Source organism: Ornithodoros turicata, chromosome 7, assembly GCF_037126465.1.
Source record: "Ornithodoros turicata isolate Travis chromosome 7, ASM3712646v1, whole genome shotgun sequence".
NCBI classification, from domain to species: Eukaryota; Metazoa; Arthropoda; class Arachnida; order Ixodida; family Argasidae; genus Ornithodoros; species Ornithodoros turicata.
The window spans coordinates 30547385-30669280 of record NC_088207.1 but is presented as its reverse complement, the minus strand read 5'-3'; the positions used below and the strand labels follow the sequence as shown (position 1 = coordinate 30669280).

The following is a 121896-nucleotide window of genomic DNA, read 5'->3' as shown; positions in this document are numbered from 1 at the left end:
ACTGGAACTACTGTTTATTAGCGTACAAGCTTTCTTGCAGTAGTCTGCATTTCGTCAGGTACAAAACTGGTAAAACTATCACTTTTACACCTGACGAAATGCAGACTACTGCAGGAAAGCTTAATAAACAGTATAGTTTCAGCGTTTTTATCTTTTTATAACACGCGGGACACAAAGTACCACCACGTTGGTTCCCTCTACACTTAGGAACCTTATTGTGTTCGAGTTGTTGCCACATTCTTGTCCATATCCGTGCCTGTGTTGCATATGTATCCGGTCCGGTTATAAAACTATTCGCTTCGTACTGGATTCGGTTTCATAACCACTCGCTTCGTATCCGGTTCGGTTTTGAAATTCACTCATGCCTCAAAGGAACTCGTCGCACAGCAGCGTTCGAGGATGCTAATTCATTTGTTCATTACTGTTTTCTCGCGCTTACAGCACTTCGCATGTGGTAAAAGTGCACGGTTGAACCTCTATGTGCAATAGCATGAGAAGAAAAAAAAAAAAAATCATTATCTGAGCACTTGGAGAGGCGATTGCTGCAGGTTTTCCTTGGCTAACGCCCATAAAAAATGTGCGGCATATTTATATGTGCAGCATCGCCTTAGGGTGTGCGATATAGCAGAAGGAGACGAAGTGTAAGAACGTGCCATATCACATATTTTTAATATAACAGTGCATGCGCGGGGTTCTGGTGTAGAATAACAGTTATCTTTCTTTTACAAGTCAAATTTTGAGGTCGTCGCACTGGCTCTGTTAGAAAAGATCATGTCACCTTTGTTTCGTGGAGCATCGAGAAAGATTGTCATGAGGATACGATCGTTTCCCGGTTACAAAATCCAGTAGCTCTGCAAGCACGAACACGTAAGGTAGGAAGAACGCGTGTCTGCAAACGGGCAGTAACATTGCAGCACAGTGAAAGTTTATATCTGTACCTTAACTGCAACCACTAAAGTTGCATTGTAAAGTAACCAGCGTAAAGCAAGTAATTGTAACGCAACCATTGTAAGGTGAAATAAAGTTGTTGTTGCTGACGACACGGTGTAGAAAATACGCCTGATAAAACTGTCTGTTCCATTGACACACAGCATTTCCCGTTTCTTATTCTCCTGTAGTTGGATAACAAACTACGATGCAGGCTCGAATTTCCTTTCGACTTAGTCGCTCATAGCATGTAGAGGTTCATGTGAACTCGCGCGACAACAACGCGCGACAATCATGTCTTTCCCATCCTCCTTCGACCGCCATGAGGACACTATATTGAAGTTGACGCGCGGACACATTCCAGTGCGACGCCTACAGGTCATCTAAGAACACTAGTCGTTACCACAACAAGGAAATGTGATTTCCCCCTCTGACATTACACCCATTCACAGCGGGATGCAGGCAGCTTTCACCGGCGTCCGACACGTCTTTCCTATATTTACGAACGTAAAAACGATTTTCAGTGAGCTTCGAGCGCGACGACGAAAACACGTAGTGTCACGTGATCATCAATTATCGCCAGAGGAGCAGCGTTTCTCTTCAAGGGAAAAAGTTCTGCCTGATTTAGCAGTCGGTGTGCCTCCTCCCTCGGCACGCCGGAAAGGTGGCCTTGCTACGCTTCTACTCAGATCCCCGAAGAGACTCTTGCGGAAAGCTGCATAAACCGACCGCACCCCCGGGTATAAATACTGCGGCGGCATTTCTCAGCACTTGCCACATTGGATAGCACGCAGAACCAGACATGAAGGTAAGTTTTCGACATCTTTTATCCTCCTTTTCCGTCGTACATCGGTTCTGCACACAAATCAAAAATACTAACACGTCACTTGCGTAACCTAACTTGACGTAAAAAAAACAAACAAACAAACGAAAAAATCCACTAAAGGACACACACGATGACCACCGGAGCCGGGGCCCAAATTACGTCTGGCCACCCTGATACCCCGGAAGCGTCGACCTTTGTAATTACCAATCGGGTGCATGCTTTGCATTGAATGAAGGTCGATTGGTGGTTAGTGATGTGGAGGTCAGCATTCCAATCGACGAAGGCTACATCAACATAACGCTTGAAATGGATTTGATCAATTACTTCGCGGCCGACATTAAAGAAAAATTATTATTATGAGTGACGCCACCGTTATATTGCGTGCATTACGCTTGCCCACACGCATTCGACATTCCTGGCGGAGGATTGCCTGTCTAAGCAACTTGTACCACAACGCTACATTGACTGGTTGATTAGTAAGAGACACGTGTCCAACACTGGCCTGGACCTCGTACGAGGTTCAGCAACGCCGATATACCACCCAGAGAGCACGTGGCGTTGGACCGAGGTTGGCAATAGATTGATGTGGGCAGGTCGGATCAACATATTCGATGGATTCTGCCAGAAGGCAACCGACATGCCCTGATAAGTTAGCAATATTAGCCACGTCGGTTAAAGTACTTGTATACTCTGCTCACTTGCTGAAACAAAGTGCACTGTCTTGCACCAATTATCCACAAGGCAGGCTGCTGTGCAGTAACCAAAGATAGGCCATTTAAATCGGGGTGATGCTTCGACGATGCAAATGGAAAAGGTAAAGTGTATACGTATACATGCGCCCTCGGTCGGGCCCTTCGCGTTGGGCAACCACTCAGCACACCCATGTCGCACATGTATATGTCGTCCTACGTGGGTGACTTTAAATATACGGAGTGCCATGTGCCGAGATATCAGCTCACATTGCAGAACGCGCAGGTAGACAAAACTGATTCCACATACGTCCCTGCATCGCTCACGGTCGAAATTTTTATCGCGACATAAATTGGCGAATTATCACGAATTATCAATTATTTCGGCATGTCCCCTGCCCACTATACCATCAGTCTAAACACCTTCACCCATATCGCCATTTAACAAGATGGCATAAGATTGTTAGCCCGATAGCTCCCCTGTTCTGTCCTCACGATCAAGCGCGATAACTATACATTTCCTTTTTTTTTTTTTTGTACGTCCACCATTCGACTGCACCGCCTAAGGGGTTAGTGCAAATGTTTCGCCTAATGTATCATTCACGGCATTTGCAAGGACGGCAGTTGATGAGAAGTCAGCGCGTGCCGGTAGCGAGAATTGAACTAACGCCTGTCTGCTTGTCGGTCAGGTTGCTATCGTTTTTGCTCTTTGGTTTGCGCTTTACCGGCGTTTTGCTCTTTCTTCCACATGCAAGGAAAATAAAATTGAATTGAAATTGAATACTACGGTGGTTTTACACGGCAATTCGAGAAGTGTCTGTTCGATTCCCCGTCACCGACAGCTGCTGACTTTTCGTGCACTGCTGTCCTCCTTGTCCTGTCCTTGCTTATGGGCGATGGTGAAGCTTAGATACGTCCATCATAGCTTGGACGTCCCGTTCTTCCTAATTCTTGATTCAGTCTCTGCAGTTTATGTTACTGTCGAACACTCACAGTATGGACGACAGCGTACTGAGCAGAGAGTGCCTAACTGTAGATTGTTCAGCTCTATCGTTTCTGATTCCCACCATAGCTCCCCTCTACGCCAGGTTTACGACACGCGCCGTTCATATGCATACAGAGTGTCTTTTTTTTTTTTCGATACATATTTTGCATTAATGACTATAAGGGCTATAGCCTGTTTTCACTTCTGTCGTCTCTCGGCCGGCGGACGATCTTGGCCATCTGTTGCTCAACCGTCGAATGACTAATTACCAAAAAATCGTTAATTATTTTTTTAATTATAAAAGCTACAAGGTGAGAACGCCTGGTTCCTTCGGTCACCTGATACCGTTTTCAGAACAAAAATCCGTTCGATAGATCGCCCGCAAAAATATCGTGAAAAAGCAAAATTTTTCCTTTAGTTTGTTCATTGCCCAGCTTCGGAGACGCGTCTTTCCTTCACCCCTAATGTGAGAGGATGACAGAGCACACTATCGCCTCTTGCGTTCTGGAAAAAGATGAAAAGAAAACAGAAAATGCAACCCAAGAAAAGGGCAGTTCGGATAGCTTCTCCCGATACATTTTTTTGTTTTGTTTCCGCAAGTTCTAGCTCATCTTCTCCAGCACACCAACGCTCTGCCCTCAAGGCTCTCTTCACCTTTCTGGACACCACAGGACTGCGATCCTTATTGTGAAGGGGCCCATTATTTCATTCCTCGCATCCCCACCAGCAATGGGGTAGAGTATCGCCCCCGCCGATGAAACTCCCCAGCCGTCATCCCGTAATAAAGTTGTCTGTTTTTTTTTTTCAACGCATGAAGTGGCACTGTGCTCCTTCACCCTCTCACATTTGGGGAGGGGGGGGGGGTGAAGGGAGAACGCGTCCCCGAAGATGCGCACTGAAGAAAATAAAGAAAAAAAATGTGTTCTTTCACGGATTTTTTGCGGGCGATCTATCGAACGGGTTTTTGTTCTGAAAACGGTAACGGTATCAGGTGACCGAAGGGACCAGATGTTCTCATTGGGACGACCTTGTAGCTTTTATAATTAAAACGTTAACTAACGATTTTTAGGTAATTATAGTCATGCGACGATTGAGCAACAGATGACCAAGAACGTCCGCCGGCCCAGAGATGATAGAAGTGAAAACAGGATGTCTATAGCCCTTATAGTTTTTTAATGAAAAATCTGTATTAAAAAAAATACACCCTGTAGGGAAGCGAAAATAGTACGCGTTGTAGACTGCACGTTTATCAGGGGGTTCTGTACGTACACTCCACTGAAATGAGGGTGTAGCTGCAGCTTTGATCTGGATTTAACGCACGCATTTAGCGCACAAAATGAAATTTTTGCCGCTAAAAGAGACGTGCAGGGTGGTGTACTGCACCGCGTGCAACCACGGCTGGCACGTCGTTAAACTGTAATGCAGTTCTGTTTACAAGTGTTTCCTCCAGTGTTTCGTCCCTGAAAATCAGGTAACCGTTATAAGGGGACCCTGAACGGGTCTTATGCGACACACACGACGATATGTCAATATAGAGTGCGCTTTGTGAATCCCCTTGCGAAACAGGAGCCCATCTGATATCAGAATATATTTGTTGCATCAATACGGAGGAGGTCCAGTGCTTAAGACGAACCGGATGCGTCATTAGGATGCTGTGCACAGACACCGATCGGTGAACTATCCTCGCGGAAACCACAAATGGGAACACTCTGCCAAGACAGATGACTGTGATGATGCAACTATAAATAGGGTTCCGCCTTTTCAGTCTAAACCGAAAACAGCCGGATAAGATTTGCTGAGTGCTTGTCTTAAGTTATACTGCCCCGATTGCAAAGAAAAGAACGTTTCTTATGAGTTAAAACAACGGCTATTGTCTGCTTTGCAATTCAAACTCGCCGATGGTGAGCTGGTAAACGAACTGGGCGTCAAAACGTGAATCTAAAAACGACGCTTACTTGAAAAATTAACACAGTTAAACACGCTCTATGGCTCTATGGCTTTAGATGCCTTATCGTGTAAGGTCCTTGTCTTGGAACTGTTGTACGTACTGTACGCAGGTACGTGTACCAGGACGTTTTTAGCACAGCCACAGCATTTAGCTTCGTGTAGGTTAATGTTCGTCTAATACCCTCGTCAGACAGCATTTCAAATGTCAATTGCGAGAAATGGCCTTCGTCCTTTCAAATGACCTTTGTTCGGGGGCGCCTACTAGACAGGCGGGAAAGGAGTGCTCCTCAACTGACTGCCCTCACCGGCTCCCTTTTTTCGGTTTCGTTTTCCCTGTCTGCTGTGGAAATTTGAAGTTGGTCTGTGCGCCACAAATCAAGATGCAGAAGTCATATGCACTTCTCTAAATAGGATCTAAATACGTTTACACAGTTTCACTCCATTATCCGCATTTTATAAGTTTTCCTATATTCAGCTGCGAAGGTAGCGAGGGTACAATGGCATAACACTGTTGTCGAGATTGCTCCTTTCTGCACCTCAAATGTCGTTGGGGCCCTCCTTTCGCGTTGATGGTCATTTCTTAGAAAGGTCCTTTGAGCTGCCGTCTGACACGGCTCTGAGAGGTCATTTTTTGCAAATGACAATTCCCCGAAGTCCTTCGAGCATGCCGTCTGACTGGGGTATAAGTCGTCTAGGCGAAATTGCTTGTGTAGCATGTGAAAGCTCGGTCGTTCGGTGCCTCGGTAGCTCAGTCGGTAACGTGTCAGCTTGCTGAGCTCAAAATCGCGGGTTCAATCCCGGCCGAGGACGGTAGCGATGTGAGGCAGGTAGTAAACATTGCTTCCAGCACCGTGTGCGTGAAAGATTTCCGGGGCACGTCAAAAGTACCCCATGCGGTCGAAATTATCCGCAGCGCCACCCTGCGGCACGTGCCGCATGTCGCCACACAAATAGGCTGACTCACCTTAGGTGTAAATCTACTCCCAATTATTATTGATTGTATGCGACGCTACCACCTCGTGACCTCGCTGCATGTGGCCGCTGACTTTTGAAGGTATATGGCGGTTGCTTCCGGAGGCACCATACCTCTACTGCCACCACGCGTCACCGCGTTAACACTATAGGCGTCGAAGGAACCACTTCCTCGAAATGAAGGTTTTGTGTGTTGCGCATGAAGGACTAGATGTTCTAAAATAGTGTTATTTTTAAGTTTATTTACTGGGAGGCTTCATACGAGGAGAAAAGCATTTGTTGTTGCGATGTATTCGCGACCGTGACCGCGAAAACTACAGCTACAAATATTAGTTTATCGCGTCACAATCTCGAAGGTCGCACTAGCACACGTCACCGCATTACAAGATGACGTCAAGGAAACATTTCCTAGAAATCCCCTACGAAATTTCTGTAAATAGAAATACGGTAATCCCGCGGGTTGTGGCATCCACGCTATTGTGGTTACCTTGTCTGATTAGGGCCATCTTTCCTCCTTCTCGAAGGTTGGACGATCACTAATAGTGTGCTATCACGACAGTTCGAAATTCTAACATGTCTAGTTTGTTAAGCCGCACTTTCAACCTAATTGAATTTCTGAAGCTTGAAACTTTGGGGTGAATCCTATGTTGCGTGATGTAATGTGATGTGATAGAAGAAGAAAAGAAAAAAAACGGGGGGAGACAATCCTATGTTGTCATCTCGACGGTTATATAAACTTTATGTGTATAGGAACATCTACGGAAACAGTGCGAGTGGGGAAAGGACCAGACATGAATGAGAAAGAAAGGAAGTCGGGTGCAATCATTTCACTCCCGTTGTGAAATGAAATATCGCAAATAAAATTTAAAACTAGTAAGGAAGGAAGTACATGGCACACATGCATACATCTGCGAATGGCAGGATTTCGGGATCTTTGCGGGTTCATAAGGCGTTCAGTCGCTCGATTTCTAGTCAGGAAGAACAACAACAACTTTATTTTGGCTTTGGCGAGTGGGGAGGGTCATCGCCACAGGCGATACTCTACCCCATTGCTGGTGGGAATGTGGGGAATAAAATAACGAGCCCCGTCACAATAACGATCGAAGTCTGATGATGTCCAGAAATGTCAGAAGAGCTTTGAGCGCAGAGCGTTGCTGGGCTGGATTAGGCCAGGGACCAAGCAATTTCGATAGGGAGCAGGGGCGAGAGTCCAGCTGACGAAGAGACTTGGAGAGTGTGGTTCGGGAAGGTTGGTAGTGGGAGCAATGAAGGAAACAATGAGCAGGAAGACAATGCATATGTGATACGGCATATGTGAACATTTTACCTTACTGTTGATGATGGTGGTGTTTGGTCTTGACGCGATGCTCCGCTCCATTACTCATGGCAGTGACGAGGTTCACAGTGAGGACCGATGCCCTGCATTGTCCAGAAACCTGATCAGGGCTCTTAGGGCGTTAGTGAGCTATAGATTTGGCTATATGGATCATCAATCTTGCCACAGTGAGGGGGCGAGAATCTACTTCATAGAACGACTCTGTAAGTGTGACAGCTGTGACGTCACGAGTGTCCCAGTAATACACGTGTTGCAGTGGCTTCTACAGCGCAGCAAATGAACGCGGAGTAGCAAGTCCTCATATCTGCGACCAACCTCTCCGCGTGTTGTAACTTTACATATCCCCCCCCCCCCCGTAAATGTAGTCCTCAAGAGGTGGTGGTCCGGGAGATGGAGAGGGGATGTGTTCCAGACTTTCCAAGTCAACACAGTAACAGCAGCTTGGCTTGGAGTCCACTAGTCGCACGCGATAGCGCTACTGGTCGGTAAAGGCGACATTGGGTCGTATGTGGTGAACTAATGCACCATCATGGTGAGATATATTTCGTGGCATGCGGAGAGCGGACGTTCGATCAGCGTTCCAATCTAGAGATACCAAAACAGTCAACCCCAAAGTTCGGAAGGCGTGCAGGACGCAAATGTGCGAAACGCTGACTTGATGTCAAGATTGGCTGATTCCACAGTCCATCGACGAGCACGAACATGCTGGCCTGTAGATGCGAATTCAAGAACTAGATGCATACTACTTCGGTGGCCCAGAAATCCAGTCATCCTCTCACTGTCTTTCAAGCCACTTCTGAGCACTACCACATTTTTGAGAGAGAATAGTATAGTCGAGACAGTGACAGAATACTATTCTCTCTCAAAAAAGTGGAAAATGTTACATATTCTGCCAGCAAGCATGCACAACATTCTCCTTTCACGTTGTGACAGGCAGTGGGACCACGGAAGTAAATCAGATAATCGTCATTCGTAGGTGGATGCGTGTGCTTCGTACTTTTGTCTGCATTCAGAGTTCACGAGACGTAGGGACGGCATGCTGTGGCTGGTATCCAGAGTACGCAAGTCCTGCCTCTTGAGCACTGGATTGGTTCAGGGGCCTAAACGTTTCGTTGTGAGGAATGCGCTCAGGAGCTGATGATGAACGCGCGACGAGGAAGAAAAAGCAGGTGTTGCTTGAAGAGTTTTTTCGTAAGGACGTGGAAAGGATTCCAGGGATATTGTAAAATGAGCGGGCTTCGCTATTCGCTGAATGTGCTAGATTTATTAATTTGCATTTAATCACAGCTGACCAATAAGGCAAGTCATGATTGATAACTGATTGAACTCGTAGAAACAACCAATGATCCAACAAACATGTATGTTGGCACCCAACCAATTCTGCAACTAAACAAATAAAAAAAAAGTGTCATAACACACGTACTCACCAACCCGCTAGTTGTGGGGCCACGATTATATACAAAGCCATAACATGGTCGCAACGTCAACGACATCGCAATAACAACAGCAAAGATATACGCTACAACGGCAACAATCACAAGATCACATACCGACAGTGTACAAAACCTAATAAACGGATTCCAAAGATCACCGTGCAATCGTGAGACAAAAAGTTCCCCGCGAACAGTGCATGTAAGGAGATAAAACACAAAGGAATCATGTCCGTTGTAATTTATGCAAACCTAAGTACAGCCTGCTACGTACTTGTCTGGAATCAACAGCTTGCGGTTTATCCGGCCTGGAATATCCATGCATTGCAAGATTAATGATGAAAGATGGAAGTCACTGAAAAGGTTAGTCAGCTGTAGGACACAGCTCCTACAGCTGGCTAACCTTTTCAGTGACTCCCACCTTTCATAATTAATTAGGCACCTGAGGCTTTGTATGTATTTGTCCCTTCTATGTGTTCCAGTGTCACAACATCAATTGTCTCACGTTGCAAGTTTGTTTGTTTCGACTAATAAATACGTACTTTTGTAGCATGCCGTACGTGCCTATTAGTCGGAAGAAACATTCTTGCAACACCTGTAGATTTTAGACAGGATAAACTGAAAGCTGTCGATTCCGGACAAGTGTTTCGCTAGCTGTGCAACAAGAAATGCTGACTGTTTTCTTTTTGATTTTCGAAGCCCGCATTGCGTGGATTGCACGCCCCCATTCTCGTCCCATTATCATCACTCGTGCCAAATAAAAAGCCTGCCATATAACTAATTTCTATTTTTATTTTTCAGCTCACCGTCATTACCTTGGCCCTTGCAACCATTGCGCAAGCCCATGTCCTGGTTCCTACAGGAACCCACTTCCTGGCCGTGGGCAAGAGACCGCTTTTCGTCGTTCCGCCCTATCACAGCGGAGTATCCCACGTCAACCCATTCACTGTCATTTTCCTTTCACCTGAAACGGTTGACAGGCCCAAGGACGTCGCTGAGAAGCCCGACGCAAAAGTCCCTGCTGGCGAAGAGCCTGCAGTCGCCGCCAAGCCGGCGTTTCCTGCCCAAGAGGATGCAGAAGATGGGGCGCCCTCAACCGAAGGGGACAACAACGGAGACAGGGACGAGGTGCTGGACGTCGACGGACCGCTTGAGCAGCCGAAATTAAATGAGGACGACGGCGACGATGGTCTCGGTTTCAAGAAGCCAGGAGGAGAGGAAGTCCCTGGGGTCTTTGCTAAGCCCGCATTTAATGATCCAACTGAAGTGGGAGACGGTGAAGCAACGGAAGACAACAATGCAGCGACTGATGATGAAAAGAAGCCCACTGAAGATGCTGGGGATAGTGCAGTTTCAAAAGACCCATACGTTCCTTACGTCAGGCTACCATCTGGTCTGTTCAGTCCTGTTTTGGAGGACGGTGCCACCGCAAAAGGAAAGGGTGGGAAAGTAGACGAGAACGCGTATTATGTTGGATACGTCGTCCCTCCCGTTCTGCAGGGTGCTTATCCTTATTTTGCTCCGCACGTAGTCTACAGACCAGCCCCGCATGCATACGTAAATCTTGGATAGAGATTATAGGGTGGGTGATATGAAAGGAACTCAGAGAGACAGCTTCCGCGACACTATAAACGACTTTGTATCCGTATTATATTAAATGTTTTATTGAGAGTTTAGACATTTCTTCGTTATCACGTATGAGCGCGTTGTAAACGCCATCTGTCCCACCTTTGGCATGGGGCCACATTCAGTCCTTGTTGTGGCCTGACCGCGAAAGATTTCAAATACAGAAAACACGCTGCTGCGAGTGGCTATCTCTGGAGCTGGTCGTGGGTTAGATTATATTCCTTCATCTGTTATCACATCATCTCATCTCATCACGGCTAGAGTAGTGACGCAGCCCACATTCGTGAGGCCAACAACGGCAAGCCGGTTTACGTCAACACCACCACCACCACCACCACATTATATTGGATTAAAATTAAAGAAGAAAAATATGGAGATGGTGGCTCCTACAAAACACAGAATCCTGCTACTCCAAGACACATAAAAATAAAAATTAGTACTGTTTAATTAGTACTAACGCTGCAATGTCAGCACGGAATGTGATTAATGCAGCTGTCGCACGATGTCTAAGATCCCACGGCCATTCTCCGAGGTGCTTCACTAAGTGTAGAGGACGGTGGTCCAGTCTTTCCAAGGCGGCTCTAAGGTCATGACGTTACGGACACTGTATCTGGAGCAGTTAATTAATATGTGTTGAATGTTCTCCACTTCGGCACACGTGAGGCGGCTGGTGGGTTGATTCCACGTAGCTGCTGTCATTAAAGCGTGATTCTAATTCGAGCGCCTACTAATGATGTGGCACGTTCAGCTGCAAGCAGGCCCCCTCTATCTCATTGGCACGCACCATCGATTCGTTGTGCAGCGCAGTCAGGAACATGCTGAAAAATGTCAGGACTAATATTGATCCGGTATGGTATGCCTTCGTGCGAATTGCGTTCGTATTTTCAAGATATGTTGATGTGAATTTTTAAAAGACGTGCAGACAGTTGAGGCGCTCTCACTACACAGCTTCGACATAACTCCAGACAAAGCGACGCGCTCATGCAATTTCCATCGCCCTTCCATGCACCACGCCTGCTTCTCAACGATGCTTCTCAACAAAGCTCCGTTCAGACATCATGAAGCTGCCGCCTGACACCGTCGCATATCTCACGATCGGGGCTGAATAATGGCGCCTCCGACAGGGAGGGGCACCCAGCGATAGCGGAAATGCTCACTCACTGACCATAAGATCATCTCGATCCTTTTCTCTTCCGCGATATTTATCGCGTGGAAGGGTAGCGTCGAAAACGAGTGCAATCAGCCAAGAAGTTACGCGTTGTCCGTGGGCCTCATGAATGGCCTTGCCGCTGGCCACGGGACGGGAGCGGCGATCGGGCCTTTCATATTTTAGCCCACTGGCCTTCTAACATATTAAAACAACTGCCCAGAAAGGCGAGAGTCCTTTCGCAGGTACACGCCCCTTATAAAAGCGAACGGGAACTTTACTGCTAGTCGGCTTTCGCACTCGGGATTCTGAAGGCATAAACATGAAGGTGAGTGATCGAGAGCTGGCGCTTATCGGATATTTGGAAAGCCTTGGCATTGGCGTGAAAATAAATGTGTTTGTTTGATTTCATGTCCAATTAAGGTTGTCATTCTGCTGCTGTGCTGTTTTCTCGCCACTGCCAGGGGTGGAGTAGTTGTGGCACCTGCTGCACAAGCTGTCTTGGAGGCTGGAACGTCGGTGCAGCACCATCAGCAAGACGTGAGTGGAAACACGTTCTTGTCGTTCCCTGCCTCTGACGTTGGCAGTGTTGCTGACGCCGGTGGGCCGGCTTGCAGTTGTTGGCCTCACTCGTGTGTGGGCAACGTCATGGCTTCAGGCTTAGTGAGATGGAGATACGAGGAAGATTGAATATAGATGAAGCTGAAGGATTTGGTTTAATTTCATTTGATTTGGAGATGAAGGACGACAAGCTCTTATAAGACAGGACTAATAGGAAGTTCGGTAGGCAGATTGGCCAGGAGCCAGTAGCCTGGAGAACTGTTGACATTTCGAGGCAACATTTCATGTCAATCAATCAATCAGTTTGACATCTTCCATTAGAAGTAATTATCTGGTGTACTGTGACAAATGCGCATTTCTGTTGATATAGCTGCGTGACTGCCACTCGCGATTCCTAATGTTCGCGAAGAGGAAACTTTAATTGACGTTCGTGATTTACTCTTGTACGTTGAAAATTAGTGGTCTATAGATTTACCATATCTATCTATAAGTAGAACGCGTTTCTTTTTATTTCAACACAAAAGCTCCCGTTCAGTGAACAGTTATCTGTTTGTGTCCCAGTTACTTCCATCATGTTCACCAGATGCTGCTGCCTCGTGCCGTGTTGTATGTATATGTGTATTAGAAGACATGAAGGGGCACGATGTGAAAAGAGCAAGCGCGTGTCGCGTTCGTTAACTGAGGCTCTTGGTAAGTCGTCGGGGAGCCGTTGCCAGCGTAGCGTAGTAGTTAGCGCAGTCCACCGGCAATGCAGAGGTGCGTGGTTGGACTGCCGCTGCTGTATGGCTTTTTTCGACGACTGTCATATTTCAATCTTTCATTGTGTCTGGCGCCTCGAGGTTTGTGTGTTGCGTTCGTCTGTTTGTGTTCCAGCCTCAGAACTGCTATTCGGCCATGTAAGAAGAATTGATTGATTGAAAAACGAAAGTAGTTCATTTCTTTTCATCGTGTGAATCTCGGAGTCGCGCATGCTTTTTGGGACCGTTGTGGAATGTGGTATTTCGGACACGCGGCGAAATAAAAAATGAACTGTCGTTATACTAAATGTTATATAATTACAAGTTTATACCGAAACACATTACAATTTAGCCCGTACTTACCGCGTATTGAAGCTTCATGGAAATGTTATTGTGGCTTTCAACATAGTAGCAACATGTAGCAAAATTGTTACTCCTGGTAGTTCCAACTGACGCATAAGCCGAACCAATTTTAAAATGTCACGAAACGGTACCACAGGAAATGGAATAAGTGTAATACACGACAATACATTTTGCGTTCAAAGAACATTTAAGCGCACACAACTACACCCTCTCATGTACCCTTACTAAAAGCTTTGTGACCAGCTTAACCCAGTGTGGGACCCAGAAGAATAATTTCGTACGACATGCACCACCCCACGAACAGCAGGCTGTCACAACGAGGCAAACCGCTCGTAAGGGTGCGGCATCACCAAAACTACTTTTATATGAGTAGCCCAGGGGTAATTGCTTGCAGTGCTGCTCCTAAAAATATTTTTCTTAATCAGTCAAAGCATTCAGACAAATTCAAAGAATTCAAAGAATGTCTCCGTCGTCCCTAATCGTCGGCCTCGGTGGCTCAGTTGGTAGCGTGTTCGCCTTCTGATCCCGAGATCGCGGGTTCGAACCCGGCCGAGGACGCCAGTAACTTGGTGGTAGGGTACGAGTTGCTTAGACACGCCGTCTTCCGCGAGGGACGTTAAATACGGGGTGCCGTGTGATGAGCTTTCATCGCACGTTAAAGAACCCTCAGGTGGGCAAAAGCAATCCTCAGACCGACCGCTGTGGCGTCGCTCATGATCTCAGTTGTCTCGCAACGTAAACACCCAATTATTAATTATTAGTCCCTAATCGTCGTTTGCCTCGGTCAATTCTCGTTGTTGACGTCAATCAAAGGGTCAAATATTGTTTAGTGCGCCAAGTTTTAGAGGTATTTTCATCGTCCTCTAATTACTTCATGTGCTGTATTTGAGAATCCCCGACTGAAATGACTGTTCGCTTTGTTCCAGAATGAACTCACGATTCTCCCGTGTCTAGCTAAATACTCGTGCTTTTTGGTTCATACTGCTGTTACAAATGCCATCCAAGCGAGTCGAATTCAGGCGAGTCGAAAATACAAATGAAATGAGTGCTCATGGCCACGTTCTCCCTTTCAGAATGCTGGCAACTACAACTTTGGCTACGAAGAGAACCATACATCTGGCGGTTCCTTCCGCAAGGAGTCCGGCGATGCCCTGGGGAATAAAGTCGGTTCCTACGGTCTGCACGACGCTGATGGACGTGTGCGCGTCGTCAACTACGTAGCCGACGCCCTCGGCTTCCGTGCAGCTATTCAGTCTAACGAGCCTGGCGTTGAGCCTAAGGATCCTGCAGCCGCCACAGTTAACAAGCCCGTTGTGGGTGTTGCCCCTGCTGTTGTAGCATCTGCTCCCGTTGTCGCCGCTGCCCCAGCGGCCACCACAGCGGTTCATGTGGCACCAGTTGCTCATAATGCGGTAGCTACTCCACTGCATAGCCTGGTGCCTTCCCATGCGCCAGTCACCCACTCGTTTGTATCAGGTCCCTCTCTTGCTGCTGCCTTTGCAGCTAAAGGGACCCCAGTGGCTCTCTCCCATTTTCTCACTGCCGCTCGCCCACAGTCCACCCAGGCGATTGTTTCTGCTGAAGCTCCCGTGGCCCACACCGTCTTTGCCGCCCGTCCAGCCTCTTCCCACGTCGTAGTGCCCGCTCCAGCTCCAGTTGCCAACACTGTCGTTGCAGCCGGCCCATCTTATTCTTTTGCACCTGCACCTGCATCTGCTCCAGTTACGCATACTGTTGTCTCTGCTCCAGCTCCTGCTGCCGTTGCGCACGTTGTCTCTGCTCCTGCTCCAGCGGCCGTTCCCCATACTTTTGTCTCTGCTCCTGCTCCAGCAGCCGTTCCGCATACTTTTGTCTCTGCTCCTGCGCCAGTAGCCGTTCCGCATACTTTTGTCTCTGCTCCTGCTCCAGCAGCCGTTCCGCATACTTTTGTCTCTGCTCCTGCTCCAGCAGCAGTTCCGCATACTTTTGTCTCTGCTCCTGCTCCAGCAGCCGTTCCGCATACTTTTGTCTCTGCTCCTGCTCCAGCAGCCGTTCCGCATTTTGTCTCTGCTGCTGCTCCAGCTGCAGTTACACATGTTGTCTCTGCCCGTGCTCCAGCTCCAGCTGCTGTTGCGCATAGCGTTGTTACTGCTCCAGCTGTCCAGGCAGCTGTCCACACGGTATCTGGTCATCAGGTCCCGGTTGCACATTCCTACGTCTCCGGTGCGGCTTCAGTGCCTCACTCCCTAGTAACTGGGCCAGCCCCATTCCGGTACGTCGCTCCCCACGTAGTCCCAGGAGTTCACAATGTTGTCGCCACACCAGTAGCCAAAGCTCCGGTCGTAGCTCACTATGGCCACGTTACTGCTGCAGCTCCTCACTACTTCAGCACAGCAGTAGCTAAAGCGCCAGTTGTAGCTCAGTACGGCTATACTGCTGCCCCGGTAGCTCACCTCTCACAATATGTCGCGTCTACACCAGTCTCTCAGGTAGCTGGCCCAGCGTACTATGCTCGGTACGCCCCTCAAGCTGCATTAGTCAAAGTCGGTGCTCCAGCAGCCTTTGTCTCTGATCACTCACAAGTAGCCTTGGCTGCATCTGCTCCCGTCGCTACTGCCGTTCAGGCTGTTTCTTACGTCCCAGCTCAAGCTGCTCCGCACGTTGTCACTAACCAAGTCGTTGCCAAGACTTCCCCAGTCCTGCATGCTGCATCACCTGCTTTGGTGCAGTATGCGCCAGCTGCTGTACCAGCCAAAGCTGCATCACCCACTTACGTTCAGGGACTCATCAGGCCTCTTTCTTACGCTCCTGCTCCACCTTTTACACCTTACGGCACCTCAGCCACCGTCACGAACAACCACCCTAATGGGTACTCCTTCACCAGAATCGAGCCGAACGCCGTGACCACGCACGAAGAGTTCTCGTATAGCGTTCCAGTCTACGGTTACTCTTACTCGCCTGTGTCTTACGCTGGAAAGGTTGTGTACCCGTTCAAGAAATAAAAGCGCTAGCCGCCTTAGTACATAGCATAGAACACTAACTAACGCGGCGTTTTATTTTGATCTTTTCTGCAGCTAAGCAGCTGTTATGGAGCACCACCTCTGTACATAAATTGCATGTAACGTCCATGCTGCGCCAGATGCATGGTATTACGTCGTGAAATAAAGGGTAAATATTGAGGCTACTTGTAAATCTGTTGTATCGTGTAAACGTCAGCAGATAAGTCGTACCCAGTCACCCGATCTTCGAAAGTGATATCAGACAAGCGAAGGCAGTTCCGAAGAAGAGGTGAGTGGATGTGTGAACTATTTTCCAACAAGGTTTGTTTGTTTGTTTATAAGAAGAAAAAAAACAGGAGAAATTGAACTCGTCTCTCGATGTGTTCTGCTACTTCTAACATAAGTTCGCCCCCCCCCCCTCGAATAAAGAAGATACTTCACTACTTCTCAAGTGCTCTGCTCGCAAGTTCGATATTCACTATTCAGAAGTTCGCTACACAACAATTATCCCAAGGTCATGCACAGAGAAGCCTAGAAGGATGTATTCATCCCAAGGTATTTGATTTTAGAATATAGATAAGCCTCAGCCTACCATGAAGTAATTTTGCTATGGCTGTCAGTTTTAACTAATCCAGGTAACCTCACCTCAGCCCAGAGCCAAAGATAGAACCGGTACAGATAGAATAACAGAAAGCTCATAGCAGAATGGCACAACAGCATTGCCCACTTTCATCATGGAATCCCTGTGATAGGTGACGTGGACAAATTTTGTAGTGCGTTGCTATGTCCTGTGCAGTTCCTGGCCGCTCCTTCCAGCAGCGTAAAAATCCAATGGCTCCCTTTTGTAGGTATACGCTATGAAAATAGGTCAGCTTTTCGCAGAGACCCTCAGCTTTCCCTTCCCCTCGTGCAGGTATAAGAACGGTCCACGTGGCTTCGTATTTTTCACCATAGTGTGGCCCGTCTGCCCCCGTATTGCTGCTTTCTCAGAGGACAAAAGCTTTGTCACGTGCTTTTTCCGACCTATGTCCTTTCAGACATATGTCGGCACAGTTAACTTAGAAGTCGGCCCAGGACGTACATTCCCCCAGGGCGTCAGTCATGACATTGCCCAACTCTGTGAGGCCGACAACGGCGTGCCCTCTCACCACCAACAACAACCTTTTCTTTCTCTCATGCGCAGAGACGTACTGTCGTAGCTTTCGTGCTTAGCGTCGTGGGGACCGAAATATAGTGACGCCGTGGTGCTGCGATGTTTCACAGCCGTCCACTATGCATACCTTACCCATGGGGGCGAAAAAAACATGAAAATGTGTGACACGAAAGTGCTAAATCAGCAGAAACATCACGCACGTCAACGAAGTAACCGCAAGCACAACATCAAGCACGGTGGTATATACAGACTGCTAGCTGTTTCTAGGTAGCAGTCGCAAGAAAAACTACGGAGGTCTTTTCGCCATCGCGTACTGTATGTACTGTATGTACAGAATGCGTCCTGCCGTACTGTACACGCGATTCATATCGCGAAAACCAGAAAAGGGATGGGGGGGGGATATGTCTGTTAAAGAAAATAAAAGGAAAGACGGAACTAACGTATATGAAGCTTGGTTTTTCCACGCTCGTGGTAACCTTTCCTTGCATGATTCTGATTGCGAAGTATTCTTGCTTTTGGTGGACACTATCGCCACTGAAATGTCTTTGCGCCCCTTCGACGCCATGTGCGTATTGCACCTCTGAACTGGTGATGCAGAGAATGGGCTTTTGATGGTTAAAGTAAGTTGCGTGATGTTCACGGGGTCAGATCTTGGCCTCTTCATTTAGGCGCTGCTGCCTTGGTCGCTCTACTTTGTCCTCCTTTACTTGTAATCGTAACTCGGTACTGTTTTCACAATGTGTGAATCTGAGTAAGCCCTAAGGACCCACTTCACTATGGTCACTCTCCGTTACAACGGATGAGTAACATTATGTCCGCTTGCGAAGAAGGTCGGGAAAAGACATATTGCTCATTTGATTCTGCTGCGTACACTATGCTAGTGCAGGGGAAGCAGGCTCCACAGGAAACAGTCACGGACGGACGGACACATTGCGTGACTTGCTATTTGTAGGGCGCAACCTGGATAAGTACTAGCGAATGTACTCAGCATTATTCACCACAAAGATTGTTTAATGAAACGTATGTAAGCGTGCGACAACTCTAGCTTCGTTCTATCATCATCATCATCATCGTTGTTTAGGGGTTACATAATCACTCTAATCATTGTGTCCTTCCTCTGCAATGAAATATTGATGCCATGTAGTGACGAAAGTGACGTTTCGTCTCGGCTTGGGGTGCAACCTAAGGAAGGCCGTGTGTGCCTCCCGCGCAGCATGATAACCGCTGGGCTGACCTACAACACTTCGCTCTATAGATGATAGGCGTACACCATGCTTTCTGGGCAACACCTGGTCACACGCCATTGCGAACATGGACACACACACGTGACCATAAACATGGCCATGCCCATGATCGATGATCAAACCGTTTGTTTGTAAACAACGCGACTGCAGTTCCTGTGGGTCGTTTTGTAACTTATTTCGACCTTGGTAAGTAGGTCTATCCAATATAATTTGCAGTAAAATACGTAGATTTGCACTGGAGGCCTCGCACTGCTGAGCACTCCCAAAGATGTGATAACGACACCGGGGCCAAGACTGACTCTCAGCCGGTGTATACATCTAGATTGTTCTGCCGTGCAGGGCAAATAACTTAACATGGTTCGACCTATAGGGCTTTGGCATGAACCGAGCTGCATTCTTTCTGTCGGAGCAGTAAGCTTTACTGAAGGCCTACCATATTTTGCACACAATGATACCGTTATCACTTCGTTACCATTATCGTTTGTGGAAAGCGCTACGCCTTTTTTTTTTTTTGTAATTAGTATTACATTATAAGCGGCACGATGTTATCCCGGATGATTGTTGGCAGGGAGCCTGCTATCCGGTGAAGTTCCGTTTTAAGAGTATCATTTACACTGGCAAAATATAAAAGCCTCGGTGTCTCAGCTAGTAGCGTGTTCGCCTACCGATCGCAAGGTTGTGGGTTCGAACGCGGCCGAGGACGTCAGCGATTTGGTGGCATAGAGTACAAGTTGCTTTGACACGCCGTCTGCCGCGAAGGACGTGAAATACGGTGTGCCGTGTGTTGATATTTCAGCGCACGTTAAACAACCCTCAGGTGGGCAAAACTAATATCTCCAGACCGACCACTGCGACGTCGCTCGTGATCATAGTTGTCTCGCGACGTAAAGCCAGGAATTATCATTACTGACAAAATACGTTCATCTCTTGGATTTACTGGGTAGGGTCTTGCGGGGAAGCATCCCATGTCATCATCACTTTGCCTTCATTCATCTATTGTTGTTGTTCCTGTAGGATTCGCGCTAATGGGAATAGGTCGGCATCCACTAAAACAGAATATAAACAAAGTCACACGACTTCGAAACGATGTTGCCTACGTCGTATGACCATCAGCACAGGATGGCAATTTTGCACCAAGCGACCGCTTGAGGGTATAGTTTCGAAAACAGCTGGGATTGCCTATACACACAAATGTGGAGGCGCCCTAGCTGACAGCATTGAAGCATTCATGACTGCGTGACAGCATTCATTCGACTGGTCGATCTGGAGCAAGCACCGGAATCCGCTAAAGAACAGGGGCTGGCGTCGTCGCCCACATCTCACATGCCCAACGTGTCGGACGAAAACTTGCTGTTGCTCGGCCTCGCAAGATACGGAAGTGGCCGGCGACCCTGATTCGTTGGAGTCCCGGCTGAACCTGAACTTTCAAGAAGCACACCTATTCTGCCGCGGACATCTTTTGAGCCAAGACCTATTCGAAGTGTTCATACCCATCTTCCGCGTGTTCTTCTCACCTTCAAGAATTGTTATTGCAGCGTCTCCTCTGTTTCTTCAACGAGATCCTCTGTCGGAAACACACACTGGTTCAGCCGTTCATAAGCGTAGAAAATTTTCAAGGATGGTCGTAGGTTGTCCCGTCTTACGCACGGCAGTCCAAAGTAACGCAGCATGTGTCGCTTCAAAATTAATGGGCAGGTCTCGTTATGTGGCTTCTATATACCTTCCACAATGTGGGCAGTTGTAATTTATATCGACACTTCTATGCTGTGCACGTCACAGGATCTCGGTGGTCCGGCCTTCAGAAAAAACAAAAGGCGTTTGAGAGCTATACATCGCCAAATGCGGGAAATGATTTGTGATTTAATAAGGCTGATATTTGTTTGTTTATTTGTAAGGAAAAAAAAAAGAAAACAAGGTCTGGCATTATACCGTAAATATGTTCCATTGTTCACTGTGCTCTCTTTTCTTCTTCAAGTCTTCGAAACAGATGTTTGCGAAATCGCTGTCTGTGATAATGCGATTACCTCTAGTTAAATTTTACGAATTGTAAGTCTCCGAATGCTGTTACTGTTAGTTTGTCTGTTCAGAGTGCCAGGGACTCAACTGCATATCTGAAAGAAAAATCCGTACTTTCTAAAATCCGTGCCTTGGCCGGACAAGTGACTGACCATTCCAGACGGGGTCGCACACTTTCCTGACACATCCTGACACAGCAGCAGCGTATAGTTAGAAAAAATATTTCGGTAGGGGTTCAATGGTGTTAGTTTCTGACACCCTGCCGGGTAGGCTGCAGCTGCAGCGGTCAAAGAAACCGACAGGGTAATGCCACTGGCTTGCGTGGCTGGTCCCCTCGGCCACCCCTGTGTCTGTTATCGACGATGGGTTCCGGATTCCGGGAATCCTCCGCAGACGCAGCCCTCGTTGGTTTCACACGAAAATGAGACGAGGCACTGGTTGACTCGTAATAACGACAGTAGTGAGTACGGGACAGTGTTCCCTGAGAGCCGTGTCGTCTTTCGTTATTTACGACTCTCGTGGCATACGTGGGCAAACGTGCAACACGTGTTCCGGCCCATCCACACGTATATGTATACATTTGTATTGTACTGTGAAGCGTCCTGGAGTGTGTCACGAATTGACAGTTCGTGGAATTTGCCTTGCACGTGACTGGGTGTCCCGTGGGAGAGTGGGTAAGATGAAGATGTATATAGGGAACCGCCATACTGGTTGAGAGGGTCTTTGGATTGTGAGTGTTATGAAATAAAGATCGTGTACAGTCTCCACGCCTGGGCCTGGCCTGTCTTCTTGCGACTCCGCGACGGACTTGCGGCTGCACCTGACCACCACTCCATCACTTCCACCACCACCCCTAGTGGGAAAACCCTAACTAATGGGAACTTTACTTAGGGGAAAGATGATTTTAACGTCGTTTCCCTCTCCCAAATGCACTACCAAAAGTACAATTTCAGCAGGCAATTTCAGGCAAATTGCAAGTGAGCACAGAGAGCCAAGAGTCAACTCACTTTCATGTTCATGAGCGTTTATGATATTGTATGTACATAACACAGGATGTAACTATCTGTGACACGCTTCAAGGTAACATCTTGCGTGTTCTATTTTTCCATTTGTCAACGATTTTTGTCCTTGTATGTGCGATAGTAGTGATTTTCCTACAACTTACGCTGTCACGTTTGCGTACATGAAGGATAGCGTGGCGCTTCTGCGCAATGCGCAAAGCTCGACTTGTGTCTTGCGCGTGCGCAGAAGCATCAACACTATCCTTTACGTACGCAACGGCGATAGTGTACGTTATACTAAAACTCACCGTACAGAACGCGTAAACGTATAGTTATGGGGAAATCCCTTGCGTATCTACACACTCTCTACTGCATATTTGGGCCCAGCCAAGAAAGGTCTAAATGCGACTTTAGTACATACGTTATTTTTAGTTTTCACAAATTCTATAATCTAATTATCGCAAAGCTGTAATCGTTAGGTGATTCGCTGAACCCTTAACCCTTTTTTCTCCTTATGTTTTTGTGTGCGTGTTTTTCTTCTTCCTTTTTTCTTTGGAATAGCAAGCCGGCTCTTTGTCTGGCTAAGCTTTCCTTTCTTTTTTTAAATAAACATATCCCCCCCCCCCCATTAGCTTAACGGTAGGTCCATCGAAACGAAATCAACGTTTTGGATTAAAAGTATACCCTAGAAGCACATCGTGAAAATTTTATCGCGGATAGCATCTGAAGTCACCAAAAGGATTGGCTACATATACGTTGCAGGCGAACTAGCTCGATTTCGATCGAATCCTCTGAGACTCAAATCCTGCAGCTGCATAAAACGCTGCTGGAACATCGGGAAAGGTGGGGAAAGCAGCGGCGGAATACGATGTGGCGGTAGAGACTGAGTGGTCGCGTTGAGCTGGTGTCAAAAAGATAGCGTGCGCCGGGGAAGACGGGACCGTGCCAGGCTCGTTGGTGTAGATGCTGGCTCGAAATCCTTCTTCGTCTGCAATGTAACTGACGACACGCACCGTGCCGTCGCCGTACCTCAGTCCGTAAGCGCCAACCTTCTTCCCCGTAACGTCTCCAACTTCACGTTGGAACGCTCCGCCCTCCTCGTTGCTCCAGTCGTAGCTCATCTGGTAGTTGCCGAATTCCTGTGGGCATTCAGTCAGATATGTGAGCGTCACATGCATGTTATAGACGGTAAATATTTAGGGCTGCACGATGTCTTCCGATTTTTCGCATCGAATATGAAAATCTATATATGCAGGGTTCGCCAAGACAAACATCGGGGGACGACGATAAAACGAATAGAAACAGTGTCGGGAAGCTAAAATAGATGTTAGAGGACGTATTATACCCCAAAATTTTTTGTCGACACTGCCACTTGGTCCGTTTCTCGGGGGGTAAATCGTAAAAATTAAAAAATCGCCGCTGCCTAACATTTCCAACCGGCTATACCCGTGTTTCAGATCCTTCCGTCAGCTGGCGAAACGGTCGAACCCGGCGTTTCAGACGGTATCGAAACGAAGTGCACAAGTGGTGCTGAATGCAAAGGACTTCTGTGCGAAACCGTCTACAGCGGCGCGTTCGATCGTTTCGCCATCTGACGGAAGGAGCTGAAACCCAGGTAGAGCCGATTGGAAATGTTAGGCAGCGGCGTTTTCTTTTTTTTTTTTTTTTTAATTTTCACGATTTATCCGCAGAGAAACGGACCAAATTGGCAATATCGACATAAAATTTTAGGGTATAATACGTCCTCTAACATCTACTTTAGCTTCCCGATACTGTTTCTATTTGTTTTATGTTCGTTACAAACCCCGAAGTTTATCTTGGCGAGTCCTGTATACTGGAATTTCAAATCGAAGCGATGTCTCTTTCAGACCGAATGCACACGAATAGATAAAAACAACAACTACTACATGAATGACTATGACATGAGGTGTGTCACCGCAACAATTGTGATACCTCGGCACTCGTATAAGCCCGAAAAAGCAAGAAGAAAGGTTATGATAAAAGAAAGGCAAGTGATGCTTCATATACGAAGACAGTTGTGGATATACGCGTATACGTACCACATGCGTGTGCTGCGTATATGAATGTACGCTGTGTACGCATGTGTTCGGTAAGGTTATGCAATGATTCACTTAATATACACTCCTGTTTTAAGATTACTATTCGCAGAGTCCTATATATACTAAAGTTTTAGCCCATTATTCTTCCTCAGGTACAGCTTGGGACAAATTAGTTTGCGGAACACCGGGGTGTCGCATTTCTCCAACGGAGCGACAAACTAGCAGTAAACAGGAGCGGACACACATACTGCGAGATGGACCGAATAGCCGACCACCCGTTTCTTATTCGATCTTTTCCTGATAAATAGCAGGGGGCCGCTCCGATGAAGAATTACACAGGTTACCGTACCCCGTAAACTTTTGCCCCAAGCTCTAGGACCGTTACAGTAGCCTTCCTGTCCTGGTCCTGTCGTGGTGACGTGTGGATAGAGATCCGTGTTTTGTTCAGTGTTGAAAACCGTGTTCAGTTTTGTAGTACAGCGCACTTCGACCTAAATATTTCGCAATGTCAAAAATGTGAAAATATGGGGCTCCACCTGCTTCGACATGTTTTGCTTCATTTCGCTGCTGTCTAAATCCCTGACGGTGAGACGTCAGCCACCGCAAATTGCAGTACGTATCCAGGCAATTTATTTTTGAGAATTCCTATTGCATGATAAATAGCAAATAAATAAAAAAATGTTTGGGGGAACGGACACATTTTTTATATTGGCTCTGCAGATGATTGATCTCACGTTGATTTGTGACGACCCTGCAAAGGGATATTGGCGCTGTGCTTTACTTTTGCTACCAGCTTCTACAAGAACTGCATTGCGTTTTCTTTTTCTTCTTTTTTTCTTTTCTTTTATTTCCAACGTCAGATGAGACGAACACCGCTTTATCATTATGTGAGAGGCGCATTAACCGTGCAGGATGCAATGCAAAGATAAAGAAGCCGTTGTGTTGTGCTTGAGGAACTCTGGACCCGATGAAGAACCCATGTCTCAGTGGTATATGGAACTATGGAACTTGTAAACTCTTCTAAACATTCATTCTGACAGCGCGCTCGGAAGTCTAGCGGACCATGTGGAAGTTTGCTTGGAACACGCCTTCATTCTTCTCTTATTTTCTCTCTTTCCCATCTTCTCTCCTTTTATTGGTTCATGAACCTTCCCCAATCGCCAGCGAATAGCATTTCAGGTGTTGCAACACTTTGATAGCTGTGGTTCATTACAGCACGCACACATTGTACAACTCATCCAAGTATTGAGGAACAAAATAATACTTTTTTTATGTGTGTGTGTCGTGGTTTGCGAGATAGAGTTCCCAGAAGCCGCGACCATTCCAATTGATTCTCGAAAGCATGTGACTTCGCTCGCCTCTGCACGGCTGCCGGCGATACCTGCAGTGATGTCAGAGCCGCCACCACCACAACCATTGCCAGTTTCGGTATTGACGGTGTCGATTTTCTACGCGCTTTCTAAGTTAGTCAAAATGTATGTGGCAGAAGTATTTAACTTCAGGCAACTCTCTTATTAGACCATTCGCTCGAAATCGTTGTATTTACAAAGTTATCAGTATTTGGCAGTGAGAGCTTACAACGCGGGTAGATCCGCAGGGAGGAGAAAACTAGAGAGCCTCTCATCCGCTCGCTTGACGTTGCATGACGTTCACGCTGAGATGGTCACGTGGGAGCGCGTGCTTTTCGTCCTCATGTATTCGCCTCGGCGCGAAGCAAATGGCTGCCAACAGGAGGCCGCTGCCTGGCCAGGCGATGAGTGGGAGCACCCTCGTAACGTCACAGTGTTGTCACACGACGTCGCCCATACTTCTCTATATGCGCGAAATTATATTTGAAATATAATTTCAAATCGTGTGGATTTCACTGCTTTATGACGCTGATACTAAATTATGCAGTACGACAGACGACAGTATCTATCATATTTTGCTTCCGTTCTTCCTCACCGCTTCGAACCTGCTTGACACTCTGTAACAACTTGTATGACACTGTGTTCACGCGGTCTCTGACATTATGAACCAGTGAGTGTTTCTGGGTGCCTATAACGTCCCCCTTGCTTTTCCCTTTTTTTCCTTTATGCTTTCTTCTGCTTGACCCGCTCTACCTCTTTTGTTTGTTTATTTTCTCTTTTTTTTTCTGGCACTATGGTTCCACCCACAAACGCGTTTCGGAGTAGCCAGTCCTGACTGGATCGGGAGTAACACCTCCATATTTTTCTTTCATTCAAAATCCAATCCAACCCATTCTTAGGCCGCTGGTAAAACAACATGCTTCCCGGTCTTTTTAGTTTTGGAGACTACAGCTGCTTTGCCAGGAATGTAGGAGCGATAGTACTGCACAGTTTGAGTATACAGACAATGAGTATACTGAAATCGCCGTTGTGTCATGAGCGGGCACGCTTTAGGAGCCAACGCCCGCTTAGGCGTTTGCCTCACTTTACGTCTTCGCTCTCAATGATTATCACTCTTTAATGTTCCTTTGCTCTGGACAGTCTACCTACGTTCCTTTGCTTCTTCATTTCATTCATTCCGTGTTCTTAGGCAGGAACGGCGACTTTTGCGCTGGATTTGCGTGGAAACTCCGCTGAAGCTTACTTCTGCTGGCGTGGTTGTGCTGCGACCTCTCCAACTACATGTAGAGGCGCTCGCGTCGCCTTCAAGATGGCGGAGAAAAAAAAAGCATTGAGAAAGGATCTACCTTCTTCCGCGAGACACAAATGCCGTAACTACACGGCGTGCCGTTTCCCGCTGTCTTCTTTTTCTTCATGTTCTTCTTCTACTTAAAAATGGGTGGGAGGGTTAATATGGTTTTTCGTTCACGCTGCTCCTGGGATAGTGTCTGTTTCTCTTCTCCTTCTCGGCATTGAATGTTCTTCTCCGCAGTATTTTTGCACTGAGGAACTGAGCAGCGCTTGTTGCTGTTTGAGTTCTGTAAGGCGGGAAACTCCATCGCGTGCGACCGTAAGTTGCGACATAGTTTGGGTCACCGCGAAACATGTCAGCCGGCTGCTGTTACTATATTTAATTCATTCAGTGCTCCTATATACTGGGGTCCGCTAGGTGGCGAGTAGCCACTTGGAGCGGCGGGTAGAAAGGTTAGACCCACAGGTTATACTTACATCTTCCACAAACGTTGATTTTGGTTCATCCTGGTCACCTACAGGTGCTGCGGACACAAGACATGGTCCTACAGCGGCTAGAATTAGCAACAGGAGGACCTGCACCGATGTGTTCGTAGTAAATGAAAGAACAAAAGAGAAACATATTTGTTAGGTCGTCACACTGGCAATACCTGCATTCAACGCACGTATCATCTCATTATCGTGACGTCGAATAATTTTGCCCTCTTTATTTCATTCGACGTATACTGTAAAAGATTACAATCACACCGATACTGGGTAGTTCAGATGCACCAGGTTGGTGTAACAAATATTCTATGACTTACTATTGCTTCTGCAACTCTAGACCCATTACAGAGCGTTAGTTGTATCGCACGCAACCGCCTTGAATACGAGAGTAAATTGCGTGTTCACACTGCACACGCGCTAAAGGCAACGTCACGTTTGGCGCACGTACACAGAGTGTGACCCCGGCTATTTCCTCGCGTATACCGCAAGGGGGCTCCGTACACGTTATTAGAACTATCTGTTTATTTTATTTATGTATATACCTCAAATTACTCCAATGGGGCGTTACATGAGAGAGGGAAATACAGAACTAGATAAACAACAAACAAGATAAACGCGTACATATTACACTGCTAGACACACTCATAAACAACAAACAAGATAAACACGTATATATTTACAGCTAGACACACTCACCCATAAAAAGCAAGATGAGCACATATATACTTACTGTGAGACGTAATGAATATATCTAAAATAATGTGCATAAACAGTAACTTAAATTTGGAGAAATTGCAAAAGTTCACGTTTGAAAGCAGTGATATCCTGAGTGGTGACTAGCGGCAATGGAAGACTGTTCCATACGGTGGTGCATCGAGGAAAAAATGAGCGAGAAAAATCTGTGGCGTTACCTGAGAAAGGTTCAACTTTAAAGGGGTGATCCAGTCGCGGAGATATATGTACTGCTGGTAACAAAAAACTGTTGATTACCAACGCCTACACGCAACGCCGATAAATAATAGCGAGTGTCGGTCTACCGGAACCAATGACAGAGAGCTGGACTCAGAATCTTATCTGTTGATAGGGTGCCTATCGGGCTAGCGGTCTACTAACGCTCAGTAATTCCAAACATTGTGACGATTATAGACAGTTCTAGCAGGCCGTTGGTAAGGTTATCGCGCCTATCGGAACCAATCGCAGTCGTGTGTGACTCAGAACCTTATGCACTGATTGGTTCCGGCTGATACGGTTCGACGCAAGCCACGTTATCAATGGTTTGCTAAAACCCTCCTATCTCTCTTGCGGTAACAAATTCCCACACCTCAACACGGTACGTGCTTCAAGACGCGTAAAAATAACGAAAGCAGTCATCGTACTCATTGATCCGTACATAGGGTTCACGCATGTGCACTGAACAGTTAACGTAATCAGGATTTGGGTGAATCACCCGAGACAGGTTAGAAGCAGTCTGTTCGACGTGTGGCGAAGCACGCAAACGCAATCCGTCAAAGTTACGAGTTTTGCGACCCCGAACCAATCTGCCAGTATTCCAGGGTAACGCAGTCTAGGTAGACGACACTCATCGACAAGGTAAGCGGATGGATATGCTTGGATGTTACATGTGCGGGACAAATGTAATTGCGAAACGTGTGGGTTGATAGAGAGTTTTCGCTAGAACGTACGCAAAGCAATATCATAAGGTCCCTCCTAGATGCTCCACACGTCGGACATGCGATAAAATAAGTTCGAGGTGCCCAAAAAGACGCCGGTGATGAATTGTGACTACAACTACCATGTATGTGCGCGATCCCGGCTATGACTCCAGAATTCAAACTAGAAGACTTCTGCAAATTTACATACTACTATGCATGCGCTTCATGACTAACGTTAGGCACCATCTCAGAAATATATTAATGTAGCGTTTTAATGGTCTGCCATTTATAAGATCCGCTATATTTTCAGACTCTCGGTCCGTATGCCGTCTCACCTCTTCAACTAGGACGCACCAACCACAAGGTGAACCCAACCGAACCAGCTAACAAGGTACGCTTTATCCGATAACGCACAAAAACACGCTAAATCCGACAACAACCTCATAAAAGAACCCCGGCAAAAAAGGGGAGAAAAAAGTTATCTTTTACTTTTCCGGCACTGGAGCACCAGGCAACCAGCCTAATTAACTGCTTCATAAAACTTGCCTGCCATATCTGCACGTCACATCTATTGCGCACGTTATGGTCTACAGCGCACTTACCTGCATCGCACACTGGCGTGTATCCGTTCGTCAAAAAGCCCACCAAATAAGTCATCCTCCAAAGTACACTCCTTCTTATATGGGTGAAGCAAAGCCCCACGTGACGTGGATTCAAAAAGTTGTCCCACCAACTGCGTGATGCGTATAATATAACAAAATATATACGGATAAATATAAGAATGATTTCTTACTTACGCATTCCTGACATCACCGCTCATCTCCAAGGATACAATATAACCTCCGGTATCTGCTCCGGTTGAAGGACGTGAGCCTTATGACAACAGTGTTGGTAGCCGGCCTGGTTCTGTGATTTCTGAAGGCCGTTTCGCGAACGGTTATGATAAGGAGAGGAACACGATGAAGATACGCCGGGGTGAAGGTCAAATGGGCAGTCCTTTACGCTTTACTTTCTCTTTGTGCAGTTGTCCGTTACATAACTGTTTCTCTCTTTAAATGTGACGCGTGCTTGCTCTACTTCCTTCTCTCAGTATTTCCTTACCGCCATTCTTTTTTTGCATGTAGGTGTGTATCATTATTATGCTAAGCCGTGTCCAGTTCGGCTAAGGATAGCACTCTGTTGCACAAGTGTTCTTTATATGGCGCCGGCACCGTGATGTGCTGCATCCGAAGCGAGCGACGCATCTCGCCTTGAAGTCACTAATGTGCCGTTCGGTCGCGGGTAATTGTGATAGATGGTCATAGCATTTGTTAGCAAGCGTATGTTCTCAAATGTATTCGGTGTAGGCGCTCTCTCCTATAATAATATATTCTATTGGTGATCAATTTCTCCTTGGTGGTGTTATTACCGGCGAAGTGTTTTATATGCTTATGCTTACATTGTGCGAGCGCGCGTACTCCATCAGTTTCATTCCCCATCTCATTCATATAATAATTAACCCACATGGAATGGAGCGGGGTAGCGAGATTCCTGCGGTGAAACACCTCATGTCATCGTCGTCACGTGTCTGTTGTTGTGAAGGGTATCCAATATTTTTAAACGTCTTTTCTTGGCGATACTCTGATGCCCGATCTAAACTTCAGCACTCGCTCGTTGCCTTTGACAGTCGTCCTTTTGCTTTACCTATGGTTTTGGGTGCGCGACCCCCGCATGAAAGCAAGTTTGCGCTGCGTGCCTTGGTCTCGTTCCTGTGTGAAATTGGGGATGACGATCATGACGGGCGCGGCATCTTTAAGGTCACGTGTGCGATGACGTTTGCTCTGACGTGTGACCATGACCGGTCCAGAATGCATTGCGTTCGCCCAGCACGCTTTCGTCTATGGAGCAATACACTGGATGCCACCCGTGTGACTAGAAAGCAGAATGAACGAGGTACGTGGCATACGATTTGCGACGAATTAGCTGAGGTTCTCAAATGGACGGCCACAAGTATCGTGCAATGCATGCATGGCCATTTAGCCGTTCGTTTTTTGATTGTGCTGCCCTCTTTCTCTGGGCATCAAAGAACGCACAAAGACACTTGTGCATATGCTCCGTTGTGGTGTGATTAGAGATATTCAGAATATTCACATATTTATTTCACATCAACTGTCGTAAGGCCAGATTTGTGATGTACACGCTTCACTAATATACAAATGCGATAAAGATACAAATAGTTGAAAATAATAGTCTGTACAAATAAAAAAATACGTTCCACATGAGAAGTGACATAAGTATCATATAAATACAACGAAGAAGTCGTCACGACATATAAATACAACAGAAGGCATACTTTGTTAGAGGCACGGAGACGTGGTTTAGGAGCAGTGAGCAAAGCTATACATGCACGTCTTTCGATGACGTGGGACCGTGTACGATATGAAAGCATTGAATAGATCTTAAGGGTAAACGATAATAGTTGCAGTCGAAGACATTGAACAATCCACCTTAAACGAATCCATATATACACGTAAACAACCGGTTGGGAGGCAGCAGGCGATGCGACCCACACCTGGCCATTTTTCTTGCGATCGTAAACATTTAGTGAACCTTGGCGACGATGGACTTGACGTGACCACCATGGCCGTAGACGTGGTGACCTGCACTTGGGACGTAGCTCACAGCACCGCCGAATGGTGCGGAGTAGCCGTGCGTGAGTGCTGTACCAACGGTGTGAAGAGCAGGGACGGCGCTGACCGCTGGTGCAAGCCCAACTGCGTGAGCCAATGGAACAGGTGCCACGGCAACTGGGGCACTAGCGTATGCTGGAAACGTATGAGCGACTCGCGCAACAGGGGCGGCGGCGTAAGTCGGAAAAGCTGGCCGAGCATAGACAGTTGGTGAAGCGTAGCTGGCTGGGTGAGGATACGCCACTGGAGCCCCGTAGGCATGAGACCCATAGTGCAGCCCAGTGTAAGGCAATGCAGGGGCCGCGAGGGCGGCAGGAGCTGATGCAACTACTGGCGCCGCGACATGAACAGAGGGTACGGAAGCATGGACTGGAGCGCCGTAGGCTGCTGTAGAGGCGACCGCACCAGCGGTGGAGGGGGCCGTGCCAGGTTCGTTGGTAGAGATTGCGGCGCGGAAACCGGCGGCGTCAGCTACATAGTGGACGGTGCGGACGCGGCCATCTGCATCGTGCAGGCCGTACGATCCGACTTTGTATCCGTACGCGTCTCCGCTTTCTTGGCGGAAGGAGCCGCCGCTCGTGTGCTTCTCGTCGTAGCCAAAGTCGTAGTTTCCAGCAGCCTGAAAACGAAAGAAAAGGAAGCGAGGTTTTATCGTCAGGTTTTAGCAAAGACAAGATGAGTGTGCCTTTTCTCTTCTTATTTTTTTTCTTTCTTTTTTTGAGGAAGGGGTTTTAAAACAGGTTACGTAATCTCCACGGAAGACCGCAACGGTTTCTGCATAATAGTATGATACAGCGGTGTATTGAACAGAAGCTGCATAGCCCTTCCTTCCTGCTGTTGTAAATGCAGATTCATTTTCAGATATGCAAATTAGCCCGCATTCGATTTCTGCATTATATAGGTGCTACCAATAAGAATCAACACATCTCTTACCAACAAGCATAGTTGGCTAAGAACCTGCACGTAGATTTTAGTGAAAGTCTAGCAGCTTGTTCAGCTGATATACTTTAACATTTTGACGCGCCGATAGTTGAAAAGCTCCCGCACATATGATGGAGAATCAAAATGAAAGAACTGTGTTAGGTTTGCATTAACTTACCCTTGTCTAGAAAACGCTCGATCTTGTGGGCTTTGATTGATTGATTTTAAAAGGAAAATTTGTGGGCTTTAATAATAGTTTATTGACCATTTCAGCACTTTTGATGAATGATTTTATGTTTCTATGCATTGCTTGTACTTTTTTGTGTGTGCATATTTTTCCACTTTAGTGGAGTAACGTTCATATTTTTTCAGTTCTTGAGCACTCAGAATCAAGAAAAATCACCATCTCCAACGGCGTATTTCATATTTTGGCACTTGAGGTCGAAACCTCTGAGTAGCGTACACCACATGGATGACGTGTGGGAGAACACAGAAAGTAAAAAGAAAAAAAAGAAAACAGCCACAGTCTCAAGTAGCAGAACTTGCAGCTTATGTCGTATATTCGTAGTTCTGACATACTTTCATCTGCGTGTAAAATAACAATAATAATAATTTTAATAATAATACATAATACTAGGATAACGTATAATATATATAACATTATATGTATATACCATAACACTATAATAATAACTTCATAATCATGGCTAATAAACTTTATTATATTTAATAACTAATTATGGTAACTTATAAAGAAGAATGACTATCAATTATTGATACTTACATCCTCAACGCGATGCTGAGTAGATGTGCCAGCCTCCACGACAGCAGGAGAAACGACGCCAGCACGGGCGACGCCAAGCACAGCAAGCAAAACAAGCACCTGGTAAGAACACGCGCGTGTTTTATAATCGAGGAGTTATCTGTCAGCTATTTATCATCCACAGAAAGACGGCAAGAATAAAAGACGACAACCATGTTTCTTCGTATAAGACAAACGGAACGACAGCTCATTCCTGTTGTGGAATCGCCCACTTCCACGAGTTCGTTCTGCACACACACAGACGGCTCACCTTCATATTCCTTGTGTCACAGCTCAACAATTGGTTGTTCTACACATTCTGCGACGTAACGGGGGCTTTTATATGCAATGACACTGTTTGACGTCACAGAGAGTGAGAACTGCAAAACAACAACAACAAGAAGAAAAGAAGTCACTATCGGGGATTCAACTCTTGCGCACAATTCGATCCCCTACGCCGGCATGCCAGAAGATCGAGGCCAGTGTGCGTCCGAGGGACCACTACCCGAGAAATCGGCTCATCACTAGCCATTTAGCCGTGCACGGGCGTGGGCAGTTCTCGAAACGAGAGCATGGACATCTTACGAAGTCTCTCCACTTAAAAATTAAAAGTGGAGCCTCCCTTTCACTGTGGCCGCAACGGGACCGTCGGCGGATTACTGGCTAGTCTCTCGATGCCTTGCTTCGATAGAGTACGTGACCGGAGGCCGGCGAAAAGCGACAGAGACCTTATCTTGCACTTTGCATTCCGCGGGGTCCACCGATGACGTTCAGGAGGAGTGGGACACTCGTACTCGCATTCCGCAATCTGTCCAACCGGGCCAGCGGTGAAAGTAGTCTTGTTCAGGATGTAGGCTCAACACGTGGGGGAATTTGTGTGAAGGCGTCTTATTCTTAATTACGGCATGTTTCTTTTCACGCCGAGGGGGTGGCCATCGGGCAGGAAAGGCATTCGGCAGAGAATGTGACGAAGGTGCATGCTGAAATAACCACCTAAAAATAAAACATCAAAAATCCATGCTTAAAATTCCACCCGCCAAAATCCATCCGCTGAAATAAACCATTTAGGAATTCGCGCTCGTGAAACCCACACTGTTAGGATAAATCATAGTTAGGCATAGCGGGGAAGTCTGGCCTACGTTTCTCTGTGGGCAACAGGGGTGTTCTGTCAACGAAATCCACAGTATATGACGTTCTCTATTCACATCTGTTCCATGTTTTGTCCAATAATAGTTGAGGAAATCGAAATGTCCAGTTGAGTGAGACGTCGACGCGTATGAATACAAGAATAACACGCATATTCCTGAGTTGAGCTAGTGGCACTTGCAACTGCTAGTGCCTGCAACAATGCCATTTCTATATACGCTGGAAGGCATCATGGCATAAAGGGAATAGTGTTGTCCGTTTCTTTGTTCTTTGACTTGTTTGCTCACCACATTCAGGGATATGCTGTCTACGTAGTCATGGCACGTGAAAGTGGAGGATGCATGGACGACCACACGTGGGTTCAACCAAGCCGACGCTTTGAATCTATCCCCTTGTTTACTGTTGTCCTCTGGAGTAAAAAAAACAGAAAAAAAAACAAATATACGAAGTACGTAGTCATGGAGAAATGCACACAACCCACTTCCAGTAGAGCAAAATTGTCGTTCTCAGATGAATGCTCATTCCAAGCGCGAAGAGCGTACTATTTTCCGACGTGGACGTAGAGAGCTTCGGCTGTCCACCAATTAGAGAGGATGGATTCTGAAATATTAATTTCGGCGTGTTGATTTTGCGAAGTTTATTTTTCAGAGTTTATTTTGACCACGTTGGTATTTACACGACTTATTTGTAAAAGTTTATTTTGGAAGTTGGATTTTGAAAAGATTTATTTTTCAACGTTTTATTTTTAAATGGTTTATATCAGCGTCACCCCTGTGAAGACACTTGAAGCAGCCACTTGAAGAGACCGAGGAAACAGTGCTCGCGAATTGGTACCCAGCTCCCGTGTTGACGTTCTCAAATTGGTAATAGTGGTAATTGGCAATTGGTTGGGTGTTGTCCATCATGAACAATGGCCTGAGTGCAAGCTTTGCTTGGTCTGGGTTGTTACGGCGTGTAAGCTCGAACTTGGCTGAAGCTTCCGAGTTCATTGTAAGAGCCCTGCGAACTGAGGTACAAATGAAGTATACGGAAGCTTTTGAGGCAGGTGTTGGTCGGGCTTTACAGCCTGTTTATTATGGAATGACTTCATGGTAGTCTTTATAACTTTATGGAATGACTTTATGGTAGTTTTTATGATTTTATGGAATGACTTTGGTATTGAATGACTTTATGGCAGGGTTTACAGCGTCCGTCCGTTGGTGCTAGCCAAGTTCGTGGTCAAGACTGGGAGGTGGTAGGTTCGAATCATACCACCGGCTGTGCTGTCTGAGGCTTTCCGTGGGCCTTCCGGCAGACTTGCTTGACGAATGTTGACACAGTTCCCCCTGAAGTCCGTCCAGGACGCACACTAACCCCCTGTCCCGCACCCTTCCTTGCTATCCTCTCTCCACCAGTCCACGTCCGTACGCTGCACATTGCCACAGTTGCTTCGCGGCGCTAAAACGGAATAAAAAAAAGAGGGCCTTACCGCAAGTATCCTGGTCAAAGAGAGTACCCAATCAGACTTCTTGAAGCAAGGCTTGTAACCTTTCCACGAAAGAGGAAAGTAGCTTTTAGAAAGAACAACAACAACAACAAAAAGCGATATAATGAAGCAAGGCAGAATGGAAAGTAAGCTACGTAGCCTGGAAAAAGAGACAAAGGCAAATGATTTCTCCGGAGGTGCATATTACTGTGTACTTAATACCGAACAAAATCCCAATAATAAGGTACAGGAAGAGGACAGCCGACGTTTCGGGGCCAGCTCTCCTTCCTCAGGGGTGACTGCGGCAGCCGTAGACAGCAACGTTCGTGTCGTGGTTAAAAGTACGTGGTTCGTGGGATTGCCTTTCAGTCACGTGACGGAAGTCAGTTGTGTACTACTGTGTACTTGTAACCTTGGTACGAATAGAGGCAATCATTTTCACACTACTTTTCCTTCGTAGAGCGCTTCTGCAACGTGTCATTGATAATAATAATTAAAAAAATTACGCCACCTAGAATCATGCGGTCAACGGCATGTATTCCGGATGCGCATGTCATGTTACCTAAGTTGAATTCTGTGAGCTTTTGCGACCTAAACTCGGAAATTTGCCACTTCTTTACACCACCAGTATGAAGAGCGTGCCAAATTCATTCAAATTAATGATAATTGACAGTGATATTCACGAGCTATCCCATCGGAAAAAAATTGCCGAACATCATGCTTTTCGGAGCACCGGACCATAACACGCGACGACTTTTTGAGCGCGATCGCACTCAGTCCGATGAAAGGAGGTTCCAAACCCAGCCCACAGAGTGAGAGTAGAAAAAGTGACAGTTCCTGAAATTGGGAGAGGGAAAGCGTTACTCCAGGGAAAGCCGGACGCGATAAGCCATGCCTGTGTTATCTCTTTCTGCGATGCCGGTTTTACCCCATTTCCTCCAAATTCCCATTTCCACCGACGACCCAAATCAACCACAAGCTCATTTCATCCGAAAAAATGTTCGGAGGTTCTAGGCTTTCGGTTGATCTGGGCACGCGGGTGGCAGTGACTCACATTTCCCAAATGCTCTTTTCATCCGAGCACCCAGGACCACCGGAAGCGGGATACATTAATGTTCATGCGGGATACATGTTGGGACACGCTTCCCCTGTTTAACAGGGAGAGGAAGAAGGGTGAGCGGTTCTTGGGTGTGCGGGAATCCAATGTACTTCCTGCAACTGATTCAGAAGTGAAGTCTGCCAAGGAAATGTATTATTGATGTCGATCGCGTTCAAGAAGTGATCCGATCCGAACAGAGATATATTTTCCATGTGAGTGACTGGGGTCGAGGCACTGTGTAGGTCATCATAGTGGAAAGCGAATAGTAACAAAGCGCCCACGGCACAGGTCCCGAAAGAGGATACAAAAACGACCTCCTCCTTTACTTTTCTTCTATACTTTCTGTTAATACAGTTTAGACGTAAAGAGAACACATTATTAACCGGCTGAAACAACGCCCAGAGAAAGCTTGCAAGCAGTATGAATGCATGAAACAAACATATCGCCTGAACTGTCAATCTCCTAAGAAATCTCTTGAGGCTTGTGTGTTTTCCGCCGTCCCGCTATATGTTCCAGTCACATAACATACCATTCCCACCATGTTCTCTTTCCGTGCCCCATGACGCGGACCTCCATGACCCTATCTGACTCTCTCCGGTAAGTTGCAGGAAGTACAGCTCGAAGCAGAGTTACCTGGAACGCCGCTTCGACCGCCGAATCGGGAAGAGAGCCACCCTAGCTGCGCTTAGGAGAAATAAAGGGAAGTAATGTCCTACTTATGGCGAATTCGGATGGTCATTTTATGGCAACATGGGCTAGCGCTCGGATATTGCTAGGTCGGCTCCCGAGCTGGAACACGTGATAGTTGCCCCCGAACATGAGTGCCAGGGATCTAGCGATTTTTGGATCAGGCTCAGGCTTGCCTCATCCCTTTTGAACCCTCAACTGTGGTTATCATCGTGACGTTTGTTTGGGTTTGAGGCGATTATGTAAAGGTGTATGCTGGCTGATATCACGCGGATGCGATGCTGTTATCTCATTGATACACGCAAAGGTGGACAGCAAACCCAATAAATTTCCTACTAGACACTGTGCATCCTCATTTGTTTTATCACAAATGTGAGAACGCCCCACTGAGCGAACGCGGCCACATCCGCGTGTGTCAATGGGATAAAGGCATCGCATCCGTGCGATATCAGCCGGCATACACCTTCACATAATCGCCACAACCACAAAGAAACATCGCGATGATAACCACAGCTGAAGGCAATGCCAAGTCAACAGCTCATGGCAAGGCGGACACCCCCGCAGCAACAGCGGGACAGTCGAAACACTATTTGCCGTTATTTCTCGTAAGAGCCGCCTCTCTCCCCTACTTTAGCTCCGTCAGTCGCAGTAGCGTTGCAGTTAACTCTGCCTCGAGCTGTACAATTGCACACTTGGGAACCGCTCACCCTTCCTCCTCTCCCTGTTAAACGGGGGAAGTGTGTCCTCTCAAGTATCTCTCTTTCGGTGGTTCTGGGCGCTCGGATGAAAAGAGCACTTGGGGGATATGGGTTATTGCCACCCGCGTCCCCAGATCAACCGAAAGCTCAGAACCTCCGAATATTTTTCCGGGTGAAATGAGCTTTTGGTTGATGTGGGACGTCGGTGGAAATGGGCGTTTGGAGGATATGAGCTGCTACCGTGGGCTGGGTTTCCAACCTCCTTTCGTCGGACTGACAGCGATTGCGCTTGAAAAATTCGTCGCGCGCTATCCTCTGGGAGCTCCGTAGCGCATGATGTTCGGCTATTTTTTTCGATGGGATAGCTCCTGAATATCCCTGTCAATTATCATTAATTTCAGTAAATTTGACACGCTCTTCACGTTGGCGTAGTAAAAAAGTGATATTTACTTGGCAAATTTCCGACTTAAGTTACGTTACACGACATTCACATCGGGAGGTGGCAAAAACCCAGTAAGGACAAATGCCGTTGACCGCATGATTCTACGTGGTGTAGTTTTTTTATTATAATTCAATGACACATTTTCTGGGAGACCCTGTATGTCGCTAAACTCGAGCAAAAGGTAGTGCTGCTTTGCCACATACCTTCACGGACCGAATATGAATCGACGAGTTGTAAAATAACGAGTTGTAAAATATCCAGTGCGCATCATGGGTCGTTTAGCTTGTTAGCCCCGACACGCTAAAAGAAAATTTATGCAGACAAGGAAAAAATCACAGGTCGGCTACGGTTGTGTAGCGCGAATTTCAGCGACCGCAGGGTTGGCGTTGGGCCGTCATTTTAGCCGTCCAATTCTAGTCAAATCAGAGTATGGCAAGTCGACGGCAGCGCTGAAAGAGCATTCTTGAAGCAGAATCGATCGCACCGAGCAACTGTGCCCAAATGGGTTCTCCCTGAGCAGCCTAGTGGGGGCCTTCGTGACCCCTTCGGCTTTCCCTTGCCTCTGGCGCCTCTTTGCCTCCGCTCCGGCGGCACGTACTTCAGGGTCTTGCCGCTGAGTCCGCCTTGCTTCTGCTTCGACGGCACGCACGGCATGGTCTTGGAGTTTTGCCTAAGCTTCAGCGGCACAGAAGCTTCAGCAGAAGTCGGCCCAGGACGCACATTCCCCCCCGTCAGTCGTGACGTTGCCCATCTCTGTGAGGCCGACAACGGCGAGCGCTTTCACCATCCACCAGCACCACCCTGATGTCGCACTGATGTGAGCTCTCTTGTTCGCAGTCTTTTTTTTTTTTTTTTCTACTCAAGCGCTATGCTAACATTGTCGTCGTCGTCGTCAATACGGTGTTCGCTTTTCCTTCTGCGGACGACGCCGATGTCGCGACCTCGGGAGACGAGGAACTAACAGCTGTCGCTGTAAAACGAAACTTTTTTCCTTGCATAACACACATATTTTTATTTACTTTCGTGCACCTCATAGACAGACGGAACAGGACAATCACCACATGAGAACTAGAAGACGAACACCAAGAAACAGACTTTGTACACCTATAAATTACGTGCCACCCTAGAAGAAGTGCTTGACGTGAGCGCCATAGCCAAGACCGTAGGCACCGTGGGCACCATAGGCACCATAGGCGACTGGGCCACCGACAGCGGCTCCGTAGACGTGAGCAGCGTGCACTGGAGCGGCGGCGTAGTGGGCAACTGGGGCAGCGGCGTATGCGGCAACTGGAGCCGTGGCAACGGCGGCGACTGGGGCCACAGCTGGGGCATTGTAACCAGCTGCAGCTGGAGTAGATGGGGCGGTTCCTGGCTCGTTGGTGGAGATGGAAGCACGGAAGCCAGCGCCGTCGGCTACGTAGCTGACGACACGGACGCGGCCGTCAGCGTCACGAAGACCGTAAGAGCCCACTTTGTTACCGAAGGCATCGCCGTTCTCGCGGCGGAAGGAACCGCCACTGGTGTGCTGTTCGTCGTAGCCGAAGTTGTAGTTGCCAGCCAGCTGGAAGAATTTCGTTACATGTTTAGTAGAGCGATTCTCAAGCTCAATATTGACGTTTTTATCTTCCATTTGGAAATCCCGAGAAGCTATAACGCAGGCTATTCGCGGTGTCTGATGGTGTCTTAAGAAACGAAGCAGCAAGAGACTGAGACAATCCTGTCAGAAGCGTAATAATTCTTCTTCTTATTATTATTGGGAGAAGGGGAACGTGAGGCACAGTGAGGTATGGGGCAGATTGTCGCATTGCCAGTATCTGCATCAGTCGGAAATCTTAGAAAACCGAAACAGTAACTGTGTCCGTCAAACAATGCGACATCGTCATCACTTCATGCTACAAATGATGGAGCCCTGTAAGGTAGACAAATCGTATTGGCGGACGTATTTCGACGAGTAAAAAAAAAATTATGACATTTCTTTGTTGTATGCAACAATAGTGACTTGAATCCTACACGTTATGAATGTAGTAGATGAAAGCGAAATGCTGTTGCTCGCGCTCATACACGTGCTGATATGCGCACCCCAATGCTTGATGGGGCACTGTGTTACGGGAGCGAATGGGGCATACTGAAGCAGTGTACTGCGAGGGTGAATAGTACGGCTTCTACATAAAGTCGGGTTTCTGGCAGGAGAGGAGGCCGCGGGGGAATACGAAGCTAGTTTTCTGAGGCAGAGCAAGAAAAGACAGAGTTCGCTTCTCGATCCCGACGTTCCTGATATGGAACTGCTATGGGAGCGACATTGTTGACGTCTTGCCTACCTCACGGTGCGCTTCTGCCAGCAGACGCCTCGAACCCTGCTGCACGTTCGATGTTGGCTTTGCACCAATTAATTCAGTGTATTCTCTTGGTATCATACTTACCCACTGGTTGCATGGAGCAGTGCAATGGAGCTACTGAACCTGCCCAGTATCGTATTTCAAGTTCCTCGTGCTTCAGGCGCATAGGAGGTGAAACTCAATGCTTCGCCTCGCCACGAAACCGCCATCGCCGCTGATATCACTCGAATGCAACATTCGTTTGATGATCGTTGTAACATTCTTCCGGGGCGGGGCACACAGTTACAGGAGTTAGCTGTCCATATTTTCGCATTTTGTCGAAGTGTCTCTTCAAAAATAACGTTTATTTTGAATGTCCAGTATAAAACAAGATTTGTCCCAGCCAGTGGAGTTAAAGATGCAAAAAAAAAAAAAAAGAAATAAAAGAGACCAACTTTTTTGTCTTACTGTGCCTCACGTTCTCCTACTATGTGTCCTTCGTTCATAGTTACCTTTTAGGCAAAAGTATAGTGGCTCGCGCAGACTGTATGTAATTATATAACGACATACATATAGGACATTCAGTGTGCATCTTGTCGACCTTGTACAACGTTTCCAGATGAAAGTCGCACACTGAGAAAAAAGAAGCAAATTCGGGAGCAATAGACTTCTCCCTGTTTGTAAACAAATTATGTCGTAGTATTCGACAGCGCCACCAATTTGTAAGAGTTGAGCTATACGCTTGAAGCTAGGGGCGAACAAGGTCGCGCCCGAAAGCCACTGTCTTGACGGGATTACCATGGTCCCTGAAAGGGACGCGACCTTCGGTCCTAGTTCGGCACCGAACCCATTCGTGCCTCCCCTTCCGATTTGTTTCGATTTCAGTCTGTCTACCAACGTCATGATGACGTTTCTCGTGTAGAGGTCTATTGCAGTTTGTACTTCCCCCAGAGAACACGTATTTCCCACATTAGTTCAGACTCCCCAGCGCTGCAGGTGGTCCCTAAATTTCCGAGTATTTAGTCTCGAAAGAGTCTAATGGTTGTGGCAATGCATCTAGTCATGTCGTTAACTACGAAAACTTCATTAATTGCTCAAAACTATAAACAGGAGGAAGCCAGGCCGCCCTAGCAGGGAACGTCCTGTGAAATTGTTTTGTAGCGCTTCTTTTCCTCGCGTTGATGCACGTCTCCCAAACCCCAAGTATTCCCCAGAGTTCGAGGTAACTCGTTACTGTAACTAAGTTACTTTTTTTGGTAACTTGTAACTTAACTCGGTACTTTTGCGGCGTGGTAACTTTCAGAGGAACTCGTTCCTTTTACAGGTAACTTTGCCAAAGTAAGTTAAGTTAAGTTCCAAGTTACTTTTAACTCGCTTTTCACTCACGTCCACATATTTTCTTGCTTTCTCTCTGGTTCTGTCATGGCATTTTTTGCCATAAAACGTGATAATCAATCAATGAGAGCATTTTATTGAGGAAGTAAGAACCGCTGCCATTGAAATGAAGCTGAACCATTGTGCGCCCACAGGGAGTAAGATGCAAAGCGTTCGAATAGACCTCTACCAGAGAAACGTCATCATGACATTGGTGGACAGACTGAAACCGAAACAGATCGGCAGGAGAGGGCTGGGTTCCACAAACGGGCACTTGTTCGCTACCTCCCATTGAAAGAAAAGTAGGACCGAGGGTCGCGCCCCTTTAAGGGACCATATCGTAATCCCCTCAAGACCGTGGCTTCCGGGCGCGACCTTGTTCACCTTTAGCTTCGAGCGTAGTTCAATTCTACCAAATTTTGGCGCTGTCCAGCACTATGACGTCATTTGTTTACAAACAGGGAGAGGCCTATTGTTGGACATAAACGAAAACGATCTAAGCTTGTTGCACTCTTCCGCAGGCAACTCGAGGTCTAACTCAACTGCTCACGCGCGCTGCACCTGCGTAATGCTGTTTTGTGGCCGAAGTAACTTGGAAGTAACTCGTTCTTTTTTTTAAGTAACTCAGTAACTGCGAGTTACATTTCAGGCTGAAGAACTTCGTTATTAACTTAGTTACATTTTGGACACGGTAACTGAACTTGTAACGAGTTCTTTTTGACGGGTAACTTCTCAATCTATTTCCCAACCGTTTTGCATCACCACTTAGGGATCACTAGTGTGAATCAGGGTGCATCACTACCTAGGGATACTCACATCCTGAGCGCGAGTCTGGGAGGATGATCCACCTTCTGCCACACCGAAGCCGTAGTGGGCGACGACGCCAGCACGGGCAACAGCCACAAGGGCGAGGAATACGATGGCCTGAAAGATATATACATAGCGCCTATTTTGTCAGACATCCGTTGTGCTTACATAACGGCCACTTCCTGTACCCGATACACATTATCTCTCGCTGAACGGGGAAGCAGAACGCAGGAAACTTTCGCTATAGACGGCTCACACGGGTCGTCCTTCTCAAGCTGCGTGCACTCTCCAGTAAGACAGTTTGAATTATATCGAGAAGGAAGACAAATGTGCACACTGGAATGTAATCTGAGGCGGGGGGCACGAAAGCTCGACAGAACTGGATCCATCTGGCAGCGTGCTTCTGACCATGACTGTCAGGGGAGGCGTTGATTGACCTTGGGTTTTCTTAATGACACGTTCCGGCTCATTTTGCTTGCGATACGTATCGAGCCCCGTTGTGGTAAGATTACGGCCATTACGACCTCGAAGGTATAAACGGTACGCGGGGTCATCCAGATGGCTACTTTCATCGTTTACCTTTTGTCCGGGGAGGGATGTTTGCTATAGCTGCCAGAATTTTCTGTTTGCAAGATGGCTATCAAAAAGGGGCTCCGTTGTGTGTTGGGAACTGGAAGGATGGAAGGCGCGCGATTATACAGGCAGGTACCTATTTGCGCAGGCCCGACGGAGCTAAATATGCTACTCATCATTAATCACCTTCTTCTCTTTGTCTTGGGTGGTATGTAGGGTGCGTAACTTGTTCAACGTCGAAAGTGGCTCGATGAGCTTTCTAATACGCTCATTTTATTCAAGGTAACGAAGTAGTGTACTCTTCTGTATTCTATTTAACCTGCATGGTACGATTTAATGTGGATTCCGCAAAAGAGACTTGATGTCTCTCTCTCTCTTTTTTTTTCTTTTCCTTCCGATATGTACATGAAAGCAAGTTCTGGTAACGTTGCTAATAACTATAGAGCTGGGATTAGTGGGACAAAAAAAATTCTAAAATCGGGACAAAAGCGGGACAGGAAACGCTGAATAGTTTTGACACCTTCCGGGACAACGTACCCATATCTGAAGATGTCCAAATTTCGTTTATTAGCTTTAGATTATTTTAACTTGTTTTGCATCACGAAACTGACAGTCTATTCTCGTACGTCGAAGGATGTGGTCAGGAACATTTCAAGCGTCCTTTTGCTCAGGCTATGCCTTTTCTTCATTGCCTGACTTTCCCTGACTCGCTTGCTTCTTGTTTCTTTCTCTTGTGAAGTTGTGAACCCACATGCTCTTGAATCTTGTTTCGATTATCCCCTTTCTTGTTGAGGTGATTCAGGAACTTAATTCATACAATGTCCGTATCCATACAAAAACCAAATTGTCTACGGGCGTGTCTGCTAAATAACGGGACAAGAAAGTCTGGACATCCGGGGCAGTATGTAATATTCCGGTACACTCAGCACAGATTCGGGTCAATTCGGGACAACGAAGTTGATGAAAATCAGATGTAAACCGCTTGGTAAATATATTCTGGTAGCTGACACTATTATCGGGACGCTTTTCAAAATCGGGACATGTCCCGTAAATCTCGGCTCTGTAATAACCTCAGACAAGCAGCACACATGCATGGGACAGCAGGTGTACTTCAGCCTAACTTTTACATGAGACATGTAATTTTTAAACTTTACATTAGGCACACGCAAGTAAAAAAAGAAAAAAAAATCAGTTGTCGTGGTTTGTCAACTTGACACTCTTTCACTCTTTCCGACGTCCCACTCTATTATAGAATTTTGTTAACATTCCAAAGTGGTCAATAATATTTAATAGGTACGTGCTTTACGTTGCTGGACGAAAGCCCCTCTATCGGCTCGACAGTCCGATATCTGAGGTTATTTTGTATTTTTCTAGTAAACTACCAGCTATTAATGTCATTTTGTAGTTAGTCATCGAGCTTACCACCATTGAGCGGTGGTGGTGGTGGTGGTGGTGATAGGGCTTGCCGTTGATTGAGCGAAAATGCTGTAAACCACGCTCCTTGCAAATGAGTGAAGTAGACACAATTTAAACAAGACTTACGATCCAATACACTGATGTGGTTTGCGTTGTGCACTTAACGACTTTTCTCTGTTACAGTTAAGTGTAAGTTCTGTACAAAACAGTACACTGGTCGTTTCCAGAAGTTTTTTAAGCTTCTGGTTTCGACTAACAATATATATATATATATATATATATATATATACTCATTGAACGATGCGACAGCACCAGAGGACACGTGTTTCGCCGTGTTTGCGGCTCGTCGGCCCTGGGTAGCTGCGCATCGTTCGGGATTGGCGAACCAGGTGTCACTCAGCGAGCGATATACACCTGGGAGGGTGACTGAGCACTCCTCAATGCCACAGTGCAAGCCAGTGAATTATAAAGAGGGGGAAAAGCCATTAAAAAATAAGTAAATGATGCTAGACGTGTTTGAAATTCAAACTTACAGATTAAAATGGCTTCTATGGCTGCACGTAGAGAAACAGATACTCATTGAACGATGCGACAGCACCAGAGGACACGTGTTTCGCCGTGTTTGCGGCTCGTCGGCCCTGGGTAGCTGCGCATCGTTCGGGATTGGCGAACCAGGTGTCACTCAGCGAGCGATATACACCTGGGAGGGTGACTGAGCACTCCTCAATATATATATATATATATATCTCCTCCTATATATATATATATATATATATATACGTATATATAAATATGTGTATCTTTGCATGTGCGTTCGAGAAATACATATCAAGGCAGGTGTAACGAGAGGTGTAACCAAAGCCAGAAGTGTAACCATTTGTTAAGCATTTTTCTCGACGGTTCCTCGAAATTTTCATTGGTTTCGGAATCTCAACCCTGGATAAAGGGACCCTGATCGCAGTGGCTGACATTCGGCCTGTCCTTGTTTTCTAGATCTGGCGCGGAATCGGGACTTCTGAAGCCAAAATAAAGGGCTCCCAGCTGTACGTATAGCGTTAGTTTCGCTACTACTAAGGACCTATATATATAGTCGTCGCCAGTGCACACAGGGCACCACATCCATGTATTCAAAATACTTGTTAGCACAGCGGCTTCCTTTTAGCACCATGGCTCAAGCCTCGACGACGCCTGTTGCAGTCGTACACGAGAGAATAATAGGATATTACGAATAATCGGGTATTACGATATAGCTTGTTACGGATTTAATCGGATATTAGGATATAGCTTGCTACGGATTTAATCGGATATTACGAATAATCTGATATTACTATATGGTTTGATACGGATTTTTCACTTATGCTGTGCGTTCCTACGTTCGCTAAACACGAAGCCAAGAGAAAATGGTGCTGCTTGATCTTGACTCATAAACAGTATCTCATCCCCATTGCTGAGACAAGAACACGCAGAAAAAAATACACTTACCTTCATATCGTCGGCTGTAGACTGACTGATCCAATGCACTTCTCGTCAACCGTGAACACTCCTTTTATACACTGCAGAAAAAATGGCTCACTGACGTCACGCATGTTTTGGAACCTCCGGGCGTGGCTGGGAACCACGTTCTGGCTCGCAGTGTACCCCCTATGTCACCAGCGCTGCCAGGTGAAGCGTCTAGAGGAAGTCCCGATGGTCCCCGCCCAAGACCTCGAGGCCAACAGTGGAACGTCTCGATGCGATCCCTTGCAAGGTCGTAACAGAAGTTATCCTCGGTGTTGGAGAGTCAGCTGTTGTTGGAACCGTTAGAGAAGGGGGTATAAATGGGCATTCCTGTATCCCGCTCAATGCCAATGCCGACGAAATTGGGTTGATGCAGTCCCAAAGCCTAGGAGGCGTTTTTTTTCTTTCTTTTTCTTCCTTTGTTTCTTTCTTTCTTTCTTTCTTTCTTCTAACCTACCTTGGAGGGATGTGGTGTAGCCGCATAGTTTGGTAGTGTAGGTGGGTGAGGGTGTGGCAGGGAGTATGCGTGCTGCGTAAATTGGGATATGACGGCTTCTTGGAGCACCATATGAAGGCATTTGCTGTGTAGGGGACTATAGTTCGTTGTAATTGCATAATGGATGGTTTTATGTGTTGTGTCCTCTTTCTAAATGTTACGGGATTTGCAGAGTGCTGTCTCGACGGGTCCCTGAATAATGTCCGCGATTTGCAGCCTCCAGGTATGCGAAACATTTGAACATGGAGTCTGATGTATCACGTAACTCTGTGCATGCCGTAGGAAACAAGCTAGGACAGGGGAGCCTGAAAGAAGCTGGTGAGCCCTATAAGCCTTCAGGTACTACACCTAAATCTGTTATATTATTCGAGGGTTACAATGTGGGAACACGAAAACACTCACATGTACAATGGACTACAACGCACAGAGCGGCGAGCTGCGTTTTTAATCTTTCACGTATTCCCAAGACAGGATTCGTACCAGTTTCTTCATATTGTCTCTTCTCTTTTGTCGGTGGTGGTTGTCATAGGCATACTCATTCTACTGCACTATCTATGGTATATACTCTTAGTCATTATATTATCAAAGCAGATGTGAGAGGCGGGAAGGTAGATACGCTTAACGATGTCCTTCTTTGTCGTTTTTACGTACTTATGGGAGCAACTGAGCCACGGAGCGGCGGGTCATTGTTCCAGTTCACCATATTAGCAATGACAATGGGGTAGCAACAGCAATGCCTCCCACGCACGCGCCTTACACCTGATTCATCCCTGTTCCACTCATTCCAATAAACCATCGTTTACCAGTCTCTCTTTCTAGTCTTCCACAAACTCGCCTCTGGCAATGAAACTCCCCACTCATAACCACAAAATTAAGTACAATACAATACAATACAATACAATACTATACTATACTATAAATATTTACATTGCGCTCTGTATTCTTTCCCAGTTTATTGGGGCTTTCATTCATTCATGGGCGTATTTGATTGTTTCGCAGTTCATAGCGCGACATAATAGTCAGCTGTAGTAGATCGTACGCTATCCCTTACGTACTCAAAGGCGATAGCGAACGATGTACTAAAACTCTATTGTTTGCGCGTGCACAGAAATACCAACGCTATCCCCTACGTACGCCATCGCCTTTTGCGTACGTGAGGGATAGCGTGGACGTTTTGCGCACTGCGCAAAGTTCTCTTTATGTTTTGGGCGTCCTCGGAACCACCAACGCTATCCTTTACGTACGCAAAGGCGATAGCGTACGATGCGCTAAAACTCACTACTAATAGCGAGTTTTAGTACATCGGAGGAGCACCACGAAAACGATACGCTAAAGGAAGTTATCAAATCCAAGCTTAGCAATATGATGTCGCCTGTATCAAAGGGACGGGGCGATTGGTCTCCCTTCAAATCCGCGCATTGATCTTTCGCGATGGAGGGAGGCGAAGGGGAGCCGGTCCTTCATATTTGGAGAAGGGCCCTTGATAACGCGGTCCGCCCCTCTGTAGACCGTGTCTTTGAACGCGCGGCCGATAAGGAGGTCGTCGGGGCAGTACCGCTTGCGGTGCTGTTCCGGAAGATCTTTTCTTTGATATTTTCGGAATTGTTACCGTGAACACCTTCCGATGCACAAAACCTAAAACTTCCTAGTTATCCAGGCAGCACAGTGCCCTGAAAGTCGAGTGCAATAGGGGTGGACGGTATGTGTCTTATCAATTTCTTTAGTTGCAGGAGTCTGTTCAAGGCCTTCCACCTACCCGTCCACCCCTATTGCACGCTACTTTCAGTACATTGGGTTGCTTGGGTAGCGAGTTCCTCGAGAACGTATCCGGAAACGTAAGTCAATCGCCTGATTCCTTTGCAGTGGCTGACGTCACGTTGCTGATATCTGATTAGCTGACAACGATATGGAGTCGGAATCGGAGGGCGCTTGCGGAAGAAAGAAAAACAACTGCCGAAACGGTTGTCAGAGCGCTCTGCTTCGACCAGCCGAAGATACAGCAGATAGAGCGCTCTAGAGCGATTGGTGGCTTCCAATGGAAGATGCCATAAAACCCCATCATAAGGGTGAGAGGGGCCCGAAATACGTACCATTCATTGTCTTCGTCTCTCCTTCTCTGAAGGTAGTCTTCTTCTTACACTTTGTCCCAGAGATTAGTATCAGAACCCCATGTGCAGAGCAGATGGATAACTGGGAAAGTCGGGGGTGATGGCATCTTCGACTCGCAGCTACCGATCGCTCTATCTACTCTATCTTCGATAGGTTAAAAGGAGCGCTCTCACGACAGCTTCGGAAGTTGTTCCTTTCTTCCGCCTTCTTTCCTTCCTCCAGCTCGGAGCGCTCTGGCTTAGAGCATTGGTACCGCCAGTCGGAGATACCGTTACTAGACCATTGATACCGCGGCTTCCGTAATACCGTACCTACCGCACCAAATCAACTCTGAGTCATGCAAGCTGTCATTTTTTCCGGTAGGCAAGTGTAGCTTCACCGTGACGTCGTCAACGGTCTATACTAACCCTCTCTAATGATTACATTTCACTGATTGCTTGTGCTTGTGGAAACACAAGTTGTTCCGTCAATTTCATTTGACATTTTGTTTTCTCTTTGCGTGTGTTTCTTCTTATTCCGTGTTAGCACTGTTGTTAGATTTATCACTTCCTAAGCTAGCATCCTGTTAGAACTGTGGCGATGTGCGGAGTAGATACGCGGCCAAGGACAGAGCACAGCGTGAATGAGAGGAATACTGGACGATTAGTATGGTACCGGTGCGCTTACTGTCAGACGCGACTGTGCCGCGTCTGTCTGCAACATCTGCTTAGAGACCCCTCAGGGAAGAGCCTTATGGTATGTTCGACTGGTGGTACCGAGCGCTCCGACCTGGAGGAAGAAAGAAGGTGGTGGTGGTACTGATGAAAGGGCTGAAAGAAACAACTGCTGAAGCGGTTGTCAGGAAGTTCCATTTTGACCAACCGAAGATAGAGCACGCGCTCCAGAGCACTCTAGAGCGCAGAGTTCGAGGTAATTCGTTACAAGTAACTCGTTACTGTAACTAAGTTCATTTTTTTTTGGTAACTTGTAAGTTAACTCTGTACATTTGCGCCGCAGTAACTTTCAGAAGAACTCGTTTCTTTTTCAGGTAACTTTGCCAAAGTAACTTAAGTTCAAAGTTACTTTTAACTCGCTTTTCACTCATGTCCACATATTTTATTGCTTTCGCTCCGGTTCCTTCATGGCATTTTTTGCCATAAAACGTGATATTCAATCAATGACAGTGTTTTATTCAGGAAGTAAGAACCGTTGCCATTGAAATGAAGCTGAACCATTGTGCGCCCACAGGGAGTAAGATGCAAAGCGTTCAAACAGACCTCTACCAGAGAAACGTCATCATGACGTTGGTAGACAGACCGAAACCGAAAGAAGTCGGAAGGAGAAGGCTGAGTTCCACGAACGGGCACTTGTTTGCTGCCTCCCATTGAAAGGAAAGTATGACCGAGGGTCGCGCCCCTTTAAGGGACCATATCGTAATCCCCTCAAGACCGTGGCGTTCGGGCGCGACCCTGTCCACCTCTAGCTTCGAGCGTAGTTCAATTCAACCAAATTTGTGGCGCTGTCGAGCACTATGACGTCATTTGTTTACAAACAGGGAGAGGTCTATTGTTGGGCATAAATGAAAACGACCTAAGCGTTCTTTCGTGACCTAAGTGTGTTGCACTCCTCCACAGGCAACTCAAGGTCTAACTCAAGGTCTAACTCAACTGCTGCGCCTGCAACTCAACGCGCGCTCCACCTGCGTAATGCTATTTTGTGTCCGAAGTAACTTGGAAGTAACCAGTTCTTTTTTTAAGTAACTCAGTAACTGCGAGTTACATTTCAGGCTGAAGAACTTCGTTATTAATTTATTTACATTTTTCACACGGCAACTTAACTTGTAACGAGTTCTTTTTGACGGGTAACTTCTCAATCTATGCTAGAGCTATCGATGTCTGCCAGTCGAAGATGCCATTAGGCAGCACGGCTTGTGGTGTAATCTGATTCCGGTCAATACCGTTGCTTCAGCTCAAGGACCTCAAACGTGACATTGAGTCGCGTGCCGTGTTGACATCAGATGACATCATGGAGGACCGCACAGAAAGGTATGACCGTGGTAACAATAAAATATTCGCCGAGGAACAGGATCGGTGTTACTACTGTGGATGGTACGTATGCAATCCATAACTGAAAGGCTCCACTTGACGTACCATGAGAGATAAGTAAGCTGTCTTCATAAGTAGCGTATTGAGAAAAATGAAACGCAATGTCAAGAAAATATATATAGGTCTTCACAAACGACTATGTCTGCATGTGTTCAGAAGCACTGAAATAATCTTTTTTATACGATCTTTATATTGATTGCTGTTTACTGTGGATCGTTTACTGTTCTAACCCGGAAAAGGAAATAGAAGAAGAAAAGAGAGGATGACTGCGCTAGGTTTAGTGACAGTGGATGGTTTCAGGCTTGCCACATTAATATTACACGTTAGAATTACCTGTGTGCCCATCTAATTTCGTACGGGGGACACCTGGAGAGACTTCCGAGCGTGCGAGGTCCAGCTTTAGTTTGACGGTATGGTCGTTCGTATACTTGCGCCCGAAGATGGACACTAAGCGGCTGTGACCGCAGTTTATACTCGTTGACGTCCATGAGCGAAAAGAACTCGTCACGTACGTATGTGGACAGGAGCAGCATTCCGCAGGCTAAGCACCAAAATCGAATCCCCCACTAACGCTTTTTCACTGGTTAATTTACTTCTCACATCCCCATTTTTTTCCTTTATCCCATCACCATCACTTCTGTACGTTGGTCAAAGGCTCTCAGGCCGTAGGGCAGCTGACTGCGGATTGCATGCGCCCCACCGGACCCACGTTTGAGACCCCTGCCTTAAGGTCTTATCCTGTATACACTCGGCCACAGCGATGGTCATTCGGCATTCATGTCATTCGATAATCAATAGCTAACCACCGTAACATAACAGGCCTCACATGTCGGGACCGGCGAGAGAAATTACGGGCCCCGGAGATGGGTCTCCCCGGGCCCCTTGCTCACGTTTCGGTAACATACTTAGTCTAAGTATTTCTTGTTTGTATGATTACGTGTGTCTGACGTAGACACCCGTTGGGCCTTTGGTCGGGCGGGCCCCTGACGAGGCTTGGGCCCCGGGCCCCACCGCTGGCTGCCCGTCTCTCCCCGGCCCTGGTATGAGTGATAGTCTGGACGTTTTGTCAGTCCTTGTACTTTGCACATCACAGCGAAACGGTTGGGATGGACGCTGTAACTAAAACGGAACGGGCGCATAGATGTTGAAGTCCACCTTGATGAGCCACTTCACAGTGCAACTAGTGCCAGTTGACATTTTAAGTAGGGACCAAAGCTGTATAGGGCTGACGTAGTTCCAATAAAGAGAACTGTGTAATTCTGCCAATGGCGGCAAATCAATAGTCAAAATTTATTTATTTATTTTGCTTTCGTGTTAGCGCCGCGAAGCAGCTGTGGTTATGAGCCGCGTACAAACGTGGGCCGATGGAGAGAGGGCAGCAGGAAGGAGTGGGGGACAGGGAGGTTGTGTGCGTCCTGGGCCGACTTCAGGGGGAACTGTCCCCAGACAGCACAACCGGTGCGGGGATTCGAACCCGCGTCACCTCCCAGTGTCTGCGTGGAAGCACTGAAACAACCCACCCATCCCACCCACCCACTATGCCACAGGAGCTGGTAATAGTCGAAACGAACGAAACAGGCTCAGCCGTAGCTGTAGCCAAATGATTTTTAAGCTACAGAATAAACGGCACCACGCGATGAAGGTGCTGTCAAACAGTACATATTTGGGGCGATTTCCCTGAGCTTTGAATTTGTGATCGTTTCCACTAACTTTGTTCTCCAGCTTCAAAGTTTAGTTCGATCTTTGCCAAGCACACCGCCGACAGCGGCAGTCTTGAGCTGTGCGCCCATTCCAAAGGTTCTCATCAGGTTTCATTTTACCAGTTCCACAACGCAGGAGAAGAACGTAACTGATTGAATAGACTTACAGAAAACGAGAACACGTGTGAATGGAAAGTGAAACATTCATTTATTCTGTAGCTCGACAGTCACACAGTTCACAGAGGACGCAAGAAGAAAGACTCAAGCACATACACGCTTCACTCCAGAGCATAGACAAGAGACACACACTAGCACAACATAAATAAAGCTATTTTCCTAAAATAATTTAGTACACGTGCTTGACGTGGGCGCCATAGCCGAGACCGTGACCGTAGCCGAGGCCGTAGCCGTAACCAAGACCTACACCGTAGGCAGCGCCGTAGAGACCGTGACCAGCGACAACTGGGGCAGCGGCGTAGTGGGCACCGTAGGCAGCGACTGGGGCAGCGGCGTAGTGGGCACCATAGGCAGCGACTGGGGCGGCGGCGTAGTGGGCACCATAGGCAGCGACTGGAGCAGCGGCGTAGTGGGCACCATAGGCAGCGACTGGAGCAGCAACAGCCCTAGCGACTGGAGCAGCGTAGTGGGCAACTGGGGCGGCGTAGGCAGCGACTGGGGCAGCGGCAGCGACGGCGACTGGTGCGGCAACAGCCCTGGCGACTGGAGCAGCGTAGGCAGCGACTGGGGCAGCGACGGCAACTGGGGCAGCGGCGACAGCGACTCGGGGAGCTGGGGCAACAACTGGGGCGTTGTAGCCAGCGGCAGCTGGGGTGGATGGGGCGGTTCCTGGCTCGTTGGTGGCGACGGAGGCACGGAAGCCAAGACCGTCAGCGACGTACTTTACAACACGGACGCGGCCATCGGCGTCAGTGAGACCATAAGAGCCGACCTTGTTGCCGAAAGCGTCACCAGATTCCTGACGGAAGGAACCACCAGTGGTGTGCTGCTCGTTGTAGCCGAAGTTGTAGTTGCCAGCGAGCTATCGTAGCAAAGCATATTTCAATTATTATACATTCGCAGTCGAGGTAATTGCGCCGCACACAGTGTGTCTCTTTATAATGAATGAGAGACGAATGTGTTATTACAATTATAATAATAGGAAAAAATAAATATGGAGGAGACGGATGATTAAGATAAGCACGGCTGAACCGGCGACTCAACGTTGAGAAGGTGCTAGGGGACTGACGAAATCAACAAAGGCAGCCCGCAATTTGTGGCCTTCCGGATGCCATAGCTGCAGCAGCGATCTTTTCATTAAAAGTTCACACTATATCAAGGAAGCGACAAGCGTCTTGGTTATACTCATACCCCATGTGTTCTACAGCAGATGGCTATATCGAGTGCGGTCTACGCCTCCACGATTTTTTTTTTGTGCGTGTGTTTTGCAATTTCAATTAAACAAAATTTGAAAGGAACAGAGCATCGCTTGTGTGTTAAAGCGTTTGTATCAAAATCCTATTTTTTCTACTGATTATTTTCAGCTGATAAATTACGCAGTTACTGTCTTTTCTGGCACAGACCTGTGCGGGATATTGGTCCGGTACTCGAACGTCAAAGAAGTTGGAAATCGGTAAAACTATAAATTCCTTGTTCGCGTTCTTCACTATTGATTGATTATCTTACTGTGGAGATGCTTTTGCAACACTTCAGTAAATATGATGCTGATCCTACAGGTAACCGAGTCACCTGTTTGCAAGTCTGTACGATAACATTCGCTGCCAGCGTGTCACTCTGAGGAAGGAATGCGCCGGAGCGGTGTTCCGTAAAGTTTTGTCCAACACTGTGTTAATTTGAGCCCTACCTCGTATATAGCGACAATACGAAAATAACTTACGTCCTGGGAACGGTGCTGGGTGGAGTGTCCACCTTCGACGGCATGGGCAACAGCAACTGGGGCAGCAACGGCGTGGGCGACTGGGGCAGCAACGGCAACTGGGGCAGCTACAGCAGCTGGACCACCAATGTAGCCAGCACTGGCAGCGGCGACGACAGCGAGCAGGATGAGGACCTGCAAATCCACAGGCACGACGTCCCGTTAATCCAGAGCTCTCGGGGACAACACCGCATGTCTTTGCAGAGTACGGCTACCTACCTTCATGGTTGTTTGCTGGAGATCTGAGAAATCCGTGTTTGAGACAGTGGACAGTCGACCGTTATATACCCCTTCCAACTGTCCCCGATCTTACGTCACGCGGCGACCTTTGAAGGTCGACTCGCGTCCCTTTTCCTTCTTTTTGAAGACAACGGCAGCTGATCGTGAAAGCTCATTTTTTGAAGCCTTCCACGCCCTGCTTCACAAGGACAATAACCTCGGGGGAAGGAATGCAATCGGAAGGGTTGGGTCGACGGATATGTCAAGTGCTACCGATTATAGCGATAATAAATTCATAATAAGCAGCATCTGTCCACGTGTTGATTTAATGATGGCTTCAAGGTGCGTTTAACGACTGGCCGTCATTAGTGGCGCCCAAGCAGTTCCGGCTGTCCTTACCATTCCAGTCGGCGCTCAAAATGGAATGTTTCCCGAATTGCGCAAAAGCCCGCCTATTTGTCGATGGGCCTCAGTCATGAGCGCATTTAAGATTAAGCAAAGTACGATGTTGCGGGAACGAACCATGCGGTGTATTATAGAGGTCCAAGTAAAAGATTTTGCTGTAACGTTAAAATATAAATCAGGAGGCGCCTCAAATCCAGAGCGTGACGGAAACGTAGCCTCGAGCAACAGCAGCAACAAATGATGAATGAAATAATTTGTCACTTAATTTGTGGCTCACTGCCCTGTATGAGATGTGAAATGATGAGGTGATGGGTGAATAATCATATCACATCATTGTACTTGGTGTGACATGAAACACAGACGATGTCGAGCAAGAAATGACACGGAGTACGACTTTTTAAATGATATAATCTGTAGAGTATCGTCCTATTATAAAACATTCATGTTTTTCGCATCTGCTTTGTAGTGTCTGTCCAAGCTGTTTCTGATGCATACGAAAACCTCAATCAGAAAAAGTGTTCTTAATTTTCCGTCACTTCACAAAGATTAGTATGTGCTGCGTGTATGTATATATGCGAAACAAATGCATTATTTTAATGAAACACTGAAATTCTAAGGGAGAAAATGTACTGCAGTTTAAATGAAAATGTAACACTATCAATATACTAAACATCCCTCTGGGTCTGTTGCGGGACTTCTAATCTGAAGAACTAACAGCTAAATAAGTGTAATTGGAGGGCTATGGTTCTCGAAACCTCATTTCGAGTTGGTTTTTGAAGTGTCGACGAAAGCTCCGAAACGTAAAAGCAGAAAATCTCAATTTCATAAATTATTCGACGTCACGCACGGCAAAAGGAAGTTGAGCCTTACAGGTTGAGCGCTTTAGATATGTATAGTACTTAAAGATTGTAAGAGATGGCGCCATCTGTTCTCAACAATTTGAGTTTACTTGTTTCTTGCGGAGATCATGCAACGGAGATCAATGTGAGCGTAGCAGCACCTAATCCACGTAGTACAAACGACTGAATGGCATTTAATAATCGCACTAACCGTGATAATACACTTTTTTCTGGGGCTTCTTGTTTTTCTGTTGCTAGTTCCGTCCTGCGCTTATATGTCAGTCATAGACTTACTTCGCAGCTGGTAAACTGGAGAGCGTCCAAATGGAAGCGTAGAAAGTGCCTTCATTCTGGCAGGTGTCCACAGCTGCCATCATCATACTTCTTCCCCGCAGAATATTTCGCTGGGAGAGCCAAAAGTTTATTCTGATAAACTGCGTGTTATAGGCGCAAGACAGAGACGGTGCTGCTGCTCCTAGCAGCTTGCTTGCTTTCCTGATATGGCGGCATGCTGATCGGGGTGGCGGATCGTGTCGGGTACTATATGCCAACACTTGACTTAGAACCCTGGCACACATATCATGCTTCTCCAGCTAGCCTGTATTTTATGTCTTTTCCATATGTCTTTATGTCCTTTCAAGAGAAGGCTACCTATCCGAAAGGCGTTTGCGTCCACTGACATACGACAACGGAGAATCTCCTTTTTGGTACTGCTTTTCCGAAGAGGAGATCGGCCATCTTTTTGCAACTGAAAAGGAGTAGACTCGAACGCAGGGCCATTTGATTTACAGGGCTGCTGAGTTGCAGTTCACGAACATACAAGACTAAGGCTTAATTAGTTAAAATTTCTTATGAGGCGTTAAAACTGTTTTGTGAACTTATTAGAAGCCTCATCACGCCCAATATGACAATTAATTAAATACGCTCGCACAAAGAGGGAGGGGGAATATGTTTATTAAGAAAAAAAGAAAGGAAAGGTTAGCCAGGCAAAGAGCCGGCTTGCTATTCCGAAAAAAGGAAAAAGGAGGAAGGGGGAAAACGAAAAAGAAAAGGAAGGAAAAAGAAACAAGGGGGGAATCGAAACAAAGGAAGGAAAGAAATAAGAAAAACGGGGGAACCAAAAAAAGGAAGAAGAAAAACAAATAGAAAGGAAAAGGAAAGAAACAGAAACGAAAAGAAATGAAAAGGAAAGAAAGGAAGAGAATAAACACTAGCACAACGTTACATGCAGTTCACGAGGCCTGAGACTCCGAGAAAACCGAGGAGAGCAGCAGTGACAGCCCACTGGTTGGGGTGCAAGACTGGGCCAAGAAGAGCGGCCAACGCAAAGTCGTTACAGCCAATCTGTAGCAGACGGCAGCGGAGGGTGTCCCTATGGTAAAGGTGCTGGCAATACAGGAGCTGGTGTGAGATGTCAACTTCCACTCCACAGACATTAGAGTTATCTTACAAAGTATATCTTCTCCACCGCGTCTGTAGCGCTCTAACGCAACGCTGAAGACTTTCTATTGCCAACTGCAGGATGGGACAAGCGTAAGCTTGCCCACATCACTACTTACTACTGACTACTAATTGCAAGCTTCGCAAGCTAATATATATATATATATATATGTATTGGCATCATCGTGGAAGAAGCTTCGCTATCAGCAATTTCAAGTTTACTGCTTGAAGATAGACTGTGCTGCTCTTCCTTGTCTGAACGGGTAGCGCCGCATTTTTGGCGGTGTGCGATGACAGAAACAGTTCAGAGAGACCAGCAACCTCGTGGCACGTCTGTCATAGAAAATGCGGCGAAGGCCAATGATGTAACTGACTGGATCTGACCGGAGGCTGGGTCAGAGGACTCTGTGCAGAAATTGTTTGGTAGGCGTAGTGGGGAGCCGTATACAAAGTTCAGTGCAACTGCAGGCGACGTCTTGTTTAACTGCTGCGCGGATGCGTATAGGAGTACGAAGGGAATGGTGTCGATCCAGTGGATTATGTCCTCATGAGCCGTAATGGGAGCATTCTAAAATAAAAAAATAAAAAGACCGATGGGAGACCACACGTCCCCAATCATCTGTTGCAGGACTGCACCGACAACAACGGTAGAAGTCTTGACCATGGGTGCTGTAGGTGATCCGTAGACCCGTGCTTTTGGGTGCTGGCCGAGAGTGCATGGAGGCAGAAAGACGAGTCTTGACGTGGGAAGAAGCTTTCGACGCTTCGTCGGCCCAGGATACGCGAGATGAAACCGTCCTGGCACTCTTCAAGCTGTGAGCAGTTGCTGTTACGATTGGGGTTGGGGTAATTTACGATGGCTTCAACCTTGCTGGGCAATTAAGTAACACCATCGAGCGAAACTTTGTGTTCGGGAAACCCCGTTCTCACTTCTTAGTAATAATGATGCACTGGGCCGTTAGACGAGGGAACTGGAGCCGTAGTAGCTGCGTACTGCTGTCGGTAAGCTTGCTACAAGGGTGTTGCCTGTGTGGGCGTAAACGTGTAACAGAAGACCTGGAATGACGGTGTTTTTGAATCGCTGAAAGGTCGGAGCAGCATTGCGTTGTCCCAATGGCATACGATGGAACTCGAAAAGGCCGAACGGAGTTGCTGTTGGGGTCTTCGGTGCGTCTTCCTGAGCAATGGGGATCGCAACAGGGAGCCAGCTTCCGCAACAGTGTCAACCACGAAATGGATTTTCGAAACCCTGCGTGTAACATAAAAAACGCGACTAGGCTTTAAGAAAGGGGACAACGGAAGTTGCCGTCAACGTTGCCCTGTCGCTTTTCATGGACAGGGATTTCTGCAGCAGTGTGCCGGATGCAAAAGTCGCATAATATCAACATGTTGTGAATATTTTCCTATTTGGCCTCTTATTATCAGTTTACTCCGGAATATGTCATTTGAACTATAACTTGCGTTAACCTATGTGCATCAAAAGGACAGACACTATATGGAGTGGTCGGGTACATAGGTGAGCAGATTGTTGGTGTTGGAGACAAGGTCATCTCATCACAGTTTAATCGTTATCTTATTCAAGGATTAGTAGCCCCGTGTATATCCATGACTATCGTGTACAATTCCAATGCCGAAACGTCTCGTTCAGGTCTATTTACTGAGCAAGAAGTGCCAAGAAGAAGAAGAAGCCAAGACTTGCACAAGTACATCATCATGGATACATCTCTTGCGCCTGAAGACAATATTCACTACCAGCCGAGTAACAGTCACGCGTTCTATCAACGAGCTCACAAGGTGCTTTTGGCAGCGACGCTTTTGGTTTCAGATCAACTGAAAGCGAACTTGACATTTCTTGAAGCCAAAGAACTAACCTTGTCACATATGAACCAAGAAATTCAGGCTGTGCTTCAAGGTGAATTACTGGAAGGAAAATGTGTGGCCTGTGACTGGTGTTTCCAATGCACGACTAACCATTGCAGTTCAGGTCCGTTCAATACTGAATCTGAGGCTTAGATTAACGTATTAGATCTCAGCCGAGTGCGGCGACCTTCCGCAATATCCATCAACTCAACTTTCCAGCCTGAACGCCTAAAGCGATAGAATTGCTCCGCCCAAGCTCATGAGCGACTCCTTTTCTGGAAGATTTTTCACGGTGGCAACGGGCCCATTTTCAGGCCAGCATGCAGGGAAATCTTCTAGCGAAATCCCCGGTGTCACTTGCTATGGGAGCAGCAAGAACTATAGAGGGATAGACGACTGGTCGGTGAAAATTATATGACAACAGTAGAAGTACTGAAAAAACTCTTCGGCAAGGAAAAAATTACTGCTCAAAGCCCACATCGACGCCTCCTTTCTACGTCTCTTTGTTTTTTCGTACCGCCGCCGCCACCACCGTCGTCATCGTCCTAATGCCAGTGCAGTGAGAACTATGAATGATGCATAAAATCTATAAAAGGACTAACCGGAGAATTTACCGTTCGCGTGAGGATCCTACAGAGCCTGCCAGAATGCCGACGAGACCATACTCAACGCACACGGCGATAACGCCGAAGATCCCTCCAGAACCCGAACTTTGATGTTACCGAGTGAAGGGCCAAGGTGTGCTACGGCCGAAAAGTTGTATCTTTTACAATACTGATAGACACAAAAACGAATTCGAAGATGGTTGGTCATATCATTGTGGCTCAGAGAAGGGTCCGGGATCAGAAAAAGGTCAGCGTCCGGAACACCAAAAATGTGGCTCTGGAAAGAGACGGGAGCTCCAAGGAAACGTGTTTATTCGGCCATAGCCGATGGTCCAACTGCTGATCCAGTGTTGCCAAATCTCGTTCGCACGAAGTCGCTAGTGGCGCCCCGAAAAGTCGCTAAAAGTCGCTAAAATTGAAACTGAAAGTCACTAAAAAAAGTCGCTGCCGTTATTGTGCCCTTTTTCTTCGTTGCATGTTATGAAACAATATGGTGACAGCCCTACCAAGATGATTCAGCGAATGAGCGCAGTGGATGGCCAAGAGAGAACATGAAGAAATGGGCATGAGTGGATAAGAATGAGTAAATGAAATACGGCACCTTGAACATCTTCTGCAGAACTTTTTCTTGTTTTGTCCCCGGAGGCACTGAACATGGTTTGTCCCCGGAGGCACTGAACTCGAAATTATTGCTTACAAAAAGTTCCGATGCCTTCTCGTGTTTTTGCGACCTGCTTGTCTTTCAACCTCGCATAAATCTCACGCTTGCAATATAGGTGCACAGCACCCTTGTGTCAGTCTTTGACTGGACGAAGCTATCCCTTGAATACTGGCAGCATCACCCAGCTCATGCGGTATTTCTGATGTTACTGAAGAGGTATTTTGGAAAGCGCTTGCGTCTAGGCCACGTGGTGCGTCTGAAATGGGGCAAACTGGAAACAGCTGAAAGAAACGAGCGCTGCGAAGAACAACAACGAAACTGCACCACTGCACGCTGCAGGGAACACGCTGAGAGATCTCCGTTACAGGTGATTGGCCCTGATGAGTTAGGGCCAGCGAAAAGTGGCGCGATTTCATATTATTCTTCGCTAGAGTTTGTCGGCCACTGAAATGTGACAGGAAAATCACGATTCTTCCTGACTTCATGAAGGAATATTTGTGTCGCTAAAAAGTCGCTGAACATGTCCGAAAGTCACCAAAAAATCCGCTAATCCCAAATACAAAATTTTGTCGCTAAACAGACCCCGAAATCCGCTAAATTTAGCGACTTTTCCCCAAATTTGGCAACACTGTGCTGATCCTAGCCGAACTGATTTTGCACGGAACATACAAGCTCGCGTAGCGCGCCGCGATGATGATGGCCAAGGTTGGCGCCACATCATCTCACACCGCTTATACAATCTCTCTCTCTCTCTTCTGTTTCCGTGCTAACACAGTGGAGCAACTGTGATTATGAGCGGCGTGCAGATGCGGACAGAAGGAACGTGGGCGGAAGGGTTTTGTTGTGCGTCCTGGGCGGACTTCAGGGGGAACAGTGCCGACATCCGTCTAGCAAGTCTGCGAGAAAACCTCAGACAGCGCAGCCGGTATAGTATGATTCAAAGCCTCCACCTCCCAGACTACAGCGCAACCTTATGGGCAAACACGGAACGAGCGGGTGCTTTTATTCACTCGACCATGTCGCTGGTCTTTATCGTCTGCAGCATCGTTAGAAGCAAGAGTTGCAGACTCCACATGAACAACTCTACGCCAGAGGCGTCGGAAGTCCTTCACGGCAGGGGGGGGGGGGGGCGAGTCCTAATCCATCCTAGCCTAGCCTAGCCTAGCCTAGAGGAGAGGAGAGAAGAGGAGAGCACTACGGTGCATGTAGTTCTACATAGATTGAGAAAAATTGGAGCCATTAACGCGCTCATTACAAATGACTCGTCCAAGCAATCCGATGGCGATGGAGGTTCCCTTATGTCAGATCTGGTTTTTATCTGGCCTGATCAAAATTTCCAGATCTGGTTTGGATCAGGAATTGGGTCATTTCCAGATCTGGCATCCTAATCAGGCCAGATCTGTTTTGTGTGGGCCTGCATAACACTTCCAGATCTGATAATCTTATCTGGACAGATCTGTTTGGATCTGACCTGAATAACATTTCCAGACCTGTTTTGTATCTGACCTGAGCAACATTCCCAGATCTGGGAACGTCATCAGGCCACGACAATTTTCTCATGACAGAAATGTACTTGCAGGATTACCCATGCTGGAATAGTATTCATGCCAAGTCTTGGTGCCCCTTAATTGCATAACTGTAACTGCTAGTAGTCTGTTTTAGGGACTGCGTGTGCTGTATAAAAGATATATACATTTATACATGCAAATATTATAAAAATAAGTATTTTATTAAAATGACTAGCAGTGCTTACATGTAGATAGGTTTTTCATCAGTTCGGCAAACTTAGTGTCTCTTGCTGTAAAACGACTGTTATCAATAGAAGAACGATTGTTTACACATGATGGCACAGGATTCAAGGTAGCTCACGTTATACAAGTTACCACGGAAGGTTCACAGTTGGAAATCATCGATGTGCCACATGACCTAAAGAAATGTATAAGGGTTCTGGACTATGTCTGCTTGTCGTCCAATTTCACGGAACTAAATTTGTAGCGATTGAGTTACATATGTCTAAAGGCTTTTACAGCGCAGTGGCGTTACCGCGTGAGGCAAGTTCTCTCTCCCCAATGCAGTCACTGCATTGCTGTAGAAGATCTAGAGCATATTCTTCTCCATTGCCCACACTAGCAACCTTCCCGAACTGTGCTCTCCGGGTCCCTTAACGAGCTGGACTCTCGTCCCCTCTCTCTCATGGAATTGCTTGGTCCCTGGCGACATCCAGCCCACCAACGCTCTGCCCTCAAAGCTCTCTTCACCTTCCTGAGTACCAAAGGACTTGGATCCTTATTGTGAAGGGGCTCATTATTTTATTCCCCGCATCACCACCAGCAGTGGGGTAGAATATTGCCCCTGGCGATGAAACTCCCCATCTCATCATCTCCTAATAAAGTTGTTGTCTAAAGTACCCTTGTAAATGAAAGAACGGAGGGAAGTTTCCGTACGAGCCTTGTCATTCCCAGCTGTGTGTAGTTTGTCGTTATTACATTGTGCTAAATTGCTTTTGCCAGTGTACAAAACAAACGTTATGACTTTACAATGCTGTGTATTCTTTTACTAGCAGGTTGGAACGCGGGGCTGTGCTGTTACATTTTGGAAATGTTGCAAATTCTCCTTTACAGTAAAACTGACTTTAAGAAAATTATTCGGTTAAATCATTGTAACATTCATTCGAAGTACTACATTAAAGATCCCACAACAAGCGTTAATTACAGTCAACTGGAGAGTCGACTACACTAAGGCCATTTTAATGTATTAATTTATTATTTTTTAGGCCCTTTTAATGTATTTTAAAGTTTTCACATTGAAAATACGTTCCGCATTGTGCCTTCCGTACTCAAGTCTCATTGTACTGACCCACTCTGACCGAGATCCGGCACGTGTTGGCTAAATCCCGACAAAGTCGGATTTCCCATGATCTGATCCGGGCACGGTCTGTCTTGGCTTGAATCCGGACATTTCGTACGTCCGGCAGGTGTCGGCTAAAGCCGGATAGACTTGGATTTCCCATGATCTGACCCTAACCCGGCCTGACTTGTCCGGTATCGGGACATTTCGTAGGTCCGGCACGTGTCGGTTAAAGCCGGATATAGTCGGATTTGCCATGAACGCATCCAAATCACATCTGATCTGCCCTGCATCCGGGTTCGTGTCTGGCTCATCCGGGATTTTCGTACGGGTTGTAATGCAGACAGGGAAGATCATCTCGCGTTCTTGATTACCTTGAGGCGAAAAAAGAAATTGGCATTAGAGCAGCAGAAACTGAAATACTTGTTGATGGTTTCACTAATTGCGGTAAGACAAATTTATAAAAGTATAAGCAAACGGTGGTGTGTTTCTTTACTTTTTATTTTTGTTCTCTTATATCAATTTCATATTCAATTTACTATAGTTTCTCTACATGCATATTGGCCGAATGCTCCAAGTATTTAAAACATGAAGCCCTATAGTCTTCCCGAACACTGCCTCACCTTGCAACCCGCTCTCGTCGTCTACAGGACTTCCACTTCGCACTTCCCTTCGCGCTCTTTCACTTTTCGAAGGCGTGACTTCTCGTGTAGCACTGGTCACATCCAGGTCTTCTTGATGATGTCAGTTTTCAGGCGCCAAAGCTCTCAATTCTCTCCTTCACGCAACAATCGCTGGATGCCACGTCTGTCAGTTCGAATCGAGACTGTTGTAGGATAGGCATTGCTGTGCTGAAATTATCCCGGAGTCACCCCGTCCGCGTCGCGAATAGGAATAGAATGGTGGGAACGATTTAGGAATGGAATAGGAATGACACATGGTAATAATAATTCGTGGCTTTACGTCGGGAGACAACTCTGATCATGAGCGACGCCACAGTGGCCGGGTCTGTGGATTAATTTTGCCCACCTGAGGGTTCTTTAACGTGCGCCGAAAGACACATGGTAGTGATCGGAGGAATGGAATGGCATCAACATTTATCAGAAGGTATTGTGGAATTAGTGTTTCCACAAAAGGGGCAGATGTTTTTTGAAGAAAGCAACATGCTCCTATATATGGACCTCGATTAGTCTTATTCTGTTTGTCGTACCTGGTCCCTCAGGGATGCACGATCCAAATCACACACGTGTATTTGCTTTCAAGATCTGGCTCTGACGACTTTTGCAGCCCCATCTTCTTTAAGATAGCGTACTCTCAATATCAGTCGGTAGTGGTAACCTCGATGAAAATTGTGTAAAAGCAATACCACTGCAGGAGAGGCGCCATATAACAAAGGTTTTTTTCTTCTTTTCTGCACTTGTAAAAGTGCAATTTGACTGCTACATAACCCAGAGAAGTGCTAGGTAATGTGATAACCGCAGCTCTGAATTATGTAAGCTCTCGGCTCATTTCCGGGTTGTCGCCCAGTACCGTAAGAGGCACGCGGGCCTTGCGGCACTTGCGAAAAGTGTGTGTGTGGGGGGGGGGGGGGGGGGGCGTCGCCACCTATAGTTTTTAGTCAGCCCCCCCCCCCCCCGTGCAATCACCGTCCGACGCCCATGCTCTACGCAAATCTAAAGATCATGTGTTGCAAGCACGTGTCACCTCTTAGAGTGCCGACGAAAAGGGAAACAGCCAGCACGTTCACCTGCATATCCAAAGGAATCAGTAATCCTTCCACTGCGGTTCAAAGAATCATAAAAACGCATCGAGGGGTGCGTATTTCTTTACAAACCTTAATGGTTGCTGCAGATGGTTGTGAGAATTCAACATTCGAACATATATGACTTGGAACAAGCGATCATGGTACCCTTTGTCCCCCACATTCCCACCGTTATTCGACCTCGACGGCCGAGAGTTTCTGCAGGCAGATCGTGCCTCATTTCCCCATATACTAACCATTTGCACTTGAACAATTTCGAGTTCTATAGTTTCTACGTGTTTTTATTGTGTCACTTCTTGTTGTTACTGCTTACCTCATATTACTTTGTGAATGTGCCGCACTGATTTGTGGAACATCGGTTAAGCTAGCGAGTACATCGAATTACTTGGAACATAATACATGCTTTATTTGCAGTAGTAAGTTTGCATATATTACACAGGTCACAACACATGTAGCTGCCTTGAGATAGACTCAGTTGTAACGCACGAGTAAACATAGAAGGACGGCGTGACGAAAACTTTTCAGATGTACATGACAGAGGAAGCTGAGATAGCAGATATTTAGGGGATGTCGTGCGACTTCACTGTGAGCAGAAAAACATAATACAGTAGAAAACCCGATCTTATAAATAGTCCTAATGTTTCATATATGGCCTAGAAGAAATGCTTGACGTGTGCGCCGTATCCAAGGCCGTAAGCACCGTGGGCGTAGGCAGCAGGGGCAGCATAAGCACCGTAGTAGCCAGCGGCTACTGGGGCGGCGTAGGCAGCGACTGGAGCAGCAACAGCCTTAGCGACTGGGGCGGCGTAGCCGTAGCCGGCAACGGCTGGTCCGTAGACGTGAGCAGCAGCCACTGGAGCGGCAACATTGGCGGCGTAGGCGGCAACTGGGGCAGCAACGGCCTTAGCGACTGGGGCAGCGTAGTGGGCAACTGGAGCGGCGTAGGCAGCGACTGGGGCAGCGGCAGCGACGGTGACTGGTGCGGCAAACGCCCTGGCGACTGGAGCAGCGTAGGCAGCGACTGGGGCAGCGAAGGCAACTGGGGCAGCGGCGACAGCGACTTGGGGAGCTGGGGCAATGACTGGGGCGTTGTAGCCAGCGGCAGCTGGGGTGGACGGGGCAGTTCCTGGCTCGTTGGTGGAGACGGAGGCACGGAAGCCAGCGGCGTCAGCGACGTACTTCACAACGCGGACGCGTCCATCGGCATCGTGAAGGCTGTAGGATCCGACCTTGTTACCGAAAGCATCACCAGATTCCTGGCGGGAGGAGCCGCCAGAGGTGTGGGCCTCGGTGTAGCCGAAGTTGTAGTTACCAGCGAGCTGCGTAAAAGACGGCCGAAAAACGGTTTATTTGAGAACACCTTGTGCTCTGGCTTTTAAGAATGCTGTTAAATGATAGAATGGAAATTGACACATCCCTTCCAGGTCACACATACGCACGCGGTTAAACGTAGTGAGAGCAATATAACGTTTTATACTGCTCTCTAAGGTTTACTATCGGAACCACGCAACGGTGCAATTTGCGCCAAGACAATAGATATTTTAAGAGGCACCAGTGCACTTACGTCCTGAGACCTGTGGGTGTTGGAGTGTCCAGACTCAACAGCGGTAGCTACCACAGCAGCTGGGGCAGCAACGGCAGCTGGTCCGCCAAGGAAGCCAGCGCGGGCAACGGCAACGAGAGCGAGGAAGACGAATACCTGCAAGACATCAAGCGGTCGCATTGAAAAAGACACGTCTTCGAAGTCGCATAATCCAAGAAACCGGTCAACGGAGTATCCGTACTGCTGCTATACCGTACCTTCATGGTTGTAGGTTGGTGAGCGAATGTGAAATCCGTGCCCACCATGAAACGCCGTTAGCTTATATACCCCGTTCTTTCTGCCCCAATTTTACGTCATGCCACCACGCTTGGAGGTAAGTCCCGTTGCTCTTTGCTTCTTTAAGCATTCCGTCGGGAGGAGCCGAGACGTTATTGAAAGATTGCCTCAGCTTCCCCGCCCCTTCCGATTCAAGGACCGTGACACCTCTAAGGTCGTTGGATATTCCCGCAAGGCCGCTGGTCATCGACGCGGCTCTGTGCTCTGAATACTTTCTTCGCTTTTAAGAAAAGATCAAATACTGAAAAGGGTGGGGCCTCATTATGTCAGCAACAGGTTTGCCCGCAACACGTACTGCGTATGCATTTGCTTGTGGTCGAATAAAATATCAATCTTCCCGCAACCTACAACTCTTTCCTTGAGTTTCTTTGGTTTTCATTTCCTCCGCGCATATTGTAAGTTACGAGTTGGGCTTGGTCCCTCTCTCGCACTATTTATTTCTGATGTTTCGCAACAGCAGTCGCCGACGGAATACGCAATCGGACGACGACAAAGTCCAGTGAAATTCAAAATGGATAGATATATATATTTAGAAGTGTGCGACCCTGAATGCGAAGAAATGTGCTGAAGTGGTCCGTGGGAATTAAAAGACTGATCGTATTGGACGTAGCCAACTGGGAGTAATACAAGGTTATCGATTATATGAAATTCAAAATGGTCAGCAGAGATAATGACACGCATTGAATTAAGTTTAATTAAAATTTGACGGGAGGGTGGCGTAATGCAGATTTGTATACTAAATTTCGTAAAGCGAGGTTATAACCCGCTATCATTTATTCCAGAGGTTGCGGCCAATTTTCGTAACCGTCGCGCATGATTATTCCGTTCGCCGGAATGCACCATCATCCCTCATTCATCGTGTACGTTACAGACTAGTTATAAAAGCTACAAATCCCAGGCAGCACATTATACTGGCCCATTATTGGACGGATATTTGGCAATATCGGGCCAATATCGGCCCAGTACTGCCGATATCCAGCCAAGATTGGGCCAACATACTGTGCTGCTTGGGATGGGATGCAAAATCTCAAATCTCTAAGTAGATGTAACGGTGGTGTTTATTCCTAACTTTGTAGCGTTAATATTTAAAAAAAAGAGAAGAAAGAAATATGTTGAAATATAGACGTGCTAAGTGCTACATTTTGTTCCTTCTGATTAAAGGATGCGGTATTGTGCCTGAAGAAATCTCAGTTACCTTGATATTAAGGGCAAATTTAACCCATGTGAGCTTTTGTGAGCTTTCTAGTATAGCCTTGCGACTGATCTGTTGAAACGTGACATGTGTGAGAAGATTACAAGGGATAATTACATGAAAGTGGGTTTGCTGTGGCATAATCGCCAGCCAGAGAAGCCCAACCCGTCATGTGCCGCATGGCATAGAACTAGGTGAGGGCGCTGACAGCTATCCTTTATGCTGTGTTAGCATTCCTCTAATACTTTTTGACGTGTAAACTGCGTCTTCCTTCGTGGTACGTATATGGGGTGTTATGGCCGGCGAGGACGCGTCACAGAATTGGAACGTTGGAAGTAATTGAAAATGCTCATGATTTCAAAACTATTCAAGATATCGCAATGAGTGAGGTGGCGTTGTACAGATAATAGATAAAACTTTCTCGCGATATTGAGTGCACCACAGGAAATGGTTCGGGGGAGGGGGTATTTTGCGTAATTGAGGGCACGAATGTCGTCAGTCGCCCAACAGTCGTGGTGCGCAGCACACGTTACGCTGTGTCGCAGGAAAACAAATGAGGTGTCGAACGATTTTGTCTTGACGAGTCCGCTAGACGTGTATATTACATTAAAAAATTCGCATTTTAAAGTAATACAGGAAGTGCGCCGAAGTGAGTTTACTAAGAACGTTGGCATATGTGAGACGCAAATACATATCGAAATCAAGGGAAGCGTGCCCTACAGGAAGAGCAGACCCTAAGGAATGTAAACAGTTTCCCCACATTGCCGCCGAACGTCCTAGACCCAGGGGTTTCAAACCTAGGGCCTCAAACACGCGGCCAGCGGGTAGCATGTGGCCCACGAGAAGCTGTTCTGTGACTCGAGGGCCCTTGACCGGCGAAAAAAAAGGAAGCCACCTTCTTAAAAAAAATTAATAAAGGATTAATGACGAAACCAGATCTTCAGGCATAGCTGTTTCCCTTTTCGGGTGTCCCTGTCCATGTTAGGCAGCACATACGTATATGTGAGCACTTCTTGTGGCTTATCATCCTGAACGAGTTACGGTCACAGCAACCTGGTATTAGGGTGCACGGTGGTAAACTAACACTGTAACTAATGTGAGGATTCATCTGGGCTCATATTAACTCTCACTCTAAGTTCACAAGCTTGTAGAAGCAGCAGCTTCTCCGGATGCCATCGGCGGGAAATTGGAAAGGAACAGAGAGATGCAGAAAATAAAATAAATGGCTACTGACCAGCGATGTAGAAGGGTCATATTTTTTATTTTTTATGAGTAATATTAAAGTACTAAACCCGAAATCATTCAGTCTCAATAAAGTCAGTGCTCTTTCTCTCTTATTTTTCTGTTTCTCGTTCCAAGTTTAAATTGTAATCTCAGGGGAGCACGTTAATCAGATGTCGCAGCCGGTAGCGGATGAGAGTTGAGATGCAGAAATGAAGCGATGGGTGGTGAGTGTGCCGGGGGCCGTGGACAGCGCAGGTCGGTCCCTGGAAGCCGTGAATCGGTGGGCGGATGCGATGGTCAGTGAGCGGTCGTGTCGTTGCGGGTCGGTCGGTTCGGCAGCTGATCGGTAGCGTGGACAGGCGCGGTCGGCGTGTCGGGCGAGAGGCGAAGGGCGTTCGGGATGTGATCGTGATGAGCCAAGTAATGATGATGGCTTCCAGGTATAGCGTGCCGTGGTAGTGCTCGTCGATGGTGTGGTCAGAAATTTGGGATGCTGAAGGACCGAATTGCGCCGAACTTGATGTTCATCGTTCGGGTCACCAAATGTAGAGGACGATGGTATTCCTCTACATGAGTCCCGACCGGCGGTGATGGTATGCCACGGAGAGGCGATGACAGTGGCCTATCACCATGGCCGCGCCGGTGGAACTGAGGCAGTTGCTCCAGGCGCGTGGCCATCTTCGTCGTTGTCCCTACAGGCCGTTGTCCACGGCCTGCTGCAACAACAATACAGTGCGCAAATAGGAGATAAGTTCAGTGCTCCTGAACATTGTCATAATCGTTTGTGAGGAACTACGTACTTGCCTCGAATCATTTTTCACATTTGTTGTTGTTTTGTTTTGGGAGCAGCAGAACTAGTCAGGAGACAAGTTCAATTTCTCCCTGGTTTTCTTTTAAATAATCAATCAATCAATCATTTTTCACATTTCCAATACCCCATTTGGAAGAACAGCTAATTTATTTCTCTTGGTATGTCACGTGAAGCTTTTTCGGTAATAAATTGAACTACAATTTACTAGACCGATCCTGTACGTTTTTAAGATATCTTTATTTGATTGCATCTTAGGGTATTTTATGGTTATTGAGGTCGTTTCTTTGTTGTGCAGCCCTCTAAGGTGTGGTCTAAGGTCGATGTGGCCTCCGACTCGATTTGAGTTTGAGACCCCTGTTCTAGATTTTAGACGCAGAGAAAGAAAATGGACGCTGCTCGTGATAACCGAGGCCATCGACGTCGGGCGTTGCAGCTACAAACCAAGTCCTTTCGGCCCAGTATAAAATCCTTGAAACAGAACCCAAGACCGGCCCTACCGGCAGACTTAAACGAGGACTCGAACCCGGCAAGGACAAGCCACACAAATGTCTTCATTCATTTTCTGTTCTTGGGTGTAGCAATAAGGGAATCGTAATAAATATTGTAATAAATCACAATAAGGGAATCGTAATATTGTAATAAAGTCTGGTGAGGTAGAGCACAGAATTGGCTCGTGTCCCGGAGTCGAAAGCTGTGGTTAGTCCGAGCCAGCCCCCCTAGCGCAGGGTCGGACCGGGCCCTCGGACCACGTGCCTGTCTGGTCCATGTCAATCTCTAGCACATTCACCGCTATCATTTTTTGTGTGTTTCTATTGTGTGTTATCGTACTGTTCCGCAGAACGCGTATGAATTTGTAAAACGCTCGAAAAAATATCTGGGTGGACAGAATACACGTATTTTCCGCCACCGCGAATGAGATGAAGGTCGTCCATCGTTTCGAAGCTTTGCCGCGACGACTGGCCTCTCGGGCGAACTGTAATCTGTTAATATAATCTAATCATAATCATCTCACCACTCCCTCAGACCGCAATAGGGCAGAGGTCAGCCTTGATGACCTTCATGTGGCTTTGGCGTGTGTGCGTGCGTGCGCGTGTATGCATGTGAGAATACGCGCGAGCTACTTCTTTTCGCATTCATACCTTTTACATTTAAGAGGAATTTCTTAGCTCCTAGCGGAGGGTTATGGAGTAGCTGCATGTCCTGTAATACAACGTACCACCTTCCGCCTTTGTTGATAGTCAAAGCTTGCCGAATTGTCTTTATTGTGTTTGTTTTTCTTTATTTTCAAGACCTGCAGAAGGACCTAGACAAGGCTTGCAAGACGGTGGGCATCCAGGGCTCCTCCACGAGCCGCTTATTTGGCTTTGCGGAGAGATTTCACTTACTCTCTGCTATTTTGTTCCTGTTTATATTGTTCATGCATCGCGCCTGATGATAAAACTCTGACGCGTGCACGCCGTGATGCGACAGAGAAAACGCGGTCTGTACCTGCATGGAGGAGTACAGGGTACGGCCCTCAGAACTCAGGACACAGCTAGACCAAGCGTTAACCTTTGAGCTGACCACTTCCTTGTGAAGGATTGCATTCAGAAGGCTGTGGGAGCTGGGGTACGCACAAGTCATTCGTTTCCTTTTGTATTTCGAACCGTTGAGGAAAACGGAAAGGGTGATATTTTATTTTCTCTTTAGTCTCTCTGTGGGCTGATAATACTAATTGAAGTACTAGCGGCATGGCGGAGCGGGTTAAGGCGTCCCGCTTGTTGGTGTTAGACAAGTTGGTGCTGGTTCGTGCAAGTTCGACTGGGAGGTGGTGGGTTCGAGTCCTACCACCAGCTGTACTGTCTGAGGTTTTCCCTGCGTTTTCCAAAGACGTTCCAGACGAATGTGGGCACAGTTCCCCCTGAAGTCGGCCCAGGACGCATACTAACCCCCACTGTCCCCCACTCCTTCCTGCTGTACACTCTCCATCTGTCCACATCTGTACGCCGCTCATAGTCACAGTTTCTTCGCGGCGTATAGCACGGAGTACAAAAAATAATTGAAGTGCCACGAAAGCTTATACTCCGTGCTCAGGAATCTCAAGAAGCTGACCGTCCTCAGTAGCTCAGTCGGTGACGTGCTGGCTTGCTGAGCTCAAGATCGCGGGTTCGATCCAGGCTGAGGGCGGTAGCAATGTGGGGCAGGTAAACATTGCTTCCAGCATCGTGTGTCGGAGATTTCCGGCGCACGTCAAAAGAACCTCAGGTGGTCCAAATTATCCGCAATCCTACCCTGCGGCACGTGCAACATGTCGCCACACTGCGCAGACAAACCTTTCGTGTAACATCACGGTACCATTATTTATTATTATTTCAAGAAGCTGCTTCCGGCAAGGACGGTGACAGCCCAATAGCACATGCCGAAAGACATGCCACGTGCTATTGAACACTCATTGCCAGCTCTGCTTTAAAGACCACTTCTGTGCACGTTGATGGGGCCAACTTCTTTTTGTTATTTTTATTTTCACTCACTCACTACTTGTGGTTCTCCATTGATTACTTGGAATTCTGCATTTGGGTAGCGCTGTGCAAGAGTCACACTTGCGTTATGGTCTCTAGGTGAGATGTTGGTACACTTTGGTGTGGCGTGGCGACGTTAAACATGAACGGAAATACTGACGTTTCTTCTCAATAGGTGATATGTTTAGTAGCAAGACCCATCGCCACAAGCGTGGCACTCAGTGGTAGATACACACAAGCTGGAATGTTGGAATAAGGAACGCGTCTATACTTGATGTTTGAAGCGTACCGTGTTCGACCGCTAACGTAGCCGGTCATGTCGCTCTTGATTGTAGCGAAGTAACGTACTTCAGCGTTCAGTACTCCAAAAGAAACTGGAAGTTAGTACGGAAGTGCTAACCTGTACAGCCACATATCCATGCCACGTCCTAAGTATTTGCATTCTGCGTAGAAAATTGACGGTCAGTTACAGACCACGAATGGAAGAAAATCTATGCGCTACAATTCACGGGCTTCGTACACAGATGTGACTGCATTCACAAAACACTGCACATTACTCGACCGGCAGTCGGAGACACAAAAAAGGGAAGCGAAATTTAAGGAGAGCAGTTTACAACGCTTCTGAAGCTTCTTCCGGAAAGACACGCCCCTTTAAAATACATACGCAATTCTAGGCAAGATCGTTCGTTGCACCGTGGGCGTAAGCCTTGCTGTACATGGCGGGGGTTACACAAGCCCCATAGGCGACAACAGCAGGCCTGTAGACACGAGCAAGAGCTTCAACTCGAGCTTTGTGTTCAGCCTCTGCCAGTCTTGTGGCATAGCTAGCAAATAGATCAGTGGGCTACAGCGAAGATAAGTTGGCAGCGGAAAAATCAGTCCGGTATATGTATCGTTTAGCAAAAGAGTGGGCAGTAGCAAGCGTTTCTTGTTTACGTGTTATCTTTATTCACTGGAACACACATAAAGCAGGAGACACACATGCATCGACAAGTACACAGTTGTTGGAGATGGGACAGCAGTACGACAAGATGGCGCAAACCTGCAAGAATACTTCCAGCAGACCTTTACACTATACAAGCAACACGTAGGTGGGAGAATGCAGCTCAACCCGAAAATTAAATTATAAATAGCCTAGTTGAGTCCATTGGTTTTGACATTTAGAAGAAGTGCTTGGCGTGAGCACCGTATCCGAGGCCGTAGGCAGCACCGTGAGCAAGAGCCTTGCCGTAGACGGCTGGGGCAGCGTAGGCACCGTAGGCACCGTAGCCAGCAACAGCTGGGCCGTAAACGTGAGCGGCGGCGGCAACTGGAGCAGCGTAAGCGGCAACTGGGGCAGCGTAGGCCTTAGCCACTGGGGCAGCGTAAGCAGCGACTGGAGCAGCGACTGGAGCAGCGTAGGCAGCGACTGGAGCAGCATAAGCAGCTACTGGGGCAGTGGCAACGGCAGCAACTGGGGCAGCGTAGGCAGCGACTGGAGCTGGGGCAACGACTGGGGCGTTGTATCCGGCGGCAGCTGGGGTGGATGGGGCAGTTCCTGGCTCGTTGGTGGAGACGGAGGCACGGAAACCGGCGGCGTCAGCGACGTACTTCACAACACGGACGCGGCCGTCGGCGTCAGTGAGGCTGTAGGAGCCAACCTTGTTGCCGAAAGCGTCACCAGTCTCTTGACGGGATGATCCGCCAGTGGTGTGAGCCTCGTTGTAGCCGAAGTTGTAGTTGCCAACGAGCTGTACACAAGGAAAGAGAAATGTTACAACGTTGAGAACAAGGGAAACAAACCAGTAATACATTATGAGTCTTGTACACACAGGTATACACACAGGTGCAGGCACCACACTACTACAGGCAACCACGAAGCAGCAAGAAGTATATGAAAGAAGTAGAAGTTGAGGTGGTTGGTACTACGTAATCAGTGAAATGCGACAACGACAAGGATGAGAAGGAATAGAACCTCACGGTCACGCCGCAAACTTTCAACGTTTTTTACTGACGACGTTAGAAACACGAATATAGAAAAACATAGGCTTCCGTTGCTCCTGCTTTCACTTCCCGCATGAACATCTATACGAACAACACAGAGCTGTCGACGAGGCTGACAGGCAACCGCGTAGGAGTCAAGGGAGGGGAAGATGGGGTGAATTATTTCATATTTATCATTGTAAATTCCTGTTAGAAACGTACGTCCTGAGCGCGGTGGCTGTTTGAGTGTCCGGCTTCAGCGACGGAAGCGACAACGGCGGCTGGGGCGCCAAGGTAGCCGGCACGGGCCACAGCGACGAAAGCGAGGAGGACGAGGACCTAGAATAGGAGCAGAAGAGAAGTATAATCCATGCACGAAGTAGGGTGTGCTTCCATATAATCCAGGCTCGGAGATCGCTCCCTTACCTTCATGATAAAGCGGGAGTTGTGACTGCGAATAGTGACTCTCACAGAAAAACCTGCAGCTTTTATACCACTTTGGGCGTATGAGGAGGTGTTTTACGTGACGAAATTTTTAACTGATTAATTGGTGAGCACGTGCTGGTCAGAATCAGTAGAAGGCGAGGAACGTCAGTCATGGAGAGGAAACCCGTTAACCCTGCACTGCCTTTGGGATCGTCAAGGTCCCATATTGGAGGGCATTGCCACGAGCAAATCCGGCCGAGTGCGAGGGCGACTGGCCGCTCATATTAGAAAGCTTGATTAATAAAACAGGGCAGATTTTTGTATATTTTAGTATACTAGCGAAGGAAACATCCAGTGCATTATACTTGCATGTGCTCTTCCGCTGCACGAAAGGATGCCAACAGTTTTATTATTACTTAAGATTATTTAAGATGCAAAGCCAAAACGGAGGCGTAGAAACTTATTTATTTGTGCAGGTGCATTTACAGGTCGCTTATTATTAGTTGGGAGAGAAATTTGTTCTGGTGTTTCCTTTGTCGACGTCAACACCTTTGTGACGTCAACGTCGAACACGCTCTTTAAATTTTGTGCGGTATATTGAATTAAGCCAAACAGAGCTCTGTTCTGGTAACGTTTATTCGAAATTGTCACGGTCACGAATCGAAACAGTTCTTTCTTGAGGTTTCAGTTCCGTTTGAGGTTCAGACATATGGGCCCGGTTTCACCAACGCTGGCTAACGTTGATCAAGGGTAGCTAAAAGTTGAAATGAGCACTCAATTCTTTTTGACAAGGCAATGAAGAGGCTGACGAGGCTGCAACAGCTGCGTATCATTCCGGATCAAGCGTGCGAATTACCCTCCCCAAAGGCGACAGGCGAACCTTCCTAAATGATGCGGTGAGGCCTCTCGCACATGCACAATGGTCTCGGGACGTTCCATCAAGAGTTCTGATGCGTGAAGTGGACCCTGACTTTGGCTCCACCATGCCTTCTCGTGTACCATTTTGCGTCGCTGATACACAGGCTTCGTCTTGGGGTTGCATTCACCCCCCATTTCAAGCATCTGATCGGCTGCTCCGACTCGATGCTCCACTCTCGCTGTGCTGTTTTGGCGGATACCAAGCATGTGCTTCTCGACTGTAATCTTTACACCTCCCAAAGAGCAGCTCTACAGTGTCGCCTGCAGTCGATCACGGCCGCACCATTCACATTGGCAACCATTCTCGGCCCTTGGTCTAACCAGATCGACCATCACCAAGCTCTTGAGTATTTAGATATTTTTCTCCGGGACACTGGTCTCCTCTCTACCCTATGATCTGCCTGCGTACCTGTGTGCTGTGCTGTGTGTGTGTTTTTGTGTGCTGTGGTTTTGCTTACCGTTCTGATGTCCTACTGACTCCCCTGATTATCCCCTATTTAGCATCGTTCTTCACCTCATCATCATGACACATCTCATCCTGCCCCATTGTGCCTTTGGATAGTGGGCCGCACCTTACGTGGCAAATTTCCCCATTCATTATCATTAATTTATTTGTTGTTGTTGTTGTTGTCAAACGTTAGTTGGTGACGCGGTGAATGTTTCAGTGACAATAACTCCCTTTAGTAAAGCAGAGTTAATAGTTCAATTCAGGTTAAGGGAAACGTTGATCTTGGTTCAAATGTTAATCGGCGTTAGTGAAACCGGGCCACAGATGTTCTGGGGTAAATTCGAATTGATTGACATCGAGCAAACATGATTTTGGCTGCAGTAGTAGGGGGTGGGGTCCAGGCTACATGGGGGCGAAACTACGGCACCCCTGCCCCTGAGCCCTGAGCGTATTTTTCCCTGCGCAGCGCGTGTGCGGAGGGTTGTCCGCGCGCTTATCGGTGGGGGAGGGCTGCGCGTGCGGTCATCGTAGCGTATTTTTCAGCCTGGGCAGACTTCTTTGGCCATATGTGGGCCGACTTCACATATTTTTCAGATACAACAGGTGAGCGGTTTACATGCAGAGACATGCAAAGAAGGGTCATACACAAAAAGTATGAGTGAACATATATTTATTAATGCCAATCAAGTTGAGATATATTTATTAAAGCCAATAGTGCTGGGAATTGTGCCAACTGTGATGCCAATCAGGTGAAGGAGAAAAACCCAGCCGAAAAACATTCACCACCTGTAACAGGGCGGTGCTCGGGTGGAGGGCTGCTGTGGTGGTCGGAGCGTGACCGGAGGGCTGCGTGCGCGCTTACCCTTCACCCTGGGCTGACTTCTTTCACCATTTTCCTACTTGGGCCGACTTCCTTCCCGCGACAGGTGGGCGGTGCTCGGGTGGAGGGCTGCTGTGGTGGCCGTCGCGTGGCCGGAGGGCTGCGTTCGCGTTTACCCTTCAGCCCGAGCCGCCGACTTTCGTCATTTTTCAGCCTGAGTCGACTTGAATCGTAATTTTTCCAGCTACAATAGGTGTGCAGTAGGCTGTTTACATGCAAAGGATAGCCATACACAAAAGTACAAGTGAAAATATATTTATTAAAGTCATTAGGAATTATGTTATGACTCTGCATGAATGGGAAAAACTTAGCCAAAAATTTGAAATAGAAGGAACACAATACACGTAACAAAGAATATACTTATTACAGGTATGATACATTAGCATTGAATAGGTATCACAAATCAAACACAATATTTTTATTAACAGTAATCACAAGTTTTCAATGAATCAGAAGTGATAACACATTTAATCAAAGAAGATATTCTTAATCAATATGATTATAAACAAAATTACAAATTGTATTATAAAAAAGTCTAATATTCCTATACGTGAGAACCATCAGTGCAATAGCGGGAAGTTCTGATAGTTGTATGTAGTTAAATGTGAACAGCACAGACCCTGGAAGACTATGGGACACGAACACAAGAGGAAATAAAATCTATACCACTACATTGATTAATCAAAACAACATAGTAATCTATCATTCAGAAAATCAGAAGAAGAAAAAGTCAAACTCATCAGAAAATAGACATGAACTTCACCACATAGCACGCTCCAGGTCATAGTCATGATTTAGTTGTTGTTGTTAGCACGCTCCTAGCCAACAAACAGAACAAAGAACGACACGAACACAAGAGGAAATAACATCTATACCACTACAAAGAAGATATTCCTAATCAAACAACAGAGTAACCTATCATTCAGAAAATCGGAAGAAAAAATCAAACTCATCAGAAAGTAGACATGTTAAAAATGAACTTCAGCACATAGCACTCATCTACCAAAAACCAGATCTAGTGATATCTGCCCTGATTTGTTGAAGACGGGTGCCGATAGATGTATGGAAGACCACGGAACACGAACGACACGAGAAAATAAAATCTATACCACTACAAAGAAGATATTCTTAATCAATACGATTACAATCAAAATTAAAAGTTTTATTATAAAAAGTCTGAGACGTAAGAATCATCATTGCAATAGCGAGAATATCTGTCATAACATTTCGAGCGCAATAGGGAATCTCAGTTTCATATTCCAACATTACCCAACTTTTAATTTCTTATTAAGTGAACAGCATAGATGTAAGGAAATAACGAGAAACAACACAATCAACAGCTACAATTAATAGAGAGCCAAACCTGCGCACCATCCAACACACAGAGAAATAATAGCTAATCAATCTATCAAAGGCCAAATAGCACAGACTTAACATTATAGCACAGACTTAACGCTGAAGAACAGAGGAACACGCGGCGACACGTAAACAACAACAGAGGAAAATAATCTATCATTGAACCATCATAAAATCGACCAATATACAATTTTCATTCTAACAAACACTACAAACCTTGATGGAGGTATCCAAGACGTAGGAAATATGCACTGTTTTCCCTCTTTTCCTCAAAGCCAGGAGACTTTATGTCTCTATCTATGTGACCATAGCACTCTGCATGCTTTATCACTCAAAGGGTTGGGGGCTATATTCCTTCGTCCAGCAAACAGAACACTCTAGAGGTCAGATAAGAGAGTTCAAAGGCGATATATTTTATTGTGCAGCGCAAATAGATGTCGATATCACTCGCGGGGGCCACTATCTTTTCGCATCCTTTTCCTGAAACGGAAATCTTTCGTCAAAGTGGTTGACGAGTCGACAAAGTTTGTAGAGACGCGATATTGTTATTGAACATGTAGAGAAAGTCCAAATTATTAATTGGTAGCAACGATACTTAATCAAAAACAAGAAACAAATTTAATTACATCAATTTTTGTAATATCTTGTAACAGAAATTTCTAATGAACCACACAGAAATATCAAATGCGAAATGCAACTCAGAGTTATGAGGCATTCCCATCTTAGAGGTACTTACTTATGTCAATCGAGTGAACAATTGAAACAAATACAAGACAATAATCATTTCGGGCAGTAAGTTCACAACCCATAGAATATCAGTCGAGTGAATACTTGAAACAAAATCAAAACAATAATTCTGACGACAGGTGGAGATTATGGCATTCTAAATCAGATAATAAAATTTTAATCAATACAATAAACATAGATATGCTTTTAATTAAGTGTAGACGTGCACTTGAAAACAGAAGAGACAATTGCTCTACATTGAAAAAATTGACAGATTTTGTACTCGATACCAATAGTCATGGGAAGATGTGATAAACTGCTTCGAAAAGGAGGAGCCGCGAAACGATTTCATTATCGCTGCATTTCAATACGTCCCAGACAGTATCTAGACAGACGTCTCAGTGGCACTGTAAGATAAGCATCTCGATTGACACCTCCTACTTTATCGATATCAGCATGATTATTCGTTTTGTTTAAGTGACCATTGTTCAAATATTTATTCTGCCTCATCTTGGACTGTGGTATGTTGTGCCGTGTAAAGACCCCATGACATCATCGCTGGTGATTTAATTGTTGTTTTGTCAGAGCTACGGGTAGACCTCATTTCCAATTTCGCTACAAGGCCTTCCTTCAGGGACGTCAATCCTATTGTACCACTACTTTTCTCAAAAGAGTAATGAGAACAACAGCAGCAGCAACAACATTATATACACAGCGGTACCTTTTCCCTTTCTTTCCTTTTTCCTTGGGAATGGTAAGCCGGCTCTTTACATCGCTAACCTTATCTTTCTTTTTTCTTTAAGCAAACATATCCCCTTCCCCCGGTCACCACTTGGACTTCGAATTAACTGAATGGTTGTTTGTACATTAATGTGAGAAGCTCACCGGTAGATGACTCATAAATAAACTAACTAATAAAAATAAATAAACAAACCACATTATGCCCAATATTATAAAAAAAAAGGAACAAAAAGTCTATTTTAACACGTACGTTTCTCTGTATCAACCGGCAGATCGACGCAATTGCAGTCGATGCACGGCTGACTACAGATATGATGATGTACGACAATAGTCAAGCACATATGCGAGTTTATAAAAGATTGAGCGTTCTCAACAACACACAGTAGGCAGGAAACACGTGCATCATAGCTACCTAAAAAGGAGGCGACAGTATGACAATAACAGTATATAAAAGGAAAGCAAATCGAAAGGAAAATCACGTTTATTTTACCCTGTTTCTTTGTATTCCCCCACACAAAACCCTGCGCTCCATGCAGAGCATACGCAGGCTCGAGATACGGTGATCTATGACGTCACTCAAGCACGTATGCCACAAGCTAAGTTTAGCAGGAGAGTGAGCGACAAGGATTTGTTTGTTTACGTGTCACTTTTATTTGCAACAACGCACAAAAAGCAAGAAACACACATGTATCCACAGCTACATATAGTTGTGGGAGAAGGAGACGGCGGTGTGACAAGATTGGACAAATCTGCAAGAATAATTCCAACAGACCTTTACACTATACAACACAACACGTATGTGGGAGAATGCAGCTCAACCCGAAAATGAAGTTATAAATAACTTAATTGAGTCCAATTGCTTTTCCACTTAGAAGAAGTGCTTGGCGTGAACACCGTATCCGAGGCCGTAGGCAGCGCCGTGAGCAAGAGCCTTGCCGTAGACGGCTGGGGCAGCGTAGGCACCGTAGGCACCGTAGCCAGCAACGGCTGGGCCGTAAACGTGAGCAGCGGCGGCAACTGGAGCAGCGTAAGCGGCAACTGGTGCAGCGTAAGCCTTAGCGACAGGGGCAGCGTAGGCAGCAACTGGAGCAGCGTAAGCAGCGACTGGGGCAGTGGCGACGGCAGCAACTGGAGCAGCGTAGGCAGTGACTGGAGCTGGGGCAACGACTGGGGCGTTGTAGCCAGCGGCAGCTGGGGTGGATGGGGCAGTTCCTGGCTCGTTGGTGGAGACGGAGGCACGGAAACCGGCGGCGTCAGCGACGTACTTCACAACACGGACGCGACCGTCGGCGTCAGTGAGGCTGTAGGAGCCAACCTTGTTGCCGAAAGCGTCACCAGTCTCTTGACGGGATGATCCGCCGCTGGTGTGGGCCTCGTTGTAGCCGAAGTTGTAGTTGCCAGCGAGCTATACACAAGGAAAGGGAAACGTTACAACGTTGAGCACAAGGAAAACAAGCGTTATGCGGATGTCGAGAACATGATGCACCTACAACAGGAACACACTGGTGCAGGCACCGCACTGGTACAAGCAAACACACAAGGGTTTGAAGAACAACTACTACATGTTGTTTGTGTTGTGTTGTGTTGGTTGTTTGTAGGTTGTTGTTTTGTTTTGGGAGTAGCAGAACTAGTCAGGAGACAAGTTCAATTTCTCCCTGGTTTTCTTTTAAATAATCAATCATCAACTACTACATGATAGGAACAACAACAACAACAACTACTACTGATAGGATGAGGAAACCTTTTTAATGAAACTGACTTATTCTTATAAATTACTGTTAGAAACTTACGTCCTGAGCGCGGTGGCTGTTTGAGTGTCCAACTTCAGCAACGGAAGCGACAACGGCGGCTGGGGCGCCAAGGTAGCCGGCACGGGCCACAGCGACGAAAGCGAGGAGGACGAGGACCTAGAACAGGAGCAGAAAAGAAGTGTAATCCACTGTACGAAGTAGGGTGTGCTTCGATATAATCCAGGCTCGGAGATCGCAGGCTTACCTTCATGATAAAGCGGGAGTTGTGACTGCGAATAGTGACTCTCACAGAAAAACCTGCAGCTTTTATACCACTTTGGGCGTATGAGGAGGTGTTTTACGTGACGAAATTTTTAACTGATTAATTGGTGAGCACGTGCTGGTCAGAATCAGTAGAAGGCGAGGAACGTCAGTCATAGAGAGGAAACCCGTTAACCCTGCACTGCATTTGGGATCGTCAAGGTCCCATATTGGAGGGCATTGCCACGAGCAAATCCGGCCGAGTACGAGGGCGACTGGCCGCTCATATTAGAAAGCTTGATTACTAAAACAGGGCGGATTTTTGTATATTTTAGTATACTAGCGAAGGAAACATCCAGTGTATTATACTTGCATGTGCTCTTCCGCTGCACGAAAGGATGCCAACAGTTTTATTATCACTTAAGATGCAAAGCCAAAATGGAGGCGTAGAAACTTATTTATTTGTGCGGGTGCATTTACAGGTCGCTTATTATTAGTTGGGAGAGAAATTTGTTCTGGTGTTTCCTTTGTCGACGTCAACACCTTTGTGACGTCAACGTCGAACGCGCTCTTTAAATTTTGTGCGGTATATTGAATTAAGCCAAACAGAGCTCTGTCCTGGTAACGTGTATTCGAATTTGTCACGGTCACGAATCGAAACAGTTCTTTCTTGAGGTTTCAGTTCCGTTTGAGGTTCAGACATATGGGCCCGGTTTCACCAACGCTGGCTAACGTTGATCAAGGGTAGCTAAAAGTTGAAGTGAGCCCTCAATTCTTTTTGACAAGGCAATGAAGAGGCTGACGAGGCTGCAACAGCTACGTATCATTCCCGATCAAGCGTGCGAATTACCCTCCCCAAAGGCGACAGGCGAACCTCCCTAAATGATGCGGTGAGGCCTCTCGCACATGCACAATGGTCTTGGGACGTTCCATCAAGAGTTGTGATGCGTGAAGTGGACCCTGACTTTGGCTCCACCATGCCTTCTCGTGTACCATTTTGCGTCGCTGATACACAGGCTTCGTCTTGGGGTTGCATTCACCCCCCATTTCAAGCATCTGATCGGCTGCTCCGACTCGATGCTCTACTCTCGCTGTGCTCTTTTGGCGGATACCAAGCATGTGCTCCTCGACTGTAATCTTTACACCTCCCAAAGAGCAGCTCTACAGTGTCGCCTGCAGTCGATCACGGCCGCACCCCTGTTACAGGTGGTGAATGTTTTTCGTCTGGGTTTTTCTCCTTCACCTGATTGGCATCACAATTGGCACAATTCCCAGCACTATTGGCTTTAATAAATATATCTCAACTTGATTGGCATTAATAAATATGTTTTCACTCATACTTTTTGTGTATGACCATTCTTTGCATGTCTCTGCATGTAAACCGCTCACCTGTTGTATCGGAAAAATATGTGAAGTCGGCCCACGTATGGCCAAAGAAGTCTGCCCAGGCTGAAAAATACGCTACGATGAGCGCACGCGCGGCCCTCCCCCGCCGATAAGCGCGCGGACAACCCTCCGCACACGCGCCGCGCAGGGAAAAATACGCTCAGGGGCAGGGGTGCCGTAGTTTCACCCCCATGTAGCCTGGGCCCCACCCCCTACTACTGGCTGCGTTAAAGCACATGGAATAGATTTTCTGGCACTTAGGTGTATGATCGTGTTTGACAAATTATAGTTTCCAGAGGTGGAAAATATACTGCAGCAGCGAAAGTATCAGTGTATTGAAAATTATATCGGGACTGGGTAAATATGCTCCTAACCTGGGCGCCATTGACCCGCGGCATATTAAACTGACGAAATATGTCTCAACACCTGTCTTAATCCGTTTATAATATCATTAATCTGCTGATAATGTCATACTTAGATCCTGTACCTTCCTAGCAGCTCCGAAACTGGTTAAAATAGCCCCTGTCTATTAACAATAAGAACAGCTTTATGCATGACTATAAGGAATCAAGTATTTGCCCGTAGGAAGTACGGTACTCTTCTCTGTCAATAAAAGATATGTGTCAGCAAGGTCTCCGACGAGCTCCTTGTACTCCGTCTCGCTATTTACCTTAAGAATTTTAACTGATTTACAGTGAGCCAATTTCGCATTAGAAGTAACTCTTCAGCAGAGTCTGCTGTCTTTAGAATTCACTGAGAGGGTAAAGGGTGCTATCAGCTCCAATCTCATCACTGCCTATGCAAGACATCCGTTACTATTAACAACAGCATTCTGTCATATAAACTGGACAGGCATAACATTTGTGGCCCCCTAACACGTTATCGAGATACCTTTCTAATCGGAGACGGATAATTAATTTTAAAGGCACCGCAATGGAGCAGACAGGCAGTTAACTTTGACAACGTACACTTAATATTATTAATTTGCTGGGTGACGTCGGCCGGGCATAGTCCCCAATTCAAGCAACAGTGATCTATTTGTTCCCGGGAATTATTTGATACTCCTGATGGCAACGTGCCGACCTTGTGCCGACGTGCCGACCCTTTTTCCTTTCATGTAATGTAATTTTCTGCCATACTTGACGAATAATGTGGAACTGGTGGCAACTTCGGCACAGTGTTACCCGTAATTTTCAATTTCAATTTTCTACAAAGCTATCAGTGTAACCGGGACGAAAACCGTGAGGTTAAGAGAGAGAGAGAGAGAGAGAGATACATGATGACGATGATATGGGGATGACTTCCGTGAGGTTGAATCGCTACATAGTACACTGATTGCTGATCTCACCATTGTAGGGAAGTGGAGTGATACCAGTAACTAAACATTTAGGGGTAAGAAAACCGAATTAATTTCCCCCCATAGTCCTCAAAGCAGAATGTCGACGCTGCCATCACGACCTTATCCCTGCTGAAAGTGTTCCTTTTACAGCGGGAGCTGTATCGGGGACGTTTTGCGTCGACGGTGATTATGGCGACCGTAGAAGAGACGAAGTGACATCACTGCGTCATGACGTCAAAACATCACGTGGTACAGTGGATGCCACCAATGAGATCACATACACACACAAACATGGCATCATACCACCTGTAGCACAGTCGTTGGCCGCCGGCGTGGTAGTGAGCCGCAGCGCAGGGAGACGGAAAGAAAAAAATGGCTGTGCGCTTGTCGCCATCGTACCAGACTGCTCACAATGGAGCGGTCAAGGCCACGCACTGTGCGCACGCCGTCTGAAGCGGGAGAATGGAAAGCGCAGTGTGCTGCTGCTGCTGCTGCTCATCCCAGTCGAACCCCAACGTATTCCTTTCGAACTCTGATGTGACGATGTTGCGGAGTCGGCCGTGTGCGGTGTGATCGTCGCCGCCGTCTACATATCGCCCGGAACCTACATGCGAGAGAAATTAGCTGAAACAATTAACCAACGTGGGATTTTCTGAGATAACACGAAGATTAGAGAGTAATTTAGGATGATAAATTTTATCGAATGCCTCAGAAAAATCTAAGAAAATGACATCCACCTGCCCTTTTCGATCTGATTCTGCAGCAAAATCGTGCACTGTCTCAATCAGCTGTGTCGCCGTAGAGCAACGTTTCCTAAAACCATCTTGTGAGTTTCTTAGCAAGTTGTTTCTTTTTTCGTAAAAATTCTGCGATATGTTTACACACAATATGTTCCATAACTTTACAAGACCTGGAGGTTAAAGTAATATTCAGATAATAATTAACTAGTAACATTATTAACAAGTAACTTATCTCCGCATTGGAATATTGATCTAACTTTTGCGTATCTCCAATCTGCTGGCCATGATGGTAATAGTGATGCGGTCCAATCCGTAAAACCTGTCTGCAACGATCTTTCATAAATGACCACCAGATACTTTGCATCCATACGGCATAGCGTTTGATAAAAGTGTTAAGTGTATTATCCCAAAATATTGCACTTTTGCTGTCAAGGTTAAATAGCACTGGTAAGATACCAGCTTCTGGAAACTCTTGGTTTTCGTGGTACCAGTTTGGAAGCTCACTGGTTCCAGAGTCACGTTTTATCTCTTCTGTTGAAGTCTGTAAATTCGCAGGTTCATTTCAATCACAATACTTTCATAAGATCATTTACAGTTTCTCCCACTCTGGAAATTTCTTGAAAATTTGAAAAATCTTGAAAATTCGGGAAAATTTTGTGTTCCTACTAACTATATGAAAAACAAGCGTTCATTTTCTAGCAATAACCCTCTGAAATAGTTTACTCCCCCATATCAAGACATTAGGCGCTGACACCTAAGAGCAATATCTCCTTATAATGACCCTCTCTCATCTCAGTGGCACTGTAAGATAAGCATCTCGATTTACACCTCCTACTTTATCGATATCAGCATGATTATTCGTTTTGCTTAAATGACCATTGTTCAAATATTTATTCTGCCTGATCTTGGACTGTGGTATGTTGTGCCGTGTAAAGACCCCACGACATCATCGCTGGTGATTTAATTGTTGTTTTGTCAGAGCTACGGGTATACCTCATTTCCAACTTCGCTACAAGGCCTACCTTCAGGGACGTCAACCCTATTGGACCACTACTTTTCTCAAAAGAGTAATGAGAACAACAGCAGCAGCAACAACAACATTATATACAGAGCGGTACCTTTTCCCTTTCTTTCCTTTTTTCTTTGGAATGGTAAGCCGGCTCTTTGCATCGCTCAGCTTCTCTTTCTTTTTTCTTTAAGCAAACATATCCCCTTCCCCCGGTCACCACTTGGACTTCGAATTAACTGAATGGTTGTTTGTACATTAATGTGAGAAGCTCACCGGTAGATGACTCATAAATAAACTAACTAATAAAAAATAAATGAACAAGGTAAATAAACAAACCAAATAATGACCGAAATTATAAAAAAAGGAAATGAAAAAAAAAACGTCTATTTTAACACGTACGTTTCTCTGTATCAACCGGAACATCGACGCAATTGCAGTCGATGCAAGGCTGACTACAGATATGATGATGTACGGCAACAGTCAAGCATATATGCGAGTTTATAAAAGATTGAGCGTTCTCAACAACACACAATAGGCAGGAAACACGTGCATCATAGCTACCTAAGAAGGAGGCAGCAGTATATAAAAGGAAAGCAAATCGAAAGGAGAATCACGTTTATTTTACCCTGTTTCTTTGTATTCCCCTACACAAAACCCTGCACTCCATGCAGAGCATACGCAGGCTCGAGATACGATGAACGATGACGTCACTCAAGCACATATACCACAAGCTAAGTTTAGCAGGAGAGTGAGCGACAAGGATTTATGTTTGTTTACGTGTCACTTTTATTTGCAACAACACACAAAAAGCAGGAAACACACATGTATCCACAGCTACATATAGTTGTGGGAGAAGGAGACGGCGGTGTGACAAGATTGGACAAATCTGCAAGAATAATTCCAACAGACCTTTACACTATACAACACAACACGTATGTGGGAGAATGCAGCTCAACCCGAAAATGAAGTTATAAATAACCTAATTGAGTCCAATTGCTTTTCCACTTAGAAGAAGTGCTTGGCGTGAACACCGTATCCGAGGCCGTAGGCAGCGCCGTGAGCAAGAGCCTTGCCGTAGACGGCTGGGGCAGCGTAGGCACCGTAGGCACCGTAGCCAGCAACGGCTGGGCCGTAAACGTGAGCAGCGGCGGCAACTGGAGCAGCGTAAGCGGCAACTGGTGCAGCGTAAGCCTTAGCGACTGGGGCAGCGTAGGCAGCAACTGGAGCAGCGTAAGCAGCGACTGGGGCAGTGGCGACGGCAGCAACTGGAGCAGCGTAGGCAGCGACTGGAGCTGGGGCAACCACTGGGGCGTTGTAGCCAGCGGCAGCTGGGGTGGATGGGGCAGTTCCTGGCTCGTTGGTGGAGACGGAGGCACGGAAACCGGCGGCGTCCGCGACGTACTTCACAACACGGACGCGTCCATCGGCATCGTGAAGGCTGTAGGATCCGACCTTGTTACCGAAAACATCACCAGTCTCTTGACGGGATGATCCGCCGCTGGTGTGGGCCTCGTTGTAGCCGAAGTTGTAGTTGCCAGCGAGCTATACACAAGGAAAGAGAAACGTTACAACGTTGAGCACAAGGAAAACAAGCGTTATGCGGATGTCGAGAACATGATGCACGACAACAGGAACACACTGGTGCAGGCACCGCACTGGTACAACACACAAGGGTTTGAAGAACAACTACTACATGATAGGAACAACAACAACTACTGATAGGATGAGGAAACTTTTTTAATGAAACTGACTTATTGTTATAAATTACTGTTAGAAACTTACGTCCTGAGCGCGGTGGCTGTTTGAGTGTCCGACTTCAGCAACGGAAGCGACAACGGCGGCTGGGGCGCCAAGGTAGCCGGCACGGGCCACAGCGACGAAAGCGAGGAGGACGAGAACCTAGAACAGGAGCAGAAAAGAAGTGTAATCCACTGTACGAAGTAGGGTGTGCTTCGATATAATGCAGGCTCGGAGATCGCTGCCTTACCTTCATGATAAAGCGGGAGTTGTGACTGAGAATAGTGACTCTCACAGAAAATCTGCAGCTTTTATACCGCTTTGACCGCATGGCGAGGTGTTTTACGTGACGAAATTCGTAATTGATTAATGGGTGAGCACGGGCTGGTCGTGGACCATTAGGAGGTGAGGAATGTCAATCATGGGATAAAACTCGTTAACCTTGCAGTGCCTCTGGGATCGTCAAGGTCCCATATTGGAGGGCATTGCCGGTCGACTGTGAGGGCGACTGGGCGCTCATATTAGAAAGCTTGATTAAGAAATCAGGGCGGATTTTAGTAACCTTTCATACTTTAGAAGGAAGAGTCCAGTGTTCCACGTGCTCTTCCGCTGCTCGGAGGCTTTCTTTCTTCTTTTTTTTTATGACCCCGCACGAAAGGGAAATTAATCCCAGGGAGGCACAGACGGGCACATTTAGAGAGTACTTGATGCAGTACTTGATGAGAACCTGATGAAGTGCAGGCTCTTCCCATCCGTCCCATCCATTATCGTTGTACTACATAGGGGTGGGGGTGGGGGGTAACGTTGGGTAGACGAGCGGTCTGCCTGCCTAGCTGGCGGCATGTTGCTCGGTGGGGAGGGAAAAGGGAGGGAGAAAACGCGGGTTTTGACACCGTCGTGTTAACTGTTCTGTTGTGAGTACTTATTATTACTTGGGAGAGAAATTAATTCCGGTGTTTCCTTTGTCGACGTCGACAACAGATCACCAATGTACGTCTACGTACGCGCTCTTAAAATTTTGTTTGGTAGGTACCGTATTACCGCGTATTATCCGGCATGCCGGATTAAAGCGAGGTTGACCTGCATGCCGGGAAACCCCGTATTTCCCGGCATGCCGGCAAATGCGAGAATCGGGGACGTAGTCTTCCAGGAGTCAACCGAGGTCCTTCACAACAGTTCAATGACACACGCGGGGAAAGTCCAGGGAAGGATGACGTCACGGAACGAACGCTGGTTCTTGCTCTACTGTTCCCTCCGGAGGATGAAAGCCCATTCATTGTGCTAATATTATCTTCACTGGACAATCTTGACCTGCTTACGGCCGCTTGGGTCTTGCTCTGGCATTACTGAGCCTGCCACCATGGATGAAGGTCCGACTCCGGCTCGTACGCACACGCGTAGTTACACGATCTCGTTCAAACTGGACGTGCTGAAGAAGCTGTCCGAACTTCATGGTAACATCAGCGCAACAGCACGATTTTTCTGCATTCCTCGTTCGTGCGTGCAGGACTGGTTGAGGCAGCAGGACAAGCTCGAAGCGTGCAGGACCGACGACGACTTGGTCATCAGGAAACGTAGGTGCATACCTTCTTCCGAGGACACCGCAAAGAAACGTGCAAGGTACCCTGCGATGGAGGAAAGCCTTGCTAGCTGGATATCCGAAGAACGAAAGCAAGGTATTCCTGTTTCTGCATCCCACATCAAGGCGCGGGCCGAAGACTTACTAAGCAAGAGCGACGGTGCAACGAACTTCAAGGCAAGCAATGGTTGGTTGGAAAGGTTCACCAAAAGGTACAAAGTTGTCAACAGGTCAGTCACCAGTGTTGGGCAAAAGGTTCCGGACAATGCGCGTGAGCTGTGCCATTGTTTTTTCAAGTTTCACGAATCAGTAATTGGAGGAATTGAACTGAAGAACATTGGAAACATGGACGAGACGCCGATGTATTTTGACTTGCCACAGAATAAGACGTACGACTTTAAGGGAGTCAAGCACGTAACATGCAGGACAACCGGCAAGGACAAGCTTCGATACACTGTTGTTCTCAGCGCAATGGCCGATGGTACAAAACTGAAGCCGATGATAATATTCAAAGGACTCAAGAACGTGCCAAAGGTTGACTTCCCTAAAGAAATTGTTGTTTCCGTGGCAATGAAAGGGAGCATGACTGCTGAGCTTATGAACACCTACAAGCAAAAGGTCTGGGCTGCACGACCGGGTGCCTTCTTCAAACCCAAATCAGTGCTGGTGATGGACAGTGCGCCAGCGCATCTGAAGACTACAACAAAATCAAGCTTCAAGCAGCATTACGCCACCTGCCTCTCGATTATTCCTGGTGGACTCACACCACTTCTTCAGCCTGCCGACGTAGCTTGGAATCGCAACTTCAAGACAGCGATGAGGAGCCTGTGGACGGAATGGTTGAGGAATGGAGAAGTGGAGCACACGAAGTCGGGAAAACGCCGCTCCGCTTCATATGCCACCATTGCACAATGGGTCAAAGAGGCATGGAGTCAAGTTCCCGAGGAGCTGATTCGTCAATCTTTTATCAAGTGTGGACTTGTGGCAGAAGCAGACTCCAGTAGTCTACATGGACGTTTAGCTGATGTTCTGACGACGGGCACGATGGAGCCCAGCCCGATCCACGACGAAGAAAACGGGTCTGGACTCACTGACGCGGAAAGTTGCGATTCTTCTGATGACGAGGACATAAATGCCTTATAAGTTTGTTGTACTATTGCATATAGCCTTCTGTTTGTGATAGCATGTCGTTGTACAATAAAGGTTTTGTAAGAATTACTTGTCTCAGTCATTCTGTACCACGTGCCGGCGACCTCGTTTAATCCGGCATGCCGGGATAGACCAGGCAGGCAGATCGCGAAAGTTGGTCGACCTCGGAAAATCCGGCATGCCGGATAATACGCGGTAATACGGTATACTGTATGGAATAAAACAGCTTGTTTGGGAACGTTTATTCGAAACTTTCACGGTAGGGATCGAAACCGTTCCTTCTTGAGGGTGCGGTTCACGCATATATAGACGTTCGAATTGATTGACATCACGCAAAGATGATATTGGCTGCGTTAGAGCGCATGAAATAAGTTTTCAATCACTTAAGAGCGTGAGGTCGGTTGAAAACTTATAGTTCCCAAGGATAGCAAATTCAGTGCAGCAGCGAAGCTATCAGTGAAAATGACATCAGACGTATAAGTGAAGATGCTCTTGGCCTATAGACGCCGCTGGCCTGCGACCATATCAAACTGGGGAAATATATCTTCTTAACGTGCGTCATAATCCGTTGATAATCGCACTAAATAACCGCCGCTGAAAATCTCATGTTTAGGTCTTGTACCTTCCCAGCAGCTCTGAAACTGGTTAAAATAACCACTGTCTATAAACAAATATAAAGTTCTGCTCCGTGCATGACGATGTGGGATGAGGTGGGAAGTACGCATATTGACACTCTTCGACAGAGTTTCCTCCTTTCCGCAAAGTCTTCGGGAAGCATACTGTACTCCGTCTCGATAATTACGTTAATAGTCTTAACTTATTGAGAGCGAATCAATTTGGCATTCGAAGTAACTCTGCAATGCAATTTACCGTCTTAGTATTTACTGATAGGGTGCTGTCACATAAGCTGGACATTTATAGTATTTGTGGCACCCAAAACACATTATCCAGTTACCTCCTTAACCGCCATCCGATAATTAATTTTAATGTTACCGCAAGGCAGCCGACAGGTAATTTATGTTAACAGCGTAGATTAATAACTTGTTGTTTGTAAACCTAGGCTAACAAGTTAGACATGTCACAGAGTTTTTAATTTTGCTAGGAAAATTGCGGTAAAACAGCTCGAGGCGACGTGTGGTTGGAAATAGTCCACAATTCGTCAAGCAACATTTATCTTTTTTGTGTGTGTGTGTGCTAGCGACGCGAAGCAGCTATGGCTATAAGCGGCGTGCAGACGTGGACGGATGGAGAGAGGACAAGGAAGGAGTGAGGGACAGGGGTGTTAGTATGCGCCCTGGGCTGACTTCAGGAGGAACTGTGCAGACGTGTGTCTGAAAAGTCTGCCGGGAAACCCAGGGAAAACCTCAGACAGCACAGCCGGTGCCGGAATTAGCATTGATTTATCTTCTCGAGAATTATCCGCTACTCCGAATGGCTATGTAGCCAACTTTTTCTCTTTTATGTAATGCAGCTTGCCGCCGCGCTCGACAAGTAATGGGGAGCGGGTGGCAACTTCGACACAGTTTACCCCGCAATTTACAATTGAAATGTTCTAATTAAAAAATAAGGAGTGTAACCGGGACAAAAACTGTGAGGTAACAGGCTCAGGCTCTCTCATAGATAACTTTCCTGAGAATGCTCTTCTACTGCTTTACCTACTGCTACTGCTTTACTGCTTTACGGTACCTTTAATGACCATGCTAGGCCCCGCACAACATAGTCAGTGACAAAGGCACTTGTTCAGTTCCTGCGGATGTGTGGCCTTCTGGGTGAACTGTGATCAATTTCGTGGTTGTTTTTCCGTTTCTTTCGTGTTTTTTTTCTTTTCCTTTTCTTTCCCTTTTTTCTTTCCTTGCAGGGAATAGCGAGCCGCCGTAGCGCAGGCTAACCTTTCCATCCTTTTTTTTTAAATAAACATATCCCCTCCCCCATCAATAAAAGAAAAAGGTCGGTAAACATACTGGCTAGGCCAGTCGTGCTAGAGGAGATTGAGATTAGCACGGAAAAAGCACGAAGACAAAGTTATTTCGCTCTTCACTGTGTGCAGGTGCGGAGCGTGTGTGCAAAGAGTGTGAGGGCAAAATCCAGCTGGTTGAAACCACAACTATCACCGGGGCACCCAGATCATTCCATTCCAATTCCATTCCAGTCAAAAAATGCCTAATTCCATTCCCATTCTATCCCTAGGACAGTTTCCGCCATTCCATTCCAATCCCATTCCAGGCTCTGATAAATATGGAATGATTCCGAAATCATTCCAACTCTGGAGTGACAACTCCGCAACCCTGATCTACACAATTTGCTTTGTCATTCAAATTGCATTTTGCATGCTGAGATAAGAAACTACCATCATGTAGCGATTCAATATCCTTCTGAGATAAGAAACTGGTAGTTTCTTATCTCAGAAGGATATTGAATCGCTACATGATGAACTTACCGCGGATCTCTTCATTGTATTGGGAGCTTGAGTGATACTAACAGCTTAACAATTAGCAGAAAACAGTATTCATTTTCTTCTAACGCCCTACAAAACAGAATGTCGACGCTGCCAAACTTAACTTTGAGTTACCCTGACGTTAATCTTGCGAAATTCCTTTTACAGTGGCGGCTGTATCAGGGATGTTTTGCGGCGCTGATGATGAATGTGGCGAGCGTCGCAGAAACGATATGATGTCTCTCTGTCATGATGTCCCAACGTCCAGTGGCACAGTAGGTGCTACCAATGATATTATACACAACACACATGACATCACACAGTCCTGCAACACCGCGATTGGCCGGCACGGAAGTAGGTCGCAGCACAGTGGGAGGGAAATAAACCTTTAGCTGTGCGCTTATCGCCGTTGTATCAGACTTCTCACAATGGGGCAGCCACGCAAAGTCCTCAAGCCATCTGAAGAGCGAGAGTAGAAGACGTAGCAGCTGGCCCCCAGTCCAATTCCAATTGTGTGTGTGTGTGTGTGAGAGAGAGAGAGATGGTGAAGCCTCACGGAGACAGAGGTATAAGTGGAGATGTGAAGGGGAGATAAGAGGGCAAATGTAAATTATATGAAATTGAAGAGGGTAAGAGTAATTAAAGATAATTAGAGGTAATTAAAAGTAGTTACAGCAAGAAAGTTGAGTTTAAAGATAATGAATGTAAGATATATGTAACTCAGAGAAAGGTTAAATGAAATTAAAGACAACCGAAGGTAACCGCAGTGTAGCCGACACAATTAGGTATAATTAAAGAAAATAAACGTCAATTAGAGTGAAATTGAGAGTGATTATACCAAGTAAACATAATTAAAGGAAATTAAATGAAATTCAAAATTACCTGAGGTAACCTGTGGTTACGTTCGGTAATTAAAGGGTAATTGGAAGTAGTTGAGGCTAATTAATGGTTAATTAAATGAACTTACATGCAGTAATTGAAAGTGTCGAACCGGAAGTCAAGTATAGACCGGAGGTTGAGGTTTTTTGGTGGAAGCCAGGATTTTAGTTTCAGAATAGGAAATTTTGGAGGAAAATGGGAAAATGTAGCAAATTACGAGGAAAAGAACAAACAGAAGTTTTCTCTTTTAGATTTACGGTTTCTTTTTCTTATTTTTTTTGTATTTTCCAAGGCCTCGCGTCTGTACTTGTAACTCAGTGAATACGGGAGCTGCCGTGAGATCTTTAGGAAACTAAATGACTTTAACTCACTCATTACAGATTCGTGTTTTATTACTTCTGTTGAAGTACGTAAATTCTCACATTCATTTAGATCACGTTACTTTCGTATCATCATTTACAGTTTCCACCAGATTTCTTTTACCTCTTGGTTGTGTTTCTACTAACCGTGGAAAACAAACGTTCATTTTCTTGGAAGTATAACCCCTCTTGGAACAGTTTACCCTCCCATATAAAAACATATTAGGCATGTTTACTTTCCCATATAAAAACATTAGGTGCTACATCCTAAAGCACCATATCGCTTTACAATAACCCTCTCTCATCTCAGTGACACTGTAACATAAGATTGTATTGTGTAAACGCACCAGGGCATCACTGGTAATTTAGTTGTTGTTTTGTGTGAACTACGGGGCTGCACCATTTCGAACTTTCCTACAGGGCATTCCTTGCCCATTGTACAGCTCTCATCAGAGTTAACTTGAACGCCATTACGGCCTGCGGACTCTAGTGGTACTTAGTAGAAAAAACGGCGAAGGGAGTTTTGGTCATCTACCGCCACTAGAAAATAACGACAACAGCAACATCAGTGAGAGCGGTACCATATACATGTGAGTGAACCGTTCAAGACTCAGAATTCAAAATGCTGAATGGTTGTTTCTACATTCATGTGGGAATCTGATCGTTACGTAACGGACATACGAGGGTGGACCAAATATAAACGAGACTTTTGTTGTAGAGCGCGTTCTGTCAATTTCAGCGCGCTCCCGCTTGTGTACGTGCTAGGAAGGTGGCTCAGTATAGTTACGTGAGAAGCCGACAGGTCTCATTACACTTCCTTAGTAGTCCGTCGTACGATGTCTGAGAGAGAGGTACACCCGTCGATTGCGCAACGTAATATTACAAAGTTTCTTTGCTCGTGACGATTTAAAACCGACCGAAATTTTGCACATTCTGACCGACGGCACAGTTCGGGAATCAAACACTGTCAAGGCCGCGTGCATTTGCCTGGCATAACGAATTTGTGGAAGGCCGTGACGAGGTTGAAAACGAAAGCCCTTGTCAAAGCAAAGACACGGCTGTCAGCTGGCAAAGTGCTTGCAACTGTTTTTTGGGACCAGCGCGGCATTTTGCACATGGATTTCTTGCACGATCGTCGCACCATCAATGCTGCATATTACTGTGAACCTTTAAGGGTCGATTCACACGATGCAACTTTAGTTGCGCGCAACCAGGTTGCGCCACCAAGTTGCACCGTGTGAACGCGAAGCTCTGGTTGCGCAACTCGAGTTGCAGGAGTTGCAGAGCCGATCGCTTCACGAGCGATTTCTCCTGCAACTCTAGCTGCAACCTGTCAATCACACGGCTCCGCCTTGCAAGCGCGACCAATCAGGAAGACTTCCATGTGTCAGTTATTGCAGCGGCAGTACGCGAGACGATGAAATTATCACTAACCAGTGGAAATTATGCAAAATTATCAAACTCGCAACGGATTGAACTCGTAACGAGCAGAAGTCGCAGTGCAATTGGACGAAAATGATGACAATGATGTTTTTCGTGCCATCTTGCGAGCTCGGTGACAACTACGGCATTCCGAGTTGCTCGCCGTATGAAAGGGACCGTTTTGGTGCAACTTCGGTTGCGTGCAACTATAGCGGAAACCGAGTTGCAGCAAAAAGTTGCATCGTGTGAATCGACCCTAAGTGAGGTTAAACTTGCTTATCGCAGCAAAACGCGTGACTAACCAACGCGTAAAGCAATCCATCTCCATGACAACGCCAGACACCACACTGCAGCCGTTACACGCATGTGCAAACTTAAGGGAAATGGGCTATACACCACTGGAACACCCTCCCTATAGCCCTGACTTATCGCCTTGTGACTTTCACCTGTTTCGGCCACTCAAACAAGCTCTGGGAGGCCAACGATTCGACGACGACGACGCAGTGGAGCAGTTTGTGCGCAACTGGCTGCTGACACAATCCACTTCTTTTTATGAAGATGGGATAAAAAAGCTACATACCCACAGGAAAAAATGCATTTCTACATCGGTAGATAATGTAGAAAAATAGTGCACACTTGGTGTATTTCTTATTACAAATAAAAATAATTCAATTAAAGTATCGTTTGTATTTGACCCACCCTCGTAACACAGGGAAAAGAAAATTTTAAACCACGTTCTTTTGAACACGTTTCTCTGTATCAACTACACAGGCATCACTACAGGCAAGGTCCGCCCTAACAGTCCCATATCTAATTTTGTATTGTACCAAATCGACTACCAAATAAAAAAGTAAAGAAAGATACTCTGTGGTCCATGTTTATTTATGTTTATGTCCATTATGCGGACTACAGGTATGATGTTCTATGACATCAGTCTATAAGATGACCACAAGCAATGACCACAAGCTATGTGTAGCAGAAGAGTGATCAACAAGGATAAACAATTTGTTTACCTGCTATTTTTATTCCAAACAACACACAAAAGGCAGGAAACACACATGCATCCACAGCTACATAGTTGTGGAAGAAGGAGATGACAGTATATGACAAGATTGAGCAAATCTGCAAGAATAATTCAAACAGACCTTTACACTGTGCGAAACAACACGTACGTGGAAAAATGCAGCTGTCCGCATTAAACATATCCCCGCCCCGAACATTAAATCATTGATAACCCAAATGAGTCCAATTGTTTTGTCATTTAGAAGAAGTGCTTGGCGTGAACGCCGTATCCGAGGCCATAGGTAGCACCATGAGCAAGAGCCTTGCCGTAGACGGCTGGGGCAGCGTAGGCACCGTAGGCACCGTAGGCACCGTAGCCAGCAACAGCTGGGCCGTAAACGTGAGCGGCGGCGGCGACTGGAGCAGCGTAAGCGCCAACTGGGGCAGCGTAAGCCTTAGCGACTGGAGCGGCGTAAGTAGCTACAGGAGCAGCGACTGGAGCTGGGGCAACGACTGGGGCGTTGTAGCCAGCGGCAGCTGGGGTGGATGGGGCAGTTCCTGGCTCGTTGGTGGAGACGGAGGCACGGAAACCGGCGGCATCAGCGACGTACTTCACAACACGGACACGGCCGTCGGCGTCAGTGAGGCTGTAGGAGCCAACCTTGTTGCCGAAAGCGTCACCAGTCTCTTGACGGGATGATCCGCCAGTGGTGTGGGCCTCGTTGTAGCCGAAGTTGTAGTTGCCAGCGAGCTGTACACAAGAAAACAGAAACGTTACAACGTCGAGCACAAGGAAAGCGAACATTATGCTGGTATCGAGATCCTAATTATGGTTCTGTGACACACAAACAGGAACAGGAATACAAGCAGGAACACACTAGTGCAGGCGCCACACTGGTACAGGCAACCGCACAAGTGTTTGAACAACTACTGCTTACATGCGTCACGATGGCACGAGGAAACTTCTTTGAATCAAATCAACTTATTGTCACTTAATTAATTGTCATTAAATCACTGTCAGAGACTTACGTCCTGAGCGCGGTGGCTGTTTGAGTGCCCGGCTTCAGCGACGGAAGCGACAACGGCAGCTGGAGCGCCAAGGTAGCCGGCACGGGCCACAGCGACGAAAGCGAGGAGGACGAGGACCTAGAACAGGAGCAGGAGAGAAGTGTAATCCACTGTACGAAGTAGGGTGTGCTTCGATATAATCCAGGCTCGGAGATCGCTCTCTTACCTTCATGATAAAGCGGGAGTTGTGACTGCGAATAGTGACTCTCACAGAAAAACCTGCAGCTTTTATACCACTTTGGGCCCCTGAGGAGGTATTTTACGTGACGAAATTCGTAACTGATTAATTGGTGAGCACGGGCTGGCCAGTACTATTAGAAGGTGAGGAACGTCAGTCATGCAGAGGAAACTCGTTAACCTTGCACTGCCTTTAGGATCAAGGTCCCACATTGGAGGGCATTGCCACGAACATATCCGGCCGAGTGCGAGGTCGACTGGCCCCTCATATTAGAAAGCTTGATTAAGAAATCAGGGCGTATTTTAGTAACCTCTAATACTTTAGAAGGACGTGTCCATTGGAATATGCTTTCATGTGCTCTTGTGTTACTCGAAAGGATGTGTAACAATTTGAACAGTTTTATTACTATACTTAAGACGCAAAGCCAAACTGGAGGCGACGGAATGTATTTTATGCGTGCGGGTGCATTTAAAGAGTGTTTATTATTATTTGGGAGAGAAATTATTTCCGGTGTTTCCTGTTGCCAACGTCGATAGCCACGGCGGAGAATGACCCACGACATCAGCATCCCATTTATGTGTGTGTGTGTGTGTGTGTGTCGACAGCACAGCACCAAAGGACGTCTACGTACGCGCTAAATCTTGTGTGGTAGGTATACTGTATGAAATAAAAAAGCTGTTCTGGTAACGTTTACTCGAATCTCTCACGGTCAAGGATCGAACCCGTGCTTTCTCGAGGATTTAATTCCGGTTGTGGTTCAGTGGTAAAGTGGAATTGATTTACATTAAGCCAGTATGACCCTGGCTGTGTTAGAGCAACGAAAGTAAATTTTCTATCAGCTAAGAGTGTGAGAATGGTTCGCTGTAGTTCCCAAGTGCCGAGAATTCACTGCAGCAGCGAAGGTATCAGTGCATTGAAAATGATAGCAGAGTTGGGTCAAGATGCTCCTGTCGCCTTGGCGCCATTTACCCGCGGCATATTAAACTGGCGAAAGATATCTTAACGACTGTCTTAATCCGCCGATAATGTCATACTGCGATTCTTACTACCTTCCCAGCAAATCTGAAACTGGTTAAAATAGCCCCTGTCCATAAACAATAATAAGAGCCACATGCATGACGCTTGAGAAGTAACTCTTCAACGGAAGGTGCCGTCTTTAGAACTCACTGACAGGGTAAAGGGTGCTACCATGCAGCTTCAACCTGATCACTGCTGCTGTATATAGTATTGACCTATAGGCACCATTAACATCATTGTCACATAGACTGGACAAGATGAACTGGACAGTTGTGGCCCCCTATCACATTGTCGCGTTGTCTTCCTGATTACTTTGAGCGAGGTGACACACGGGACGAGACAACGAGACGGGTGTCTCGTCCCGCACTCTAAGGAAAAAAAAAAGAGAGTAATTTCACTCCTTTTGGGGACTAAATGCATTGCCACAAAAAAATAGGGGGGGGGGACTCCTTTCGGCAGTAAATGCACGGCAGTAAATGCACGGGAGTAAATGAATGTGACAGAGTGGAGAGTACATTTCATGCTCTGTTCTAGGAGTCCCAGGTACGTAATTCGTGTCCATGCATGAAAATACTTTGAACGAAACCGTCAACCGTGACATATCGAGTGATATAAAACATTGCGGCATACAAAGGGCACAATTTGCGAAGAAAGAAGCGTCAACTGTTTCTTACTCTGTGTGGGTGGAATATTGCTAAGTTGGCTGAGCTATATACATTCTTATGCCTTCAAACTGACCAATAGCACATATTTACGTAGACTGTTGCATTCGGAAGACAATTTGCCAAGTTCAGTGAGAATTTGCACTCCTGAGGAGTAAATGTCGGGGTCAGGAGACTAAAATACGGAGTAAGCTGCAAGTACTCCCCATTTTACTCCTTTTTCTTCTTAGAGTGCGTGCGTAGCTTCGCTCCCAGTTATGTACCAACCGGCCCCCATATATTCTTGGTCTATCACCTTCGGTTCCGGGACATTTGATCGAACGTAGTTTGGTCGAAAGCCGTTTGATCGAACGCGGGACATTTGGTCGAAAACCATTTGATCGAACGCCGTTTGATCGAAACGGCAGCGGCCGTTTGATCGATTTTTTTAATTGGTTCACGTGGAGTGTCGAAAATGACAAAAAAAGACAAGGAAAAAAAAGCTGCAGTTCTAAATGCAGTTATCCTAAGGAACATTTAACTTCGTGTAATCTGCTTCCCCGTAAACACATTCCTCATGCTAACCCACTTTTTCGTGTCCAAAAAGCAGTACAAGGGCCAGGGTTCTTCACCCTTAACCCGTTGGACAACCGAATAGGTTTTTCTGCTCTGACACATAGTGACTAAACATGCTGTTCTTGTTAATCCCCCAACCCTTTGTCAAATAATAATTGATGTCAAGTATTAAAGATTTTGGCAAATGAATTAAAAAATAAGTAAATGACATTTTTGATGATGATTTATTCCCGTCGAATGTGAACAAATTTTAACAGTGTATTATTGTTTGTAATCAACTGACCACTGTATAGGAGAAAGAGCAGTTTCAGTTTATTTACTTTTCGCCTATGTGCAAGTGAACCTAAATTTAGTTCTTGCAACACACATGTAACCGAAGAAGTCATTCGAAACCTAGAAAAGATAAGCAGGGCAGCAGATCTTTGTACTTTCTCTATTTCTTCGGATAGCGTGCATGTGTAGTGATTCCAGACTGCAGATGCATACTCTAAGGTCGAACTAAGGTTTTACATGCTGTTAATTTAATATCTCTCGTTGTACCATGGCGAAATTTCGTTCTTAGCACCCACAGACTTCGAGTGGCTTTGCACATATGACTATCCCGTTTCAGACCGTTCCCTTTAAATATGTCGCCAGCAATAAGAAGGGTGCCCAGAACAAGGATAGGCTATCGGCTGCTCTCAACCTGGGGCAGCTTTCTTCAATATGTGTCCTACTGATTCGTAAATGACAAACGTCTGCAACTAACCAGTGGTCTCCGCTCTTCGGCTGCAAAAAGCAAAGAAGAAAAAAAGAAGAAATAAAAAAAGCAGAGGACACTGATTGCCTGCTCCGTATGCTCGAGTCAAAAGTTACAGAAAAAGTGGTGGAGACAACACAGTGCATGCAGCTTTGAATTCCCTTCGAACAAACGTCTTTCGAACAAACGGCGTCGATCAACCGGCTTTCGATCAAACGGCTTTCGACCAAGCGGCGTTCGACCAAATGGGCGGACACCATCACCTTCCTAATCTCCATAAGTCAAAGTAATTATTTTAAAGGTAACGCACTGCAAACAGGCAGTTTGTGTTGACAGCGTATTTTGATGTCATGTTGCTTGTAAACCTAGGGGAACAAGTTATACATGTCACAGAGCGCTCTTAATATTCTTAGTGTTTCTAGCGAAATATCTGTAAAACGGCTCGGGACGACGTTGTCTGGTGGGACATCTTTCAAGCAGCAGTGAACTACGTATTTGTGAGTACCGGTAGTGGCTGCAGCGCAGGGAGAACCAAATAAACCGCCATGACGTCACAACATCACGTGGTATAGGTGGAACAATAACATATCACACCACTTGCAGCAGCACTATTATAGCCGGCGCGGTAGTCTGTCGAAGCTGAAGTAGAGGAAAATAGACGGCCATGACGTCACAACATCACGTGCTATAGTTGCAACATGACATCACACCACCTGCGGGGCGGTCGACGTAGCTTGCCGTTTTTGGCCGCACTCAAATGGGCACACCACCTGCAGCACCCCATTAGCCGGCGCGGCAGCCAGTCGCAGAGCCGGGAGCGGAAAATAAACCTGTGGCTGCGCATTTGTCGCCATTGTAACAGACTCGTGACAATGGGGCGGCACATCAAAGTGCGCATGCCATCTGAAGAGCGAAAGTGAAAAGCGCACCGAGCCGCTGGTGCTCATCCGTGCTCGTCCCAATCCTACCCCAAAACATCCCGTCGAACTCAGCTGTGACGGTGTTAAGGAGTTGGCCGCGTGCGGTGACCCGAGCGTTGTGAAGACGCCGAACGGTGTGGTCGTTGTTGCCGACTACATGTCGCCCGGAACCGCGCAAGCGAGCGTCCCAAAGTCATGCTACAGCCATTTCACGCAGTACGCCGCGAGAACGTACCCATCGCGATCAACGGAGACTTGAGCGTCGACATTAATGGCCCAAGGAACGAGCTGTTCCGCAGCTTTCTCGCTTCCCTATATTGGGACTGTGTGCCTTGTCGGATGTTAACGCGTCCACCACTGGCTATGGTATATGCATTGGCCCAGTCTTCGAAAAGAACATCCCCACGGAGTTGAAGTGTCTCGCCTTCCCGGACATACTTTACAGATCATAAAGGTCTGTTGTCGCTCACTTAATAAAGCAAGCGTGAAAACAAGCAAGTGTGTGTCTATGTGTGTGTGTGTTGTAAACACAACAGTGAAAGCATTGTGCAAAGATGCTGCTGCTCACGCTGTCAATTCTCCGCACATTGCATGCGAAAAGGCGTGCTTTGTTTGTTTAGCCCGGCCTATTCACTGTAACCTCACTGTCAAATAAGACTTCAGCGCCAATTTTGCGTAATACGCTTCAGACACTGAAATCGAAAAGCTTGTAGCATTGTGAGAAGATGGGGGGTGGGGTGGGGGGTGGGGGGTGGGGGTCGAGGCGCTTTGTATTATATTTTTGATGGGGCGCAAGGTATCAGAGCTGAGAACTAGCAACCCAGACCAAGCTTGGTTAACCTCTCTTGTAACGCATAATAAAGAAAGAAAGAAAGGTTGTCCTAGAGCTAGCAAACACATACAGTTATGTGCAAATGCACAACGTCCACTACATACGACTAGCGATAGAAACTCTAGAAGGTGAATTAGAAGAATGGCTTTCTTATATGCCTGAATGACGGAGGTCGACGAAAAGTCAACGAGTGCCGGTGGCGCGATTCGAACCCACACCTTTCGCATTGCCGGTCAGGTGTACCGCCATTGCGTTCCGCACTGTCCCATATTTTTTGTTTGCTAGAAGAATTGAAAAGAAAATGGATGTAAACTAGGTAAACTAACTTTTCATTGTTCGCTCTGTGACTAAGATTTATAAGAGTGGGAACATTCGCCATAAAATGTGGGATATCGTTTGTTGATATTTTGGCCTCGTTCATGCACTATATTTTGCCACAATTTTAGTTTTCATTTTCGGAATTGGAAAGTTTGGGAGGGGGGAACTTATTGGCAGAAAAAGGAAAAGGAAAGATAAAAGGGGAAAGTTTGGGCAAATATTATGACGCCCAGCAAAAGACCGCACGGATGAGATTTTTAGTCTTCCTCTACAACACATCGCTGATGGAGTCTTCAGACTCCAGATCTGCACTTCAAGCAATTGAAAATTCCGGCATACGAGGCCCATCCGCACCCCTAGTCACAGATGTGTTAATGGCTTACCACACTATCTACGCAGCAAGTCACAGGCTAGTTCTCCAGTGGGTTCCAGTCCATTGTGGTGTCGTGGGGAACGAGCAGGCCGACAGCGCCGCAGAAGCAGCACTCTCGTATCGGAAACGGACCAGTATTGTTCTGCTGAGAGGAGACCGCCGTTCTATCCTCCGACGCCTAGTGACACCCCTGGCTTCCCGCCAATGGACAACCGACATTCTTCCTCCCTCTATGTTGAGCAGAGCTGATCCAACGCTCGCTTTCCGCATGCCACGAAACACCTCTCGTCAAGATGCTGCATTAATCCACCGAATGCGCCTCGATGTGGCCTTTACAGTTCAGTGGCGTTACCGCTTGAGACAAGTTGACTCTCCCACCTGCTGCCACTGTGGTGTGCTTGAGGATCTGGAACATATTCTTCTTCATTGCTCCCACTACCAACCTTCCCGAACCACGCTCTCCTAGTCTCTTCGTCAGCTGGATTATCGCCCCTTCTCCCTATCGAAATTGCTTGGTCCCTGGCCTAATCCAGCCCAGCAACGCTCTGCGCTCAAAGCTCTTCTGACATTTCTGGACACCATCGGACTTCGATCGTTATTGTGACGGGGCTCGTTATTTTATTCCCCACATTCCCACCAGCAGTGGGGTAGAGAATCGCCTGCGGCGATGAACCTCCCCACTCTCCAAAGCCAAAATAAAGTTGTTGTAAGTCTTCCTGTCTCTCTTTCTCTCTCCCTCTCTCACTTTTTCTTGTCTTTGGCGAGGTCTCACATCTCTACTTTTACCTCCGCGACCAACAGCTACCGTCAGATGTTTAGAATGCTAAATATCTTTAACTCACTCATTACAGATTCGTGTTTTATCACTTATGTTGAAGTGTGTAAATTCTCACATCCATTTAAATCACGGGAAATTGGAGGATGCATAAAAGCCGTAATCAAGCACAAAACAAAGTGAAAGGAAAACTTGGCATGCTTCTCTGTGCTAACCTGCAGGAAACACTGCAGTCCATGCAGAATGTATAAGCAGACTTCAGATCAGACTTCAGATCGATTATCTATGACATCGGTCAAGCACATATACCACTTTATAAAAGCGAGATCAACAAGGATTAACGTTTCTTTGAGTGTTGTTTTTATTCGCAACGACACACAGAAGGTAGGAAAAACACATACATAAAAAAAAAACGCATACACAGCTACATAGTTGTGGAAGAAGGAGACTATACTACGACAACATTGGACAAGTCTGCAAGAATATAGTTCCAACAGACTTTTACACTGAACAAGACAACACGTATAGGTGGGAGAATGCAGCTCAACACGAACATGAAATTATAAATAGTCTAATTGAGTCCAATCGCTTTGTCATTTAGAAGAAGTGCTTGGCGTGAACGCCGTATCCGAGGCCGTAGGCAGCACCATGAGCAAGAGCCTTGCCGGAGACGGCTGGGGCAGCGTAGGCACCGTAGCCAGCCACAGCTGGGCCGTAAACGTGAGCGGCGGCGGCAACTGGAGCAGCGTAAGCGGCAACTGGGGCAGCGTATGCCTTAGCGACTGGGGCAGCGTAAGCAGCAACGGGAGCGGCGTAAGTAGCTACTGGAGCAGCGTAAGCAGCTATTGGAGCAGTGGCAACGGCAGCAACTGGGGCAGCGTAGGCACCGACTGGAGCTGGAGCAACGACTGGGGCGTTGTAGCCAGCGGCAGCTGGGGTGGATGGGGCAGTTCCTGGCTCGTTGGTGGAGACGGAGGCACGGAAACCGGCGGCGTCAGCGACGTACTTCACAACACGGACGCGGCCGTCGGCGTCAGTGAGGCTGTAGGAGCCAACCTTGTTGCCGAAAGCGTCACCAGTCTCCTGACGAGATGATCCGCCAGAGGTGTGGGCCTCGTTGTAGCCAAAGTTGTAGTTTCCAGCGAGCTGTACACAAGGAAAGAGAAATGTTCCGTTACGTTGCGTTGAGTACAAGGGAAACTAACGTTATGCTGATGTCGAGAACTTGATTATGACTCTTTTGCGCACCTACAGCGGGAACACACTGGTCCAGGAGCCGCACTGGTACAGGCAGCTACACAAGTGTTTGAACAACAACAACTACATGCCTGACGATGCGCACTAGGAAAATTTTTTGAATCAAATTGACTTAATGCTATAAATTACTGCGAGAGACTTACGTCCTGAGCGCGGTGGCTGTTTGAGTGCCCGGCTTCAGCGACGGAAGCGACAACGGCAGCTGGAGCGCCAAGGTAGCCGGCACGGGCCACAGCGACGAAAGCGAGGAGGACGAGGACCTAGAACAGGAGCACAAGAGAAGTGTAATCCACTGCACGGAATAGGGTATGCCTCGATGTAATCCAAGCTCGGACATCGCTCCTTACCTGCATGATAAAGCGGGAGTTTTGACTGCGGATAGTGACACTCACAGAAAAACCTGCAGCTTTTATACCACTTTGGGCACACGAGGAGGCGTTTTACGTGACGAAAATTTTAACTGGTTAATTGGTGAGCACGTGCTGGTCAGAATCAGTAGAAGGCGAGGAACGTCAGTAACGGAGAGGAAACCCGTTAACCCTGCATTGCCTTTGGGATAGTCAAGGTCCCATATTGGAGGGCATTGCCACGAACACATCCGGCCGAGTGTCAGGGCGACTGACCGCTCATATTAGAAAGCTTGATTATGAAATCAGAGCGGATTTTAGCAACATTTAATAATTGCGAAGGAAGTGTCCAGTTGTGCTTTCATATGCTGTTCCGCTGCTCGAAAGGATGTGTAACAACACCAGCAGTGTTGCTTAAGATGCAAAGTCAAAACGGAGGCGACCAAATGTATTTATGCGTGTGGGTGCATCAATCAATCAAACCAATTGATCGTTCAGCGTCTGGAAAGTTGCCATCGCTGATCACCTGCGTTAGCGCTCTTAGGAAGGTCCTTCGTCGCTTGCACCTTTGGTCGCGTGCTTCGGCATAATATTCATTGAACCCATCATTGCCCAGAAGCTGCACAATGTGAGCGACATTGCAGAACGCAACGACTCAGCTGAGATGGCAGTTGAAGAAACGGCACCACCAATTGGGTGTTTCTTCTAAATTTTAATTGCGTCATCCACTACTAGGTATTGACTCAGCCTTTCGTAAAATCAATTTATTCAATGCTCCGCTTTTAAAATCGCGCTCCTGTACTGTCTGCTAAGCACCCCGAAGCGGAAATAGGTGTGAGCGGAAGCCGATAGAGGGTGGATCCTCGCCAAGCAGGCGACGATTTGGATCGTCAAGCACAAGCTCCTTGTGGGGTTAGACATATAGGGAGCGCTCGGTGTGCTCTGTCCCTCGTACTCCGATGCCTCTGCTAAACGGTCTTTCAGAGCCACGAGCGCGATACGCGCCCCGGCGAAGTTTCCAAGGCGTCTCATTGGTTTTCCGGCGTCCCCTTGCTCCAAACGTCACGAAGCCAGAGCAGCACTTACGCGCTCCGACCTGAAAACCGGAGCGTGAGAGTGCATCAAGAGCGCCACGTTCTGGAAAAGGAGCGATACGGTTTAGCAAAAAGAAGCGCGCTCCCGCCGCTCTGGAGCCGCTAATTAAGGCACCCGCAGTCACTTCCTTTGATTTGCAAGAGTCCCTTTTTTTTTTAAATAGCAAGCTCTTTGCTTGACTAACCTTTCCATCTTTTTTTCTTTCTTAATCAACATATCCCCCCCCCCCTTTCCTGCATAACGCGCTTACTGATTCACGTCATGGGGATCGACGTAATTTTCGCTGGTTGAGTCGTCAAAACTTACCATTGCACGACTCACATATATGTCTGTGTAATGCGAATCATACATGTTGATTTTATTTATTTGGCGCACAAGTACCAAACCTTACAAAGTTAGGTCAATGTAGCCATTTGCGCAAGTTTTGCTATAGAACTAGCCAGCGCATAAATGCAAAATGTCAGCAAATTTGACTCGCGTAGAGAACTAGAAGGTGCAGTGGCTTTCTTAGACCTGAGTTACGGCAGTCGACGAAAAGTCGTCGAGTGCCGGTGGCGGCATTCGAACCCACACCTTTCGGACTGTCGGTCAGGTGCGCCTCCATTATGCTACGTCGACACCGCGCTTTTATTAACTTACCTGACTTTCCTCTTTTTTTTGTTTTATGGAACAATTGAAAATGAAATGGACGTAAACTAACTTTTCATTGTTCGCACGACTAAGATTTATAGGAGAACGAGCGTTCACCATAAAATGTGTTTATGTTTTGGCCCCGTTCATGCATTATGTTTTGCCAGAACTTTAGTTTTCATTTTTTTGAATTGGAAATTTTGGACAAATATTATGACGCCGAGGATAAGAACGGACAAGCCCCAATTTTTTTAGTTTCACTCCTCCTTTTTTGTGTGTGTTTTGCGACGTCTCGCATCTTTACTTTTACCTCTGTGACCGCCAGCTGCCATCAGCTATTTAGGATGGTAAATATCTTTAACCCACGCATTCTAGATTCGTGTTTTATCACTTAAACACGAAAACTAAAAGAAAACGCACGTTTATTTTAACATGCTTCTCTGTATGGAACACGAAACACTGCAGTCCATGCAGTGCGTATGCACGCTACATATATGATTCTATGACATCAGTTTAGCACATATACCATTTTATAAAAGAGTGAGCGACAAGGATTGACGTTTCTTTACGTGTTATTTTTATTCGCAACAACACACTGAAGGCAGGAAAGACAAACGCATCCACAGCTACATAGTTGTGGGAGAAGGAGACGACAGTATGATAAGATTGGGCAAAGCTGCAAGAATAGTTCCAACAGACCTTTGCACTGAACAAATCAACACGTAGGTGGGATGATACAGCTCTATCCGAAATTAAATTATAAATAACCTAATTGAGTTCCTAGTTTTGTCACTTAGAAGAAGTGCTTTGCGTGAACACCGTATCCGAGGCCGTAGGCAGCACCGTGAGCAAGAGCCTTGTCGTAGACGGCTGGGGCAGCGTAAGCACCGTAGCCAGCAACAGCTGGGCCGTAAACGTGAGCGGCGGCGGCAACTGGGGCAGCGTAAGCCTTAGCGACTGGGGCGGCGTAAGCAGCTACTGGGGCAGTGGCGACGGCAGCAACTGGAGCAGCGTAGGCAACGACTGGAGCTGGAGCAACGACTGGGGCGTTGTAGCCAGCGGCAGCTGGAGTGGATGGGGCGGTTCCTGGCTCGTTGGTAGAGACGGAAGCACGGAAACCGGCGGCGTCAGCGACGTACTTCACAACACGGACGCGACCGTCTGCGTCAGTGAGGCTGTAGGAGCCAACCTTGTTTCCGAAAGCGTCACCAGTCTCATGACGGGATGATCCGCCAGTTGTGTGGGCCTCGTTGTAGCCGAAGTTGTAGTTGCCAGCGAGCTATACACAAGGAAACAGGAACGTTACAATTACGTTATCATAAAGTACTATTAGAGACTTACGTCCTGAGCACGATGGCTGTTTGAGTGCCCGGCTTCAGCGACGGAAGTGACAACGGCAGCTGGGGCGCCAAGGTAGCCGGCACGGGCCACAGCGACGAAAGCTAGGAGGACGAGGACCTAGAACAGGAGCAGAATAGAAGTATAATCCACTGCACGGAATAGGGCATGCCTCGATATAATCCGGGCTGGGACATCGCCCTTACCTGCATGATAAAGCGGGAGTTGTGACTGGGAATAGTGACTCTCACAAAAGACCTGCGGCTTTTATACCACTTTGGGCACATGACGAGATGTTTTACGTGACGAAATTCGTAATTGATTAGTTGGTGAGCAGGGGCTGGTCAGAATCTTTGGAAGGTAAGGAACGTCAGTCATGCAGAGGAAACCCGTTAACCTTGCACCGCTTTGGGATTATCAAGGTCCCATATTGGAGGGCATTGCCACGAACACATCCGGCCGAGCGTGAGGACGACTGGGCGCTCATATTAGAAAGCGTGGTTAAGAAGTCAGGGCGGATTACAGTAACCTTTGATACTTTAGAAGGACGCGTCCAGAGGGTCATGCTTTCATGTGTTCTTCCGCTGCTCGAAAGGATGTGTAACAACACCCATAGTTTTATTATTACTTAGGATACGAAAACAAAATTTTATTATACGTATTTACGATCACGTATTGGGGTATTTACAGAAAGTAATATTAGTTGAGAGAGAAATTAATTCTGGTGTTTCCCCTGTCGTCGTTGACAACATAGCAGCAAAGTACGTACCCACTCGTTCAATTTTGTTTGGCATATTGTAGGGAATAAAACAGCTATTCTGGTAACGTTTATCCGAACGTCACACTTGACACGGTCGGCCCAGGACCAGGACTAACACCCCTGGCCCCCACTCCTGTCCTCTCACCATCTTCATCATTCGTCTGTACGCCGCTCATAGCCAAAGTTGCTTCGCAGCGCTAACACGGAATAAAAAATAAATAAAAAAACTTGACACGGTCAGTGGTCATAAGCTTTGCTGCACAGTGCATAAGCTTTTTGGGGGTTTCGGTTCTGATTCGGTTTCAAGCTCATCGCTTTCGTACCCAAAATGTCCGACTGGGTCTGTCGGTACTGTCTACTTCTCAAAGTGCTACAGAACACAAAGAGGACACACACAGATAGCGGTTTCGGTTGAAATTTAGTTACGCTGACGCAATGAATAGCGGTTCGAAACTCTGCAGTTTAAATTGCTTGACATCGGCTGAAGGCAAATGTTAAAGTTAAGTCAAAAAAAAAAAACGTTAAAGTTAAGGCTGAAGGCAAAAGTTACGCTAAGGAATATGTAAATCAGACATTGGCCGGAACGATGAATACTTTTGGAATCAGTATGAAGCGAGGAAAGCGAGATCCGAAACCACGTTTGTTCCTCGTCCGGGTATAGTACTTTCCCAATAAACATACCATGAACTTAGTTTCTTCAACGGTGATGTGATGCGATGTGATAGAAACAGAAAAAAAAGTAATTTAAGTCGCGACAAAGTCAGACTGGCTACCCCAAACCACTTAGGCGCAGTTAGTCGAAATAAATAAAAAGAAATAAAGAAATAAATTGTTAGAATGAGAAAACCCAGTAGTTGGGGGCCGGGAGACAAACATCCCGAACGAGTGGGAACACCTGACATAAACGAGGGACCAGAAAGTCTCACAAAATGTCAATCAGATGAGTTTCTTCGAGGAAACGCAGGAGCGCTTTCAATGCAGCCCATTGGTGATTGAATGGCTGAGGACCCAGGAGCAGAGATGTGCCTAACTCGTTACAAGTAACTCGTTACCTGGTAACGGTTAGTTTTTTTTTGTAACGAAGTAACGATTAAGTTACGTTTTAAAAAATTGTAATAGTAACGGAATCAGTTGCAAAAATTGGGAACTCGTTACTGACGTTACTCGTTCCTTTTCTTCAGCGGTGGGGAGCACATTTCGGCACTCCGTGTGGCGCAATGCGTACAGATTTGACCTGCGTGACCCACGACCACGTGTGACTCAAAGTATCATTGCAGTTCCTCGCTGGATGTGTTGTTGACGTGCTGAATCGTCTTAAACGAAGGCCCTTGCCATTTCTCTTGTTTCCGTAATCTCCGACCATCACTCTTTCCAAAGAATGGGCACCAATTGTGCTATGGCTACAAAAAATGCGTTTCGACTTCTAGCCTTTTCTTGTCTTTGCTAAGCTTCTAAGCGCCCTAAATTATGACGCAGCCCCTCGTCTGTTTTTGGGAACCGTTGGTGATCGCTGGCACGAAAATCGGTGTTTTTTCTTGTGTTTTCATAATCTCCGATCACCCCCACTTCGGAAAGAAGGGACGGACGACAAATTTCGAGTATCAGCTTCTTCTGAAGTGCAATTCCTCATTAACAAAGAGTTGCAGGCAAGTGACGGCATGTTTCTTGGCTCCTTTAACTACGCGGCGGTAACGTAAAAGTAACTCGTTACCTGTGAGTAATGAGAACTCGTTGCTTTAGTATGTTGGCAACGAGTAGCGTACGATGGGCGTTCAAGTCAAACCGGCTTTCTGTCTCCTGAGTGTACAAATGGCTTGCGCTACTTCTTTTTCGTCATTTTCACACGCGATAGGCCTCCGCGTTCACCATGTGGTGGCCCAACGTTTGTGCAAAACAGAAGGCACGTGGTGGACAAGATGGCCGACAACGAAGTGAGCGGCTACATCGAACAGCGAATTGTCATAAAGTTTCTCGTGAATGAAGGCGTAAAGTCATCTGAAATTCACAGGAGACTTCAGGCTCAGTATGGCCACGATACACTTAGTCGCAGCAAAGCGTTTGAGTGGTGCAAACGGTTCCGAGACGGCCGTACATCAGTGCAGGACGATCCCGGCCGGGGTGGCTCAGAGCCCAGTGTCAGAGTTCCTGAGGACATCCTACTTGTGAAGCGCCCTATCCTCAAGGACCGACGTATAACATGTCTCGATATCAATAGTGCAGATAGTGCGATAAAATAGTGCATATTACTGCCAGGTTCTCAGGGATGTGCATAAGGCGCTGAAGCAAAAGCGGCCGGGCCTCATCACCAAAGGAGTCCTCCTCCTACAGGACAATGCACGCCCGCATACCGCGCATCTCACGACACGCACTTTACAGGAACTTAGCTGGGAGTTGCTGTCACATCCCCCTTACAGTCCAACCTCGCCCCCAGCGATTTCCATCTCTTCGGGCCACTGAAGGCGTTCCTTGGGGGCCGCCACTTCAGCTGCGACGACGAGGTCAAGACTGTGGTCCGATCATGGCTGGTACGCGCCGGTAAGGATTTCTACGCTGCTGGCATCCAAGCCCTCGTGAAACGCTGGGACAAGGGGATTAGTGCATCTGGAGATTACGTTAAAAAATAAAACTAATTTCACGTCTGTAAGTTCATTTTACTTTTGCGAAAAATGAAAATTCCCTGTTTGACTTTAACACCCCTCGTATTTAGTTACTTTTTTCTGAAGTAACCAGTAACGGTATTTAGTTCTTTTTTTTTTCTTTTGGTAACGTGCACAAGTCTGCCCAGGAGCTTTACAAGGTCAAATCGCCGAGCGTCCAGGCGAGCCAGACTTATTTCTAGTGTCCTGTGACTGTCGGCATACTTGGAGCACCTGAGGAGGATGTGCTCTGTGTCCTTGACAACATCGCACTCACTGCAGTTTGGAGATGGGGACTTGGCCAGTTTGTAGAACAACCGACCGCTGTACGGGACATTCAGCCGGAGCCTGTGCAGGAGACACGCTGCTTGCCGAGGAAACGACGGAGGTACCTGGAAGCGTAGCTCGGGACGACCGTGTACAACAGCGAAGATCGAGTAGATCCTGTCAGCCAAGAAGAGTTGCACCATTTGTTGTCTCAGTTCACGTACGATTCTCTTTGCGTCCCCAACGGAATACAATTTATTGTACTGCATCCCTTGTTATGAGTACATTCTTTTGCACGAAGATGGACTGCACAGAAACTTTTGTGTTGCTGAGTTTAGCATGGCTCGTAGGACCTCCTTTGACAACCTTCCGTCATTGTTCAGAAATGGCGAAAGCAAAATTCGTGTGCTTGCAACATAGTTCTCCAGACGGAATTTGATTACGTTCAACTGCATGCAGCAGTAAAGTTATTCGGAAAGCTCACGGATTGTGTTTGTATATTGCACATCTAGGACGCGGTGACTTCATTCAGGATTGAAGTGCGTTCTTAAATAAAACAAAAATAATCTCAGTACTTTTAATGCGGCAGCGTTACTGTGGTAGCCTCCAGGATTTTTTGTGTGACGTACACGAAACTCACTAGTGGCGCTAAGCGGCGACATGTCACGTTACATGTTCCACAGTGGAGCAGCGTATGCGCGGCGCATGCGAAGCGTCGGCGCGGCTCGCGCTGCAGTGTGTGTTCAGGAGTTGCTGGTGGAGTGTAACACTGGTTATGTGTGCTGCGTTTTACTACAAAATGTATTCGTGGGACGACCAAGGAAACAGCTTCTCATTGAACGACAGAAGATCGAACAAAAGAGGAAGCATGTCAACGCGCAGCGAGAGAAACGTGCAAGAAAGACTCTCGAGCAGCGAGAGCGATGTCTTGCTTCGTTGTGTGCTTATTGACAAAGACGAGGGGATGAAGGACGCACCAAGCATGTGGCTGCACAATGAAAGCGGAGAGCAACTAAGACAATTCCGTGTCGTACGTGGAAGCGGATCTACAGCTTCAACTTCAATTCGTGAGCGATCCATTTGGAACACAGTGTGCAGTATGTGACATCGTTTGTGGTTCGCTAATGATGCTAAGAAGGTGCAAGATGAGTGGGCGTCTGTGCTTAGTGAAGCGTTTTCAGAATTTTAAATGACTTATTCGCGCAATTTCTTGCCGCTTGAGTGAATCAGCAGGAATGGTGTCGCATTATGCCTCGTTTCATCAGCGGAGAGACCACCAGTCCTTTCTTTTTTTTCTCTCTCTCAACGTTCTCTCGATGCTTCCACCCCCCTCTTATGGTCCATTTTCTACCTTCGCAAATATGATTACCTCACCCAAGAAGAGAAGACGGACGTTATGAAACCGAGCTCCTACTACGAGTCAATCAAGCTTGCTCGAATAATGCAGCGGGACACGGTTTGACGACCAATGCTAGATGTCTTAAATGCCTCATAAACACTTCTTGAAGTATTTACTACCACACTCTAATTACTTTCACTTCATATCATCATTGACAGTTCCAACCAGGTTACTGGAAACCTCCTTTTACCTCATGTTTCTGCTATCTACGGGAAACAAACGTTTATCTTCGTGGCAGTAGCCATCTGGAATAATTTGTCCTCCCATATAAAAACATTTAATCCTGTCCGTTGCATTCTCACCACCCCTATAATGTCAGCGCTAGTGAAGCATCTTTATTTACTCCTCTTTTATTCATATCAGCATAATTACTCACATTCTTTAAATTGTCATTGATATTTGTTCAAATATTTCTTCTGTTGTATCCCAACCTACGGGAGGATTTCGCATTGTTTTATCTTGTATCGTCTAAGCACTCGATGACATCATCATTCATAATTTAATTGTCGCTGTTGTTGTTTGTCTGCACTGCAGAGCGACACATAGCTAGCTTTGTACAGGCCGCCCAGTATCCATTGTTTCACCATACTTTCCTTAATAGAGTAACTACAACAACGCTGTATAAAGCAGAAAGCGGTAACATGACACGTGAGTGAACTTCAGAATTTGAAATGGCTGAATGGTAGCTTATGTGTTCATGTGGAATGCTGACTGCCATAATGAAAGGTAAAAGGAAAGCAAATCGAAAGGAGAAGCACGTTTACTTTACCCTGTTTCTTCGTATTGCCCTGCACAAATACCCGCAATCATGCAGAGCGTACGCAGGCTAGAAATACGATGGTCTATGACGTCACTCATGCACGCATAGCAGAAGCTAAGTCTAGCAGAAGAGAGAGCGACAAGGATTAATATTTGTTTACGTGTCATTTTTATTCGCAACAACACACAAAAAGCAGGAAACGCACATGCATCCACAGCTACATATAGTTGTGGGAGAAGGAGACGGCAGTATGACAAGACTGGGCAAACCTGCAAGAATAATTCCAACAGACCTTTACACTATACAAAACAACACGTATGTGGGAGAATGCAGCTCAACCCGAACATGAAATTATAAATAGCCTAATTCAGTCCAATGGTTTTTCCATTTAGAAGAAGTGCTTGGCGTGAGCACCGTATCCGAGGCCGTAGGCAGCGCCGTGAGCAAGAGCCTTGCCGTAGACGGCTGGGGCAGCGTAGGCACCGTAGGCACCGTAGCCAGCAACAGCTGGGCCGTAAACGTGAGCGGCGGCGGCAACTGGGGCAGCGTAAGCCCTAGCGACTGGGGCAGCGTAAGCGGCAACTGGGGCAGCGTAAGCCCTAGCGACTGGGGCAGCGTAAGCAGCTACTGGAGCAGCGTAAGCAGCGACTGGGGCAGTGGCGACGGCAGCAACTGGGGCAGCGTAGGCAGCGACTGGAGCTGGGGCAACGACTGGGGCGTTGTAGCCAGCGGCAGCTGGGGTGGATGGGGCGGTTCCTGGCTCGTTGGTGGCAACGGAGGCACGGAAACCAGCGGCGTCAGCGACGTACTTCACAACACGGACGCGGCCATCGGCGTCGCGGAGACTGTAGGAGCCAACCTTGTTGCCGAAAGCGTCACCAGTCTCGTGGCGGGAAGATCCACCGCTGGTGTGCACCTCGTTGTAGCCGAAGTTGTAGTTGCCAGCGAGCTGTGACAATGGCAAGAAATTAGAAAGATGAAAGATGTGTCTCGTTTACTAATACAATAGTACTCGTCTCAACACTGATACGTGAACCAGTTTCCTCGGCTATATGCGAAGTGGAAAGGCTGAAATATGAGCTTACATCCTGAGCACGGTGGCTGTTGGAGTGGCCGGTTTCAGCAGCAACAACGGCGGCGGCTGGGGCGCCAAGATAGCCAGCGCGGGCAACGGCGACGAGGGCGAGGAAGACGAAGACCTGTACGTGTAGAAAATCAGGGTACCTATAACGCCATTTCAGCGAAAGCAACACTGGAGCATTTGTGCGCTTTGCGGCCTAATCCAAGTGTGTCCGTTACTGGGGTTCACGATGTCTCCATATTCCATGTCAGTACGTACCTTCATTGTTATCCGAGTTGTGATACTCAAAGTGTGAAGTTGATGGGAAACGTTGCAACCTTTTATACTGGGCGAGTTACCGGTGTACCACGTGACGAAATATGTAATTGATCGCTTGATTGTAAAAGAGGCCGATCACGAACATTCATAAGGAAGAAAAATGGCGCTCGTATTAAGAAACCAGTTGCCCTTCCACGCCCTTTTGCGGATGGCGAGGTTAGGCAGTGAAGGGCATTGTCACGAACGTGCCTGGTCCATCGTCAAGAGAAGCCACATCCAACTTCTGCACGGCCTGAAGGTTACATCAGTCAAATCAATGCGAGTGTAATGCCGCAAAGGAAAACAATGTTGTCCTTTATATGGACATGGTGCTCATTCAATTGTACTGAAGATCGCAATCCGGAAGTAAAAGTTGTTCTGCTTCGCATGACATTTTATTTTGATGATGATGGGTGGTGTGTTTCTTCGCCACAGGCTATACTGTACCCAGTTGCTGTGAGTGATTTATGAAGGACTATTCTTTCGACTTGTTGCTACATACAGGGAGGAAATCGCGTGGAAAATATTTACACACAGACGAGAAACGACGGGGATAAGAACTATAGCACTCGCTACCAGTATCTTCCATTAGAGGCAAAAGCACAGGTTTAAATAGTAATTTAGGTTAATCTGCTATGCTTACTCGCGTACATTCCTTCCTGAGGCGTTGTTGAAGCCCAACGGTGGGGAGCTTGACAGTTTCTGACAGCCAAGTTCACCTTTCTCATTTCTTAAAGGTGCGTGTGCCCACGTTATGAATACTGCTGTGTGTGTCACATTCTTCCTCTTCCTTATTGTCTTATACGGAGCCCAAATTCGAAAGCGACTGTAGTTGTGACGAGACTTGCAAATTACCGCGCTTTCCAGGACTTGTCATTTAGGGTACACTGCATGCGCTATATTTAGTTTGAGGTTGTGCACACCATGGTGAATATCTGTCTCTCTCTGTCTTTCTTTTTTTCACAGACCCACCGATGCAGTGTGCGAGTTTCAGGTAATGTGTGCAATAGTCCTGCTCGCATGCGTCCACTAATATGTTCAAAGGAGGAACTGAATGCAGAACTGACATGCAACGCAGGCACATTACGCTGGCATATTAGGAAGGCGAGTGAGGTCGGACGGGCAGTGTTGGAGAACAATTAAAGTACCACGAACGGCTATTACTTTGGGAACGTTTGTGAGCACCTGCACTTTACATGAAGCACATTTCACACGTATTATTTTATCTTACTAAGTACTTCCGTCCAGTGATTTTTCATCAGCTACACAAGTACCCAACTTGTATTGCAGGTATAGGTTAGGTTATGTCTGATAAATAAATTGAAATAAGTATTTGAAAGGAGACTTTTTTTAGAGAGAAAAAATATTATGGTGATTTGACGAGCTTGAAATGCTGCTAGCCAACAAGGATAAGCTGTTTTCAAAGTCAGTTCAATAGCTGTTGTGTCGTTCAAGCACCATTGCCGTGTTCGTTCACCTGATATCTCTCAACAGTTTTTGTCTCCGATACACTCCTATCGCTTCTTTTGTATTTTTTTCCCGCGACATCAGTCCTCTCTAATAAGAATTTGTATTTCCTCCCCACCACCTTCTCTCTCCCCTTTCTCTGATGCATATTAGTATAAATATATCTATACCAAGTGTTCAATGTATCGCACCTGATGAAGGACGGACTCCGTCCGAAAGCTTGTTCTTTAGTAAAATAAATTATTTAAATTTTTCAATCTCTTTAAATACTTATCTTATTCACTTGCGAGTTCTAAACTTTCCCCATTTTTGCCTCTTAGTTTCCCACCAATGAATTATGATTTTATACCGTTTATTTTTTCCGTTGACAAAGCCCCATTCACCCATCCCCTCCATCCTCCTCCACCAGTAAAAAAGAAAAAGAGTGAGTGAAAAGGAAAAGAGCTCGAGAAGAATTCCGCAGAAAGTCAAAATTCATTTCAGTATGGGGTAGGCGTGGCAGATCTGGCATATCCGAGCACTCTTGGGCCCTCGACCGCTCATGATGGCCTAGGGCGGTAGCCACTATTGTGAAATGTAGCCATGCCATCTGTAATTATATTACTGTTTCCCACCAAGATATGTATAGCCATTCTGATCATGTAGTGTCTCCGCCTAGTGTGTGATTTCAAGGCTGCGGGACTCGATCTCGCCCGAAGACGCTGGTAGCTTGGGGCAGGGCACGAAACGCCTGCACACGTCGTCTTCCGCGATGGACGTTAGATACGGTGTGTCGTGTACTGTGATTTCGGTTCAGGTTAAAGATACCTTCAGATGGCCAAAATTAATCCGCAGATCCACAGAAAAAAATACGAATTATCATTATGACCATGGCGTGTTCCTATAGGGTGTCATTATAGTCTTTGCTTGCCGCTGTAGACAGTTTATGATGGTGCAAAGGTAGCACAAAGGTTGTAGCACCAGATGGTGGACAAAGTCCATATTATGTATAGCCTGAGTGTGTTGGTCCTGTCCCTCTGCTTGAGCCCAGACTTAGGCTTTTCTCATTATGGAAATCTAGCATATTTCGCCCAGAAGAAGAACAGTCTCTGTTCGAAATATCGGCGGCTTCTGTCCTGAGGCAACTCCCTTCCTAGCATATTTCGATGATTCCCCAGTTCATAAATATCCTCCACTCGTTTCTTCAAGTTAAGACGGGGATGTGTGACTATCACAGACAGCATGGACTACTACACGCAACTGTGTCCCTCTGTCCCTCAGTCCCTCTGTGAGTGGGACAGCATGACTAAAGGCTGGGATAGTTCTATTAAGGATAGGGTACCCTAGGAGAAGTGGCTTACAAGAACTTGGCCACCGCATCGATGTGCGAAGGTTTTTACAGATTTTCTTTTGATTTTATACCAGTCGTAATCCTTGTCGTGGTTCTTAAACCAGGGCCCAGGATGTTCCACGTAATTTCTATAACTGTTTAAAAAAATTTACTTGAACTAATGAGACTTCCTACATAGTACTCGCCCCACTTCGTATAATTTCAAATGTTAGGTATTGCGCCAGAATGTGTAAACAGGAAGTTGTAGAGCGCCCCCCGGATATACAACAACCCGCCTTGTTTACAAACAAATACCTCATACGTACGTGGTTCACAACAACAACTACTTGGACACCCTGTACTACCACAGCAACGACTTTATTTTGATGAAGATGATTGGGGAGTTTCATCACCACAAGTGATACTCTACCCCCAGTGCTCGCTCGAAGCCCCAACATTATCCTCCTCCCCCCTCACACACACACATTTCTCACGGTAATTTTGGTGGTGATGAGCATGAGGACCGAAGTCCTGCATCGTACAGAAGGGTGTTTCCAGTGCAGAGCGTTGCTGGGCTGGATTTGACCGTGAACCAAGTAATTTTGATTCAAAAGTAATTTTGATTTGTTGTCCACAAATCAACTGATTTGCGGACAACAACAACAAATAAATCGTGGCTATGACCTGGGGTGATTCGCCACACTGGAAAGCACTATACCCCATTACACGCGAGACATTAGATGTGAGGTATGAGAATGAAGTTATGTTCAAACACAACAATTGAGCTCTCCACCACTGGCTGCCCTACGCCACGCCACAAAAAGGAAAGTGAAGAAAAAAAAACATGAAAGAAGCACCAATAGTCGTTGAGATACAGAGTAGAAGTCTACGGGGTCTGGAGCAAACCGGTAGACAAGAGGAACTCTAAGAACATCAGAAGACATTGACGGTGTTGAACGTGGCTCTGACATGGGCCAAGAATTGCAGCCAGGTTGAACGTCTGCCGACTAGCAGTACTCAACTGAGCACAGAGTTGCCGCCTCTCCGTTTCGTAGAGCTCACATTCTGTTAGGACGTGCTCAATATTCGCTACGACGCCACATTTGGAGCATAGGCAGCTGTCACAGTATCCGATCCGGTACTTGAATTGGGGAGTGAAGGCTACATTTTAGACGAAGGCTGTGCAGGAGGGACGTAAAATAGCGTGGTAAGCAGTCTGGAACTGAAAAGGACAAAGTTGGACCCACCGAATACATGATAGACCTGTCAGTGATGTCCCTACTCCACTGCTGGCGAGCTAGTGACTGGATGAGCTCAACCAGAAGTGATCTCCTGTCTCCTTTTGACAACACTATTGGTACAACCGTCCGAGACTGTTGGGCAGCCGTTGCCGCTCTGTCGGCCTCTTCGTTTCCGCTCAAACCACAGTGACCGGGGACCACTGCAGGGATATATGATGACCGTGATCGCTTAGACGCTGAACTTGATGTAATATATCAGTGACGACTGGGGCGAGCGAGCCACGTATCCCCATGTTGGCTATACTTTGAAGAGCAGCCTTTAAATCTGAGTAAACGACCCATGTCCGCGGATCGTCACACGATGTCTTACGCAGAAACAACAGCATAGCATATAGCTCAGCCGACGTTGATGATGTGCGGTGTGAGAGACGATATTCATGCGTCACATCGTCCGTTTGGATAAGAAATGCAGTATGGTGCATGCATATGAGGCTGGCATGGTTCTGCTACAGAAATGATTTTTTATATTGTGTTTTGTAAGCTTACCGTATATATATGTATCCTCATCAAGTAGGAGAACTACGTATACAGGTAGTACCCTTTACATCACAGAAACTCTTTCTTACGTACCGGATAACAACGCTTCCAACCAGAGATTGGTCATCGTTGGTGGAAACGCTCCCAATGGGAGATTGCTCTTTGTACGTGCCTACATCATGCGAACGGGAATGCCACGATACCCATCTTTAAGAATCCGCCGTTTAAAATCCCATGCAGATGTTCAAAATCCCAGATTTCTAAAGTAAAGATTTAATATGAAGAACGGTGGAATGATAGTGTGG

The 121896-nt window shown here is 46.7% G+C and overlaps 8 protein-coding genes and 1 long non-coding RNA gene across 9 annotated transcripts in view; 3 read left to right on the top strand and 6 right to left on the bottom strand.

Moving 5' to 3' along the window:
* Positions 1 to 1526: 1526 nt before the first annotated feature.
* LOC135399785 (uncharacterized) lies at positions 1527 to 10790 on the top strand. The gene is made up of 2 exons (XM_064631518.1): positions 1527 to 1735; positions 9914 to 10790. The coding sequence occupies exons 1-2, from the start codon at positions 1730 to 1732 to the stop codon at positions 10682 to 10684; spliced, it is 777 nt and encodes a 258-aa protein (XP_064487588.1). The 5' UTR covers positions 1527 to 1729; the 3' UTR covers positions 10685 to 10790.
* A 1077-nt stretch (positions 10791 to 11867) lies between these two features.
* LOC135399784 (calphotin-like) lies at positions 11868 to 16705 on the top strand. The gene is made up of 3 exons (XM_064631517.1): positions 11868 to 12213; positions 12309 to 12425; positions 14620 to 16705. The coding sequence occupies exons 1-3, from the start codon at positions 12208 to 12210 to the stop codon at positions 16525 to 16527; spliced, it is 2031 nt and encodes a 676-aa protein (XP_064487587.1). The 5' UTR covers positions 11868 to 12207; the 3' UTR covers positions 16528 to 16705.
* Positions 16706 to 22630: 5925 nt separating this feature from the next.
* On the bottom strand, positions 22631 to 29438 carry LOC135399782 (adult-specific rigid cuticular protein 15.5-like). Its single transcript, XM_064631516.1, has 3 exons — positions 29378 to 29438; positions 27115 to 27213; positions 22631 to 23077 (listed from the first exon to the last, which is right to left on the bottom strand). Exons 1-3 carry the CDS (start codon positions 29381 to 29383, stop codon positions 22706 to 22708), a joined length of 477 nt encoding a protein of 158 aa, XP_064487586.1. The 5' UTR covers positions 29384 to 29438; the 3' UTR covers positions 22631 to 22705.
* On the top strand, positions 28507 to 33377 carry LOC135399783 (uncharacterized). The gene is made up of 4 exons (XR_010424413.1): positions 28507 to 28713; positions 29086 to 29166; positions 33173 to 33251; positions 33313 to 33377. It is a non-coding gene; the product is annotated as an uncharacterized LOC135399783 (long non-coding RNA).
* Positions 33378 to 39688: 6311 nt separating this feature from the next.
* On the bottom strand, positions 39689 to 46680 carry LOC135399781 (cuticle protein 14-like). The gene is made up of 3 exons (XM_064631515.1): positions 46672 to 46680; positions 43210 to 43317; positions 39689 to 40265 (listed from the first exon to the last, which is right to left on the bottom strand). The coding sequence occupies exons 1-3, from the start codon at positions 46675 to 46677 to the stop codon at positions 39828 to 39830; spliced, it is 552 nt and encodes a 183-aa protein (XP_064487585.1). The 5' UTR covers positions 46678 to 46680; the 3' UTR covers positions 39689 to 39827.
* Positions 46681 to 53421: 6741 nt separating this feature from the next.
* Positions 53422 to 55233, bottom strand: LOC135400565 (adult-specific rigid cuticular protein 15.7-like). The gene is made up of 3 exons (XM_064632400.1): positions 55228 to 55233; positions 54970 to 55170; positions 53422 to 54114 (listed from the first exon to the last, which is right to left on the bottom strand). Exons 1-3 carry the CDS (start codon positions 55231 to 55233, stop codon positions 53422 to 53424), a joined length of 900 nt encoding a protein of 299 aa, XP_064488470.1.
* A 10794-nt stretch (positions 55234 to 66027) lies between these two features.
* On the bottom strand, positions 66028 to 75644 carry LOC135400564 (calphotin-like). The gene is made up of 6 exons (XM_064632399.1): positions 75639 to 75644; positions 75435 to 75551; positions 74424 to 74980; positions 72241 to 72355; positions 67211 to 67345; positions 66028 to 66965 (listed from the first exon to the last, which is right to left on the bottom strand). The coding sequence occupies exons 1-6, from the start codon at positions 75642 to 75644 to the stop codon at positions 66300 to 66302; spliced, it is 1596 nt and encodes a 531-aa protein (XP_064488469.1). The 3' UTR covers positions 66028 to 66299.
* A 5780-nt stretch (positions 75645 to 81424) lies between these two features.
* Positions 81425 to 108220, bottom strand: LOC135400563 (fibroin heavy chain-like). Its single transcript, XM_064632398.1, has 14 exons — positions 108176 to 108220; positions 107301 to 107393; positions 106571 to 106687; positions 105781 to 106316; positions 98968 to 98992; positions 98763 to 98879; positions 98043 to 98484; positions 89160 to 89293; positions 88955 to 89071; positions 88204 to 88714; positions 85835 to 86027; positions 82703 to 82727; positions 82498 to 82614; positions 81425 to 82112 (listed from the first exon to the last, which is right to left on the bottom strand). Exons 1-14 carry the CDS (start codon positions 108218 to 108220, stop codon positions 81576 to 81578), a joined length of 3009 nt encoding a protein of 1002 aa, XP_064488468.1. The 3' UTR covers positions 81425 to 81575.
* Positions 108221 to 116046: 7826 nt separating this feature from the next.
* The window catches only part of LOC135400562 (fibroin heavy chain-like), a 9145-nt gene continuing 3295 nt past the window's right edge, over positions 116047 to 121896 (bottom strand). The window contains exons 4-5 of the mRNA XM_064632397.1: positions 116745 to 116883; positions 116047 to 116608 (exon numbers count right to left, since the gene is read on the bottom strand). Coding sequence (XP_064488467.1) covers positions 116048 to 116608; positions 116745 to 116883 — 700 coding nt within the window. The 3' untranslated portion in view covers position 116047. The remainder of the gene's footprint in view (positions 116609 to 116744; positions 116884 to 121896) is intronic.

Coding starts and splice junctions, on each gene's coding strand:
- LOC135399784 (XM_064631517.1), top strand. Junction 12,426..14,619: donor TGCAGCACCATCAGCAAGAC/GTGAGTGGAAAC, acceptor TCTCCCTTTCAG/AATGCTGGCAACTACAACTT.
- LOC135399782 (XM_064631516.1), bottom strand. Junction 23,078..27,114: donor AATCAACGTTTGTGGAAGAT/GTAAGTATAACC, acceptor GAATGCCCACAG/GAATTCGGCAACTACCAGAT.
- LOC135399781 (XM_064631515.1), bottom strand. Junction 40,266..43,209: donor CCCAGACTCGCGCTCAGGAT/GTGAGTATCCCT, acceptor AAATTCTTCCAG/CTGGCTGGCAACTACAACTT.
- LOC135400565 (XM_064632400.1), bottom strand. Junction 54,115..54,969: donor CCCAGCACCGTTCCCAGGAC/GTAAGTTATTTT, acceptor TTGCTACGATAG/CTCGCTGGCAACTACAACTT.
- LOC135400564 (XM_064632399.1), bottom strand. Junction 67,346..72,240: donor CCCTGTACTCCTCCATGCAG/GTACAGACCGCG, acceptor GATGTCTTGCAG/GTATTCGTCTTCCTCGCTCT. Junction 66,966..67,210: donor ACACCCACAGGTCTCAGGAC/GTAAGTGCACTG, acceptor TCTTTTACGCAG/CTCGCTGGTAACTACAACTT.
- LOC135400563 (XM_064632398.1), bottom strand. CDS start 108,220: ATGTATGATTCGCATTACACAGACATATATGTGAGTCGTGCAATG. Junction 98,485..98,762: donor ACAGCCACCGCGCTCAGGAC/GTAAGTCTCTGA, acceptor TCTTGTGTACAG/CTCGCTGGCAACTACAACTT. Junction 82,615..82,702: donor ACTCCCGCTTTATCATGAAG/GTAAGCCTGCGA, acceptor CTCCTGTTCTAG/GTCCTCGTCCTCCTCGCTTT.